At 51.8% G+C, this 144,179-nt stretch overlaps 1 protein-coding gene and 1 long non-coding RNA gene across 2 annotated transcripts; both read left to right on the top strand.

Moving 5' to 3' along the window:
* Nucleotides 1-27,438: 27,438 nt before the first annotated feature.
* Nucleotides 27,439-29,951, top strand: LOC138493123 (uncharacterized). The gene is made up of 3 exons (XR_011276268.1): nt 27,439-27,619; nt 29,406-29,509; nt 29,608-29,951. It is a non-coding gene; the product is annotated as an uncharacterized lncRNA (long non-coding RNA).
* An 11,549-nt stretch (nt 29,952-41,500) lies between these two features.
* Nucleotides 41,501-115,595, top strand: LOC138492816 (receptor-type tyrosine-protein phosphatase eta-like). Its single transcript, XM_069620168.1, has 5 exons — nt 41,501-41,564; nt 41,926-42,177; nt 103,584-103,841; nt 110,946-111,200; nt 115,462-115,595. The coding sequence occupies exons 1-5, from the start codon at nt 41,501-41,503 to the stop codon at nt 115,593-115,595; spliced, it is 963 nt and encodes a 320-aa protein (XP_069476269.1).
* The last annotated feature ends 28,584 nt before the right edge of the window (nt 115,596-144,179 follow it).

Here is a 144,179-nt window from a genome sequence, read left to right as displayed (position 1 = left end):
AGACTGCTCCCTCCAGGCTGTGGCAATCATAGACTGCTCCCTTCATGCTGTGGCATTCATAGACTGCTCCCTCCAGGCTGTGGCAATCACAAACTGCTCCCTCCATACTGTGGCATTCACAGACTGCTCCCTCCATGCTGTGGCAATCACACACTGCTCCCTCCATACTGTGGCATTCACAGACTGCTCTCTCCAGGCTGTGGCAATCACTGACTGCTCCCTCCATACTGTGGCAATCATAGACTGCTCCCTCCATGCTGAGGCATTCATAGACCGCTACCTCCAGGCTGTGGCAATCACAGACTGCTCCCTCCAGGCTGTGGCATTCACATACTGCTCCCTCCACACTGTGGCAATCACTGACTGCTCCCTCCATGCTGTGGCAATCATAGACTGCTCCCTCCAGGCTGTGGCAATCACAGACTGCTCCCTCCATACTGTGGCAATCATAGACTGCTCCCTCCATGCTGTGGTATTCATAGACTGCTCCCACCATGCTGTGGCATTCATAGACTGCTCCCTCCATGCTGTGGCATTCATAGACTGCCCCCTCCAGGCTGTGGCAACAACTGACTGCTCCCTCCATGCTGTGGCAATCATAGACTGTTCCCTCCATGCTGTGGCATTCATAGACCGCTCCCTCCAGGCTGTGGCAATCACAGACTGCTCCCTCCAGGCTGTGGCATTCACATACTGCTCCTTCCACACTGTGGCAATCACTGACTGCTCCCTCCATGCAGTGGCAATCATAGACTGCTCCCTCCAGGCTGTGGCAATCACTGACTGCTCCCTCCATACTGTGGCAATCATAGACTGCTCCCTCCATGCTGTGGCAATCACACACTGCTCCCTCCATACTGTGGCATTCACAGACTGCTCTCTCCAGGTTGTGGCAATCACACACTGCTCCCTCCATACTGTGGCATTCACAGACTGCTCTCTCCAGGCTGTGGCAATCATAGACCGCTCCCTCCAGGCTGTGGAAATCACAGACTGCTCCCTCCAGGCTGTGACATTCACATACTGCTCCCTCCACACTGCGGCAATCACTGACTGCTCCCTCCATGCTGTGGCAATCATAGACTGCTCCCTCCAGGCTGTGGCAATCACTGACTGCTCCCTCCATACTGTGGCAATCATAGACTGCTCCCTCCATGCTGTGGTATTCATAGACTGCTCCCACCATGCTGTGGCATTCATAGACTGCTCCCTCCATGCTGTGGCATTCATAGACTGCCCCCTCCAGGCTGTGGCAACCACTGACTGCTCCCTCCATGCTGTCGCAATCATAGACTGTTCCCTCCATGCTGTGGCATTCATAGACCGCTCCCTCCAGGCTGTGGCAATCACAGACTGCTCCCTCCAGGCTTTGGCATTCACATACTGCTCCCTCCACACTGTGGCAATCACTGACTGCTCCCTCCATGCTGTGGCAATCATAGACTGCTCCCTCCAGGGTGTGGCAATCACTGACTGCTCCCTCCATACTGTGGCAATCATAGACTGCTCCCTCCATGCTGTGGCATTCATAGACTGCTCCCACCATGCTGTGGCATTCATAGACTGCTCCCTCCATGCTCTGGCATTCATAGATTGCCCCCTCCAGGCTGTGGCAACCACTGACTGCTCCCTCCATGCTGTGGCAATCATAGACTGTTCCCTCCAGGCTGTGGCAATCACAGACTGCTCCCTCCATGCTGTGGCAATCATAGACTGCTCCCTCCATGCTGTGGCAATCATAGACTGCTCCATCCATACTGTGGCAATCATAGACTGCCGCCTCCAGGCTGTGGCAATCACAGAATGCTCCCTCCATACTGGGGCAATTATAGACGGCTTCATCCCTACTGTGGCAATCATAGACTGCTCCCTCCAGGCTGTGGCAATCACAGTCTGCTCCCTCCATACTGTGGCACTCATAGACTGCTCCCTCCAGGCTGTGGCAATCACTGACTGCTCCCTCCATACTGTGGCAATCATAGACTGCTCGCTCCATGCTGTGGCATTCACAGACTGCTCCCTCCAGGCTCTGGTAACCACTGACTGCTCCCTCCATACTGTGGCAATCACAGACTGCTCCCTCTAGGCTGTGGCAATCACCAGCCATCCCCTCCAGGCTCTGGCAATCACAGGCCGCCCCCTCCAGGCTGAGGCAGTCACTGACTGGTCCCTCCATATTGTGGCAATCACAGACTGTTACCTCAAGTCTCTGGCAATCGCTTGTCATCCCCTCAAGGCTTTGGCAGTCATAGACCGTTCCCTGCAGGCTGAGGCAGTCACTGACTGGTCCCTCCAAACTGAGGCATTCACAGCCTGCTCCCTCCATACTGAGGCAATCACAGCCTGCTCCCTCCATACTGTGGCAATCACAGACTGCTCCCCCCAGGCTGTGGCAATTACAGGCCATCCCCTCCAGGCTGTGGCAATCACAGACAGTTCCCTCCAGGCTGTGGCAATCACTGACTGGTGGTCCCCCCAGGCTGAGGCAGTCACTGACTGGTCCCTCTATACTGTGGCAATCACAGACTGCTCCCTCCAGGCTGAGGCAGTGACAGACTGCTCCCTCCAGGCTGAGGCAGTCACTGACTCGTCCCTCCATGCTTTGGCAATCACAGACTGCTCCCTCCAGGCTGAGGCAGTCACAGCCTATGCCCTCTAAGCTGGTGGTAACCACATGTAGCACCCAACCATAATTACAACAATCACAGACTCATATCTTTCATAGCTGGCTTGCAATTCAAGATGGCTGAATTGTTGGCACCAGTAGTCGGGTGGCCAATAGACCCATAGCTTACTTCCCGCCTGACTCTATACCTCAAGCGACATCCTTTTCCGGAGCAGTAAGTATACATCCTCTGAACACACCCTCTGCAGGTGTTATACTTATGCTTCCATCTTCTTGCACAATGTGTGGAATTATTTCATCATGCATGTGTATCCTTTGAGAATGGACACGCAACGCTGCAGAAAGCAGCTTCACGGCTCTAAGCACATGACATCACACGCCGCCAACACACATTACAACACAAAACATAGTTCATAACCAAAATAGGCATGTCAAGTACAATAAAACAAACAGATAATCAAATATAAATGAGCCATATTTACAAAGGATAGACTAGACATATGTAACTCACTGTAATAATAGGATAAGTATCAGAAAGTGATAGGGTCTGTTCCTCTTATATAGTGTATTTGACCATACTTTAAAGCAACATAGTGTATTCACTCACACTGTTACTAAGTGCACAAACATCATTCTCTTAAGAGATACCATTTGTATATGGATTGTGAATTTATATTGATTGATTTTTATCCAATTGTTTTTTCTATCATGAATTATTAATACATTTTTTTTATAAACAAACTGATTAAGTTTTGATCAAGCGAACAGGAGATAAGAGCTCCAGTTGGTTGTAGTTTGACATCTTACCATATAGTGTGGAAGGGTGGGGTAGCCTGTGCTCAATTGTATTTTTGTATAACAGGATAAGCAACATCACAGACAGATCATGTGTATATATTTACTTTAGCATGACATTTGTACATTTCTTATATTCTGTATATGTTGCTTTTCCTACAACTTTTGATTGTGTATGTTTTTTTTTCCATGAGCATGACTTATGTAATATACCCTGTGTGTGTTTCATCATGTGTAATGTAGTGACTACTTTGTGGGTCTGACCTAGCAGTTCGGGCTGGACTGACCCTTTTGGGGTGGGGGCAGGCCTGATTTGCATATGGTCTTTCCCCTTCTGTAATGGCTTGGCAGGTGAAGAACGATGGTCTGGAGGGTTGCCCCGAGCCAAGCCAGTGGTTAAGATTCAGTCTAAACCTTCCAGCCATCACCTCTTTGTTTTTACTTTTACAGTGTGACCTGTATTTCAATGGAAGCTCAACTGAAAAATACTAGCAATCAAACAAATATTTTGAAAATAAAACTGACAATCCTTCCTGAAAATGTATATTCAGATTAGTGTTACATGAGAACTCGCCTCGCAAAAGTGGAAACTCCAATCACACTAAAATAAGCATTTCATGAAAGTGAAAGCATTTCAAGAAGGCAATGTATTGCCCAGAGGCACACACACACCCTTGTCTGAAATGTCAAGCATATTTACTTTATAAAGAATTGCCCTTAGCAACACTCTAGGCATTTATGTGTCAAATTTGAAAAACACTTCATACATGGAAGGAGAGTTCTGCAAGATTCCTTAGAGCCAAGGGCACTAGGCGAGATAGACACATCAACCATTCTTATTTATTGCCACGTGAAAGAGGTGCAATTTCCCAAGAGAACAGGCAAATGCCGCCGGTGACATGTGGGGATGTATGTGGGTGGTACTCACACCCAGTGAAAAATGTTACTTAGCACTGCTGATGAAGTTCACAATGCCTTCCTGATGTATCATTACTGCCAGCGTAAAGACATGCCCGAAGGTGACATTTGCAGTGGCTCGATTTCAATGTTCTTTCCTGGTTCACAAATTCATCTAAGGCAAGGGACAACTGTATCCATCCTCCTCTAGCCAATGTTACACACCTTCTCGTACTCTCCGCTCTCCCTCCTCGACTACACTTGTGTCACTTTCCCCTCTCTGTGCGTCCTCTCGCTTCCCCTCTTTCTCTCTTCTTGCTCGACTTTTGTGGAATTCTCTTCCACCGGACATCCAAGAAACAGTGACATGGATTTGCTCAAAAACCAAACTAAAAGTCTACCTCCTCACCTCTGAGTTACCCTCTTGGCCTACCTCTCATCTGCCTGCTAGCTAACATTTTTCCCTCGCCTCTAACCTGCCTCTTCCCCTCACTTCCTCTGCCTCCACTCTATCACTTCAACAATCATGGTCACATCAGGAGCACAGCTGGCTGTACCATCTACCTGCCTTTAAACATGACTAATGTTGGTTGTACTTGATCTATGTATGTCGACCCATGTATTGTCCCCAGTGACTGTTTCATTTACTCCCCTCCACAACCTGGTCAGAAGGTCCCTCAAACTTACCCCATTCTAAGAAGCTCACTGCTTCCTGTCAAATCTGAAAGTTTATCTCTTGTGCGTTCTTTTGGGATCAGAAGAGCATTGCTCCCCCTATAAATACATAAATAAATAAATAGTTCTCTTGTTTTTAGGAGACTTTTTATTGATGGGTCAGTGGGCACCTGAATGCTGAGAAGTAGAGGATGTGACAAATTCTGAAAGTTACGTCGATATCTTGGTGTACACAATTTAGCCCAGAATGAAGAAGTCTTCCTTTGCAGAAAAGGATTTTGTGCATTGGTAAATCTTGTCAGTGCTGAAATCAGGGCTTTTTAAATAGAACTTTACGGGATCTTATAATGTCAACATAACAAGTTTATGAGGATTGAAATAATTACGACGAGGCAAATATGACCAAGAAAGCGAGTGTTTGATAATTGCTATCTCTCCTAGGAAATCAAATGATCTGGACTCTAAAATGATTACAAATTGATTTTAAAAGTATGCATACTGTACACATCTTAGAGAGGACACAAATACATATTCTATAGCAAGATCTGCAAGGAAGTGTCATGAAAACATGACCGTGAATGTATCTGGCATCACAGATTGTCGGCCATCTTGTTTACATCTCGCCTGTTCATCAATCGGCGCCATCCGGCTACCTTTCCAGTTCCAAAATATCATTTTCATTGGCAAAAGTGCATTTCCGTATAACAGTTTACTTGCATCGCCTGGTGATAGCTAAATAAATCACAGCATTTGGAGCAGTGACAATTATTTACCCAGAATAATGTCCATGCATCCCTGAATTTGGGGCCAGAAAAACGTGGATAGTCTGTGGAACTTCAGCATATGGGAAATAGACCGCTTGTGGACATCTCGCTTTCGGACACACAGCAGCAACTGGATGTAAATATATGAGGATTGATCTGGCAGTCTCTTCTCAAAAGTACGTTTGTGGTGCAAGAGAGGCTGCTGGGGGATTCGGGCCACAACTGGGATTCTTGAATTCTGTTGCAGTCGGCAATGACCGTGGACTGCCTTAACAGAGGACGACCTTAAGAGAGGTACAGGAAGCTGGAGGCACGGGGTGGGTAGTAAGAAGGGGAGGGGCAGGAAGAAAGGCAGTCGAGAAAGAGAGAGAATGAAGTGTATGTTAGGATGGCTATGTCTTTCTGTAACCCGCGTGGGAGGCCCAGTGTGAAGGAGTGAATGTACCGTGGTCGCGATCCGAACACAAGTCAAAACAAATTTCTCTACCATGGTGCAAGCTCCGGGCTTCCTGACATGAAGAAGCCGGATGGATTCATGAAGGCTGTTCCTGCAGAAAGCAACATGCTAAATGCTTATCACCTCCTCTGCTTGGACATGCACATGGGGGCATGCATGAAAGCGGAACGACTGCTGGGCTGCAAGCACTAATGCCTTGAGCCTGCCCCCCTGGCACATCTAGGCGCCAGTGCCCTGCACTTAGACATGCACTGGCTGCCTTCCTTCAGGGGCAGCCTTCTACTAATCATGCTGCATAGAGCACAACATTGCCAGTGACGCGCCTTGCATGACCCATCACCTGAAAATGAGTTTTAAAGTTATGATTCCTATTTCAGGAGTAGAGATATCAAAAATAAATGCAAACACCAACGCTGTACACGATCATTTTCATTCTTAGTATAACAGGGCTGACGACTGTGTGCAAAGATTTCCGCCAGCTCTGTGGACTCCCCTGTGTGGGGTTTGACAAGGGGGTGTGGGGGCATGCCTTTGGGAGTAAGGATTGCACTCTGGGGTGTAGATACAACACCCCTGCATGCCCAAAAAAGCAAATTGTGCACAAAGGAGAAACTAGGATGGCAAAGATATTGAATTTTCTGAGATTTCACCTTACATCAAAATATGCTCATTTTTCTACTTGCATGTGAAGTTGGTACACACAAGTAGGAGCAATGTTTTGTAAACTGGTAACAATTATCCCAAATGACATGGTCCTGCATAGAATTTGGCTAATTTGCAAAATGTGTTTCTGGCACAGCGCATTGAGGTAAATATTCCCGGGCTTCTTGGCGTGCTCCTGCAGAGATCGTATCAAGACATCATGGTTTGTTCTGGCAAATCTTCACACATCCATGAGCCATGATACATGGACAATTAAGCAGATTCCCGGAGCTGATCCCGGGGTCTGACAAAGGGATTCCACCATACATTTAAGCTTTCACAATGTCCTTAGTAGCCTGCAAAGGACTCATGGTGCAGAAAGGTCTCAGCTGCTTAAGACGTTTCTTGAGCAGGCTTAAAGCTCATGTCAAGAAAAGGTGCATATTGCGGATTGGTTATATCATCACGTCACCAAGACCTTAGTGTCTAAGATGACCAATCAGGATTTGCTCTTGCATGTGTTTGTGCCCTCCCTGACTATACATGTAAAAATGAATAATACAGACACTCTACTCCCTGGACAGGGAATAAGGCACAAAAGAGCAGGCTGCGAGAGTTCAAGGAAAAGTTTATCTAGATCTCTGAGAGTGCTCTGACCACATCAAGGTTACAACACATTTATATAGGACATTGACATTTTTAATATATGATGCTACTTTGGACCTGGATTGGTCAGCCGGGGTGGTGTCTTATGTGTGGGCATCATCTCTTTCTCCGGGTTGTTTGCTTGTTTGGCGGGAGGATTGATGTCAGACATCTGTGCTCCGGATGGGTGAAGGTCAGGTTGCTGTGAAACACGGTGGTCACTATCTAAGCTAAGAAAATACATTCTAAATAATGCATGCACTAAATAATGGTTGATCAAAAGACCCTCAGTAGTGTATCATGTCATTGTACAAATCACTCAAAGATCTATATCATCTATAACATTTGGGTTATACAGGTCACCGGTTTACGGTTCTTGACCACCATAATACTCTCATTGACCTGTGGGGTTAGTTTCACAAGAATCTCAGGTATGTGGCATTTGTTAGTATTGGGCACAATATACTGCAGCAGGGGTCTAATGTTAGTTGAGGGTGTGTTGGGTGGGCTTCATAGCATGGCTGGAAGTCTGGCACATGAAAGGAATGCCTTGCAAGGACACAGGGTTAGAATGGCATAAGTTTCAACTGGCTAGGGTAAGAGGGCAAGGACACTTTTGTGGAGATGGACGAGCTATGTGCTTGGCTCATGTTGGTTCACATGCAGAACAGTGATCTCAGAGGAAAAGAGATGTGTTACATTTATTATTTGTTGCAAGCAGCTCCGGCTTCAGCGTGAGAATGGAGCTGCAGAGTTTTCCAGTTGAAGTGGGAACGAGGGTGGGGGCCATGCGCTCCAAGCTGCTGCGGCGGGGAAAAGGGAGAGAGGCATTTTGTACTATCGCAGTGAGGCCTGGTCACCAAGATGGAGTCGAAAGGGGGTACAAAAAATGGATGCCCCATGTCCTGCTCGGTGGTCCCATCTACGCGAATGTAACCCAAAGTTAACATTGCGTAAGGGCGAGGGGCGTACCCACCACTAGAGGCACTTGGTCTGAGTTTTGTACTGAGAAGTGATGGCAGAGAGGGGCACATTGGCCCCTCGCTCCCACACATTCCCCCTTTCGTTACATCTAAAGTAACGAATACTTCTACTTTTTATTCTTTTCATTCTCCCTTCTGTAGTACTCAGCTTCCGCCACAGCCTCGTTCCACGCGGGGGTGCCTTTTATTGGCATCCATGCTCTGCATACACTTCTTAAGCTATTTCCTCTTCTGGCATATTCGTCTGGTGTACACATTAAGTAAATTCCTCCATCCCCATCTAGATCCACCCATACAACTTGGTACCATTGCAATTCCCTTGGTTCTTTTATCGTTGTATGATGCAAATTATCAACTATATCCCCATATTGCCTGTAAATTGCTGTCATCCTGTATTGTGGTGTAGTGTACTCCCCTGTTTGCATTTGTGCATCTATCATGGTAGCTACCGTTGTCGGTCGGCCCAGTGTTACCATCATCATAGCTGAGGTTGGCATGCTTTTCTCACAACAATGTAGTCCCAGTTGGCCCACACAAAAGAACAGGAGCACAAAGACGATGATGGGGATCAGTATTTTCATTGCCACATTTACCCATGATGGTATGCAACTGAACAAATTGTCGAACCATGTGCTTTCTTCTGCTCCTCCTTCCGAATCTCATTCTCTCTCCTAGATTGTGTACTGCTGTTATCACATATAAGAGTGTCCCATTATCAGCATCTTCAGTTGGCACGAATGTGCAACACGCCCCCCAATTTTCGGCAAACACCACCGTCCATCGCCGTGAGGAGATCTAGGACATATCTGTTTTGCATTGTCATTAGGCGCAGCGAGCAGAGCTCTATTTTTATCATGTTGAACCCCTCTTCAGTGTCGTTAGCCAGTTGAATGAGCTCCCAGTGCACTATCTGAAACCATTTGGCGTTTGTTCGTGCTTGCAGTCCCGGGACTAGAAGTGAGGCGAAGAATGTCTCTGCTGATGAAGAGAGCTTGTATTTCTGCGGGATCTCAGCAAGGAGTTTCGATGATTCGGATGAGATGTAATTGGAGGATCTTTTACTTCGTGTCAATCTTTTCTTTAGTTCATATTCTGACAATAGTTCATATGCCGGAGCTTCTGTTATTATTAGTTGGGGCGCTGTCAATGGTTCAGCCGATTGCCCTGGTGCCGATATGCCAGCCGATTGCTCTGCTGCCGATATGCCAGCCGATTGCCCTGCTGACCCTTGGATGTGGCTCTCTGGTATTACCATCAGGGCTTTGTGGAGGGTGGCTAGAGCACAAGTTCCTTTCCACGATGCGGGGAGGTGCAGGTAAGCTTGTTTGCTGCAAATCCAGTACATGTCCATCAGTGCAGCGGAGCCTTTCTTCATGTCAGGTATTATGACCGTCTTGTTACATTTCCTGTCTCTCCCATGTTCACTCTTCCCTCCCCATGGAAACAGAGCTCATGTGGCACCTCTTTCTGTACTTTGATAGGCTTTTCTAATGCTGTGACCCACTTTAGCTTTGTGATATGTCGCGACCGATGGCGTCACAAACCTCCTTAATCCATTGGAAAGTGTCATTGGATAGGCTTCGAAGTGCTTCTGCTTTGCATTCGATAGTTTCTTTGTGCCACTTATTTTCTGCATATCGCGTCCCCTTGATGACAAGAAATGGTTCCTTGAGGCAAATTACTCCTTGGCGTCTGCTTGTGCACATTTTCTCAGTTTCCAGTTTTTTCAATGTGACGGTGTGCACTTGGAACGTGCTCTTTATTCTGCATAAAACCAGATGAATTAAACATTGGGCCTCCGACAAGGGCACTTACTGCGGTACTAACATTTTCGGTGTTCCTAATGCGTGCGGAATGAGTGAACAGATGTAGCAGCTTTCATTTGTTGCTTGCTTCGCCGTGGCACTCATGTCGGAATACCATTTATTTGATTAATCAGGGTGACGGGGATCTTCTATTTCGTCTAACCCCAGGTCATGATAAATGTATCTTTTCCCTCCCGCCCCCCTTTTTCTCTTCCTCCTCCCTTCCTTGTTATTGTTTTTCACCCTTTTGTAATGTATTGGAAACATTCCAGCCGAGGTTGTATCATTGCTATTCAATATGGTATGTGTATCGTTATCAGTAGCAGCAATGTTGTGTGAGTTAGGGTGTTTGAATGTCTGTGAATGAGTACTAGCATTAATTAAATCAGTTGGCCAATAATAATCTCTATCATATTCGTTATATCCACAAGCATTACTCATATTTATATTGAAACGTAACACTGACACACTTGTTGATCCTACAGTGATGTATTCTGAGGGTTCATCACATCTGTATTGTTGACGTGAATCTCATGTGACTCTTTCCATATAGTCTTTACCCCAGTCCATATCATGTGCGATCCTTCTCGTATCATGTTAGCCCCGCTTCCTCCCCAGTGCATGTCATTAACAAAAGATAAAAGGTTATAATACCAAGCTCAAAAAACAACATTACTGACATCAAAACTGCAGCACATTTCAAAACACATTCAACGTTACTGAACCTTGTAGCCCTAATGGCGTCCCTATCACTATCTAGCATTAATTTGTTCTCTGCGATTGTAGGTCGTTGGGCCATTTGTCACCTGGAGGGGTGATATAAATTAATTAAGTCACCACAAAATATACTAGTATTTACATTTTTTCTTCAACTTCATGTTTAATCATTATTTTTAGTCATGTTTGTTCATTTACTCTATTGCACATGTACTTTTGCTATGGAGAGAATGATAGTAAAACAGTGATGGAGAAAAGCGTGGAACAATAATCGAAACAAAGGTGGGAGATGGAGAGAGAGAGTTGAGGTGTATGGAGAGGATATCGATCAATCAAAGAGGAAAGGAGGAAAACATAGAAAAGAAGGAAGTAGGAGATAAGTCGTGCAGAACAAAGTACATATCATAACTTTTATCTCTGCATGTTCTCTTTACTGACAATTTGGTCATCCTTTTTCAACCTCATTTGTGGTACCAGTGGCACCATCTTGCTCCTCCTGGGGGATTGTACTATCGTGTGCCCTCCTCACGTCTGATAAGTGCACCCAATACTTCAATCCTTTCACCTTGACCACAGTGGGTGTACTATAGATGACCTCATAAGGGCCATGAAACCTGGGTGAATTCCACCTCCTCACAAAGCTGCAGACGTACACATGTGCTCCTGGCATCAGTGGCCCGCTTGAACTGTCTGTGGCCAGTGTGGTAGTATCAGTCGCCACATTTCCAGTAAAAGGCGATGCTATTTGTTGCACTATGCTGCGTACTGCGCGTGTTAACTGGGTCAGGTATTCCTTGAACTCTTCCCCCAGCACGGTGGCAGCCCTGTGCGCATCCGATGCTCTTCTAGTTGGGGATACTGGCATGTGTATTCACCTCCCAGTCACAATTTCGTGGGGGCTCGGAATGTGGTCTTTACATGGTTGCGTCCTGAGTTGGAACAGTGTTAGGAGCAAGCAATACACCCAGTTCTTCTTCAGTGTGTTACACATCTTAGATAACTTACTCTTCAGTAATCTGTTGATCTTTTCTACCACCCCATTCGCCATTGGATGATAAATTGAGCACAGTTTGTGTTTTACCCCCAACAGTGATGTCACTTCCTTAAAGAGGTCATTCATGAAGTGCGTACCGTTGTCTGATCTTCTCACATCGCATATTCCCCATCGGGAGAACACTTCCCGAACAAGGAACTTGGCCGCACACTTCGCGCCTGGGTGGGGACATGGGCCCGCTTCCACCCATCTTGAAAAGGGGCACACCACCACAATCAAATATCTTGCTCCATTACTACACTCTCCCATATCAGCATAGTCTATATGGAGCTCTCTAAATAGTCCTCTTGGTCGGGGCAGGGTACCGCGCAGTGTTCTCAATGTCATTCCTGAATGATATGTTTGGCATGTTATGCATTCTACAATGAATTTCGACAGGTGCTCTTGCAAATTGGGGATGAACCAGTGTTCCTGGATGTCTGCGGCAATGTGCTGTTTTGCTACATGGCCGGGGAAATGCAGCTGTTGGAATTCTATTTCTAGTAACTCTATGGTCATTACAACCTTTCCTGTTGTCTCCTGTCTCCAAATGAGATCTGTGGCTGATTGTTTACATCCCCGTTTGCTCTACAGTTTTTGCTCCTCCTGTGGTGCTCTTCTTTGTAATTCTATTATCTGCGCTATTGGGGTATTATTGTATGCTTCTTCTAGTGGGTCTGTGGTGGTTGCATTTACAATGCATTCGAGTGTTGGTGTCACATTGAAATACGAGGCCTCCTTCGCTGCTGCATCATCTGCTGCGTTTCCCAATGAGATTGCATCTGTGTTGTTGGTATGGTCTTGGCATTTCACCACTGCCACTACCAATGGTACTGCTAATGCATCTATTAACTCATTCAACAATGTTGCATGCTGTACTGGAGAACTGTCTGCCCTCCTGAATCCCCGTCTATGCCACCGTGACAACCCTGAGTGCATATGCTGAGTCTGAGTATATTGTCACCGCACAGCCCTTGGCTGTGTGCAGTGTTTCGATCAGGGCAGTTAGTTCGGCTGCCTGTGGTGAGTAATGGGATGGGAGGCGCTTTTGCACAATCGTCTCATAGTCATCTTCCTCCATGCGCACTACCGCCATTCCGACGTGTTTTTCCCCTGTTTCAGGGTTTATTGATGCTGACCCATCTATGAAATATATTTTTCCCTCCTGTAGGGCATTTTCACTTGTTTTTAGGATGTCATCACCTTCCCCCTCATATGTGGCACAATCGTGTTCCTGTATATCCTCTGTCATGCATGGCTCTGCAATAAATGTTGCTGGGTTTACTGTTTTGCACCTTACAACATGTACGTTGGCGCTTGAAATTATTATTTCATATGCTGTTGCTCTTTGTGTTGTTAGTGTTGATTTTGATCGCTCAAGGATGGCGAATAGGGAATGCTCTGCATATAGCGTTACTGAACATCCCATGACAATGGTGGCACTCTTTTCAATCGTGAAGGCTGCAGCTGCGAGAGCCTGTTCGCACGCGAAATGGCCTTGCATTACTGGGTCTAGTGTCCCACTGTAATATGCCAATGGTTTGTGACCTAAGGATGTTTTTTGTGTCAGTACTGCCGTCATCAGTGTTCCATTACAGTGTGAAAACAGGAAAAATTCCCTCTCATAATCTGGGTTAGCAAGGACTGGGGCATCAGCTATGAAGTCTTTTAATTTCAAATACTGTGTTATCATTTCCTGCGTCCATTTTATTGTGGCTCTATTTTTCTGTGCCTCTTTTAATGCTTGTAGTAAGGGGCGTGTGTATGCCGCGTAATCAAGAATCCATGCTCGGCAATAGTTACAAATGCCAAGAAACTTTTGCATGTCTTTCACAGTTTTTGGGATTATTATTTTGCATATAGCAGCTGCTCTGTCTGGGAGTATTCGCTTCCCATCTTTTGATATTAGCTGTCCGAGGTATACAACCTCGGCGAGACAGTATTGCAATTTTCCTTTGTCCACCTTGTACCCCTTGGTAGCTAGCACATTCAGTAGTGCTATCGAGTCTTCTCTCCACTTTTCTTCTTTATGGTTGCAGACGAGTAAATCGTCTACGTATTGGATGATGGTACTCTCTACATCTATGTTTCCAATGTCCTCACGTAACACCCTGTTAAAAATGCTGGGACTTTCGCAATACCCTTGTGGGAGTCTGCGATGTTCATACCTGTTGTTCCCTAATGTGAACGCTGTCAGGTATTTGGATCCTGGGTTGAGTGGTATGGAGAAGAAAGCATTCTTCAAGTCAATTACAGTGAAATATGTTGATTCTTTTGCTACGCTGCACAATATTGATGCCGGGTTAGATACTAATGGGAACTCTTTTTGAATGACGTCATTGAGTGGGCAGAGATCCTGAATCATCCTCCACGCCCCTCCTTTTGCTTTTTTGATCGGGAAAATCGCCGTATTACATGGGGAATTTGATGGCACTATGATGCCTTGTTTTAGGAGTGCATTTATGGTTTCCCTAATTCCCTCCTCTGCTTGTCTTGATATGGGATATTGCTTTACCCTCGGCAGTATTGCACCTGGCTTGAGTTTTATTTTTATTGGTGTCACCTCATGCAGTAACCCTACATCGTGGGGCCCTGTAATCCAAATTTCAGGTGCTACCTTTGCCATGTCTTCCTCAAATATAGTCAGTGGGGCATTAATGCTAGCCATCAGTGGGTTGTATACCTCTCTGTACTGGATCATAATATCACATGGTATGCTTATTTCCATTATTATTTCTCCATCATTTTCACCATCAGTGAATAATTCCTCGTTTGTTATATCTCATAGCATTATGTTTGGGTCTATGCATAACACAGTTCTCCACTCACACCCATGTGCATCCAGTCCTATGACCATAATACGTTTGCTGGATACTTGAACTGCCTCGATGTCTATGGACATTATCGTGCCTGGCACGAAGTCTGTGTGTGCAATTGGGAGGAATATGAAATCTGATGGTGTTCTCAATTCATTTCTCGTTATCTCTGGCACCGCTCGTGCTAAAACCTTGATGCCATAAATAAACATACTTATATCAATGGGTATTCCTCGCACAACAACTTCGTTCATTACTGTGCTGATCATCAACATGGGTCGTACTGGGCATACTCCTGGGGTTGAACACACTATTCCTCGTTCTGTAAACGAGATGGTCATATTTGATTTGCTTAACAAATCTCTCCCCAACAAATTGATCGGCGCATCTTCGTGGTACAGTAAGGGTGCGTGCACGGTTTTTCCCCCCAACGTTATATCAAGATCTTTAGTGTAAGGAACTTTTAAAATAGCCCCTGAGAACCCCTGCGTCTCTAAATTCTTGCCTGAGAGCGGAAACCGCCCTTCCATAAGACATGATTTCTCCGCTCCTGAGTCTACCATAAAGATAAATTGCTTATTTCCTATCTCTGCCCCCACTAGTGGTTGCTCTTCTGCACATAGGGCGGTGGATAGGACTGGACACGCAAGTGTTCTCTGTGGGCTGTCCTAATTTGAATGTCTTTCTTGCCCTGGCACTGAAAAAACATTGTCTCCAACCACGGTCACGCCACGGTATGGTGCGGGCGCACCGTTTGCGGCTGTTGCATAACAATTATTGTTTGTGTTTCCTACTGCGTTTTGTCTTGCCATAGGTTGTTGTGGTGGTTGCTGTCCTTGCTGCATCTGAGGTTCGTCATAGCATTGGTCTTGCTGTCTCCCTCCTCCCATCGGTAATCCATAGGGGCTACCTGGGTGTGGGCACCCTCAACCTTGTTCGTTCTCCATGGGCTGTTGCCCCTGGAAATACCCTAAAGGCCGCATTCTACAATCTCTGAGTAGTGTCCCCATCTCCCACAATTCCAGCATGACCCTTGTGGTCCGCCTCTCATTCCTTGACCACCAAATCCTCTATTCCCCATACCTCCAAACCCCCCTCTCTGGCCACGGTACCCACCTCTTCCTCTTGCTGGTCTTTCTTGCCACTGTTGTCCACCGTATTGCTTTTCTCCGGTGCACTGTCCTTGTCCTCCTGTGGCCCGCATTGCCGCTATTGTTGCTAGTCTGTTTCCCGCTCCTTCATCCCCCTTGTTTTCTCTGTCTGTGGCTACGCTGGCGTTGACGGCGACGACCTTCACTAATTTGTTCTGCACCAGCTTCGCTTCGTCTGCCAGCCTTTTTTGAGCTATCTCCTTTTCTCTCTCTTTGATCCTCTTGCAGTGGTGCACAATTATGCTCTGAATTTCAGGCCAGCCCTTGGCTTCTATCCCAGATATTTTGTCCAAGGCCTTCAGTACTTCCTTCGGGAGCCCCTTCTTGATGATAAAATAAAACAAGGCGGTGGACTGGTTCCATGCCGTGCCAGTTTCGCTTCTCCATAAATCCTGCACCCGCAGTATGAATTGCGCAGGATCCTCGTTCTCCTCCATTGTACACTGCATCACTAAATGTAAATCTGGAATATCAGGAAAGGTGCGCCGCAATGCATCCCATACCTGTGCTCGAAAATTATTGAATGCCGATCCATCGTGGCGGTCACAACTCATCGTTACTCCGGGGAATCCGGCCTTTTCCCCCACTACGTCTGCTTGGTCACCAATTGCTGACACTAGTAAACTTTTGACATCCCCTATCGCTAGCGGCACTCCTGCTGTGTTTTTCTCAAAGGCATGTATCCATTTCCCAGCCCCTCCCGATAGTGGGGGGAGGACCTTTAGCAGGTTGTTTTTATCCATTTGAGCCCATGGAATGTAGTGTGGCCTACCTGCTCCTTTATGTATCAATGTCATTTGTAACCTGTGTTTCTTTCTTACCTTACTTACCGCACCTTTCTTTATTTTGCTTACCATCATATTTCCCCCTCGCTGTCTTAGTCTACCCTGCCATAGTGGTGGCGATGGTGTATCTGGGTAACGGAGGTTTGGCAGTGGGGACCCGGCCTCGGCAGCTGCCTCTTCATATTCGTCTAAGTCACTCCACACCTCTTCTATATCTGATTCTTGCTCATTGTTCCCTTCACATCCTTCCCCTCTCTCATTTCCTGGGGTGGGTGGGCATATAATCCTCACGGGTTTGTCATTTAGATGAAACAGGAATTCCCCTGACCGCCACTCTTTCTCTTGCCCTTGTGGTATGCGTGTTCCTTGTGATGATACTGATCGCGCTGGCTCTGAGATTGCTTGCGCCACTTCCACTGCTGTGCTCAATGTTGGCGTTAGATCCGCCATGGATAATGGTGGCACCTCTCCTCCCCCTGGCAGCATTTGGCCTCTATCGCACAATGCTCTTAGCCGTGTTATTTCCATCTGTGCATGCGCTAGCTGGCGGTCTAATTCTCCAGTGAAGTGTGCCAAATTCATGGGGGGTGCACTTGTTGGGCCATACAAACCTCCTTTATCATAGATCATAGGGTGGCAGTGCCGTGGCATCTGCTCCGGTTGAGGGTGCGGGGGTGGGACATGCTGATATGTACAGGGGCTCACTGTATCCTACTGCTGGCCTTGACATTAAAGGAAATATTTTGGTTGTATCGCCTTCAGCTGTAGTGGTTGTGCACTCGCCCTTTGGCATTCCGCTTACCTCTTCCTGCGTTTTCTGTGTTTTGTTCGTTCTTTCTTTATTTACCTCTGCTGTAGGCATAACTTCTTCAAACATTCGCCACAAGTCTGGTACTTCTCCTCTATTCTGTAGTTGTTTCCCCTCATACCTTGCTAACAAGTGTGTGGATACTAAATCTAACACCCTTTTATCGAATGACCCACCTTCTGGCCGAATTGGCGTCACACTGTCTCCTTTTATCTCGGTCAACCATTGATCGTGGTATTTTTGTATTTTCTCATTGTATAACGGAAGGTGATGACAAATATGTGCTAGTGGTGTTATTCCCCCCATGACGATATTTTTTCTTCTTTCCCTTTGTCTGTACTTGCCCTTCAACCTCTCTTCCCCTTTAATCACTTCTTCACTGGTCTTTCTTTCCTTCTAGCTGGACAATACACCACAAATCTTCTCAGTTACTTGTAGTTTGTACGCACACATATGTATGTATATATATATATATATATATATATATATATATATATATCAATTTTCAATGGTACTGGTTGCATGTTCAAATTCAACAGTTCATTTTTGCATATTTTACCACTTTTATCCACAAATCAATCACAGTATTTGGATATCCTTGACAAAAATGAACAGAACACAAAAGCACATATAACACTTATCATGCACATGCACTACCTGTGTGCTTTTTCTCCCCGTTTTGCTCTTTTTACCACCCCTTCCCCATTTCGCCTACTCTTCTCATTCACTCCCCACCTCTTACACCCTCTTACTCTTTTCCAAGAATCATTTCGTACCCAGAAAAAGAATGTTCTAAATAACTACTCCGAGTCTACTCAATATATGAGACTCCTACTATTTTCTCTGTATCTTCACTTATTTATTCTGCACTGGACGAGACAATGCTACGCGGTGCCGCCTTCGACCCCGTTCGGGCTAGGATACCACTTCTCTTTTTTCTCTTCCCTTCTTACAAAAACCTAATGGCCATATAAAGGACAGATCAGAAAAGCCTCATCATCACTCACACAGGCCCTACTCTTCCCTATAACCCATTACCACCTGTCCCCCCTATTTCCCCCTTACCTTTCCTTCGTAACCTTCGCAACCGGCACTCACGTGTTCAGTCAGGTGACTCGAGGGTCGCCGCTTGCAGTCCGACCCCAGTCAGGCTCGCACCCCAACCAAGCCATGGCCCGCCTCAGCGAGCAGCTTTTCAGTTGGGTATTCATCAACCGGGAACCCTTGACCCTTCTTCGTAGTGCGCACAGGCTGGTCGGCCCCGGAGGCGATGGTTTTGCTGGGGGGCGTCCCGGATCTTGCTGTACGGCGCCGGCCTCAAGGCACCTCTCCGATCACGTCGCAGGGGGTCACCAGATGTTTGTGCCCTCCCTGCCTATACATGTAAAAATGAATAATACAGACACTCCCTGGACAGGGAATAAGGCACAAAAAAGCAGGCTGCGAGAGTTCAAGGAAAAGTTTATCTAGATCTCTGAGAGCGCTCTGACCACATCAAGGCTACAACACATTTATATAGGACATTGACATTTTTAACATATGATGCTACTTTGGACCTAGATTGGTCAGCCGGGGTGGTGTCGTAGGTGTGGGCATCATCTCTTCTTCCGGGTTGGTTGCTTGGTTGGCGGGAGGATTGACGTCAGACATCTGTGCTCCGGATGGGTGAAGGTCAGGTCGCTGTGAAACACGGTGGTCACTATCTAAGCTAAGAAAATACATTCTAAATAATGCATGCACTAAATAATGGTTGATCAAAAGACCCCCAGTAGTGTATCATGTCATTGTACAAATCACTCAAGGGTTTATATCATTTATCACATTTGGGTTATACAGGTCACAGGTTTACGGGTCTTGGCCACCATAATACTCTCATTGACCTGTGGGGTTAGTTTCACAAGAATCTCAGGTATGTGGCATTTGTTAGTATTGGGCACGATATACTGCAGCAGGGGTCTAATGTTAGTTGAGGGACTGTTGGGTGGGCTTCATAGCATGGTTGGCAGTCTGGCATATGAAAGGAATGCCTTGCAAGGACACAGGGTTAGAATGGCATAAGTTTCAACTGGCGAGGGTAAGAGGGCAAGGACACTTTTGTGGAGATGGACGAGCTCTGTGCTTGGCTCATGTTGGTTCACATGCAGGACAGTGTTCTCAGGGGAAAAGAGATGTGTAACATTTATTATTTGTTGTAAGCAGCTCCGGCTTCAGCGTGAGAAGGGAGATGCAGAGTTTTCCAGTTGGAGTGGGAACGAGGGTGGGGGCCATGTGCTCCGAGCTGCTGCGGCGGGGAAAAGGGAGAGAGGCATTTTGTACTATCGCGTGAGGCCTGGTCACCAAGATGGAGTCGAAAGGGGGTACAAAAAATGGATGCCCCCTGTCCTGCTCGGTGGTCCCATCTAAGCGAATGTAACCCAAAGTTAACATCGCGTAAGGGCGAGCCGCGTACCCACCACTAGAGGCACTTGGTCCGAGTTTTATACTGAGAAGTGATGGCAGAGAGGGGCCCATTGGCCCCTCGCTCCCAACCACATGAGCAAAACTCAGTGTGGCCACAGGGGAGACATTCATTCAATACATTTCCATTTAACTATCTAATGAACTGGTTCTTCTGGTTTTCAGGAGGGTGACCGAGACAAGCTGGTGTGAATTCTGGGAGGATATAGCACCCCCACGTGAAAAAATGTGATGACTAGCCTGGCATAAAATTCTGTAAATAAATAAATATATTGGCCACTATTCGGTTCTTAAAAGAACTTCAACTAAAGCAGTATTAGACTCTTAAAATTTTACTTATGAGATTGTATTTTACTGACTTTTTTATATATGTATGATCAAATTGTTGTCATGTATTTTTGAATCTATTTTTATCTATTTGTTTTAAAACTGAATGATGTAAACTTCTCTCAAATTGAAAGGTTGTTTCTACAGCCAAATCAACCAAAAAAAATAATATATATATATATATATATATATATATATCTATATATATATATATATATATATATATATATTTATATATTCAAGTGTAGTATAGCGCGCCTGCTCCTCTTTGGCTATTGCTTCAGGCGTCTCAGTCAGTTCGAGCACAATGTGCCATAGGTGATGCCCTGGCTTGCATCCAATGCTTGACAGAACTTTTCTAAGTAGCATTGACTTTGAAAGCCACCTCACAATGGAGGCCTCATGGGGTTGCCTCCCATTCTCATAAGTGAGATAAGAATCAAGCTGTTGTTATGACGACTCCAGGAGGCATCAGGTATGATGTTACCAAGTTCCTTTATTCATGTTACACAAGGTAAGCAGTTCAGGAAAAGGGCTGAGCTCTGAAGGGGACCCACCGGCACCCACCACCCAGGCCTACATCTCCAACCGCCTGGGCTGGATCCTAGTTCACACCTAAACATTCTAGACACACACTCAGCATTCTCTCAGTGACATCACACACTCCAAGCATCCAAGAGGATCAACACATAACACAGGTCTGGAAGCATGAGTTAGCACTCTGCAACCGCAAGACAGCAAAACACAAATGATTGTCTGAATACCACATGTTCTTGCTTTTATCCCAATTTGATTGGGTGTTGTTCTGTGTTGTAAGAAGAGTGCACGCACACTGACACTCCTTTTGACTGATCCCACCATAAGTCTGCATGCAGGTTCACTCTGTGTCTGCAGCTTTGGGTTTCCCTTCATGCAGGCTGCCTGTTTGCTTTTATCACGCTGGGCACTTGTTCTACACAAGGGTGCTTGAGAAAATGTGGTGTTTATTTCAAATGAACAAGAAAAGCAAATGCCTGGGCTTTATTTCGCTTAGACAGGGCTAGAGGGTGCAGGCCTTTGCATGCCCCTTATGCCCTTCTATATGCCCATGTGTTGTCCTACGATTTAGCTCAGAGTGAGGAAATGAAGAGCCATTACATAGCCCCCATTACCGAGTCCAGAGTGGCTAGATGCTGACCGCCGATGGCCTTTGGGATCTCACAAAAGGGGAGCACCAGGGAGGTGGGTTAGAGGGGAAATATATTGGTTAGTTCTGGGGAATGGTCCTGTGAATTTGCTAAAAGAGTGTGGAATAATGGGCGTCTTAATAAATACACATAAACTAGCAAGTTCCTAAACCACATCAAGGTTGAAAAACGCATACATATAATGCCCCACGCTCTTAAAAGTGGACACAAAATGTATGTCAAAAGAAAACACGAGTAACCATACAAACATTAATATTGCAGTTATTTTCTATTAGTACCCGGTGACGGGGAGTGGTGGCCTCCCAGCCAATGAGGAGGCTCAGAACGGGGTCCTTACCACATAGGGAAAGACCCGGCTCTGAGCGGGAGGATGCCAACCCTCCCAGAACAAAGGTAAGTGAACTCCCTGTGTCCCCCTGCCCCTTTCCCAACCACCACCACCCTTGTCCACATACCAGCTCCCCTCCCTACCACACCCCACTTACCTGCACTGCTCTGTCCCTCGCTGGTGCTGGGAACAGAACTGTTCCTGGCGCATCTCCGCGATTAGTCACCATGGTAAGGGAGAAGGGACTATGTGTAGTCGCTTCCACCCATTCCCTGCTGGGCATTTTCTTTGCTCATTTTTTTAAAGCATGTTTTAATGGCCACCATGGAAAGGGTGAAGGGACTACATGTAGTTCCATTTCCCCGATCCATGGTGGCCATTTTCTTTACTTTTTTTTTCTCGAGTTGAGAAACGGCTTTCAAACCATTTCGCAACTCGAGAGAAATTACTATTAGTACTCTGGTACAATGTGTTGGGGTACTAATAGCAATAGAACACTGTGAGGGGGCATTACCAGTTGGGTAATGACCCCAGGGCTACGCTAAAGCCCTCGCTTTACCCAGGCTTGTAACTATCACCCCAGGGGCATTATCCGACGGTAATGCCCCCCCCTCCTCAAGTTCTATTGCTTTAGGTGAAAGCAATGCCACCCATATCAACTACAGCATCCAAAAGAAGGGGCAATAGTCCCATTGGGTGTTATTGCCTCGCAGGAGATTAGTAGACATCCATTCACATCGTCCACAGCCATGTAGTGAATGTCCTTCCTAGTTCTTTTTTGCATAGACATGGACTCTCTCTATGAGTAATTATAATAGTTTTTTTATAACGTGCTTAATACTTAATACCAGAGATAGGTTCCTAAGCGCGTGAACGGAGGATAGCACAGGGGCAACGTGCTGTTCTTGAAAGCAAGACCACACAGGGCAACAGAGGTTTAAATCCCGGATCCACGCATAGAAACCGACCTCAGGTACGGTATTAAGCGTGTTATAAAAAAAATGTAATAAATAAACAAATAAAATCAGGATTCAAACCTGTGTTGTGGAGTGTTGTCTTCCAAGATAAACGCCTTGCCCCTGAGCTATCCCCCATCAGTAGAAAAGTACCATATGCCTAACATGTTTCATTCTGTGTGGGCATTAACAGAACTTCATCAGGGCTGGAAGGTCGTCTATGAAATGACAATTTCTGCATATAAATGTCGGCCCAAGCAGTTAATAAAAGTACGGAAATTTGACAATTTCTTTTTGGCTACCATTTTTTCTTTGGCCTAGTTAAATTGTACAGCTGGTAAAATGTCTATGTGGGAATGCAAAACATACTAATATTCTCTGCGAGAAGGGGGCTGCAAGGATGTGCTGCCATATTTGCTCCAGTTTCTACAGAAATAATTTTCCGGCAAACATTTCTTTCTGTTGAAATGTTTGACTTTCCTTTTACTACGACCTGAGGCCAAATGTTCTCCAACAGTACTGTTGTGCAAAAATATGGATCGAAAGTATTTATCACCAATTCCTCTGCTTGTAGATAAAGGAAAAGAGCCAAAAGGTTAAGCCTCAACCTGTATTATCTAACACTGTTTTCACAAGGGCAGAAATTAAGCAGACTCATTTATCTACTATGCACAGTGGTTGTGGATTTTTACGGAGTAGGCACTGTACTCACTGCCCAGTTAGAGGATCGTAAGCTATCTGGAGCTTCTTCAATTTTTCAGACAGCACTACTCAGTCCTATTCAAGCTGCCTAGTACCAAGACTACCCTACCTATGTTCTCCTACACTTTTCAATGGCCTTGATAAAGACCTCCAAATGGTCGAAACACATGTCAGCACCCCAGCAACATTAAAATAATATGCACAATTCCAAGTGTTCGTGATTAATTTATAATTAGGAGAAGACGTTCGGAATTGAAATTTATCAAACTATATGAACTGCATGTACAGCGCCTACTCCGTAAAAGTCCACAACCCCTCTGCAATGTTTCGCCGGGGGCTTTTAGCACGACCCTCTTGGAAGTACTCAACAACTACAGAGAAATAAGCCTCAGCGCGGTAGCTGCACCTTCCTGGGCCCACACCTACCCGTTCCGAATCATTTATCTACTATGTTTCCTGTGTAACATGAAAACAAATCCAGTAAACACATGTTCATGTTATGCAGCAAGCATAGTAAAAAACAGCCTGATTCATTTTTACCTACTTCTGACGTTTTTAGATAATACAGATAGTGACAAAACCTTTTTGCTCCATTCCATGTTATCTAAGCATTTTTTCAATGTGTACCAGTGGTGCAAATGTTAGATAACCTGCCCCCTGTGATTCTAGACAACTGCTATCTACTCATTTGTTGATGAATAAAGTTGGAAGCATTTTTAAAAATGTGATTGGGGAGTGAAAAATGTATCTCGAAAAGTTCGACTGGAAATAACCTTTGCATTTTTTAAAAAAAGATACATACAATTATCCTTACATTTATAAGAAAAAGTAGTTGGTTTACAGCTATGAGAAAACAAAGAATGTTGAAATAATTATTTATGGCAAATCATCCACCTTTTGTATTACTGTGCAAATATAAAATGAATTCAATAAGGACATCAGAAGTCATTAATACATGAAAGAGCACAGCGCAATGTTGTATGTTTCCTTAACATTGTTATTGTCCTGCATTTCCAACCTTAACATTTGAACAGGCTGTGCAATAATGTCTTTTGTTTGTTTATTTGTTAGAATAACTGCGCACAGAAATTGTTTTTGTAGAGTGACAGGTATGTACAAATTAACATTTTTCTAAATAATTGCTTTTACACGTAAAATCACGCAAATTGCAAGTTGTGACACTTTTTAGTGGACTAAATGAAAACGTTATGCAGCAATGGAACACTTACCTACCTTTCAAAGTCCCACAGACTTCTTCTATAGATCATGTAGCATCACATTATTGGAAAAGAAACACCCATTGGTCAGTACATTCTCAAAACAAAAAAGTATTTTGTGTTTAAACCCCATTAGGTGATGGTATTGTACACATGCAGTACAGATCTGGAATGTCTGCCTTATCCAAAAGACTGTAAGACTGGTGCTTAGTGAACTCTAATTCACTGATAGCATACATTACAAGGGCTGAAACCTCAAAGAAATTCTGGGTTTACATCCACACCAAATAAAATACCATTTTCTTTTCTAAATACTAGCACCAAGCGATCACCATAAACTGAGAGCATGTGAGTTAATTTCACACTTAAAAATATGTTTACTGTGAAAACATGTCATCATTATACAGTGTAGTCACATGGTAACAATTCTTTCATTTGCTTTGGAACAGCCTGTTTCTGTTGGTTATTTCTTTGGCATTCATCAGTTTCCACATTTGTCCCCATTTGCTATAATTGTTTAATACATGGAAACACACTGAATTAACAACATTGCATTAAAAGGCAAATATTTATCAGGAAGCACATTTTAAAGAATGTTTTGCGGCAATCTATTAAACAGAATTGTCATTGTTTGTAATATGAATAAATAACGTTTTTGTTTCATTGCTTTACAGCTTGTGGAGTAAGTGCTCGATTACTTTAACACATGCATCAAGGAAATGACAAAGTATTTGGGTTACAATTGAAAATAACCTCTGTTCATCCACATCCTTCATTTCTAGGACACGTAATCCGAAATAAGAAGTATGTATTAAGATGCAAGGTTCTGCTTAATATAATTAAGCAAAATCAGCTCTTGCATCAGGCAGACAAAATAAATAGGATATATGCCCAAAGTGAAAGACAAAAGAAGCATTTGTTAGAGAAAATAGATATAAAAAAATGAAAAAGGAACAACAACAGTTATTGAGAATCTACAGGGAGGGGTAGCAAAGAGGCAAACACATTCTGGAAAACTGATAAAGGTACATCATTTTCTTAGCTTTTTAGTCAGAAAATGTCTTTACATTCAAAATATGAGTGTATGCTAAGCTTAGCTCTGGTCAAGTAGAAAGTGTCAAAATAAATGTGCAGAAGCATATCATTTGATTGTCATTTGATTGATATCCCCATGTAGGGGCTCTGGAATCCTTGCTAAATTGCTTCCAATACCAGGCACTCATGAGGGCAAAACACTAAGGGCCTCATTACACGGAAGGCGGTGGTCCAGGGTGCTATTAGCACCCTGGACCATGCCGGTAAATTACCGGCACCGCCTTGGTGGAAAGGGGAATTACCGCCCCATTCCAAGGTTGGTGGGCCGGTAAATCCCCCTTCCGCCATTGCCCTTCCCCATTCCCATTTCTGCCTCATAGGGCTCTATGGGAATGGGGAAGGCGCTAATTACGGCACCGCAATTTTGCGGTGCCGTAATTAGTTCCGAGGTCCCTTAGCGGGTTGGTTTTTAACGCCTGCAAAAAGCAGGCGTTAAAACACCAACCCGCTAAGGGACCTCGTAGTAAGGCGGTAATGGTTAACGGCCACCGTTACCATTAACGGTGGCCGTTAACCATTACCGCCTTCCGTGTAATGAGGCCCTAAATGTGTCCACAAGACTTTGTGGGTCACTGACACAAATTACATAGGTCGCATTTGAGGGTTTCCGGCAACCCCCATGACCCTCACACCGTCCCCTACAGCCTCCCTAACCCACCCCCAGCGCCCACCAGCAGCCCCAGGAACCTAAGAATGTTTCTATCTTTGTTTTCAATTTGCAGCATTCTTGCGCTGTAAATAGAACCCATCTAACATGCCCTAAAGCCATGTTGGGGGTGCCAAGCCCCTGTAGGGCTGGCGGGTATGTAATAGAGCCATTTGTCTCATCTGCATCAATCGCTAATACCACCTTCATGTCTAGATTAAAATGGTGTGCCCAGGGATGATAGGTCATCCATTATCTTGGGCCGGGAGGATAGCTCAGGGGCAACACATTTGTCTTGGAAGCAAAACAATGAAGATCAACACAGGTTTGAATTCTGGTCTTGTGCTTAGAGACTGGTCTCTCGTATTAAGCGCATTAAGAAATATTAATTAACTAATTATTCTAACATTTGCACCATTGTTAAACATTGGGCAAATGCACTGGGAATCAGTTGTTCTGCCTGGATAGTATGGAATAGAGCAAGCATGTTTTGTCCCAATTGTAGTAAATAAAAACGTTTACCGCAGGTAAAAAATTAACCAGACATTTTTATTGTACACTTTCTGCTGCATTACATAAAAAAGAAATGTCTTTACCATATTTCCTTTTATTTATTTTATTTATTTTTGCATTTATACAGCGCACAGAAGCCCTCAGGCATCAGGGCACTATGTTATGCAGCAAACATTGTCAGGCCATAGTGAAAACATGTTTTAGATAATGCAGATACTTTTTATGTCTCTGCACTTTATGACTACCTGGTGGCATAGTTAGGGCATATATATCAAACTGAATGTCTAACCATCATTAAGAAGGTGGTACTGTCCAGGAGATCTTACTTTGAGCTATTCACGTTTTAGGAGGTACATGCCTTCCCTTCTGTAGGGGTTCATAATGTCCCAAGTATAACACCCTTCATACACTCATGCTCATGGCTGCCATCTTGTGAATCATACCCTAGGACCGAGGCAGAGCCTGAGTTTGACAGACAGACACTTCTAACACTCCCATCATTCTGTTGTCTTTCTTACTGTTTCCTAAAGGAGATGTGGGTCCCCGCTCTCAAACAAGATGCACGTCTTCCAGCATGTTCTCTGCCAGGAGGGTAAGGACAATACTTTGTTACAGGGAATCTATGAAACATACCTCTCAATATTGTTTTTGTTTTGTAGGGCTGCATGACTTTTAATTAATTTGTGATCGGAAACCTCTGACTCAAGTTGAGCCATTGCTCAAAGTACTTAACGCAACTTCAGAAGCTTCATCGTCCACTTTCCGGCAAATGGCAAGCAATTCATTCAAGTAAAATAGTGCCTATACAGTTCTCAATTTGGTCTCCATGAAACCCGGTCTAACTCAAATTACATTTCCCGATCTGTGCCTTTGGTTTATGTGTGACTCAAGTTGAGCCATTGCTCAAAGTACTTAACGCAACTTCAGAAGCTTCATCGTCCACTTTCCGGCAAATGGCAAGCAATTCATTCAAGTAAAATAGTGCCTATACAGTTCTCAATTTGGTCTCCATGAAACCCGGTCTAACTCAAATTACATTTCCCGATCTGTGCCTTTGGTTTATTTTTTTTATTGTGGAGAATTTCTTTTTTTTAACATATTTTAACATGAATTTTCGTTGAAGAAGTCTAAAAGTTCTGTTTGATGAATTTAAAGAATGTAATTAGGATATTAACATTTTCTATCTCAATCTTACTTTTATGACAAATTCAATGTACATTTTTACCTTTTTAAAACATGTTTTAGCTTTGCCTCAAAATCTGCCAGCTAATCTTCCAAATGTGTTAAAGATTTTGGAGATTATACCAGAGGACATGTGGTTCCTAAACAATCTTCCTTTTGTCCCTGTTTAAACATCCCTTTCTCTACAACCTGTTCCCTTTTTCCTGTCTGTCTCTTGTTTTACTGTTAGTCTGACTCGCACACCCACCATCATCAACATCTTTACCCCTATCTTATCTACTTTAAACCCTATAATTGTTTACCTTTTATTGTATCACCCCCAACCCACCACATTCTGTCGTCTCATATTTCTGGCACAGAGTCTTTGGAATAGCCTCAATGCTGCAGAAAGTACAGAATGTAGCTGGACACTTGTCCACTAGGGAAACCAAATGTCTCCAGTGGGCATTAGAGCCAAGTACGAAATGCTGTGCTTGGTCTAGTCTTCAAAAGGATCAAATGGGTCTCCTCGGCCTACCTTCAATGCAGAATCCACCTCCCTAAGCAGTCACTACACTTGGCTCACACTACCCAGCAGTGCCACTTTGTAGCAAATATGGGCAGCGAGACCTGCAATCTGCCATCATTGGCCCACACGTTGCCAAAAACCCCAAGGGATCTATGAACCATGATTCATGTTCACCCAACACTTTGTGCTCTGCCCACATCTTGGCCATTCCTCATCATGCAAGCTAATGCATGAAGCCCACCACCAATGTTGAAGGGCTGCTGTCCCTGGTCCCTGCTTGGCTATACTGGAGACCACTTAAGACAGCTTTCCGAATTCTGGTGGTCAAGTTTACAAACAGCTGAGTTTTCAGTGTACTCTCTACAAAATCAAAATGAAGATAGATAGTAGGCATTGCATTGTTTCTGTTTAAGTGTTTCAGTGTTCCACAGCAAATTAATATGTAGCCACTATTAGAACTGCATGAATTGTATAGTTATCCATGTCTACCAGCATTATCATGGCATTTGATTGTAAACAAAATAACTACTTAATTCGCTGTTCAATTTGTTAATATCACCAGTAATGATTATTTGTAAATGAAGTACATGTGCCAACGCAATGGGATCAGTCTGTCTTTAGGAGTGTTTAATAGGAATGTTACTTGCTCATGAAATTTCTATCTCTTTGGCATCGATGGGTTCAAAAGCCACCATGAATCAAGGTCATGAATCCTTCAACCAAGAGCAGTCGCTAGATAGGGGATCCAGTCTGCAGCAACAAGAACCATCAACATCAGGATGTGATGTTAAGGTAAACATTTGGTATTAGACTAGAAGTAGTAATCACACATCTTGGAATTGTTGGCGGTTGGTTATTCTTTAACTCTTGTCACTTTCTATCTTTTGCAGTGTGCACTGGTTAAGGCAGAGTCACCAGAAGTTGCAGTTTTAGGCGCTCAATAATTGCACTTGCGTTTTTGCTTAATTTGTTGCTTTGAAGGCAGCTCTACTGTACTTTTATATGGATGTCCTTTACTGTGCATCGAAATGGCTAAGCAGGGGTTAAAATTCCAAATGATTATTAAAAGGCAGGACTTTTGTTGCCAGCCCCTTATTGCTGTTAATACTATGCAATTTGTGAAGGGCAGCAAATGGCCTCTCTTTCTCAAACAAGGCAGGATGCTAAGGACGTAGCTTATGAGAGCTTGTTTTCATACTTCCTAACAGTTAATAATACCACACTCATGTGGGGCTTTATATTTTACTTGTCTAATATTTTCATTCTAATATTACATTCTCTGCTGCTGATAGATACCAGCATCCAGACATCTTCCGGGAGCTAATAGCATAAAATCCTGCAATGATGGGCGGACATTAACTTTAATGGCCCACATCCCTCAACAAGGCCTTTGCTTTGCTCTGGCCAATTTTGGCTTAGGCTGGTGGGCCGTTAATGGCAAAGTCCGCCTGCCATCGTGGGTAATAACACAAAATTATAACATGGCCCTATGTTCATCTCTGGCCTGCAATAGGTTGTTCTTCTCCGCAACGGTGATTTCTCATACTCAACAGTATACACACATGTTGCCTCGTGTTATAATGGATCATGTCTTCCCCGGATAGACGAAGCAGCCCTCCTTACATCATAAGCTGTTGAGCGCACCTGTTCATAAAAGAGAATGGGCAAGTTGTAAAACAGTTGGAGTTCAGGTTGCCTGCTATGGAACTCCCTCCCGCTCTAACTCTGACTTCCACTTCCGGAAATTCGTGAAATATGTATTTGTTCATTTATAGCTTATTTAGTCTGGAGCTCTCTGGTAGCTTCCTTCTCTATTGCTTTCTGCAAGCACCATCGAGCCTCAAAGAGGCATGCTAGAGTTACAAGCTGCAGACCGTATGTGCATGCATGGGTTCTATGTTCATTCATCAACAGTCATTTCTTCAATGTTTTTCCCGAAATTATTTTTCTAGAAAAACATCATCTAAATGTTTATTTTTATTTTTGGGGGGGTTCTCCCCAACCCCCGCTTCCCTATTTATTTTGCACCATTCCCTTCTCCCCCACCACTTATAGACTCTTGCCCACACCCCCATATATTTTTTTATTCGTTTTTTCTGGGAAACCATTTTGGGGAACAAACCTTGAAAAAATGACTGTCGATGAATAAACGTTATTCCCCTACGTGCCCACCGATTAACTGAGAAGGGGTAAACAGAAACATTCAATGATGGTTTCTCAAATTCAATGTTTCATTTTAGAACCCACATTTTGGACAGAGTGTAAAGTGCGTTTTTGTAAAGTTAAGTACACATTTAATTATGTCATCATTTGTAATGACAATGATTGGACAAATGTACAAATGCAAAACAATATTAGTCCCAGGTTGCGATTCTGGTTGGTTGCATCGTTCGACCAGCATGAATGCAACCCTGGGATTCCATTGGAGGATATTCATTGTACACATTGTGCAGTGCAGAATACTAATTCCCAAGAAATGTGCATCTATTATAAATTTAAAAGAAAGTTACACAGGGAAAGTTTCAGAAAAGATGTAATGGATTGGGGGGGGAGGGTGGGTTTGGGTTGTGAGTTCATTGGGGGTTCTGGTAGGATTCCCCCACCTGCATTTTGCTGCTGCACTGAATTTAAAAACAGTAATATTTCAAAAACGAAATATTTGTCAGAATTAAAAACTCTTTGAACCTCAGGAACTACAACAATGGGCCTCATTACACGGCAGGCGGAGAACTATGGCGCTATTAGCGCCATGGTTCATGCCGGTAAAATACCGGCACCGCCTTGGTGGAAAGGGGAATTACCGCCCCATTCCAAGGTTGGCGGGGCGGTAATTCCCCCTTCCACCATTGCCCTTCCCCATTTTTGCCCCATAGGGCATAATGGGAATGGGGAAGGCGCTAATTACGGCACTGCAAATTGCGGTACCGTAATTAGCTCCCTGGGTCCCTTTGCAGGCGTTAAATTCCCCAACCCGCAAAGGGACCTCGTAGTAAGGCGGTAAGGATTTACCGGTACCGGTAAAATACCGGTACCGGTAAACCCTTACCGCCTACCGTGTAATGAGGCCTAATGCCTCTGATTCCCAGAGGGAACCACGAAGGCCGGGCGACTTGAGGGCAGGTGCTATGCATCATGTCATTTTTAACTGCTGAGCAATGGCTAAAACTCAGATAATCCTTGAACCTAAGGACCCATGTGGGTGGAGGGTTCAATGCATGTTAATAGCAGCCCAAAGCCCTGCACCCGTGTCGATGTGCATTTCAGGGGACGTTCTTAATTCCATTTTATAATTCCACCTCTATTACAATGGTGGACATTTACAAGAGAATAGAAATGATTATGCTCTGAACACAAATTTCCATTCTGGATACTGCCGGGTCGGCAGTTGTCCCCAGCAAATGGCTCCAAAATGGGAGACATCATGAAGGAAGAGGGCCAAACACAACCCCAAGTAAGGCCAAAATACAGACTTTACATTAATGGCAGCATGTCAGCCTAATGTCCCTTTTTAATGGATTTATTTAATAGAATTCTCTCCTAAACACGATGCATTTGTGTCCCTACTTGTATGTGCAACTGGCTCATATAAGTAGCAAACACCCTTCTTGGCTTGGCCCGATTATATTTCTGAACACCTTAGGCCCCATCATGCCAACTAAAATAAGTTATGACATAGGAGGCGCCATCTTGGAAAAATGATTAGTTTTAGTGGGAGACACGAAAGAAGAAAGTCTTCTAATAAAGGACTTGGAAATAGATGGTAGAGCGGTCAGTCACTGGGAGTTATCGGATGAGATCAGCGACTGTAAACTTCAGATATTAATTGGAGGTGGTTGATGAACTTCCAAAATTACACATCAATGCCAATTCATTTAATACACATGAGGCCTATACACACTGAGCATCTCTAAGTTACCTTTCATTTACACCTGGAGAGGGCAATGCTATTCACTAAAGATGTTACTATGGGAAACTTTGACTTGCCCCAGAACTACTCTAAGTACTTATTTTCTTGAATGGCATAGCTCTCTCTAGGGGTAGGTAAAGAGTTACAACTCAGAGGCGGGGCTACAAGAGGAAATCATACCGCTCGCAACATGTGTTTCAAAAGTGGCACCCTACAGAAAGATAAAATGACGACACAATGGAAACATTCCTAACAAAAATATAAGAAATATTTAATGCATTCCAAGGGCCCAAAAGTATGACAACAAATAGGAAAAAGTCAAATGAAAGACGCAAAGGACCCCCACAATACACGTAACTCACCAATGTTAATGAATTAATGATGGAATTACAACAGGAGACTGTGGTGGATATTAGTTTGAATGGAAGTGACATGGCCTCCTCTAAAGTGATAACTTATCATGGTGTTAAACAGGGGTGCGTTCTTGCACCCCTATTGTATAACCTTTATGTGTCAGACTTTAGTCTAAAAATGAATGAGCGTGCCAATTTACCCCCGAAGATAGGCCCAAATCACCTAGCCTGGTTATGCTACGCTGACGATATTATTTTGTTAGATAGAACAACGATTGGATTACAGCGGAGCATCCAGGCACTTGGTGTTTTTTCAAAGAAAAATGGTCTTTACATTAATGTTAAAAAAACTAAAATTATGTTTGTGGAAAAAAAAGGAAGACGGACCATAAATGTACCTGGGTGTTAGATAATATTCCAATTGAGGTTACTAATTAATACATGTATTTAGGGATACCTATTACTCCCCATATGGATAGGGAGATTTTAAGGAAATATGTTGAAATGAAAAATGTTAAGAAAATAAGGGTAATTAAATCCTTTATTACTCATTGAGGAGGCTGGAGGCTATTCGATTGAAGGTCTCATTAAATTATATAAAAGCTCCCGTATTCCAGGTGTACGTTATGGCCTTGAAGCCTTTAGTGGTACAGAGATTTTGGAATAGCCTTACATGTTCTATAGGGGAAGATTTGGAAATACCTCCTTGGTTTACCACAATGTGTCCTTGTTTAAGCCATTAATTGTGAATTGGGTATCTCCTCTCTTTTGTCGTTATGGAAATTGAGAAGAGACCTTTTTTATCTTAAATTGTTGGATTTGAATCAAAATATGGAATGTTTACTTATATCCTTTTCTATTATGGTGAATGGTAAAACGTCAAAAACTGTGATTTTTTAAAATTGGGAAGATGAAATTCTTGGTTTTTATAATGAACTTGATCCTGAAATTGAGGTGCATTTTAATCTTATGGTGTCTGAGAATAAATTAAAGAAAAAGTGCTATCTGAGATAAGGTATATTTAGTCCAATACTTGGTAACTAAAACAAAACTTTGTGATTATTTGAAGCAACACTTTTATTTTCCTCGTCCATTTAGATATGTTTTAAATTCTAGAAGTAAAAAGCTTACAGACTTCATTTTATGTATGCGTTCTAACCAGCTGACTACTAATGAGGTTTTGGGAGCCTTCCGAACATTCTTTGAGCATCCAGGTACTGTTTGTTATGTCCATCCTGAATTGAAACCATTAAGCACATGCTAACAAGCTGCCCGTTATTATCAGAGAATTATATAGTCTGTTAAAGCCCTTTTGTTGGTAAATTAGATAATATTGAGTCTGACCAGTTCTGCGAAATTATCTTTTGTGGTGAAACATTTTGTGGTGAAACATTAATTATTGGGATGTCTGCTTTTTATGTCTGGCAGCTATTTTCTTTTTTTAAACTTTCCAATTTGAAATGTTATTATTGTATGTGATTTTTATTGTCTATTTATTTATCCCTGTCACTTTTAATGGTGCTGTATGAAGAATATTGTATATTGTAATATATGTTTTTTTTGTGGATCAGATTTTTATAAATTGCATTTAAATGTGTTTAAAGGTTTGTTATAACCCATATATTTACAATATAAAATGTGTTTAAAAAATACCAGTGTTAATTCATGACAAAAACATAAGACATATGAAGACGTGTGTGCGGACACCCTAAGTCATTAGCCAGTGAATTGCAAAACACATGTAGGCCATACAAATCCAAGCAAAATACACTGTCATAAGAATCATATAGCCATAGTTATCGCATTTAAATAAGAAGTGTCATTTTAAAGACATTTTTTTAACCTTGATATGATACGATATGATAGCTTATTTATATAGCGCCTATACACAATGTGTTACAAATCACTTCAACGCACAGGAGGCAACAAGGGAAAATACAATGACATTCTTACAGGCCATGAACAGTAAGGAAGTGAAATTAACTATCGTACTCGGCCTGACGACATTTCAGATAGTGCATGAGCTAAGACATAGATAAGGAAGGGAAGGGAGGGGGAGAGTGGGAAGGAAATGGAAACAGACAGGTGACTACCGTACTAGGCCTGACCACATTTCTGGTAGAGCCGGAGGAAAAAAAGAGGTGAGGGAGAGGGGTGCAGAAAGGGAGGGGAGGAACAAAACAAGCAACTATCATACTAGGCCTGATGACATTTCAGATAGTGCAAGAGCTAAGACATAGAAAAGGAAGGGAGGGGGAGAGTGGGAAGGAAATGGAAACAGACAGGCGACTACCGTACTAGGCCTGACCACATTTCTGGTAGAGCTGGAGAAAAACAAGAGGTGAGGGAGAGGGGTGCAGAAAGGGAGGGGAGGAACAAAACAAGCAACTATCATACTAGGCCTGACGACATTTCAGATAGTGCAAGAGCTAAGACATAGATAAAGAAGGGAGGGGGAGAGTGGGAAGGAAATGGAAACAGACAGGCAACTACCGTACTAGGCCTGATGACATGGGACCACATGCTACTCAGGGGCTGGAATGTGCATGATCCAAATGTATTGATGGAGTTATAGTTATAATATATTCAATAAATAAGCATATCACATATACATTTTGAAAAATAGTGTGTCTGAATGACTTTAATTTGCAAACATAATCCGGAGACCAATAGGTTCAACAGTAAGTCCACAGTAAATCAGATTAACTCATGGTGTTGTCGTTGTGTGTTGGACCTCAATCATCTCTTGATGGAGACAAGGGCATGGGACAATCACCAACAGAACTGGGGGAGGAAGGTGGCTTGACTGTCCATTTAAAGATGTTCCGGGCGGTGGATTTCCAATAGCTGCGCATGTCACAGTCGGGGAGTCTGCAGCACAAACAATAGGGACAGCTATCAGGCAGCAGGTAGGGGGATGCCTAGCATAGAGACTTTTAAATGTGAGACACATGTTCCTGCAATTACTAATCATTCCATAAGAGGCCAGTGGAAATATCCTACAACTGCCACTGGTTGAGGGGGTAGAGGGTCTCACTTCCAAGTGCCAGTGGTAAATCCTTTGCCCACTCTTAATGATATTGTTAATATGATTTGTATATATAAGTTCCAGCTGGAGCGTATTGACAATGGCTCTTAATGCGCTTAAGTCAGCTTCGCCTCTCGATCTGGTACCCCTTCATATTTTAAAGGCACTTCCGATGAAGGCCATTTCTATATTAACTGAGGCTCTGCAGTATTCTTTTTCTTCAGGGGAGATTCCTGCTCCCCTGAAGCATGCATTGTTCACTCCTCTCCTAAAAAAACTCATCTTAATCCCACTTTGGGATCATCATTACTGACCTGTACTAATGCTGCTGGTCCTCCCATAATTGCCTGCATCCATTTCAATCAGGGTTTATGCCCCTGATGGGCACAGAATCAGTCATGATCTCACTCCTGGATGATCTTGCGCTTCTCTAGGACTGTGGAGAGGTTGGAGTATTGAACCTCTTTGACCTCTGTGCATCCTTTGATACTGTGGATCGTGGCATTCTATTGGCCCGTCTGGAGCAGGCGGGGATAACAGGAGCCCTACTGGCATGGTTAAATTAATTTCTTGCAGAGCGCACACAAATGGTCTCTTTTCAGCTATGTTGTCCCCTCCATGCAGTGCTTCCCGTGATGTTCCTCAGGGGTCGGCTCTTTCCCCTCTTTTGTTTAATTTGTATCTGCGCTCATTGGCAGACCTTATCTCAGAGTCTGGAGTTCAATTCTATACTTACGCTGCTGACACGCAAATGATATTTTGGCTGGACTCCCCCACGTCTTAACCTTTTGTTAAACTAAGCAACTGGCTTTCTATAGGATGTCTGCTAATTGGTGAAAACTCAATGTGGGAAAAAGTGAAGTGCTGGTGTTTGGTCCCCAGGCAGTTACCAGTTCTTGGAGTTCTCAGTTTTGGCATGACTCCCTCTGCCCTTGGCCGATCCCAGTACATCTGTAAAATGTTTAGGGGTGATGCTTCTGTCCAGTGGTTCTCTTGAAGCCCAGATTAGAGCTGTCTGTAATTCTGGTTTCAGCAAACCTAAAGTCTTGAGAACGATTCTGCTGTTCCTCCCGCTTGACATCTGGACCAAGCTAGTCATCCCAGCGATAATGGGATCACTGGATTATTGCAATGGGATCTATTTAGGGCAGCCAAAATACCAGAAACAACTGCTGAAAGACTGGCACTGAAGACTCCTAGACTGGCCCCTTCTGCCGGTCTGCTGCATCAACTTCATTGGCTATTGGTGACTCTCTGTATCACTCACCAGGCTCTCAAAAACGCCGGTGCTAGCTACCTGAAAAGTAAGATAGAGCATTACCATTCCACTAGCTGTCTTCACTCATCCTCTCTGGCGCTCCTTAGAGTACCCAGGTATCAGCAAGCTCGGTCTGGTGGTTGATCCTTCTTGGTACTAGCCCCTACTCTATGGAATGGGCTCCTGCTATCTTTGTGAGTCATTTAGGGGTATCTTCCTTTCCGTACTGCACGTAAAAGTCATATTTTTTAATTGGTTGCCTTCTAAATCACTAGAGCCTGCCCTGCTTAATGTCTGCTTGTGGTTAACGCCTAGATGCCTAACGGCCTTAGTCGCACTTTATAAATTCTGCTACAATACAATAAAATCAATTGTAGAGTGTATTAATGCACCAACAGCAATATTATGGTTTTATGCAGGAGCTAAACCCAATGCTTGCCAGACCATGAGCTCTTTTTGCCATCGATCTCATTTGTGCCTTTATGATCATATTCACATCTCAAAGGGCTCCCCAGGTTCTCATTGTTTTAGAAAATGTGCTCGCCATTCCAAAGAGCTTTGCTGTGGGGGGTGGAATTAATTTATGACATTGTGGGTGGGAGATGGCCAAGATTTAATAGTGAAACCTCCTACTTGTAGGGATTATACCCATAATGTAGTATCCCCCAAACAATGTCCCATTACTACAGGCTCTTGGCACTGTGAAATGTAGTCCTGTGCAAAAGGGACTGATTGGTTGTAAGTAGAGTAATGCTTACAAGCAGATGTTTTGGCAGTGACCCCTGTGGGATTCCAGATTCCAATAATGTGTAATATAACAAACCACACTTTAACAACATAACAAGAACTACTAGGCTATTTGTACAATTCTCTAAAGATGTATGTAGACTGATGATTGGATGTGCTAACAGGCCTATAGCAGACACATCTTTACCTTGAGACCCGGATTCATATCGCAGGCCCTCCTTTTCTAAAATTCATCAAGGTTCCCAATGTTGTGGAGAAAAAACACCACTGAGTAACAGATGACACAGCCATTTCTTCCCCAGAGCCCAGTCCTAAGGCTGTCTCAATGAGTAGATATGGTTCATGATTAATGTTAGGATGAGTGATGACAAATATGAAATGAAATTGTAATGGAAACTAAAAAGATCCAGTTTACAATGTGAGTACAATTAAATATTTTCTTTTTTTCAAACATATCTTCTTTTGCCGTGAATACATACCATGTTGTCTCTCAAAATGTCCCTTCTTCTTGGAAAGGGTGGCACTCAGATTGTTTCTTCTGTCAGCATCAAGGGAGTGTTAGTATAGCATCGTGGCCAGCTGTTTGTTGCAAATTCTGCTGAACTCATATGCACCTGTACTAGTGATTAACAATAACTAGAATGGACGCACGCCATGACAATGTATGTCTTTGAATACCAGGCTGGGTTCCCCAGATGCCTCTATAGCTGCTGCACTCATTGTAAATTTTGCCCAAAAAAAACACAGCAAACTTCACAACAAATCAAGATATGTGTTTTTTTCTCTGGTAGCTCTGCTGTCAGCAAAGACAGGTGTGGCGCTAGCAAACACAGCCCTGCCAATTCGGTTCTGGGCCATAGGAAGAGAAGGAGAGAACGAGGGAGATAGAGTGAGGGAGATAGAGTAAGACAATGTGATCGTGAAAGAAAGGGATCCCATAGATAGAGTCAGAGTGAGAGCAAGAAGGAGAGCTAGGTGGTTGCTCAAACTTTGTATGTAGGAATGACAGAATACTCAATATAACCTTTGGACTTCAGCCCCATGAACTGCAAAGTACATGCTGGAATCTGCTGCAGGTGTAATAGCCTGCTGAGCTATATTGCACATTAATAACTAATGCTGATCTGTGCATTTATCTGGCAAACGTGTGTGTTTTCTGTATTCGTTTTCAAAATAACAACGGTGTCAAGCAATGTAACCACTTGTGAGTCAGTCATTTGTCCTCTCTTCTTTTTCCTTTTAAACCAGACTCTTAGTTCCCGGGCGCTGATAGCCATCGCATCCCTACACTAAGGTCAAGCTTCCAACAGATTGTGTACATGAGGCTGTCAAGAAACGCAAATAAAATAATGCATTCATCCATTACCAATGTCGTGGTTGCCTCTGATTTCTAGGAAGATAATGCCTTGGAGACGCTTCACAAAAATTGCCAATGCTCAAAATGAGCAGGGACTGTTTTTCCAGGAGCTGTCTGTCACTGTTTTGGTCATTCGTGGTACTTGAGCCACGTGCCTGCATCGGGCGCCATCTTCTCTGCGTCAGAAACGTCAGCCAAGTCTCGCCTTCGCAGTGCAAGAGAAGCTGCAAATGGCGAAACAAGGTCATGAACTTTAAATCAATGCTTGGCTTCTGTGTATGGTTAAGATAACATGATGCATCAGAATAAAGATATCCTATATGCTGGTCAGTGTGTTTTTTCTTCATCGTTGCGATCCTGATTTTGAAGATCTGGCGTGCTTCCCCAAATGCTCTGGTCTGCGGAGTTGCGGTGCAGCCAGGAGACAGCATCCCCACCTGATTGTGCAATCGGCTGCCAATGGCAGCCTTAGGGTATTAGTGATCCTGGCGGAAGCTGCTAGAGGCCGACCTGGTGGTGCATCAGGTGCTGCTTTCCTGACTAGGGTCGAATGACCCTCTTAACCCTTTCCAGGCCACTGGGATACACAAGAGCTTCCCCTCATTGCCCGTGCACGCAATGGCAGGGTGTGGGGAATCACGTTTGGCTGCCTGATACTAAATCAAGCGACGGTGAAGACACAGAGGGGTTTGTGTGGAGAGGCGTTGAGTTGTAACAAAAGCGTAACTACTACAAAACGCGGTTGCTGGTGGGTTGGCTAATGGAGGGTGAAGCTTTGTTACCCCAGCCCCTCAATCGAGCCCTTCATGAATCTGATTGAAAAGTTTTGACTTTTAGCTGGGCAGTTATAAATGTGGGCATTATTTTATTTTTTTTGTGGTCAACAAGCCTATTCTCAGTATTTCTTTTATGTCTATTTTTTCGATTCCGCGTAAAGAGTAGAAACAAAAAATGCTCGCTGTTGTATCAAATCACAACATGATCTCTTCATGAAGCCTTCATGTCTCAGTGATAGCAATTTCTGGAAAAGAAGAGATAATGTTGTGATTTGATAAAACAGCGTGCATTTTATTTTTCTACTCTTTACGCTGTATCGAAAAAGTAGACATAAAAGAAATACTGAGAATGTGCTCGTTGACCCACAAAAAAATAAAATAATGCCCACATTTATAACTGCCCTGCTAAAAGTCAAAACTTTTCAATCAGATTCACTACATTTGAATTATTTTCCTAAATAGTTATTGTAGATTTCCTGAAAATGTGACTGGGTTTTAATATATGGCAAGTTGATCACTCGAGGCCACAGGACGCCCATCTTACTTGAATTGATGAATGTGTCTCGGGGTGTATGCTTGCATGGATTAATTGGTCAAGCACATAACTGCATAAGTGTGTCCTGTGATTAGTTGTCATTCGTTTTAGAACAGCAAGTGTCTTAGCATTTGATTTCTGCTTAACAATTCTGAATTCTATTTTCTAAAAGAACCGCTATATCATTCAAAATGCAGGCAATGCTGAACTATTTCATGATTGTCTTCTTTGTCTTCCAGGTCTGGCATATTTGGTTCCACTGGCAGCGTTCACATCTTCAGCTCTAAAATAAGCAAAAAACTGCTTATTAGGTCCTGGCATTCAATGCCTGTGAATTTTGAGTAATCTCAGGATTTTATTGGTTGAACATAATTTTAACAGCTGTAGTGTATGATAGCGCAGGCATCTCCAAGTCCAGGTCTTAGGTGCCATATCCAATCCATGTTTTCAGTATGTCCACACAAGTTACATTGGAAAACAGTGCGTTTAAATGAGAGTTGATTTCATAGTCATTGGTTATCACGGAAACCTGGTTGGGCTAGGGCTCCTGGAACCTGACCTGGAGAACTTGGCGCAAGAGTACTGGGAAGCCATTTAATTATATGTGAACGTATTAATGGCCAACATGAACCAAATGTTAACCCTGGAACTATCAGGCTGCCTACTAACCACTTTGCCATAAAGTTACTGTTTTTTCAGGGAAATTACCCCTCTGTACCATGGAGAGTAAATTTGCATTTAAACCAGTGTCATAATAGGTACTGGCATTTCAAGTAAATGCCAATGGAGTCTTTGGTGCAGGAGAAGGTCACTCAGGTAACAATGGACAGCGCAACGCATCATCAAGCTGGCGCAAAGCCCATGTTCTTACTGTATGTTTACAAAGGTATGTACGTAACACAATCATACTTCTCCAAAAATGGGGCCTGGAATGCTTACTCAAAACTGCAAAGAGTAGATGTGCTTTTGCCAAGGGACGCTTAGCAGTAACATCACAGTGATGGCAGCCAATAAGAGTTGATAAACCGGCAGGCACATTGGGATGAGTGGTGCCTGCTTGAGTTGCAACTTTCATGCGGCTGCCATACCTTCAAGTGAGAGAAAGACATTGGACCCATACCTATAAAATTGACACCTCAGTTTATATGAGTATTAGGGTCAATGTCTGCATCTGTTATTGTGCTTTGGACTTTCAAGCTCCCATTACTTGTCAGTGTACTCAATGTCTCTCCTCCGTTTATCTTTAGATCCTGGCCTTGTTAGAAATCTGTCTCTCAATGCAGTATCGATCACAGAATTGTTCATCAATTGGTCTCAACCAGACGATGGTGCAAGTGCTTACCTGGTTCAGGTTATCGGCACCCCCTCCCTAAGCATGTCCGTGATTACAGAACATGTCAGATTGATTGACCTGATCCCTGGAAACTACTACACTGTTAAAGTGTCTGCACAGGATGGGCCAAGACAAGGGAATGCAGAGACAGTATCTGGATTTACACGTGAGTACCTTTACTACAAACATTCTTGCATTTTTGGGCAAAAATACCAATAACTTTGGAAAAAGTGGCCCATGTGCCAGCTTTCCTGTCTAATTTTGATCAAATGTGTATTGACAGAGAAAATCAAGATCTGCTTTACTTACGGTCTTGAGCAGAAATTCTTTTTCATTTGAATGTCATTTTTGTTTCAATTAATTACAATGACAAAATCTTCAGGATCAAACAAGTAGACAAATTGAATAGTTAGCAACATTAGCAAACCATGCCTGCTGAAGCAAATGATACATGGTGTACAATCGCTCTCCTTGAAAGGCCTTACCTGATATTACATAGGTTTACCTCTAGGTTCAGGGAATAAACCTTAGTCACAGGCCAACAACATGTATACTCACAGGATCAAGCATATGAATCCGGGTCTCAAGGTAAAGATGTGTCTGCTATGGGCCTGCTCGCACATCCAATCACCAGTCTACATACATCCTTAGAGAATTATAGAAATAGACTAGTAGCTCTTGTTATGTTGTTAAAGTTTTGTTTGTTATATTACACATTTTTGATATGGAATCTAGAATCCCACAGGGGTCACTGCCAAAACATCTGCTTGTAAGCATTCATCTATCTACAACCAATCATTCTTGTACGGACAGGACTACATTTCAAGGTGCCAAGAGAGTCCAGTAAGTGGGACATTGTTTGGGGGATACTACATTTTGGGTATAATGCCTACAAGATGGAGGTTTCACTATTAAGTCTTGGCCATCTCCCACCCACAGCGTTATCCGCGTGACAGAGAATTAGTCAGTAGCCTAGGTTTTAGATGGGATGCTGTTCTCTGTCTCTACTCCCATGTGTCACCTCATGGCTCTGGACACCCTAACAATTATCACCTCACTAACACCAGCGCGCTGTGTGAGGCCTCGACAATAACCGTATGAGAAGGCTCCACAAGTTGCGCTGCAGCGTTTCAAAACAGAAAAAAAAAGTTTTCCCAGTGCGATCGCTCCCGAAAAAAAAAAAAAAAAGGAAAGTGAGGTAGGGAGGGTGGGGAGGGGATAGTTTGCAGGGGAAGGGGGTGAGGGAAATACAAAACTTACCTGAATCCCTGGGAGGGGACAATGGCAGCCTCCAGCCGTGTGGAGGCTCGAGGCTGGGATTGCCCTGTTTCGAGCCTCCTCATTGGCTGAGGGGCGGCCATGCCCCCTGCCGGGAAGAAACGCAGGCCTGTACATGCGTCCACGGGATTACACTGTGGTATGGCTCGGAAAAGAGCCAATCACCGTTCAGTATTATCCTGTGGATTGCAATGCCGGGTACTAATGGCCAATAATATTGAAAACCTTGATGATTTCATTTTTCTACGTATTTGTACCTTTACATGACAATTCCATGGCTGTTTTTATTTGCTAATGCCCTAGAATGCACACTATTGATTGACATTGAAGAGTGATTCACTGAAAAGGAAGCCATTTTGTTGTTTGCTTTATTTGCGCTCCTACATAGGTAAAGACAGGCCTGACAGTTCCCTGCCTGCATTATTTATGAGCAAAGATGTGTGTTGCCGTTGCACATATTGCAGTGTTTTTTCACATTTCAACTGCTGCTGTTTGCACAAAAAGATATGCCGACAATTCCGCACGAACGCCTGGGGCTCATTACATAAAAATACTGACCAATACGGCCAGTGGTTTTGCACATACACCTTACCACTGGTGGTAAGACATTACTACCACGGTTAAACACCACCGGGATGAATACTTCTGCTTGTGCAAAAATCCAATTTTCAGCAACTACACAAATATCGCCTTGGTCAAATACAAACTGTGTTATTCACCACTGGCGATAACAATCCAATCATTCATAGACTGAAATGTCTTAGTCTGACATATGACTCCTAAAGCACATCATCATATGTGTGTTTGTGCTGTTCACGCAAGACACATTGATCAAGCAATAGCAGCTGTTTATGAATGCTACCTTTTTTAGGATCAGCTAAGAGCTGGATTTATTTTGAGAGGTAAATTACAACCAATGACTGCTTGTATTTTCTTCAATAATGGGAATTACCAGTGCTAATACAGTTTTTCTGGCTCTATTTTTACCACTAGCAGTAATTGCTCCCATCAATATTTATAGCCAACGGTAACTGGGGTGAGTTGGTTTTTACCGGTGCATAATATGTTCACTTTCTGTAATGGGAATTTTACTGCAGCTGGCGAAAATTTACATTTCCCTTCAGCGGTACTCACACCGTCTGTTCTTTGGGCACTTGCAGTGTTTCTTTGGTTACCATAACCTGCCCCGGGAGGAGGTGGATTGAAATCTCCTTAAAACACCTCTGGTCCAATGTCTTTGTACTGTGACATGGCCACCTCCAAAGGAACAGTTTCTTCCACCTTCAGTGGCATTGGCCTGCTCCAACACTCCTGCGTCGACCACCTCCTCTTCCCCAAGCACCGTCTGGCCCCTCAACCACTGTCTGTCCAACCTCAAGCTCAGTCTGGCCCTCCTCAGGGTCCACTCCTACCCCTCAAGTCCTGTCTCCACCTTACAGATATGGCTGATAATCTAAACATCTGACATGGAGTTTGAAGAGCAGCCAATGTCATGTTGCCAAAAATGGCGCGAACAAAAAAGACAAGGGAAAAAGATGAATGAAGGAATGGGTTCAGACAGTGCACATACAAAGGGAAAGGTATATGCAAACACAGGTTGGAAAAAAGAAAAGGTGTTGAAGACTTTTTCAGGCCGATTCATGGAATAATTAGCGCAGCGCAAGTGGCCAAAAACGTGCGAATCGCAGTGGAATAGCGAAAATCGCAGTGCAAGTGCGAAAATCGCACGAAAAGCAGCGCACATCGATTCATGGAAGGCCGTGCGTGAGAAAACCAACGGATGTGCGATAAAAAAGTGTGCGGCGCACGTTGGCGCACAGGCCATCTAACTGCGTGCGCCAGGTCACAGCGAAAATCGCACAGGCCACAACGAAAATCGCAGATAGCGCGGCGCACGCAACAAAAGTAGGCGGAACACGGGGCGTAACACTCGGAATGGGGAACAACTTGCCAAAATGTGGGCGTCACGGGGGAAGTACAGGGCACAAGTGCGCGGAACACCCACACGCTCGCCTACAACACGTATTCATGGAATAGAATAGGGCAAAAAAGCGCACGCTCAAACTAGCGCACAGGCACAAACACGACCGCTACAAGAAAGCAGGCGGTAGCGTCTCTGCGCCTGTAAGAAATGTGCGCCAAAAGGTGCACCAACAAATAGCACCTATATACTGCCATGATGAATGTCCTATACTGTGGCCCTCCAGGACAAATGACGTGCAAAGGGGTACCCACAAACACGGACACCCGCTGACAAAAAATACGTGTGCGTGTATACCGGGGTGCGCGGGAAGTCTCACACGCGAATTGGCAGGGCATGTGAATTCCAGGGGTTTGCGGGAAGTTCCACACGCGATTTGTCAGGGTACGTGGAGTACAGGGGTGCGCGGGAAGTTCCACACGCGATTTGGCCGTGTACGTGGATTTCAGGGGTGCGCGGGAAGTTCCACACGCAATTTGGCCGTGTACGTGGATTTCAGGGGTGCGCGGGAAGTTCCACACGCGATTTGGCCGGGTACGTGGATTTCAGGGGTGCGCGGGAAGTCTCACACGCGAATTGGCAGGGCATGTGAATTCCAGGGGTTTGCGGGAAGTTCCACACGCGATTTGTCAGGGTATGTGGATTACAGGGGTGCGCGGGAAGTGCCACACGCGATTTGGCCGTGTACGTGGATTTCAGGGGTGCGCGGGAAGTTCCACACGCGATTTGGCCGTGTACGTGGATTTCAGGAGTGCGCGGGAAGTTCCACACGCGATTTAGCCGGGTACGTGGATTTCAGGGGTGCGCGGGAAGTTCCACACGCGATTTGTCAGGGTACGTGGATTTCAGGGGTGCGCGGGAAGTTCCACACGCGATTTGGCTGGGTACGTGTATGACAGGGGTACGCAAGAAATTCTACACGTGATTTGGCTGTGTGCTCCCAGGTATTCCCTGTACACCCTCCACGGCCCCTGCAGGCAGCACACACCACAGGGGACTACCCTGCACACCTCCTCATGTCACCCAGCACCCCCACCCCCCAGCATCCAGGGGCACCCTCCACCAGGCCCCCACTCATGTCTCCCACCACCCCCACCCCCCAGCATCCAGGGGCACCCTCCACCAGGCCCCCACTCATGTCTCCCACCACCCCCACCCCCCAGCAGTGCAGGGGCAGCCTCCACCAGGCCCCCACTCATGTCTACCACCACCCCCACCCCCCAGCATCCAGGGGCACCCTCCACCAGGCCCCCACTCATGTCCCCCTGCACCCCCACCCCCCAGCATCCAGGGGCACCCTCCACCAGGCCCCCACTCATGTCTCCCACCACCCCCACCCCCCAGCATCCTGGGGCACCCTCCACCAGGCCCCCACTCATGTCCCCCTGCACCCCCACCCCCCAGCATCCAGGGGCACCCTCCACCAGGCCCCCACTCATGTCCCCCTGCACCCCCACCCCCCAGCATCCAGGGGCACCCTCCACCAGGCCCCCACTCATGTCCCCTATCACCCCCACCCCCCCGCCACCAGGGGCAGCCTCCACCAGGCCCCCAATCATGTCTCCCACCACTCCCACCCCCCAGCAGTGCAGGGGCACCCTCCACCAGGCCCCCACCCATGTCTCCCACCACCCCCACCCCCCAGCCACCAGGGGCAGCCTCCACCAGGCCCCCACTCATGTCTCCCACCACCCCCACCCCCCAGCCACCAGGGGCACCCTCCACCAGGCCCCCACTCATGTCTCCCACCACCCCCACCCCCCGGCAGTGCAGGGGCACCCTCCACCAGGCCCCCACTCATGTCTCCCACCACCCCCACCCCCAGCCACCAGGGGCACCCTCCACCAGGCCCCCACTCTTGTCTCCCACCACCCTCACCCCCCAGCAGTGCAGGTGCGCCCTCCACCAGGCCCCCACTCATGTCCCCCTGCACCCCCACCCCCCAGCATCCAGGGGCACCCTCCACCAGGCCCCCACTCATGTCCCCCTGCACCCCCACCCCCCAGCATCCAGGGGCAGCCTCCACCAGGCCCCCACTCATGTCCCCCTGCACCCCCACCCCCCAGCATCCAGGGGCACCCTCCACCAGGCCCCCATTCATGTCCCCTATCACCCTCACCCCCCTGCCACCAGGAGCAGCCTCCACCAGGCCCCCACTCATGTCTCCCACCACCCCCACCCCCCAGCAGTGCAGGGGCACCCTCCACCAGGCCCCCACCCATGTCTCCCACCACCCCCACCCCCCAGCCACCAGGGGCAGCCTCCACCAGGCCCCCACACATGTCTCCCACCACCCCCACCCCCCAGCCACCAGGGGCACCCTCCACCAGGCCCCCACTCATGTCTCCCACCACCCCCACCCCCCAGCAGTGCAGGGGCACCCTCCACCAGGCCCCCACTCATGTCTCCCACCACCCCCACCCCCCATCCACCAGGGGCACCCTCCAACAGGCCCCCACTCATGTCTCCCACCACCCCACAGCAGTGCAGGGGCACCCTCTACCAGGCCCCCACTCATGTCCCCCTGCACCCCCACCCCCCAGCATCCAGGGGCACCCTCCACCAGGCCCCCACTCATGTCCCCCTGCACCCCCACCCCCCAGCATCCAGGGGCAGCCTCCACCAGGCCCTCACTCATGTCTCCCACCACCCCCACCCCCCAGCAGTGCAGGGGCAGCCTCCACCAGGCCCCCACTCATGTCTCCCACCACCCCCACCCCCCAGAAGTGCAGGGGCAGCCTCCACCAGGCCCCCACTCATGTCAACCACCACCCCCACCCCCCAGCCATCAGGGGCACCCTCCACCAGGCCCCCACTCATGTCTCCCACCACCCCCACCCCCCAGCCACCAGGGGCACCCTCCACCAGGCCCCCACTCCTGTCTCCCACCACCCCCAGCCCCCAGCAGTGCAGGGGCACCCTCCACCAGGCCCCCACCCATGTCTCCCCCCACCCCCCAGCCACCATGGGCAGCCCCCACCAGGCCCCCACTCATGTCCCCCTGCACCCCCACTCCCCAGCATCCAGGGGCAACCTCCACCAGGCCCCTACTCATGTCTCCCACCACCCCCACCCCCCAGCAGTGCAGGGGCAGCCTCCACCAGGCCCCCACTCATGTCTCCCACCACCCCCACCCCCCCAGCAGTGCAGGGGCAGCCTCCACCAGGCCCCCACTCATGTCAACCACCACCCCCACCCCCCAGCCATCAGGGGCACCCTCCACCAGGCCCCCACTCATGTCTCCCACCACCCCCACCTCCCAGCCACCAGGGGCACCCTCCACCAGGCCCCCACTCATGTCTCCCACCACCCCCACCCTCCAGCAGTGCAGGGGCACCCTCAACCAGGCCCCCACCCATGTCTCCCACCACCCCCACCCCCCAGCCACCATGGGCAGCCCCCCACTCATGTCCCCCTGCACCCCCACCCCCCAGCATCCAGGGCCAGCCTCCACCAGGCCCCCACCATGTCTCCCACCACCCCCACCCCCCAGCAGTGCAGGGGCAGCCTCCACCAGGCCCCCACTCATGTCTCCCACCACCCCCACCCCCCAGCCACGAGGGGCACCCTCCACCAGGCCCCCACTCATGTCTCCCACCACCCCCACCCCCCAGCAGTGCAGGGGAAGCCTCCACCAGGCCCCCACACATGTCTCCCACCACCCCCACCCCCAGCCACCAGGGGCACCCTCCACCAGGCCCCCACTCATGTCTCCCACCACCCCCACCCCCCAGCAGTGCAGGGGCACCCTCCACCAGGCCCCCACTCATGTCTCCCACCACCCCCACCCCCCATCCACCAGGGGCACCCTCCAACAGGCCCCCACTCATGTCTCCCACCACCCCCACCCCCCAGCAGTGCAGGGGCACCCTCCAACAGGCCCCCACCCATGTCTCCCACCACCCCCACCCCCCAGCCACCATGGGCAGCCCCCCACTCATGTCCCCCTGCACCCCCACCCCCCGGCATCCAGGGGCAGCCTCCACCAGGCCCCCACCATGTCTCCCACCACCCCCACCCCCCAGCAGCGCAGGGGCAGCCTCCACCAGGCCCCCACTCATGTCTCCCACCACCCCCACCACCCAGCAGTGCAGGGGCAGCCTCCACCAGGCCCCCACTCATGTCAACCACCACCCCCACCCCCCAGCCATCAGGGGCACCCTCCACCAGGCCCCCAGTCATGTCTCCCACCACCCCCACCCCCCAGCCACCAGGGGCACCCTCCACCAGGCCCCCACTCATGTCTCCCACCACCCCCACCCCCCAGCCACCATGGGCAGCCTCCACCAGGTCCTCACAATCCCCAATCATGTGCGTCATGGTCAACCTCCACAGCCAAAAAGCCCTACCAAGTAACCCATTCACCCACATGGAAATGGAAATTACATGTTACACCCCCAATGTTCATAAAGCTAATGAACCCATGTCCGTCACACACAATGGTTGCAATTGAATGGGAAAACACCCAACATGACATGCATGAAACCAATGAGATGATACCACACAGTGAAGTATGAAAACAAAATTGTATTAAAAAAAAAGAATGCAAATGAAATGAAACAAACTACAATGGCAATGAAAAAAAGATAAGCTGCATGTCCGTGTAAAAAAAAAAAAACACCAAATCCTAATCCAAAAAAATGTTGTCCAAAGTCAAATGAAAAATAAAATCAATCCAATGAAGAACTATGTACAAAACATCCAAGGGTCCATGAGCCCAACTGAACAAAGGAAACCTACAAAAAACCCTAACTAAAATGCAACTATACACAAAAAGTGGAGCAGTGTCCGTCGACTCCAAATCATAAGAAAAAACAAAGGAAACCTAAAACTAAAGAACTATATACAAAGGCGGCGGGCAAGTCCAGCGGCTCACTCCGTGGTGTTCCGGGCCAGGGCATCATCGAACTCCTGTTCGATGTCCCGGAGGCGGTCCTGTTCCATGGCCCCGAGGGTCCGCAGGGACGACGCCGTGTCCTCCTCCAACCCCCTGCGGATTGCCTCGAGGCACTCGGCCCGCCTCAGGGCCCTCCGCATGGAGTTCTCCGCCCTGACCATTGTGAGCCGCGCCTCTTCCACCCGCCGCCGCTCCACACCTATCTGCTGGCCCAACCGCTGCCACACAGAAGACACACCCCGTCCTGGGTCAACCTGCCCTCCGGCCGATGCCTGCCCCTCCGATGTTGAAGGCCCCGAGCCTTCATGGCTCCCACCACGTTGCTGCTGCTGCTGTGCCTCTGCCCGTGCACTGTCTCCTGCTGCCTGCACATCCTCCTCCGGCTGGGGTGCAGTTGTTGATGTGGCCACCCCTGCTGGACGTCTAACTCCCGACTGTGGCAGGGATGCCTCCTCCACCGAGCCTGGCCGCACCGTCAGAGGCAGCTCCACAGGGCACCCAGGTGACTGATGGGTGGGAAGATGGCACAGAGGACGACTGGCGCGTAGGGGGTCCAGTTGAGGAGGGGGACGGAGCAAGCCCCATCAGACGGAGGAATCCGGCCTGGGTGACCTGTCCCAGCAGGCTGACGTGGTCAACGAGCCATTCGAGATGACGTGCAGTCTCTCCATGAAAAGACTGCAGGTCACCTCGCATGGCCCGTTGACGCAACGCCACACCAGCCAGGACAGGCTCAACCCGGACCTGGATAGCCACGTCCGCAGGCAGAGGAAGGCCAGTTGACGTCAGCTCATCCCCTGCCTGAAAACGGTCTGGACGTAGGCATCCCTGCTGGTGCAAAATGATGCAGGGTCAGGATCGGGGACAGGATTGCACACAGGCACCTCCGCGGCGGCCTGTGCTGCCTCCTGTCCCTGGTCCTGCACTGCACCACTAGCACCAGTGGGATCCCCACCTCCAGACCCCGTCTCTGGTGCTTGCACGGCCTCCTCCTCCACCAAACCCCCCACCAACCTGGATGACTCCGTGCCATCTTCCCCTGTTGGACCCTGTGGGGTCCCAGCTGCCCCTTCTGCTGCCGAGGAGTCCAACTCCAACCTCCGCCTCTTGGACCTCCCCCGGCAGCTGCGGCCTGGGACGCGGCACCGGACTCCTCACTCCCCGACGAGATTACAACACGGGAGGGGAGCCGGGCCTTGCGTCTCCGGCTGGCGGTGGGATCCCCGCCGCTGTGCTCCACAGCACCTTCTCCGCCCTCTTCATCAGTTGACGCTGCAGACAGGGAGAAACAAAACACAGGCATCAGGGCACTATACAATGGACACATACACACATGACAGTTGCACATGAGTGGCATTGGCAAACCTCAGACATGTCATCACAATCCCCAACACACATGTCATTACAACTCGCACACATGAGCCATACCACAGCCATAGCGCAACTGCCACCACCATCCCTACACATACAACTGCATGAGCAGCCAAAGGTGAGCCAGACATCACATGCAACACAGGAAGTGCACCACACATGTACATACACCACCACACTTGCATGCATGTGTACACCTCTGCCAAGTGTCGCACTGTTCAGACGGGCATCCATGTCACATCTGCCAATCAGGCTTCCACATACCGCTGTCACATGCATCCATGTTGCATCACTGTTGCACCCTTGTCAAATACACACACATGCACATGTACACAGTGCTCATACATGCAGCTGAAAACAACATACATGCGTGACATCAAGGACATGTCTACTTACATACACATTCATCCAAACATGTGTGCACACACAACTGCATTTGGCATGCAAGCCTACACACACAAGCACCATCCATGTCTCACACATTACAGCCCTCGCATGTGTCAGCCCCACGGCCCTGTACACCCCCACCCATACTCGACCCCATACAAACAGATGTGCAACCTGCACACTACCGAATAATCACCACACGCACTGCTCACAATCAGGATGCATGTACACTCACCGCTCGACTCCAGACGGGTCTGCTTCTCTAGGACCTGGACGTGGAGCGCTGGGGATATGCGTTCCAGGACCCTCATCTGTTCTTCCGACAAGTGGCCCCGGCACCCCTTGGCATCCCTGCCTTCAAGAGGCGCCGGGCCTTGTTCAGGGTCCTAGACCTGAAGTCCTCCCTGCGCTTCCTGACATGTTGTAAGTCCCGGACTGCCACCCCCTCCGCGTTGATGGCAGTCACGATGTCAGTCCAGATCCGAGTCCGTCCTTCCTTGTCGGCGCGGGAACTTCCGAAGAGGGCATCATACTGCCCCAGGACTTGCTCCACCAGGACACCAACTTCGGTGGCACTGAAGCTTGTGCCCCTCTGCCTCTCTGGCCGGGGGTTGTCAGTGGTGCCAGATGGTGTTTGCCCCGACATGACAACCCCAGAGGCAGGAGTGGGTGGGCAACTGGGTCCTGGGGCTGGGCTGTGGAGCGATGGAATCCCAGTCGGGAGTCTTCGGTTCCAGCAGGGGTGGTCACAGCAACAGCACCCCTGGCTAATGTGCAGGCAGCAAATGGCAGTGCACGTGGGCAGCAGGCAGTCAGGCAGCAGCAGATGGCAGGTGGGAGCGTGCTCGGGGCTCGGGGGGCAGTAGTCCGGCCTTCTGGGCAGGAGCGTGGTCTTCCGTGTGTTTTCGCGTGGCCAGCTTGATACGGAGTGATTTGGCACGTGAAAATCCTGCACGTCAGCGTGAAATTCGAGGAAAGGCCCTTAGCGCGTAAGCGCGTCAGCACGCATACGCGATTCTATTGGACCAAAGGCCCTCAGCGCGTAAGCGCGTCTGTGAGTTGACCCGCACGGGTGTTTCCCACACAGCACGTGATGACAGAGCACACGTGGAAAGACTGCACGTCAGAGTGTCATCGCGTGTAATTGGACAGCACGCCAGAGTGTCATCGCGTGTAATTGGACAAAAGTGAGCGTACACGCGATTGGCCTATGTACGTGTATATCAGGGGTGCGCGGGCACTTACACACGCAAGTACGTCAGCGCACCTGTATCCCGGGGTGCGTGGGAATTTCCACACGCTATTGGACTGGGTACTGGATTTCAGGGGTGCGCGGGTCACACGCTCTCCTACAACACGCGCAATGCATAAATTTGCGCGCTAACAAAATAACAAGCTCAGATCCAGGATGAACATACCGTTCCTAGCAGCAGTGGGCGTGGGCTACCAAAGGAGGAGGAGGAGGATAGTCAGGGCCAGAATATTCACACCCAGAACCAGCCTTTTCGGGATGCCTGATGACCAGGTGTATGGGAGGTACAGGTTTCCACCACACATAATACTGGACCTGGTGAGTGAGTGGGAGAATGACCTCACATCACCCACCCTGTGCTCCCAAGCACTCAGCCCCCTGGAGAAGGTCCTCAATGTACTGCACTTCTTAGCCACTGGATCATTTCAGCGGACAAGTGCCATAGTGGGTGGGGTATCACAGGCCACCCAGTCACGCTGCCTACACCAGGTCTTGAAAATCATCACTGCACGCCCATCAGTCCGCAGGCACATATACCTGCCCAGAACACCTGCAGAAAGGCATGCTGCCGCCCTGGATTTTTACGGTGTGGCACGATTCCCCAAAGTGCTAGGTGGCATCGACTGCACCCATGTGGCTCTACGTCCCCCCAGGGCATCAGAGCACATCTATAGGAACCGCAAGCACTGGCATTCCATCAACGTGCAGGTAGTATGTAATGCCAAGGGAATCATCACCTCAGTATATGCCAACTATCCCGGGTCCACCCACGACAGCTTCATTTACCGAATGTCCACCCTAAGCCGGGACCTAGAAGCTGGGCGGCATGGCGATACATGGCTGCTTGGTGAGTATGAATGCCACTGCACATGCATGCATGTCAGATACTGAGCAAGGTCAAAACCCCACCAATGATACCAATCACCACCTCCACAGGGGACAGTGCCTACCCTCTCAGCCCCCACATGATGACGCCAATTTGGACCCCCACCACGCCACCCCAGGTAAGATATAACACAGCCCACATTACAACCCGGGGCATAGTGGAGGGCACATTCGGAGTGCTAAAGTCACGCTTTCGCTCCCTTGACCGTTCTGGCGGGCAGCTGTTGTACGCTCCCCCAGTAGTGTGCAGGATCATAGTGGCAGCATGTGTCCTGCACAACGTTGCAACAAGCCGGGGCCTGGCCGTGGACATGGTGGTGGCCCCACATCCCCAACCACATGCACAGCCGCTGCGCATGGGAGGGGAAAGGGCACGGGGGAGGCAGCCCGTACACAGCTAGTGGCAAATTACTTAACATAGAAATCACACCCCTGTGGAGTGCACACTGCCCTGGCACATTCCATCTGACAATCAATGATGACTCAACCTGACACTGATCCTGAATGTCTGGAGAAAGAACCGTGGAAACCATATCAGCCTGAGATTGTTCACCTGGAAGTGTCACAATGTGTGCATCCCTACCCACACAGACACCACCAATGCAGTTTTGTGAAGTAACACATTCAAGCAGCTAAAATGAATACCCACTTGCAAAATGCAACAAGAGGACAGTGCCATGTCAGCCAACCCATCCCCAGCACCGCCACACGACACACCGTGCCATGTCATGCTATTTGCAGGTAAACAAAGTAATCCCCACAACATGACACTAGTGTCACAATGTACAGTGTCCCTAATTGAAACTTGCAACACCTGAAATGCTCACAGTAATGCAGGACCAACAACAAACTTGAGCAGGTACTACCATTAACATGACATCACAAATGTAATAAATTAGTAGTCTCACCACCTGGAAATGCCTGCACTCCCACCACTACCAACTGTGCAGTGTTGGCGCCATGTAGAGTAGTAGGTGCACTGCTGCCTACATGGACCCCATCTCCAAACTAGAGGGCCTTGTGTAGACATGAGGAAGGGACCTGCAAATTGGGAGGTAGACACAGATGATGAGTTACACATCAATGCAACATGCAGTGTACAACACAACAGCAATATGCACTAGGAATGTATACACAGTATTGACTAGACTACCCACACATGTAGTGGGAGTCCAATGTCACCATGTACGTCAATGTCACTTGGGCACACCCTTTGCAAGCCCATGGAAACGGGAAGCAGGAGGGGTGTGTGTGACTCAAACCCAAGCATCTGAACCAAATACATGACAAGCCTGCATGTGCCCAGCCACAATGCAGCGTATGCCCACAGGAACCGCGGAAGGCAACAAATTGTCCCAAAAAAATTGGGAAAAATAAAATTAAAAATAAAAATGAAAATAAAAATAAAAATAAAAAAAAATCAAAAATGGCCATTGATGGGCCCGGGGGGGTTGGGGAGGCCACCCAGGAGGTCCGAGGACAGGGTGCACACCAAAACCCACCTGTGTGGATCCTGGGAAAAAAAACACCTCCATGGGCTCATGGCCCACACGGCTACCCTATTGTGGGAGTATCACTGCTGTCGCTATTATCACCCTGTGCAGCTGCATCCGGAGGTGGTTGCACTATGGGAGGCAGCCCACGCAAGGCCCTAGTCTGCTCCTCCATGGCTGCAAGCATGCGGGTGTGGTAGGTCTCGTTCTGGAGGATGAGTGTGCGGAGGTCCCCATGCAAAAACTCACGGGATGCCCGGACCTCCGCCCTCGTTGCCTGCATCTCAGCTGAGAGCGTACGGGTGAGACGCTCCAGCTGCTGTTCTGTCCTTTGGTGTGTTGAAGCCTCAAGCTCAACAAGAGTCGTCCTGAGGTGAAGGAGCTCCTGCCTCAGGGCTTCCCTGTGGCCCTGGGACTCTATGGAGATGGCCTCCTGCAGAGTCGCCAGTGCCGCCCGCCTGTCCCTGTTGGACGCCAACATGTCCTCCCTGTGTGACTAGCAGATGGATTCGGTTGCCTGCTGTAGTCGCTCCATCAGCCTTTCAGGGGGGACAATGGAAGTGGCCACCCTATCCATGGCCTGAGCCATCATCTCGGATGATGCTGCCTGTTGGGTTGCCATACCGTAAATGGATTGCTCCCATGCGGTATTGCCAGGTGGCGTACGGCCACCACGTCGGCGGGCACCACACCTGTCTGGGGCAAGGCGAACTGCGCCTTGCTGTGCCGGCACTGCCTGAGGCTGCAGGACTGCATTCCCCCTCTGATCTGCTGGCCCAGGAACAGGATCAGATGTCGCGGAGTGTGACCCTGCATCCGTAACCACCAAAGGCGTAGCTGCCAACACTGACATCTTCATTGAGGGTTCTGACCCTGGTGCAGGTGGGTGGGACAGAACAGAATCCCTCCCTGGAACACTCACCTGTGACGGCACGTAGGTCTCATCATCCGAATCAACACCTGAGTACAGCTCGGGGGAGGTGCAGCCAGAGACACCCCTGAGAGCACGACCTGCAGCACTTGTGGGTTCTCACCCACCACCACACCACATCCTTCACTGGTGTTTGGTCGGCCCTCGGACCCCTCCTGGGTCTGCACCATCTCCACAACCCCAGCAGTATCAGGTGCGTCTTCCCCTGCAAAGACATAAAAACAAAGAAATGGAAACAGGCATTAGCACCTTGGCACACAATGAGGGCTGAGAAGCAAGAGAACCAGTACTTGATTGACACATGTCCCACATGACTAAAACCCTCCCATGCATGCACCCTCACTGCATATGAAGGGCAGGCAAATGGCACACACTGATGACACCAAGATGGAAGATGAACACATTTTCTGCATGCTGCCTGGCAGTGGCATCACACATTGGCCTGTGATTGCCAGGTGAAACACACATGCCATCACACAGATGGCATGTACCATTGCTATTGAGTGAAGATGGAGAGGAGGGCAGCACTTATTCATTCAGTCCAGTTCCCGCATGTAATAGCTTTTCTAATTCAAACAGGTCAGATTTTTCACCTGGAGCTGCCAGTCCAAAATGACTGTGTGAACAAATGATATCCAGGTAGCAAAGTCACTCCACTTTACCATAGCCATGTCAGACATGTGACTAGAGGACTGCGAAATGCCTAGTAAAAGTGGTGGAATGCAAACAATCTGCCTGAATGAACAGTGAAAAATAAGCAACAATGTTGTGGCAAGGTGACACTTCAAGGGCAACTGGCGTGCAGTTGGGCTAGATGTCTACTGTTGGCAGAAGGGATACTGCTATGGCCAAAAGCAGCTGCGCAGGATGTATTGCATGAAGCACATGGCTGACCCATACGACTCAGGCGCACACACTCTCACCTGGCACACAAACAGAAGCCCTCACACACACACCATGCACATGGATGACACACACATGCATGTGCACTCACCGGACAATGCCTCGTAATCAGGCAGATCTCCCACGCCTTGGATCTGTTCCTCCGTGACGTAGGTCCCAGCGACTGACTCATGTGGAGTGAGTTCCATGTCTACTACTGGAGACCCACCTCCAGTCACTAGAGTTGCGGCATGACTTGAGGCCAGCTTACTCTTTGCCCTGCGCTTTAGGTCATTCCAGCGCTTATAGCAATCATTGGCTGTGCGCCTCACGATTCCAAGGGCACTTACGATGTCTGCAACGGTCTGCCAGTGTGCCTGGCGTTGTGCAGGTGTGGTCTTGGATCCTGCAACAATGACCATCTCGTTATCATGTGCGGACACATACTCGACAAGTGCATTCAGTTCGTCATCCGTGAAGCTGGGCTTCCTCGACGGGCCGGACTGTGTAGCCGTGTCTCGGGCATCAGCCTGTGCCGGACGAGCACTCTTCCTCTTCCGCTTGGAAGGTAGTGGTGATCCTGAGTGTCCTGTGCCGCTCTGGACACTAGGGGCAGGAGCCCTGGTGGACTCTGTATCAGGAGTGTGGGATTGCACACTCAGCATGTGAGTTGGTGCAGGCATTGGCTCAAGTGTAATGGTGTCAGGGGGAATGTCAGCAGGATGGACTAGGACCGACACTGTCCTGGCTGGGTGTGTGAGAGCTGGGGTGGATGGAGCCGCAGCTGCCCCTGCAGCCTCTCCGCCCTGCCTACTTGGGGCAGCAGATGACCTTGCTGCCCCAGATGCACGTGGCATGATGACATCAACGTGCACCAGCGCACGTGTCATAGGCCTGCTGACCTGGAAGTCAGCCATGGAGTCAGCCAGGTCTGGTGCCACAATGGGCTGGTCCAACAAGGGCTGAGCATGGATGGTGTCAGCCACATCAGCCTCAACGGGAGGGGGGGGATTATGGGTGCCCTTGACTGGTCCTCCACACATGGGGGGACAGGCTCACCCTGCAAGTAACGACCACGTCCCCTACCGGATCCACCACGGCCACCACTTGTGGCTCTTCCACCTTTGCCACCCTTACGGAATCCTCGCCTCCCAGCCATGGCACTGATGTTAATGTGCGTATGGGAGTGGCTGTAAACTATTGTCCTGGGCAATTGGGGGTCAAAGGGGTTGGGTACCAGATGGTAATTGTACCCTAGTGCTCTAGCAAGGCTGAATGTAACCCCTAGGGAAAGATGACGGGTCACGCTACGCACAGGAGCCCCAAAAAAGGGAGATGGCGTGCACGCAACCCCTCCTAGACCACGTGTGCAGAAAGAAAAACCTGCACTACGCTGTGGCACCCAGTAACACAAGAATGAACGTATGCGTGTCACACGCAGCCTAGAATGACCTCTGAAGGGGTAGGCTACACACGGGGCAAGCACAGATGTTAGATACGTGCGTGACTCACCGTCTGCCAGGTAAAAGAGCGTGAAAAAGGAGCGCGTTTGGTTGGCAACACCCCCGCCAAAAGAAGATTTGTACGCTGTCTGAGGAGACAGGACAACAGTAGAAGGGAACACTGTTTGAGGGAACAGGCCCAGGTAAACCAGTAAAAGAGAAAAAAGAGAAAAAGCTGTCAGAGGTAACAGGGAATACGAACTTGAAACACTGTGAAGTAAATCGCGTGTGAAACGACAAGAAGTACAGAATTCACCCACTCGCTCTCCACGAAAAGCACGTACAAGGAAATGGTGTTCTACACGTACCTTTTATACAGGCCCACACGTCCAGCGTCACTTACGCGGCGTGTACGCGCTAGGGCCATTTCCACCAATTACACGCTTTGTCACTTCTGCGTGTAGGGCCATTTCCACCAATTACACGCTTTGTCACTTCTGCGTGTAGGGCCATTTCCACCAATTACACGCTTTGTCAATGCCGCGGGTACGCGCTAGGCCCATTCCCACCAATTACATGCTTTGACACTCGAACGTGTCTTTAATTTTTTCACACGTAACATTTTCAAACGTGTGCCCAATTCAACGTGCACGTGACTTCATAGACTCGCATACGCTGGCGACGCGTTTCCGCGCTAAGGGCCTTTCCTCGAATTACACGCAGACGTGTTGGATTTTTCACGTGCCAAATCACTCCGCATCAAGCTGGCCACGCGTAAGCACACGGAAGACCACGCTCCTGCCCAGAAGGCCGAACTACTGCCCCCCAGAGCCCCGAGCACGCTCCCACCTGCCATCTGCTGCTGCCTGACTGCCTGCTGCCCACGTGCACTGCCATTTGCTGCCTGCACATCAGCCAGGGGTGCTGTTGCTGTGACCACCCCTGCTGGAACCGAAGACTCCCGACTGGGATTCCATCGCTCCACAGCCCAGCCCCAGGACCCAGTTGCCCACCCACTCCTGCCTCTGGGGTTGTCATGTTGGGGCAAACACCATCTGGGACCACTGACAACCCCCAGCCAGAGAGGCAGAGGGGCACCAGCTTCAGTGCCACTGAAGTTGGTGTCCTGGTGGAGCAAGTCCTGGGGCAGTATGATGCCCTCTTCGGAAGTTCCCGCGCCGACAAGGAAGGACGGACTCGGATCTGGACTGACATCGTGACTGCCATCAACGCGGAGGGGGTGGCAGTCCGGGACTTACAACATGTCAGGAAGCGCTGGGAGGGCTTCAGGTCCAGGACCCTGAACAAGGCCCGGCGCCTCTTGAAGGCAGCGGATGCCAAGGGGCGCCGGGGCCACTTGTCGGAAGAACAGATGAGGGTCCTGGAACGCATATCCCCAGCGCTCCACGTCCAGGTCCTAGAGAAGCAGACCTGTCTGGAGTCGAGCGGTGAGTGTACATGCATCCTGATTGTGAGCAGTGCGTGTGGTGATTATTCGGTAGTGTGCAGGTTGCACATCTGTTTGTATGGGGTCGAGTATGGGTGGGGGTGTACAGGGCCGTGGGGCTGACACATGCGAGGGCTGTAATGTGTGAGACATGGATGGTGCTTGTGTGTGTAGGCTTGCATGCCAAATGCAGTTGTGTGTGCACACATGTTTGGATGAATGTGTATGTAAGTAGACATGTCCGTGATGTCACGCATGTATGTATGTTGTTTTCGGCTGCATGTATGAGCACTGTGTACATGTGCATGAGTGTGTATTTGACAAGGGTGCAACAGTGATGCAACATGGATGCATGTGACAGCGGTATGTGGAAGCCTGATTGGCAGATGTGACATGGATGCCCGTCTGAACAGTGCGACACTTGGCAGAGGTGTACACATGCATGCAAGTGTGGTGGTGTGTGTACATGTGTGGTGCACTTCCTGTGTTGCATGTGATGTCTGGCTCACCTTTGGCTGCTCATGCAGTTGTATGTGTAGGGATGGTGGTGGCAGTTGCGATATGGCTGTGGTATGGCTCATGTGTGCGAGTTGTAATGACATGTGTGTTGGGGATTGTGATGACATGTCTGAGGTTTGCCAATGCCACTCATGTGCAACTGTCATGTGTGTATGTGTCCATTGTACAGTGCCCTGATGCCTGTGTTTTGTTTCTCCCTGTCTGCAGCGTCAATTGATGAAGAGGGCGTAGAAGGTGCTGGGGATCCCACCGCCAGCCGGAGACGCAAGGCCCGGCTCCCCTCCTGTGTTGTCATCTCGTCGGGGAGTGAGGAGTCCGGTACGGCGTCCCAGGCCGCAGCTGCCGGGGGGAGGTCCAAGAGGCGGAGGTTGGAGTTGGACTCCTCGGCAGCAGAAGGGGCAGCTGGTACCCCACGGGGCCCAACAGGGGAAGATGGCACAGAGTCATCCAGGTTGGTGGGGGTTTGGTGGAGGAGGAGGCTGTGCAAGCACCAGAGACGGGGTCTGGAGGTGGGGATCCCACTGGTGCTAGTGGTGCAGTGCAGGACCAGGGACAGGAGGCAGCACAGGCCGCCGCGGAGGTGCCTGTGTGCAATCCTGACCCCGATCCTGTCCCTGCATCATCTTGCACCAGCAGGGATGCCTACGTCCAGACCCGTTTTCAGGCAGGGGATGAGCTGACGTCAACTGGCCTTCCTCTGCCTGCAGACGTGGCTATCCAGGTCCGGGTTGAGCCTGTCCTGGCTGGTGTGGCGTTGCGTCAACGGGCCATGCGAGGTGACCTGCAGTCTTTTCATGGAGAGACTGCACGTCATCTCGAATGGCTCGTTGACCACGTCAGCCTGCTGGGACAGGTCACCCAGGCCGGATTCCTCCGTCTGATGGGGCTTGCTCCGACCCCCTCCTCAACTGGACCCCCTACGCGCCAGTCGTCCTCTGTGCCATCTTCCCACCCATCAGTCACCTGGGTTCCCTGTGGAGCTGCCTCTGACGGTGCGGCCAGGCTGGTGGAGGAGGCATCCCTGCCACAGTCGGGAGTCGGACGTCCAGCAGGGGTGGCCACATCAACAACTGCACCCCAGCCGGCGGAGGATGTGCAGGCAGCAGGAGGCAGTGCACGGGCAGAGGCACAGCAGCAGCAGCAACGTGGTGGGAGCCATGAAGTCTCGGGGCCTTCAACATCGGAGGGGCAGGCATCGGCCGGATGGCAGGTTGACCCAGGACGGGGTGTGTCTTCTGTGTGGCACCGGTTGGGCCAGCAGATAGGTGCGGAGCGGCGGCGGGCGGAAGAAGCGCGGCTCACAATGGTCAGGGCGGAGAACTCCATGCGGAGGGCCCTGAGGCGGGCCGAGTGCCTCGAGGCAATCCGCAGGGGGTTAGAGGAGGACACGGCGTCGTCCCTGCGGACCCTCGGGGCCATGGAACAGGACCGCCTCCGGGACATCGAACAGGAGTTTGATGATGCCCTGGCCCGGAACACCACGGAGGGAGCCGCTGGACTTGCCCGCCGCCTTTGTATATAGTTCTTTAGTTTTAGGTTTCCTTTGTTTTTTCTTATGATTTGGAGTCGACGGACACTGCTCCACTTTTTGTATATAGTTGCATTTTAGTTAGGGTTTTTTGTAGGTTTCCTTTGTTCAGTTGGGCTCATGGACCCTTGGATGTTTTGTACATAGTTCTTCATTGGATTTATTTTATTTTTCATTTGACTTTGGACAACATTTTTTTGGATTAGGATTTGGTGTTTTTATTTTTTTAAACGGACATGCAGCTTATCTTTTTTTCATTGCCATTGTAGTTTGTTTCGTTTCTTTTGCATTCTATTTTTTTTTAATACAATTTTGTTTTCATACTTCACTGTGTGGTATCATCTCATTGGTTTCATGCATGTCATGTTGGGTGTTTTCCCATTCAATTGCAACCATTGTGTGTGACGGACATGGGTTCATTAGCTTTATGGACATTGGGGGTGTAACAAGTAATTTCCATTTCCATGTGGGTGAATGGGTTACTTGGTAGGGCTTTTTGGCTGTGGAGGCTGACCATAACGCACATGATTGGGGATTGTGAGGACCTGGTGGAGGCTGCCCATAGTGGCTGGGGGGTGGGGGTGGTGGGAGACATGAGTGGGGGCCTGGTGGAGGGTGCCCCTGGTGGCTGGGGGGTGGGGGTGGTGGGAGACATGAGTGGGGGCCTGGTGGAGGCTGCCCCTGCACTGCTGGGGGGTGGGGGTGGTGGGAGACATGAGTGGGGGCCTGGTGGAGGGTGCCCCTGGATGCTGGGGGGTGGGGGTGGTGGGAGACATGAGTGGGGGCCTGGTGGGGGCTGCCCATGGTGGCTGGGGGGTGGGGGTGAGGGGGACATGAGTGGGGGCCTGGTGGGGCCTGCCCATGGTGGCTGGGGGGTGTGGGTGGGTGGGAGACATGAGTGGAGACCTGGTGGAGGGTGCCCCTGCACTGCTGGGGGGTGGGGGTGGTGGGAGACATGAGTGGGAGCCTGGTGGAGGGTGCCCCTGGTGGCTGGGGGGTGGAGGTGGTGGGAGACATGGGTGGGGGCCTGGTGGAGGCTGCCCCTGGTGGCGGGGGTGGGGGTGATAGGGGACATGAGTGGGGGCCTGGTGGAGGGTGCCCCTGGATGCTGGTGGGTGGGGGTGCAGGGGACATGAGTGGGGGCCTGGTGGAGGGTGCCCCTGGATGCTGGGGGGTGGGGGTGCAGGGGGACATGAGTGGGGGCCTGGTGGAGGGTGCCCCTGCACTGCTGGGGGGTGGGGGTGGTGGGAGACATGAGTGGGGGCCTGGTGGAGGTTGCCCCTGCACTGCTGGGGGTGGGGGTGGTGGGAGACATGAGTGGGGGCCTGATGGAGGCTGCCCCTGGATGCTGGGGGTGGGGGTGCAGGGGGACATGAGTGGGGGCCTGGTGGGGGCTGCCCATGGTGGCTGGGGGGTGGGGGTGGGTGGGAGACATGAGTGGGGGCCTGATGGGGGCTGCCCATGGTGGCTGGGGGGTGGGGGTGATAGGGGACATGAGTGGGGGCCTGGTGGAGGGTGCCCCTGCACTGCTGGGGGGTGGGGGTGGTGTGAGACATGAGGGGGGGCCTGGTGGAGGGTGCCCCTGGTGGCTGGGGGGTTGGGGTGGTGGGAGATATGAGTGGGGGCCTGGTGGAGGGTGCCCCTGCACTGCTGGGGGGTGGGGGTGATAGCGGACATGGGTGGGGGCCTGGTGGAGGCTGCCCCTGGTGGCTGGGGGGTGGGGGTGGTGGGAGACATGAGTGGGGGCCTGGTGGAGGGTGCCCCTGCACTGCTGGGGGGTGGGGGTGGTGGGAGACATGAGTGGGGGCCTGGTGGAGGGTGCCCCTGCACTGCTGGGGGGTGGGGGTGATGGGAAACATGAGTGGGGGCCTGGTGGAGGGTGCCCCTGGTGGCTGGGGGGTGGGGGTGGTGGGAGACATGGGTGGGGGCCTGGTGAAGGGTGCCCCTGGATGCTGGGGGGTGGGGGTGGTGGGAGACATGAGTGGGGGCCTGGTGGAGGGTGCCCCTGGTGGCTGGGGGGTGGGGGTGGTGGGAGACATGGGTGGGGGCCTGGTGGAGGGTGCCCCTGGTGGCTGGGGGTGGGGGTGGTGGGAGACATGAGTGGGGGCCTGGTGGAGGGTGCCCCTGGTGGCTGGGGGGTGGGGGTGGTGGGAGACATGGGTGGGGGCCTGGTGGAGGGTGCCCCTGGTGGCTGGGGGGTGGTGGGAGACATGAGTGGGGGCCTGGTGGAGGGTGCCCCTGGTGGCTGGGGGGTGGGGTGGTGGGAGACATGAGTGGGGGCCTGGTGGAGGGTGCCCCTGGATGCTGGGGGGTGGGGGTGGTGGGAGACATGAGTGGGGGCCTGGTGGAGGGTGCCCCTGCACTGCTGGGGGGTAGGGGTGGTGGGAGACATGAGTGGGGGCCTGGTGGAGGCTGCCCCTGGTGGCTGGGGGGTGGGGTGGTGGGAGACATGAGTGGGGGCCTGGTGGAGGGTGCCCCTGGTGGCTGGGGGGTGGGGGTGGTGGGAGACAGGAGTGGGGGCCTGGTGGAGGCTGCCCCTGCACGGCTGGGGGGTGGGGGTGGTGGGAGACATGAGTGGGGGCCTGGTGGAGGCTGCCCATGCACTGCTGGGGGGTGGGGGTGGTGGGAGACATGAGTGGGGGCCTGGTGGAGGGTGCCCCTGGTGGCTGGGGGGTGGGGGTGGTGGGAGACATGAGTGGGAGCCTGGTGGAGGTTGCCCCTGGATGCTGGGGGGTGGGGGGGTGGGAGACATGAGTGGGGGCCTGGTGGAGGGTGCCCCTGCACTGCTGGGGGGTGGGGGTGATAGGGGACATGGGTGGGGGCCTGGTGGAGGGTGCCCCTGCACTGCTGGGGGGTGGGGGTGGTGGGAGACATGAGTGGGGGCCTGGTGGAGGGTGCCCCTGGTGGCTGGGGGGTGGGGGTGGTGGGAGACATGAGTGGGGGCCTGGTGGAGGGTGCCCCTGCACTGCTGGGGGGTGGGGGTGATAGGGGACATGTGTGGGGGCCTGGTGGAGGCTGCCCCTGGTGGCGGGGGGGTGGGGGTGATAGGGGACATGAGTGGGGGCCTGGTGGAGGGTGCCCCTGGTGGCGGGGGGGTGGGGGTGATAGGGGACATGAGTGGGGGCCTGGTGGAGGGTGCCCCTGGATGCTGGGGGGAGGGGGTGCAGGGGGACATGAGTGTGGGCCTGGTGGAGGGTGCCCCTGCACTGCTGGGGGGTGGGGGTGATAGGGGACATGAGTGGGGGCCTGGTGGGGGCTGGCCATGGTGGCTGGGGGGTGGGGGTGGTGGGAGACATGAGTGGGGGCCTGGTGGAGGGTGCCCCTGGATGCTGGGGGGTGGGGGGGGTGGGAGACATGAGTGGGGGCCTGGTGGGGGCTGCCCATGGTGGCTGTGGGGTGGGGGTGCAGGGGGACATGAGTGGGGGCCTGGTGGGGGCTGCCCATGGTGGCTGGGGGGTGGTGGTGGTGGGAGACATGAGTGGGGGCCTGGTGGAGGGTGCCCCTGCACTGCTGGGGGGTGGGGGTGGTGGGAGACATGAGTGGGGGCCTGGTGGAGGGTGCCCCTGGGGGGTGGGGGTGGTGGGAGACATGGGTGGGGGCCTGGTGGAGGCTGCCCCTGGTGGCGGGGGGACGGGGTGATAGGGGACATGAGTGGGGGCCTGGTGGAGGGTGCCCCTGGATGCTGGGGGGTGCGGGTGCAGGGCGACATGAGTGGGGGCCTGGTGGAGGGTGCCCCTGGATGCTGGGGGGTGGGGGTGCAGGGGGACATGAGTGGGGGCCTGGTGGAGGGTGCCCCTGCACTGCTGGGGGGTGGGGGTGGTGGGAGACATGAGTGGGGGCCTGGTGGAGGGTGCCCCTGGATGCTGGGGGGTGGGGGTGGTGGGAGACATGAGTGGGGGCCTGGTGGGGGCTGTCCATGGTGGCTGGGGGGTGGGGGTGAGGGGGACATGAGTGGGGGCCTGGTGGGGCCTGCCCATGGTGGCTGGGAGGTGTGGGTGGGTGGGAGACATGAGTGGAGACCTGGTGGAGGGTGCCCCTGCACTGCTGGGGGGTGGGGGTGGTGGGAGACATGAGTGGGGGCCTGGTGGAGGGTGCCCCTGGTGGCTGGGGGGTGGGGGTGGTGGGAGACATGAGTGGGGGCCTGGTGGAGGCTGCCCCTGCACTGCTGGGGGGTGGGGGTGGTGGGAGACATGAGTGGGGGCCTGGTGGAGGGTGCCCCTGGATGCTGGGGGGTGGGGGTGGTGGGAGACATGAGTGGGGGCCTGGTGGGGGCTGCCCATGGTGGCTGGGGGGTGGGGGTGAGGGGGACATGAGTGGGGGCCTGGTGGGGCCTGCCCATGGTGGCTGGGGGGTGTGGGTGGGTGGGAGACATGAGTGGAGACCTGGTGGAGGGTGCCCCTGCACTGCTGTGGGGTGGGGGTGGTGGGAGACATGAGTGGGGGCCTGGTGGAGGGTGCCCCTGGTGGCTGGGGGGTGGAGGTGGTGGGAGACATGGGTGGGGGCCTGGTGGAGGCTGCCCCTGGTGGCGGGGGGGTGGGGGTGATAGGGGACATGAGTGGGGGCCTGGTGCAGGGTGCCCCTGGATGCTGGTGGGTGGGGGTGCAGGGGACATGAGTGGGGGCCTGATGGAGGGTGCCCCTGGATGCTGGGGGGTGGGGGTGCAGGGGGACATGAGTGGGGGCCTGGTGGAGGGTGCCCCTGCACTGCTGGGGGGTGGGGTGGTGGGAGACATGAGTGGGGGCCTGGTGGAGGCTGCCCCTGCACTGCTGGGGGGTGGTGGTGGTGGGAGACATGAGTGGGGGCCTGATGGAGGCTGCCCCTGGGTGCTGGGGGGTGGGGGTGCAGGTGGACATGAGTGGGGGCCTGGTGGGGGCTGCCCATGGTGGCTGGGGGGTGGGGGTGGGTGGGAGACATGAGTGGGGGCCTGGTGGGGGCTGCCCATGGTGGCTGGGGGGTGGGGGTGATAGGGGACATGAGTGGGGGCCTGGTGGAGGGTGCCCCTGCACTGCTGGGGGGTGGGGGTGGTGGGAGACATGAGTGGGGGCCTGGTGGAGGGTGCCCCTGCACTGCTGGGGGTGGGGGTGATAGGGGACATGGGTGGGGGCCTGGTGGAGGGTGCCCCTGCACTGCTGGGGGGTGGGGGTGGTGGGAGACATGAGTGGGGGCCTGGTGGAGGGTGCCCCTGGATGCTGGGGGGTGGGGGTGGTGGGAGACATGAGTGGGGGCCTGGTGGGGGCTGCCCATGGTGGCTGGGGGGTGGGGGTGAGGGAGACATGAGTGGGGGCCTGGCGGGGCCTGCCCATGGTGGCTGGGAGGTGTGGGTTGGTTGGGAGACATGAGTGGAGACCTGGTGTAGGGTGACCCTGCACTGCTGGGGGGTGGGGGTGGTGGGAGACATGAGTGGGGGCCTGGTGGAGGGTGCCCCTGGTGGCTGGGGGGTGGGGGTGGTGGGAGACATGAGTGGGGGCCTGGTGGAGGCTGCCCCTGCACTGCTGGGGGGTGGGGGTGGTGGGAGACATGAGTGGGGGCCTGGTGGAGGGTGCCCCTGGATGCTGGGGGGTGGGGGTGGTGGGAGACATGAGTGGGGGCCTGGTGGGGGCTGCCCATGGTGGCTGGGGGGTGGGGGTGAGGGGGACATGAGTGGAGGCCTGGTGGGGCCTGCCCATGGTGGCTGGGGGGTGTGGGTGGGTGGGAGACATGAGTGGAGACCTGGTGGAGGGTGCCCCTGCACTGCTGGGGGGTGGGGGTGGAGGGAGACATGAGTGGGGGCCTGGTGGAGGGTGCCCCTGGTGGCTGGGGGGTGGAGGTGGTGGGAGACATGGGTGGGGGCCTGGTGGAGGCTGCCCCTGGTGGCGGGGGGGTGGGGGTGATAGGGGACATGAGTGGGGGCCTGGTGGAGGGTGCCCCTGGATGCTGGTGGGTGGGGGTGCAGGGGACATGAGTGGGGGCCTGATGGAGGGTGCCCCTGGATGCTGGGGGGTGGGGGTGCAGGGGGACATGAGTGGGGGCCTGGTGGAGGGTGCCCCTGCACTGCTGGGGGGTGGGGGTGGTGGGAGACATGAGTGGGGGCCTGGTGGAGGCTGCCCCTGCACTGCTGGGGGTGGGGGTGGTGGGAGACATGAGTGGGGGCCTGATGGAGGCTGCCCATGGATGCTGGGGGGTGGGGGTGCAGGTGGACATGAGTGGGGGCCTGGTGGGGGCTGCCCATGGTGGCTGGGGGGTGGGGGTGGGTGGGAGACATGAGTGGGGGCCTGGTGGGGGCTGCCCATGGTGGCTGGGGGGTGGGGGTGATAGGGGACATGAGTGGGGGCCTGGTGGAGGGTGCCCCTGCACTGCTGGGGGGTGGGGGTGGTGGGAGACATGAGTGGGGGCCTGGTGGAGGGTGCCCCTGGTGGCTGGGGGGTGGGGGTGGTGGGAGACATGAGTGGGGGCCTGGTGGAGGGTGCCCCTGCACTGCTGGGGGTGGGGGTGATAGGGGACATGGGTGGGGGCCTGGTGGAGGGTGCCCCTGCACTGCTGGGGGGTGGGGGTGGTGGGAGACATGAGTGGGGGCCTGGTGGAGGCTGCCCCTGGTGGCTGGGGGGTGGGGGTGGTGGGAGACATGAGTGGGGGCCTGGTGGAGGGTGCCCCTGCACTGCTGGGGGGTGGGGGTGGTGGGAGACATGAGTGGGGGCCTGGTGGAGGGTGCCCCTGCACTGCTGGGGGTTGGGGGTGGTGGGAGACATGAGTGGGGGCTGGTGGAGGGTGCCCCTGGTGGCTGGGGGGTGGGGGTGGTGGGAGACATGGGTGGGGGCCTGGTGGAGGGTGCCCCTGGATGCTGGGGGGTGGGGGTGGTGGGAGACATGAGTGGGGGCCTGGTGGAGGGTGCCCCTGGTGGCTGGGAGGTGGGGGTGGTGGGAGACATGAGTGGGGGCCTGGTGGGGGCTGCCCATGGTGGCTGGGGGGTGGGGGTGATAGGGGACATGAGTGGGGGCCTGGTGGAGGGTGCCCCTGCACTGCTGGGGGGTGGGGGTGGTGGGAGACATGAGTGGGGGCCTGGTGGAGGGTGCCCCTGGTGGCTGGGGGGTGGGGGTGGTGGGAGACATGGGTGGGGGCCTGGTGGAGGGTGCCCCTGGTGGCTGGGGGTGGGGGTGGTGTGAGACATGAGTGGGGGCCTGGTGGAGGGTGCCCCTGGTGGATGGGGGGTGGGGGTGGTGGGAGACATGAGTGGGGGCCTGGAGGAGGGTGCCCCTGGTGGCTGGGGGGTGGGGGTGGAGGGAGACATGGGTGGGGGCCTGGTGGAGGGTGCCCCCGGATGCTGGGGGGTGGGGGTGGTGGGAGACATGAGTGGGGGCCTGGTGGAGGGTGCCCCTGCACTGCTGGGGGGTAGGGCTGGTGGGAGACATGAGAGGGGGCCTGGTGGAGGCTGCCCCTGGTGGCTGGGGGGTGGGGGTGGTGGGAGACATGAGTGGGGGCCTGGTGGAGGGTGCCCCTGGTGGCTGGGGGGTGGGGGTGGTGGGAGACATGAGTGGGGGCCTGGTGGAGGGTGCCCCTGCACTGCTGGGGGGTGGGGGTGGTGGGAGACATGGGTGGGGGCCTGGTGGAGGGTGCCCCTGGTGGCTGGGGGTGGGGGTGGTGGGAGACATGAGTGGGGGCCTGGTGGAGGGTGCCCCTGGTGGCTGGGGGGTGGGGGTGGTGGGAGACATGAGTGGGGGCCTGGTGGAGGGTGCCCCTGGTGGCTGGGGGGTGGGGTGGTGGGAGACATTAGTGGGGGCCTGGTGGAGGGTGCCCCTGGATGCTGGGGGTGGGGGTGGTGGGAGACATGAGTGGGGGCCTGGTGGAGGGTGCCCCTGCACTGCTGGGGGGTAGGGGTGGTGGGAGACATGAGTGGGGGCCTGGTGGAGGCTGCCCCTGGTGGCTGGGGGGTGGGGGTGGTGGGAGACATGAGTGGGGGCCTGGTGGAGGGTGCCCCTGGTGGCTGGGGGGTGGGGGTGGTGGGAGACAGGAGTGGGGGCCTGGTGGAGGCTGCCCCTGCACGGCTGGGGGGTGGGGGTGGTGGGAGACATGAGTGGGGGCCTGGTGGAGGCTGCCCCTGCACTGCTGGGGGGTGGTGGGAGACATGAGTGGGGCCTGGTGGAGGGTGCCCCTGGTGGTTGGGGGGTGGGGGTGGTGGGAGACATGAGTGGGGGCCTGGTGGAGGGTGCCCCTGGTGGCTGGGGGGTGGGGGGGGTGGGAGTCATGAGTGGGGCCTGGTGGAGGGTGCCCCTGGATGCTGGGGGGTGGGGGTGGTGGGAGACATGAGTGGGGGCCTGGTGGAGGGTGCCCCTGCACTTCTGGGGGGTGGGGGAGATAGGGGACATGGGTGGGGGCCTGGTGGAGGGTGCCCCTGCACTGCTGGGGGGTGGGGGTGGTGGGAGACATGAGTGGGGGCCTGGTGGAGGCTGCCCCTGGTGGCTGGGGGGTGGGGGTGGTGGGAGACATGAGTGGGGGCCTGGTGGAGGGTGCCCCTGGTGGCTGGGGGGTGGGGGTGGTGGGAGACATGAGTGGGGGCCTGGTGGAGGGTGCCCCTGCACTGCTGGGGGGTGGGGGTGATAGGGGACATGAGTGGGGGCCTGGTGGAGGCTGCCCCTGGTGGCGGGGGGGTGGGGGTGATAGGGGACATGAGTGGGGGCCTGGTGGAGGGTGCCCCTGGTGGCGGGGGGGGGTGGGGGTGATAGGGGACATGAGTGGGGGCCTGGTGGAGGGTGCCCCTGGATGCTGGGGGGTGGGGGTGCAGGGGGACATGAGTGTGGGCCTGGTGGAGGGTGCCCCTGCACTGCTGGGGGGTGGGGGTGATAGGGGACATGAGTGGGGGCCTGGTGGGGGCTGGCCATGGTGGCTGGGGGGTGGGGGTGGTGGGAGACATGAGTGGGGCCTGGTGGAGGGTGCCCCTGGATGCTGGGGGGTGGGGGTGGTGGGAGACATGAGTGGGGGCCTGGTGGAGGGTGCCCCTGGTGGCTGGGGGGTGGGGGTGGTGGGAGACATGGGTGGGGGCCTGGTGGAGGCTGCCCCTGGTGGCGGGGGGTGGGGTGATAGGGGACATGAGTGGGGGCCTGGTGGAGGGTGCCCATGGTGGCTGGGGGTGGTGGGAGACATGAGTGGGGGCCTGGTGGAGGGTGCCCCTGCACTGCTGGGGGGTGGGGGTGGTGGGAGACATGAGTGGGGGCCTGGTGGAGGGTGCCCCTGGTGGCTGGGGGGTGGGGGTGGTGGGAGACATGGGTGGGGGCCTGGTGGAGGCTGCCCCTGGTGGCGGGGGGTGGGGTGATAGGGGACATGAGTGGGGGCCTAGTGGAGGGTGCCCCTGGATGCTGGGGGGTGGGGGTGCAGGGGGACATGAGTGGGGGCATGGTGGAGGGTGCCCCTGGATGCTGGGGGGTGGGGGTGCAGGGGGACATGAGTGTGGGCCTGGTGGAGGGTGCCCCTGCAATGCTGGGGGGTGGGGGTGGTGGGAGACATGAGTGGGGGCCTGGTGGAGGCTGCCCCTGCACTGCTGGGGGGTGGAGGTGGTGGGAGACATGAGTGGGGGCCTGGTGGAGGGTGCCCCTGCACTGCTGGGGGGTGGGGGTGGTGGGAGACATGAGTGGGGGCCTGGTGGAGGGTGCCCCTGGTGGCTGGGGGGTGGGGGTGGTGGGAGACATGAGTGGGGGCCTGGTGGAGGGTGCCCCTGGTGGCTGGGGGGTGGGGGTGGTGGGAGACAGGAGTGGGGGCCTGGTGGAGGCTGCCCCTGCACGGCTGGGGGGTGGGGGTGGTGGGAGACATGAGTGGGGGCCTGGTGGAGGCTGCCCCTGCACTGCTGGGGGGTGGGGGTGGTGGGAGACATGAGTGGGTGCCTGGTGGAGGGTGCCCCTGGTGGTTGGGGGGTGGGGGTGGTGGGAGACATGAGTGGGGGCCTGGTGGAGGGTGCCCCTGGTGGCTGGGGGGTGGGGGTGGTGGGAGACATGTGTGGGGGCCTGGTGGAGGGTGCCCCTGGATGCTGGGGGGTGGGGGTGGTGGGAGACATGAGTGGGGGCCTGGTGGAGGGTGCCCCTGCACTTCTGGGGTGTGGGGGTGATAGGGGACATGGGTGGGGGCCTGGTGGAGGGTGCCCCTGCATTGCTGGGGGGTGGGGGTGGTGGGAGACATGAGTGGGGGCCTGGTGGAGGCTGCCCCTGGTGGCTGGGGGGTGGGGGTGGTGGGAGACATGAGTGGGGGCCTGGTGGAGGGTGCCCCTGGTGGCTGGGGGGTAGGGGTGGTGGGAGACATGAGTGGGGGCCTGGTGGAGGGTGCCCCTGCACTGCTGGGGGGTGGGGGTGATAGGGGACATGAGTGGGGGCCTGGTGGAGGCTGCCCCTGGTGGTGGGGGGGTGGGGGTGATAGGGGACATGAGTGGGGGCCTGGTGGAGGGTGCCCCTGGTGGCGGGGGGGTGGGGGTGATAGGGGACATGAGTGGGGGCCTGGTGGAGGGTGCCCCTGGATGCTGGGGGGTGGGGGTGCAGGGGGACATGAGTGTGGGCCTGGTGGAGGGTGCCCCTGCACTGCTGGGGGGTGGGGGTGATAGGGGACATGAGTGGGGGCCTGGTGGGGGCTGGCCATGGTGGCTGGGGGGTGGGGGTGGTGGGAGACATGAGTGGGGGCCTGGTGGAGGGTGCCCCTGGATGCTGGGGGGTGGGGGTGGTGGGAGACATGAGTGGGGGCCTGGTGGAGGGTGCCCCTGGGGGGTGGGGGTGGTGGGAGACATGGGTGGGGGCCTGGTGGAGGCTGCCCCTGGTGGCGGGGGGTGGGGTGATAGGGGACATGAGTGGGGGCCTGGTGGAGGGTGCCCATGGTGGCTGCGGGTTGGGGGTGGTGGGAGACATGAGTGGGGGCCTGGTGGAGGGTGCCCCTGCACTGCTGGGGGGTGGGGGTGGTGGGAGACATGAGTGGGGGCCTGGTGGAGGGTGCCCCTGGTGGCTGGGGGGTGGGGGTGGTTGGAGACATGGGTGGGGGCCTGGTGGAGGCTGCCCCTGGTGGCGGGGGGTGGGGTGATAGGGGACATGATTGGGGGCCTGGTGGAGGGTGCCCCTGGATGCTGGGGGGTGGGGGTGCAGGGGGACATGAGTGGGGGCCTGGTGGAGGGTGCCCCTGGATGCTGGGGGGTGGGGGTGCAGGGGGACATGAGTGGGGGCCTGGTGGAGGGTGCCCCTGCAATGCTGGGGGGTGGGGGTGGTGGGAGACATGAGTGGGGGCCTGGTGGAGGCTGCCCCTTCACTGCTGGGGGGTGGAGGTGGTGGGAGACATGAGTGGGGGCCTGGTGGAGGGTGCCCCTGCACTGCTGGGGGGTGGGGGGGTGGGAGACATGAGTGGGGGCCTGGTGGAGGGTGCCCCTGGTGCCTGGGGGGTGGGGGTGGTGGGAGACATGAGTGGGGGCCTGGTGGAGGGTGCCCCTGCACTGCTGGGGGGTGGGGGTGGTGGGAGACATGAGTGGGGGCCTGGTGGAGGGTGCCCCTGCACTGCTGGGGGGTGGGGGGGGTGGGAGACATGAGTGGGGGCCTGGTGGAGGGTGCCCCTGGTGGCTGGGGGGTGGGGGTGGTGGGAGACATGAGTGGGGGCCTGGTGGAGGGTGCCCCTGCACTGCTGGGGGGTGGGGGTGGTGGGAGACATGAGTGGGGGCCTGGTGGAGGGTGCCCCTGGTGGCGGGGGGGTGGGGTGATAGGGGACATGAGTGGGGGCCTGGTGGAGGCTGCCCCTGCACTTCTGGGGGGTGGGGGTGGTGGGAGACATGCATTGTTGATCAGTAGTGCAAGGTGACATTTGAGTTGGCTGGGGGGCATTCCCATGGTGGATGGGCTGCCTGCGGGACATGAGCAGGGGTGCAGGGTAGTCCCCCGTGGTGTGGGCTGCCTGCAGGGGCCGTGGAGGTTGTGGAGCGTACACCTGGGAGGACCCACACGGCCAATTCACGTGTAGTACTCCCCAGAACCCCTGAAATACACATACCCTGCTGAAATTGCGTGTGGAACTTCCCGCGCACCCCTGAAATACACGTACCCTGCTGAAATCGCGTGTGGAACTTCCCACGCACCCCTGGAATACACGTACCCTGCTGAAATCACATGTGGAACTTCCCGCGCACCCATGGAATACACGTACCCTGCTCGCACTGGGCCAATCGCGTGTGGAACTTCCCGCGCACCCCTGGAATACACGTACCCTGCTTGCACGGGGCCAATCGCGTGTGGAACTTCCCGCGCACCCCTGAAATACACGTACCCTGCTCGCACTGGGCCAATCGCGTGTGGAACTTCCCACGCACCCCTGAAATACATGTACCCTGATGAAATCGCGTGTGGAACTTCCCGCGCACCCCTGAAATACACGTACCCTGCTCGCACTGGGCCAATCGCGTGTGGAACTTCCTGCGCACCCCTGAAATACACGTAACCTGATGAAATCGCGTGTGGAACTTCCCGCGCACCCCTGAAATACACGTACCCTGCTTGCACGGGGCCAATCGCGTGTGGAACTTCCCGCGCACCCCTGAAATACATGTTCCCCGCTTGGTGTTTGCTGTTTGCCAGCCCGGTGAACTGGTCCAGGGTTAGCGCAGCCCTTTGCGATGATTTAGCGATTTTGATGGCTTTTCCTTGCGCGAGGGCGTTCTTGGGGGCGTTACTGGCGCTGCTGCAGGGTCGCTGCGATTCTCTGCGCCACGGCTGGTTTGGGAGCCTAAAATCCATGCATACGCTGTGCGCGGAAATCGGTTTTAGCGCACGTGCCTGGCGCAGACAATCGCACGCGGACACTCTGCGCCAGCCGCTTGCGACACTTTTCTGCGAAATTCTATGAATTACCCTGTTTGTGTTTTCGTGTTTTCTGAGTGATACAAAGACAAACTGAGGGAAGTGGGAAGGGATTGTATTTTGTTTTTTTAACATTTCCTGAAAAGTGAGTATCACTGAAAGAAAATGGAAGGAAAAAGAAGAGGAAAGAGAACTGCAAACATTTTGTTTTGTTTTTGGGGTAACCCAAAGGAAAAATAGGAACTACAAAAGAAGCTCTTTTTTGTTTTTGTTAGTAACATTTTTACAAGGGAAAATGTATAAAAAGGCATGAAAAGAGGGGGGCATAAAACACTGTAAAGGGATGTATAAATAAATTAACCAAATTAAAATAGTAGGAAAGCACACCAAAATTCTCCAAAGCACTCAAATATTCCCCCAAAATCAACAGGTCACGTGATCCTGCCCTGCGTACCTCTCCCTAAAGCCAAACATAACCCAATGGAAGTGGGCACGAGCTGGGGCTTTAAAGGGTCTCAAGACATCTTTAGATGATTGAAGGACTCTAATTGACTGTTTGATCACCCCTTTCGAGTCTCAGGTCTTCCACGGCTTCTCAAGACGGGGAGGGGGGGACCTGAAAAACTCCTCAAAGTTAGAGGCAGAGGTCAGCCCATCAAAAATACCATAGGAATCCAAACCACCAAGGCCTTCCCACAGCATGCCTTCTCAAAACCACACAATAAAATGCTGCCCAATATTGCATTTGATCAAGAGCAAATTATCTGTTTTCAAAATACAATCATTTAAATTCTACTCACATCAAAAGTGACAGTAGCCTCTTTCCAAATATCCTGGCGATCAGATATTTAGATGTTTAAGCAATAATGGTCTCATCAAATGACTTAAATCATAAATATATGTATGCCTTTTGCCTCAGACGTCTCTGTAAGTACCAACATTGACCTGTTTAAACTATATTATTTATTTGGATTTCACCTGCCCTTAAAATGCTGCCAGAGTTAGAATGAGTGGTATTGGGGTAGGTGTGCAGGGGTTACCATGTTTGTTCAGTTGGAAAAGAGGGGTAGAGGATAAACTGTGTAGCTTCCTGCTTCAGTTTGTGCGGGAGACTCTGAAGTAGGAAGAGATCTAGTGGTGATGGTTGACTGATTGGTGCATATTTTGGCGAACATCATTTAGTTAGATGGAAATCGCCTGAAGTCACCCTAACAAGAAGAAGAAGAATCATTATGAAAAGTATTGTGGGACGAAGCTCAACCTTTTGTTAACCGTTAAACATATTTCCAAATTAATTCATGACAGTAACTATATTAATAACATTGGCCCCCAGAGCAGAAGATACTTCTTGAGACTAATATGTGTTCAATTCACATCTTATTAAAACATACTCCTTAGAAAGTGAATGTCTATAAAAGATTGCTGGCAAAACTTTAGACTCCTGACACACCGTGTCCTGTCTGGGGCCAGGCGAACTGCGCCTTGCTGTGCCGGCACTGCCTGAGGCTGCAGGACTGCATTCCCCCTCTGATCTGCTGGCCCAGGAACAGGATCAGATGTCGTGGAGTGTGACCCTGCATCCGTAACCACCGAAGGCGTAGCTGCCAACACTGACATCCCCATGGAGGGTTCTGACCCTGGTGCAGGTGGGTGAGACAGAACAGAATCCCTCCCTGGAACACTCACCTGCGACGGCACGTAGGTCTCATCCGAATCAACACCTGAGTACAGCTCGGGGGAGGTGCAGCCAGAGACACCCCTTGAGAGCACGACCTGCAGCACTTGTGGGTTCTCCCCCACCACCACACCACGTCCCTCACTGGTGGTTGGTCGGCCCTCGGACCCCTCCTGGGTCAGCACCATCTCCACAACCCCAGCAGTATCAGGTGCGTCTTCCCCTGCAAAGACATAATAACAAAGAAATGGAAACAGGCATTAGCACCATGGCACACAATGAGGGCTGAGAAGCAAGAGAACCAGTACTTGATTGACACATGTCCCACATGACTAAAACCCTCCCATGCATGCACCCTCACTGCATATGAAGGGCAGGCAAATGGCACACACTGATGACACCAAGATGGAAGATGAACACATTTTCTGCATGCTGCCTGGCAGTGGCATCACACATTGGCCTGTGATTGCCAGGTGAAACACACATGCCATCACACAGATGGCATGTACCATTGCTATTGAGTGAAGATGGAGAGGAGGGCAGCACCTATTCATTCAGTCCAGTTCCCGCATGTAATAGCTTTTCTAATTCAAACAGGTCAGATTTTTCACCTGGAGCTGCCAGTCCAAAATGGTCCAATTGCACAGGGACATGTGTGAACAAATGATATCCAGGTAACAAAGTCACTCCACTTTACCATAGCCATGTCAGACATGTGACTAGAGGACTGCGAAATGCCTAGTAAAAGTGGTGGAATGCAAACAATCTGCCTGAATGAACAGTGAAAAATAAGCAACAATGTTGTGGCAAAGTGACACTTCAAGGGCAACTGGCGTGCAGTTGGGCTAGATGTCTACTGTTGGCAGAAGGGATACTGCTATGGCCAAATGCAGCTGCGCAGGATGTATTGCGTGAAGCACATGGCTGACCCATACGACTCAGGCGCACACACTCTCACCTGGCACACAAACAGAAGCCCTCACACACACACCATGCACATGGATGACACACACATGCATGTGCACTCACCGGACAATGCCTCGTAATCAGGCAGATCTCCCACGCCTTGGATCTGTTCCTCCGTGACGTAGGTCCCAGCGACTGACTCATGTGGAGTGAGTTCCATGTCTACTACTGGAGACCCACCTCCAGTCACTAGAGTTGCGGCATGACTTAAGGCCAGCTTACTCTTTGCCCTGCGCTTTAGGTCATTCCAGCGCTTATAGCAATCATTGGCTGTGCGCCTCACGATTCCAAGGGTACTTATGATGTCTGCAACGGTCTGCCAGTGTGCCTGGCGTTGTGCAGGTGTGGTCTTGGATCCTGCAACAATGACCATCTCGTTATCATGTGCGGACACATACTCGACAAGTGCATTCAGTTCGTCATCCGTGAAGCTGGGCTTCCTCGACGGGCCGGACTGTGTAGCCGTGTCTGGGGCATCAGCCTGTGCCGGACGAGCACTCTTCCTCTTCCGCTTGGAAGGTAGTGGTGATCCTGAGTGTCCTGTGCCGCTCTGGACACTAGGGGCAGGAGCCCTGGTGGACTCTGTATCAGGAGTGTGGGATTGCACACTCAGCATGTGAGTTGGTGCAGGCATTGGCTCAAGTGTAATGGTGTCAGGGGGAATGTCAGCAGGATGGACTAGGACCGACACTGTCCTGGCTGGGTGTGTGAGAGCTGGGGTGGATGGAGCCGCAGCTGTCCCTGCAGCCTCTCCGCCCTGCCTACTTGGGGCAGCAGATGACCTTGCTGCCCCAGATGCACGTGGCATGATGACATCAACGTGCACCAGCGCACGTGTCATAGGCCTGCTGACCTGGAAGTCAGCCATGGAGTCAGCCAGGTCTGGTGCCACAATGGGCTGGTCCAACAAGGGCTGAGCATGGATGGTGTCAGCCACATCAGCCTCAACGGGAGGGGGGGGATTATGGGTGCCCTTGACTGGTCCTCCACACATGGGGGGACAGGCTCACCCTGCAAGTAACGACCACGTCCCCTACCGGATCCACCACGGCCACCACTTGTGGCTCTTCCACCTTTGCCACCCTTACGGAATCCTCGCCTCCCAGCCATGGCACTGATGTTAATGTGCGTATGGGAGTGGCTGTAAACTATTGTCCTGGGCAATTGGGGGTCAAAGGGGTTGGGTACCAGATGGTAATTGTACCCTAGTGCTCTAGCAAGGCTGAATGTAACCCCTGGGGAAAGATGACGGGTCACGCTACGCACAGGAGCCCCAAAAAAGGGAGATGACGTGCACGCAACCCCTCCTAGACCACGTGTGCAGAAAGAAAAACCTGCACTACGCTGTGGCACCCAGTAACACAAGAATGAACGTATGCGTGTCACACGCAGCCTAGAATGACCTCTGAAGGGGTAGGCTACACATGGGGCAAGCACAGATGTTAGATACGTGCGTGACTCACCGTCTGCCAGGTAAAAGAGCGTGAAAAAGGAGCGCGTTTGGTTGGCAACACCCCCGCCAAAAGAAGATTTGTACGCTGTCTGAGGAGACAGGACAACAGTAGAAGGGAACACTGTTTGAGGGAACAGGCCCAGGTAAACCAGTAAAAGAGAAAAAAGAGAAAAAGCTGTCAGAGGTAACAGGGAATACGAACTTGAAACACCGTGAAGTAAATCGCGTGTGAAACGACAAGAAGTACAGAATTCACCCACTCGCTCTCCACGAAAAGCACGTACAAGGAAATGGTGTTCTACATGTACCTTTTATACAGGCCCACACGTCCAGCGTCACTTACGCGGCGTGTACGCGCTAGGGCCATTTCCACCAATTACACGCTTTGTAACTTCTGCGTGTAGGGCCATTTCCACCAATTACACGCTTTGTCACTTCTGCGTGTAGGGCCATTTCCACCAATTACACGCTTTGTCAATGCCGCGGGTACGCGCTAGGCCCATTCCCACCAATTACATGCTTTGACACTCGAACGTGTCTTTAATTTTTTCACACGTAACATTTTCAAACGTGTGCCCAATTCAACGTGCACGTGACTTCATAGACTCGCATACGCTGGCGACGCGTTTACGTTCTAAGGGCCTTTCCTCGAATTACACGCAGACGTGTTGGATTTTTCACGTGCCAAATCACTCCGCATCAAGCTGGCCACGCGTAAGCACACGGAAGACCACGCTCCTGCCCAGAAGGCCGAACTACTGCCCCGCAGAGCCCCGAGCACGCTCCCACCTGCCATCTGCTGCTGCCTGACTGCCTGCTGCCCACGTGCACTGCTATTTGCTGCCTGCACATCAGCCAGGGGTGCTGTTGCTGTGACCACCCCTGCTGGAACCGAAGACTCCCGACTGGGATTCCATCGCTCCACAGCCCTGCCCCAGGACCCAGTTGCCCACCCACTCCTGCCTCTGGGGTTGTCATGTTGGGGCAAACACCATCTGGGACCACTGACAACCCCCAGCCAGAGAGGCAGAGGGGCACCAGCTTCAGTGCCACTGAAGTTGGTGTCCTGGTGGAGCAAGTCCTGGGGCAGTATGATGCCCTCTTCGGAAGTTCCCGCGCCGACAAGGAAGGACGGACTCGGATCTGGACTGACATCGTGACTGCCATCAACGCGGAGGGGGTGGCAGTCCGGGACTTACAACATGTCAGGAAGCGCTGGGATGGCTTCAGGTCCAGGACCCTGAATAAGGCCCGGCGCCTCTTGAAGGCAGCGGATGCCAAGGGGCGCCGGGGCCACTTGTCGGAAGAACAGATGAGGGTCCTGGAATGCATATCCCCAGCGCTCCACGTCCAGGTCCTAGAGAAGCAGACCCGTCTGGAGTCGAGCGGTGAGTGTACATGCATCCTGATTGTGAGCAGTGCGTGTGGTGATTATTCGGTAGTGTGCAGGTTGCACATCTGTTTGTATGGGGTCGAGTATGGGTGGGGGTGTACAGGGCCGTGGGGCTGACACATGCGAGGGCTGTAATGTGTGAGACATGGATGGTGCTTGTGTGTGTAGGCTTGCATGCCAAATGCAGTTGTGTGTGCACACATGTTTGGATGAATGTGTATGTAAGTAGACATGTCCGTGATGTCACGCATGTATGTTGTTTTCGGCTGCATGTATGAGCACTGTGTACATGTGCATGTGTGTGTATTTGACAAGGGTGCAACAGTGATGCAACATGGATGCATGTGACAGCGGTATGTGGAAGCCTGATTGGCAGATCTGACATGGATGCCCGTCTGAACAGTGCGACACTTGGCAGAAGTGTACACATGCATGCAAGTGTGGTGGTGTGTGTACATGTGTGGTGCACTTCCTGTGTTGCATGTGATGTCTGGCTCACCTTTGGCTGCTCATGCAGTTGTATGTGTAGGGATGGTGGTGGCAGTTGCGATATGGCTGTGGTATGGCTCATGTGTGCGAGTTGTAATGACATGTGTGTTGGGGATTGTGATGACATGTCTGAGGTTTGCCAATGCCACTCATGTGCAACTGTCATGTGTGTATGTGTCCATTGTACAGTGCCCTGATGCCTGTGTTTTGTTTCTCCCTGTCTGCAGCGTCAATTGATGAAGAGGGCGGAGAAGGTGCTGTGGAGCACAGCGGCGGGGATCCCACCGCCAGCCGGAGACGCAAGGCCCGGCTCCCCTCCCGTGTTGTCATCTCGTCGGGGAGTGAGGAGTCCGGTGCCGCGTCCCAGGCCGCAGCTGCCGGGGGGAGGTCCAAGAGGCGGAGGTTGGAGTTGGACTCCCCGGCAGCAGAAGGGGCAGCTGGTACCCCACAGGGCCCAACAGGGGAAGATGGCACGGAGTCATCCAGGTTGGTGGGGGGTTTGGTGGAGGAGGAGGCTGTGCAAGCACCAGAGACGGGGTCTGGAGGTGGGGATCCCACTGGTGCTAGTGGTGCAGTGCAGGACCAGGGACAAGAGGGAGCACAGGCCGCCGCGGAGGTGCCTGTGTGCAATCCTGACCCCGATCCTGTCCCTGCATCATCTTGCACCAGCAGGGATGACTACGTCCAGACCCGTTTTCAGGCAGGGGATGAGCTGACGTCAACTGGCCTTCCTCTGCCTGCGGACGTGGCTATCCAGGTCCGGGTTGAGCCTGTCCTGGCTGGTGTGGCGTTGCGTCAACGGGCCATGCGAGGTGACCTGCAGTCTTTTCATGGAGAGACTGCACGTCATCTCGAATGGCTCGTTGACCACGTCAGCCTGCTGGGACAGGTCACCCAGGCCGGATTCCTCCGTCTGATGGGGCTTGCTCCGACCCCCTCCTCAACTGGACCCCCTACGCGCCAGTCTTCCTCTGTGCCATCTTCCCACCCATCAGTCACCTGGGTTCCCTGTGGAGCTGCCTCTGACGGTGCGGCCAGGCTGGTGGAGGAGGCATCCCTGCCACAGTCGGGAGTCGACGTCCAGCAGGGGTGGCCACATCAACAACTGCACCCCAGCCGGCGGAGGATGTGCAGGCAGCAGGAGGCAGTGCACGGGCAGAGGCACAGCAGCAGCAGCAACGTGGTGGGAGCCATGAAGGCTCGGGGCCTTCAACATCGGAGGGGCAGGCATCGGCCGGATGGCAGGTTGACCCAGGACGGGGTGTGTCTTCTGTGTGGCACCGGTTGGGCCAGCAGATAGGTGCGGAGCGGCGGCGGGCGGAAGAAGCGCGGCTCACAATGGTCAGGGCGGAGAACTCCATGCGGAGGGCCCTGAGGCGGGCCGAGTGCCTCGAGGCAATCCGCAGGGGGTTGGAGGAGGACACGGCGTCGTCCCTGCGGACCCTGGGGCCATGGAACAGGACCGCCTCCGGGACATCGAACAGTTGTTTGATGATGCCCTGGCCCGGAACACCACGGAGTGAGCCGCTGGACTTGCCCGCCGCCTTTGTATATAGTTCTTTAGTTTTAGGTTTCCTTTGTTTTTTCTTATGATTTGGAGTCGACGGACACTGCTCCACTTTTTGTATATAGTTGCATTTTAGTTAGGGTTTTTTGTAGGTTTCCTTTCTTCAGTTGGGCTCATGGACCCTTGGATGTTTTGTACATAGTTCTTCATTGGATTTATTTTATTTTTCATTTGACTTTGGACAACATTTTTTGGATTAGGATTTGGTGTTTTATTTTTTTAAACGGACATGCAGCTTATCTTTTTTCATTGCCATTGTAGTTTGTTTCGTTTCTTTTGCATTCTATTTTTTTTTAATACAATTTTGTTTTCATACTTCACTGTGTGGTATCATCTCATTGGTTTCATGCATGTTATGTTGGGTGTTTTCCCATTCAATTGCAACCATTGTGTGTGACGGACATGGGTTCATTAGCTTTATGGACATTGGGGGTGTAACAAGTAATTTCCATTTCCATGTGGGTGAATGGGTTACTTGGTAGGGCTTTTTGGCTGTGGAGGCTGACCATAACGCACATGATTGGGGATTGTGAGGACCTGGTGGAGGCTGCCCATAGTGGCTGGGGGGTGGGGGTGGTGGGAGACATGAGTGGGGGCCTGGTGGAGGGTGCCCCTGGTGGCTGGGGGGTGGGGTGGTGGGAGACATGAGTGGGGGCCTGGTGGAGGCTGCCCCTGCACTGCTGGGGGGTGGGGGTGGTGGGAGACATGAGTGGGGGCCTGGTGGAGGGTGCCCCTGGATGCTGGGGGGTGGAGGTGGTGGGAGACATGAGTGGGGGCCTGGTGGGGGCTGCCCATGGTGGCTGGGGGGTGGGGGTGAGGGGGACATGAGTGGGGGCCTGGTGGGGCCTGCCCATGGTGGCTGGGGGGTGTGGGTGGGTGGGAGACATGAGTGGAGACCTGGTGGAGGGTGCCCCTGCACTGCTGGGGGGTGGGGGTGGTGGGAGACATGAGTGGGGGCCTGGTGGAGGGTGCCCCTGGTGGCTGGGGGGTGGAGGTGGTGGGAGACATGGGTGGGGGCCTGGTGGAGGCTGCCCCTGGTGGCGGGGGGTGGGGGTGATAGGGGACATGAGTGGGGGCCTGGTGGAGGGTGCCCCTGGAAGCTGGTGGGTGGGGGTGCAGGGGACATGAGTGGGGGCCTGGTGGAGGGTGCCCCTGGATGCTGGGGGGTGGGGGTGCAGGGGGACATGAGTGGGGGCCTGGTGGAGGGTGCCCCTGCACTGCTGGGGGGTGGGGGTGGTGGGAGACATGAGTGGGGGCCTGGTGGAGGCTGCCCCTGCACTGCTGGGGGTGGGGGTGGTGGGAGACATGAGTGGGGGCCTGATGGAGGCTGCCCCTGGATGCTGGGGGGTGGGGGTGCAGGGGGACATGAGTGGGGGCCTGGTGGGGGCTGCCCATGGTGGCTGGGGGTGGGGGTGGGTGGGAGACATGAGCGGGGCCTGGTGGGGGCTGCCCATGGTGGCTGGGGGGTGGGGGTGATAGGGGACATGAGTGGGGGCCTGGTGGAGGGTGCCCCTGCACTGCTGGGGGGTGGGGGTGGTGGGAGACATGAGGGGGGGCCTGGTGGAGGGTGCCCTGGTGGCTGGGGGGTTGGGGTGGTGGGAGACATGAGTGGGGGCCTGGTGGAGGGTGCCCCTGCACTGCTGGGGGGTGGGGGTGATAGGGGACATGGGTGGGGGCCTGGTGGAGGCTGCCCCTGGTGGCTGGGGGGTGGGGGTGGTGGGAGACATGAGTGGGGGCCTGGTGGAGGGTGCCCCTGCACTGCTGGGGGGTGGGGGTGGTGGGAGACATGAGTGGGGGCCTGGTGGAGGGTGCCCCTGCACTGCTGGGGGGTGGGGGTGGTGGGAGACATGAGTGGGGGCCTGGTGGAGGGTGCCCCTGGTGGCTGGGGGGTGGGGGTGGTGGGAGACATGGGTGGGGGCCTGGTGGAGGGTGCCCCTGGATGCTAGGGGGTGGGGGTGGTGGGAGACATGAGTGGGGGCCTGGTGGAGGGTGCCCCTGGTGGCTGGGGGTGGGGGTGGTGGGAGACATGATTGGGGGCCTGGTGGGGGCTGCCCATGGTGGCCGGGGGGGTGGGGGTGATAGGGGACATGAGTGGGGGCCTGGTGGAGGGTACCCCTGCACTGCTGGGGGGTGGGGGTGGTGGGGAGACATGAGTGGGGGGCCTGGTGGAGGGTGCCCCTGCTGGCTGGGGGGTGGGGGTGGTGGGAGACATGGGTGGGGGCCTGGTGGAGGGTGCCCCTGGTGGCTGGGGGTGGGGGTGGTGGGAGACATGAGTGGGGGCCTGGTGGAGGGTGCCCTGGTGGCTGGGGGGTGGGGTGGTGGGAGACATGGGTGGGGGCCTGGTGGAGGGTGCCCCTGGTGGCTGGGGGGTGGGGTGGTGGGAGACATGAGTGGGGGCCTGGTGGAGGGGTGCCCCTGGTGGCTGGGGGGTGGGGTGGTGGGAGACATGAGTGGGGGCCTGGTGGAGGGTGCCCCTGGATGCTGGGGGGTGGGGGTGGTGGGAGACATGAGTGGGGGCCTGGTGGAGGGTGCCCCTGCACTGCTGGGGGGTGGGGGTGGTGGGAGACATGAGTGGGGGCCTGGTGGAGGGTGCCCCTGGTGGCTGGGGGGTGGGGGTGGTGGAGACAGGAGTGGGGGCCTGGTGGAGGCTGCCCCTGCACGGCTGGGGGGTGGGGGTGGTGGGGGGACATGAGTGGGGGCCTGGTGGAGGCTGCCCCTGCACTGCTGGGGGGTGGGGGTGGTGGGAGACATGAGTGGGGGCCTGGTGAGGGTGCCCCTGGTGGTTGGGGGGTGGGGGTGGTGGGAGACATGAGTGGGGGCCTGGTGGAGGGTGCCCCTGGTGGCTGGGGGTGGGGGTGGTGGGAGACATGAGTGGGGGCCTGGTGGAGGGTGCCCCTGGATGCTGGGGGGTGGGGGGGGGTGGGAGATATGAGTGGGGGCCTGGTGGAGGGTGTCCCTGCACTGCTGGGGGGTGGGGGTGATAGGGGACATGGGTGGGGGCCTGGTGGAGGGTGCCCCTGCACTGCTGGGGGGTGGGGGTGGTGGGAGACATGAGTGGGGGCCTGGTGGAGGGTGCCCCTGGTGGCTGGGGGGTGGGGGTGGTGGGAGACATGAGTGGGGGCCTGTTGGAGGGTGCCCCTGCACTGCTGGGGGGTGGGGTGATAGGGGACATGAGTGGGGGCCTGGTGGAGGCTGCCCCTGGTGGCGGGGGGGTGGGGTGATAGGGGACATGAGTGGGGGCCTGGTGGAGGGTGCCCCTGGTGGCGGGGGGGTGGGGGTGATAGGGGACATGAGTGGGGCCTGGTGGAGGGTGCCCCTGGATGCTGGGGGTTGGGGGTGCAGGGGGATATGAGTGTGGGCCTGGTGGAGGGTGCCCCTGCACTGCTGGGGGTGGGGGTGATAGGGGACATGAGTGGGGGCCTGGTGGGGGCTGGCCATGGTGGCTGGGGGGTGGGGGTGGTGGGAGACATGAGTGGGGGCCTGGTGGAGGGTGCCCCTGCACTGCTGGGGGGTGGGGGTGATAGGGGACATGGGTGGGGGCCTGGTGGAGGCTGCCCTGGTGGCTGGGGGGTGGGGGTGGTGGGAGACATGAGTGGGGGCCTGGTGGAGGGTGCCCCTGCACTGCTGGGGGGTGGGGGTGGTGGGAGACATGAGTGGGGGCCTGGTGGAGGGTGCCCCTGCACTGCTGGGGGGTGGGGGTGGTGGGAGACATGAGTGGGGCCTGGTGGAGGGTGCCCCTGGTGGCTGGGGGGTGGGGGTGGTGGGAGACATGGGAGGGGGCCTGGTGGAGGGTGCCCCTGGATGCTGGGGGGTGGGGTGGTGGGAGACATGAGTGGGGGCCTGGTGGAGGGTGCCCCTGGTGGCTGGGGGGTAGGGGTGGTGGGAGACATGAGTGGGGGCCTGGTGGGGGCTGCCCATGGTGGCTGGGGGGTGGGGGTGATAGGGGACATGAGTGGGGGCCTGGTGGAGGGTACCCCTGCACTGCTGGAGGGTGGGGGTGGTGGGAGACATGAGTGGGGGCCTGGTGGAGGGTGCCCCTGGTGGCTGGGGGGTGGGGGTGGTGGGAGACATGGGTGGGGGCCTGGTGGAGGGTGCCCCTGTGGCTGGGGGGTGGGGGTGGTGGGAGACATGAGTGGGGGCCTGGTGGAGGGGTGCCCCTGGTGGCTGGGGGGTGGGGTGGTGGGAGACATGAGTGGGGGCCTGGTGGAGGGTGCCCCTGGATGCTGGGGGGTGGGGGTGGTGGGAGACATGAGTGGGGGCCTGGTGGAGGGTGCCCCTGCACTGCTGGGGCGTGGGGGTGGTGGGAGACATGAGGGTGGGAGACATGAGTGGGGGCCTGGTGGAGGCTGCCCCTGGTGGCTGGGGGTTGGGGTGGTGGGAGACATGAGTGGGGGCCTGGTGGAGGGTGCCCCTGGTGGCTGGGGGTGGGGGTGGTGGGAGACAGGAGTGGGGGCCTGGTGGAGGCTGCCCCTGCACGGCTGGGGGGTGGGGGTGGTGGGAGACATGAGTGGGGGCCTGGTGGAGGCTGCCCCTGCACTGCTGGGGGGTGGGGGTGGTGGGAGACATGAGTGGGGGCCTGGTGGAGGGTGCCCCTGCACTGCTGGGGGGTGGGGGTGATAGGGGACATGAGTGGGGGCCTGGTGTAGGCTGCCCCTGGTGGCGGGGGGGGAGGTGGGGGTGATAGGGGACATGAGTGGGGGCCTGGTGGAGGGTGCCCCTGGTGGCGGGGGGGGTGGGGGTGATAGGGGACATGAGTGGGGGCCTGGTGGAGGGTGCCCCTGGATGCTGGGGGGTGGGGGTGCAGGGGGATATGAGTGTGGGCCTGGTGGAGGGTGCCCCTGCACTGCTGGGGGGTGGGGGTGATAGGGGACATGAGTGGGGGCCTGGTGGGGCTGGCCATGGTGGCTGGGGGGTGGGGGTGGTGGAGACATGAGTGGGGGCCTGGTGGAGGGTGCCCCTGCACTGCTGGGGGGTGGGGGTGATAGGGGACATGGGTGGGGGCCTGGTGGAGGCTGCCCCTGGTGGCTGGGGGGTGGGGGTGGTGGAGACATGAGTGGGGCCTGGTGGAGGGTGCCCCTGCACTGCTGGGGGGTGGGGGTGGTGGGAGACATGAGTGGGGGCCTGGTGGAGGGTGCCCCTGCACTGCTGGGGGGTGGGGGTGGTGGGAGACATGAGTGGGGGCCTGGTGGAGGGTGCCCCTGTGGGCTGGGGGGTGGGGGTGGGTGGGAGACATGGCAGGGGGCCTGGTGGAGGGGTGCCCCTGGATGCTGGGGGTGGGGGTGGTGGGAGACATGAGTGGGGGCCTGGTGGAGGGTGCCCCTGGTGGCTGGGGGGTGGGGGTGGTGGGAGACATGAGTGGGGGCCTGGTGGCGGCTGCCCATGGTGGCTGGGGGGTGGGGGTGATAGGGGACATGAGTGGGGGCCTGGTGGAGGGTACCTCTGCACTGCTGGGGGGTGGGGGTGGTGGGAGACATGAGTGGGGGCCTGGTGGAGGGTGCCCCTGGTGGCTGGGGGGTGGGGGTGGTGGGAGACATGGGTGGGGGCCTGGTGGAGGGTGCCCCTGCACTGCTGGGGGGTGGGGGTGGTGGGAGACATGAGTGGGGGCCTGGTGGAGGGTGCCCCTGGTGGCTGGGGGGTGGGGGTGGTGGGAGACATGAGTGGGGGCCTGGTGGAGGGTGCCCCTGCACTGCTGGGGGGTGGGGGTGATAGGGGACATGAGTGGGGGCCTGGTGGAGGCTGCCCCTGGTGGCGGGGGGGGTGGGGTGATAGGGACATGAGTGGGGGCCTGGTGGAGGGTGCCCCTGGTGGCGGGGGGGGTGGGGGTGATAGGGGACATGAGTGGGGGCCTGGTGGAGGGTGCCCCTGGATGCTGGGGGGTGGGGGTGCAGGGGGACATGAGTGTGGGCCTGGTGGAGGGTGCCCCTGCACTGCTGGGAGGTGGGGGTGATAGGGACATGAGTGGGGGCCTGGTGGGGGCTGGCCATGGTGGCTGGGGGGTGGGGGTGGTGGGAGACATGGGTGGGGGGCCTGGTGGAGGGTGCCCCTGGATGCTGGGGGGTGGGGGTGGTGGGAGACATGAGTGCGGGCCTGGTGGGGGCTGCCCATGGTGGCTGGGGGTGGGGGTGCAGGGGGACATGAGTGGGGGCCTGGTGGAGGGTGCCCCTGCACTGCTGGGGGGTGGGGGGTGATAGGGGACATGAGTGGGGGGCCTGGTGTAGGCTGCCCCTGGTGGCGGGGGGGTGGGGGTGATAGGGGACATGAGTGGGGGCCTGGTGGAGGGTGCCCCTGGTGGCGGGGGGGTGGGGGTGATAGGGGACATGAGTGGGGGCCTGGTGGAGGGTGCCCCTGGATGCTGGGGGGTGGGGTGCAGGGGGATATGAGTGTGGGCCTGGTGGAGGGTGCCCCTGCACTGCTGGGGGGTGGGGGTGATAGGGGACATGAGTGGGGGCCTGTGTGGGCTGGCCATGGTGGCTGGGGGGTGGGGGTGGTGGGAGACATGAGTGGGGGCCTGGTGGAGGGTGCCCCTGCACTGCTGGGGGGTGGGGGTGATAGGGGACATGGGTGGGGGCCTGGTGGAGGCTGCCCCTGGTGGCTGGGGGGTGGGGGTGGTGGAGACATGAGTGGGGGCCTGGTGGAGGGTGCCCCTGCACTGCTGGGGGGTGGGGGGTGGTGGGAGACATGAGTGGGGGCCTGGTGGAGGGTGCCCCTGCACTGCTGGGGGTGGGGGTGGTGGGAGACATGAGTGGGGGGCCTGGTGGAGGGTGCCCCTGGTGGCTGGGGGTGGGGGTGGTGGGAGACATGGCAGGGGGCCTGGTGGAGGTGCCCCTGGATGCTGGGGGGTGGGGGTGGTGGGAGACATGAGTGGGGGCCTGGTGGAGGGTGCCCTGGTGGCTGGGGGGTGGGGGTGGTGGGAGACATGAGTGGGGGCCTGGTGGCGGCTGCCCATGGTGGCTGGGGGTGGGGTGATAGGGGACATGAGTGGGGGCCTGGTGGAGGGTACCTCTGCACTGCTGGGGGGTGGGGGTGGTGGAGACATGAGTGGGGGCCTGGTGGAGGGTGCCCCTGGTGGCTGGGGGGGTGGGGGGTGGTGGGAGACATGGGTGGGGGCCTGGTGGAGGGTGCCCCTGGTGGCTGGGGGTGGGGGTGGTGGGAGACATGAGTGGGGGCCTGGTGGAGGGTGCCCCTGGTGGCTGGGGGGTGGGGGTGGTGGGAGACATGAGTGGGGGCCTGGTGGAGGGTGCCCTGGGGGGTGGGGGTGGTGGGAGACATGGGTGGGGGCCTGGTGGAGGGTGCCCCTGGTGGCTGGGGGTGGGGATGGTGGAGACATGAGTGGGGGCCTGGTGGAGGGGTGCCCCTGGTGGCTGGGGGGTGGGGTGGTGGGAGACATGAGTGGGGGCCTGGTGGAGGGTGCCCCTGGATGCTGGGGGGTGGGGGTGGTTGGAGACATGAGTGGGGGCCTGGTGGAGGGTGCCCCTGCACTGCTGGGGGGTAGGGGGTGGTGGAAGACATGAGTGGGGGCCTGGTGGAGGCTGCCCCTGGTGGCTGGGGGTGGGGTGGTGGGAGACATGAGTGGGGGCCTGGTGGAGGGTGCCCCTGGTGGCTGGGGGGTGGGGGTGGTGGGAGACAGGAGTGGGGGGCCTGGTGGAGGCTGCCCCTGCACGGCTGGGGGGTGGGTGTGGTGGGAGACATGAGTGGGGGCGTGGTGGAGGCTGCCCCTGCCACTGCTGGGGGGTGGGGGTGGTGGGAGACATGAGTGGGGGCCTGGTGGAGGGTGCCCCTGGTGGTTGGGGGGTGGGGGTGGTGGGAGACATGAGTGGGGGCCTGGTGGAGGGTGCCCCTGGTGGCTGGGGGGTGGGGGTGGTGGGAGACATGAGTGGGGGCCTGGTGGAGGGTGGCCCCTGGATGCTGGGGGTGGGGGGGTGGGAGACATGAGTGGGGGCCTGGTGGAGGGTGCCCCTGCACTGCTGGGGGGTGGGGTGATAGGGGACATGGGTGGGGCCTGGTGGAGGGTGCCCCTGCACTGCTGGGGGGTGGGGGTGGTGGGAGACATGAGTGGGGGCCCTGGTGGAGGGTGCCCCTGGTGGCTGGGGGGTGGGGGTGGTGGGAGACATGAGTGGGGGCCTGGTGGAGGGTGCCCCTGCACTGCTGGGGGGTGGGGGTGATAGGGGACATGAGTGGGGGCCTGGTGGAGGCTGCCCTGGTGGCGGGGGGGGTGGGGTGATAGGGGACATGAGTGGGGGCCTGGTGGAGGGTGCCCCTGGTGGCGGGGGGGGGGTGGGGGTGATAGGGGACATGAGTGGGGGCCTGGTGGAGGGTGCCCCTGGATGCTGGGGGTGGGGGTGCAGGGGACATGAGTGTGGGCCTGGTGGAGGGTGCCCCTGCACTGCTGGGAGGTGGGGGTGATAGGGGACATGAGTGGGGGCCTGGTGGGGGCTGGCCATGGTGGCTGGGGGGTGGGGGTGGTGGGAGACATGGGTGGGGGCCTGGTGGGAGGGTGCCCCTGGATGCTGGGGGGTGGGGGTGGTGGGAGACATGAGTGCGGGCCTGGTGGGGGCTGCCCATGGTGGCTGGGGGGTGGGGGTGCAGGGGGACATGAGTGGGGGCCTGGTGGGGGCTGCCCATGGTGGCTGAGGGGTGGTGGTGGTGGGAGACATGAGTGGGGGCCTGGTGGAGGGTGCCCCTGCACTGCTGGGGGGTGGGGGTGGTGGGAGACATGAGTGGGGGCCTGGTGGAGGGTGCCCCTGGTGACTGGGGGGTGGGGTTGGTGGGAGACATGGGTGGGGGCCTGGTGGAGGCCGCCCCTGGTGGCGGGGGGTGGGGTGATAGGGGACATGAGTGGGGGCCTGGTGGAGGGTGCCCCTGGATGCTGGGGGTGGGGGTGCAGGGGGACATGAGTGGGGGCCTGGTGGAGGGTGCCCCTGGATGCTGCGGGGTGGGGGGCAGGGGGACATGAGTGGGGGCCTGGTGGAGGGTGCCCCTGCACTGCTGGGGGGTGGGGGTGGTGGGAGACATGAGTGGGGGCCTGGTGGAGGGTGCCCCTGGATGCTGGGGGGTGGGGGTGGTGGGAGACATGAGTGGGGGCCTGGTGGGGGCTGCCCATGGTGGCTGGGGGTGGGGGTGAGAGGGACATGAGTGGGGGCCTGGTGGGGCCTGCCCATGGTGGCTGGGAGGTGTGGGTGGGTGGGAGACATGAGTGGAGACCTGGTGGAGGGTGCCCCTGCACTGCTGGGGGGTGGGGGTGGTGGGAGACATGAGTGGGGGCCTGGTGGAGGGAGCCCCTGGTGGCTGGGGGGTGGGGGTGGTGGGAGACATGAGTGGGGGCCTGGTGGAGGCTGCCCCTGCACTGCTGGGGGGTGGGGGTGGTGGGAGACATGAGTGGGGGCCTGGTGGAGGGTGCCCCTGGATGCTGGGGGGTGGGCATGGTGGGAGACATGAGTGGGGGCCTGGTGGGGGCTGCCCATGGTGGCTGGGGGGTGGGGGTGAGGGGGACATGAGTGGGGGCCTGGTGGGGCCTGCCCATGGTGGCTGGGGGGTGTGGGTGGGTGGGAGACATGAGTGGAGACCTGGTGGAGGGTGCCCCTGGTGGCTGGGGGGTGGAGGTGGTGGGAGACATGGGTGGGGGCCTGGTGGAGGCTGCCCCTGGTGGCGGGGGGGTGGGGGTGATAGGGGACATGAGTGGGGGCCTGGTGGAGGGTGCCCCTGGATGCTGGTGGTTGGGGGTGCAGGGGACATGAGTGGGGGCCTGGTGGAGGGTGCCCCTGGATGCTGGGGGGTGGGGGTGCAGGGGGACATGAGTGGGGGCCTGGTGGAGGGTGCCCCTGCACTGCTGGGGGGTGGGGGTGGTGGGAGACATGAGTGGGGGCCTGGTGGAGGCTGCCCATGCACTGCTGGGGGGTGGGGGTGGTGGGAGACATGAGTGGGGGCCTGATGGAGGCTGCCCCTGGATGCTGGGGGGTGGGGGTGCAGGTGGACATGAGTGGGGGCCTGGTGGGGGCTGCCCATGGTGGCTGGGGGGTGGGGGTGGGTGGGAGACATGAGTGGGGGCCTGGTGGGGGCTGCCCATGGTGGCTGGGGGGTGGGGGTGATAGGGGACATGAGTGGGGGCCTGGTGGAGGGTGCCCCTGCACTGCTGGGGGGTGGGGGTGGTGGGAGACATGAGTGGGGGCCTGGTGGAGGGTGCCCCTGGTGGCTGGGGGGTGGGGGTGGTGGGAGACATGAGTGGGGGCCTGGTGGAGGGTGCCCCTGGACTGCTGGGGGGTGGGGGTGACAGGGGACATGGGTGGGGGCCTGGTGGAGGGTGCCCCTGCACTGCTGGGGGGTGGGTGTGGTGGGAGACATGAGTGGGGGCCTGGTGGAGGCTGCCCCTGGTGGCTGGAGGGTGGGGGTGGTGGGAGACATGAGTGGGGGCCTGGTGGAGGGTGCCCCTGCACTGCTGGGGGTGGGGGTGGTGGGAGACATGGGTGGGGGCCTGGTGGAGGGTGCCCCTGGTGGCTGGGGGGTGGGGGTGGTGGGAGACATGAGTGGGGGCCTGGTGGAGGGTGCCCCTGGTGGCTGGGGGGTGGGGTGGTGGGAGACATGGGTGGGGGCCTGGTGGAGGGTGCCCCTGGTGGCTGGGGGGTGGGGGTGGTGGGAGACATGAGTGGGGGCCTGGTGGAGGCTGCCCCTGGTGGCTGGGGGTTGGGGTGGTGGGAGACATGAGTGGGGGCCTGGTGGAGGGTGCCCCTGGTGGCTGGGGGGTGGGGGTGGTGGGAGACAGGAGTGGGGGGCTGGTGGAGGCTGCCCCTGCACGGCTGGGGGGTGGGGGTGGTGGGAGACATGAGTGGGGGCCTGGTGGAGGCTGCCCCTGCACTGCTGGGGGGTGGGGGTGGTGGGAGACATGAGTGGGGGCCTGGTGGAGGGTGCCCCTGGTGGTTGGGGGGTGGGGGTGGTGGGAGACATGAGTGGGGGCCTGGTGGAGGGTGCCCCTGGTGGCTGGGGGGTGGGGGTGGTGGGAGACATGAGTGGGGGCCTGGTGGAGGGTGCCCCTGGATGCTGGGGGGTGGGGGGGGTGGGAGACATGAGTGGGGGCCTGGTGGAGGGTGCCCCTGCACTGCTGGGGGTGGGGGTGATAGGGGACATGGGTGGGGGCCTGGTGGAGGGTGCCCCTGCACTGCTGGGGGGTGGGGGTGGTGGGAGACATGAGTGGGGGCCTGGTGGAGGGTGCCCCTGGTGGCTGGGGGGTGGGGGTGGTGGGAGACATGAGTGGGGGCCTGGTGGAGGGTGCCCCTGCACTGCTGGGGGGTGGGGGTGATAGGGGACATGAGTGGGGGCCTGGTGGAGGCTGCCCCTGGTGGCGGGGGGGTGGGGGTGATAGGGGACATGAGTGGGGGCCTGGTGGAGGGTGCCCCTGGTGGCGGGGGGGGTGGGGGTGATAGGGGACATGAGTGGGGGCCTGGTGGAGGGTGCCCCTGGATGCTGGGGGGTGGGGGTGCAGGGGTATATGAGTGTGGGCCTGATGGAGGGTGCCCCTGCACTGCTGGGGGGTGGGGGTGATAGGGGACATGAGTGGGGGCCTGGTGGGGGCTGGCCATGGTGGCTGGGGGCTGGGGTGGTGGGAGACATGAGTGGGGGCCTGGTGGAGGGTGCCCCTGCACTGCTGGGGGGTGGGGGTGATAGGGGACATGGGTGGGGGCCTGGTGGAGGCTGCCCCTGGTGGCGGGGGGGTGGGGGTGGTGGGAGACATGAGTGGGGGCCTGGTGGAGGGTGCCCCTGCACTGCTGGGGGGTGGGGGTGGTGGGAGACATGAGTGGGGGCCTGGTGGAGGGTGCCCCTGCACTGCTGGGGGGTGGGGGTGGTGGGAGACATGAGTGGGGGCCTGGTGGAGGGTGCCCCTGGTGGCTGGGGGTGGGGGTGGTGGGAGACATGGGAGGGGGCCTGGTGGAGGGTGCCCCTGGATGCTGGGGGTTGGGGGTGGTGGGAGACATGAGTGGGGGCCTGGTGGAGGGTGCCCCTGGTGGCTGGGGGGTGGGGGTGGTGGGAGACATGAGTGGGGGCCTGGTGGGGGCTGCCCATGGTGGCTGGGGGTGGGGGTGATAGGGGACATGAGTGGGGGCCTGGTGGAGGGTACCCCTGCACTGCTGGGGGGTGGGGGTGGTGGGAGACATGAGTGGGGGCCTGGTGGAGGGTGCCCCTGGTGGCTGGGGGGTGGGGGTGGTGGGAGACATGGGTGGGGGCCTGGTGGAGGGTGCCCTGGTGGCTGGGGGTGGGGGTGGTGGGAGACATGAGTGGGGGCCTGGTGGAGGGTGCCCCTGGTGGCTGGGGGGTGGGGGTGGTGGGAGACATGAGTGGGGGCCTGGTGGAGGGTGCCCCTGGTGGCTGGGGGGTGGGGGTGGTGGGAGACATGGGTGGGGGCCTGGTGGAGGGTGCCCCTGGTGGCTGGGGGTGGGGGTGGTGGGAGACATGAGTGGGGGCCTGGTGGAGGGTGCCCCTGGTGGCTGGGGGGTGGGGTGGTGGGAGACATGAGTGGGGGCCTGGTGGAGGGTGCCCCTGGATGCTGGGGGGTGGGGGTGGTGGGAGACATGAGTGGGGGCCTGGTGGAGGGTGCCCCTGCACTGCTGGGGGGTAGGGGTGGTGGGAGACATGAATGGGGGCCTGGTGGAGGCTGCCCCTGGTGGCTGGGGGGTGGGGTGGTGGGAGACATGAGTGGGGGCCTGGTGGAGGGTGCCCCTGGTGGCTGGGGGGTGGGGGTGGTGGGAGACAGGAGTGGGGGCCTGGTGGAGGCTGCCCCTGCACGGCTGGGGGGTGGGGGTGGTGGGAGACATGAGTGGGGGCCTGGTGGAGGCTGCCCCTGCACTGCTGGGGGGTGGGGGTGGTGGGAGACATGAGTGGGGGCCTGGTGGAGGGTGCCCCTGGTGGTTGGGGGGTGGGGGTGGTGGGAGACATGAGTGGGGGCCTGGTGGAGGGTGCCCCTTGTGGCTGGGGGGTGGGGGTGGTGGGAGACATGAGTGGGGGCCTGGTGGAGGGTGCCCCTGGATGCTGGGGGGTGGGGGGGGGGTGGGAGACATGAGTGGGGGCCTGGTGGAGGGTGCCCCTGCACTGCTGGGGGGTGGGGGTGATAGGGGACATGGGTGGGGGCCTGGTGGAGGGTGCCCCTGCACTGCTGGGGGGTGGGGGTGGTGGGAGACATGAGTGGGGGCCTGGTGGAGGGTGCCCCTGGTGGCTGGGGGTGGGGGTGGTGGGAGACATGAGTGGGGGCCTGGTGGAGGGTGCCCCTGCACTGCTGGGGGGTGGGGGTGATAGGGGACATGAGTGGGGGCCTGGTGGAGGCTGCCCCTGGTGGCGGGGGGGGGGGTGATAGGGAACATGAGTGGGGGCCTGGTGGAGGGTGCCCCTGGTGGTGGGGGGGGTGGGGGTGATAGGGGACATGAGTGGGGGCCTGGTGGAGGGTGCCCCTGGATGCTGGGGGGTGGGGGTGCAGGGGGACATGAGTGTGGGCCTGGTGGAGGGTGCCCCTGCACTGCTGGGAGGTGGGGGTGATAGGGGACATGAGTGGGGGCCTGGTGGGGGCTGGCCATGGTGGCTGGGGGGTGGGGGTGGTGGGAGACATGGGTGGGGGCCTGGTGGAGGGTGCCCCTGGATGCTGGGGGGTGGGGGTGGTGGGAGACATGAGTGCGGGCCTGGTGGGGGCTGCCCATGGTGGCTGGGGGGTGGGGGTGCAGGGGGACATGAGTGGGGGCCTGGTGGGGGCTGCCCATGGTGGCTGGGGGGTGGTGGTGGTGGGAGACATGAGTGGGGGCCTGGTGGAGGGTGCCCCTGCACTGCTGGGGGGTGGGGGTGGTGGGAGACATGAGTGGGGGCCTGGTGGAGGGTGCCCCTGGTGGCTGGGGGGTGGGGTTGGTGGGAGACATGGGTGGGGGCCTGGTGGAGGCCGCCCCTGGTGGCGGGGGGGTGGGGTGATAGGGGACATGAGTGGGGGCCTGGTGGAGGGTGCCCCTGGATGCTGGGGGGTGGGGGTGCAGGGGGACATGAGTGGGGGCCTGGTGGAGGGTGCCCCTGGATGCTGGGGGGTGGGGGTGCAGGGGGACATGAGTGGGGGCCTGGAGGAGGGTGCCCCTGCACTGCTGGGGGGTGGGGGTGGTGGGGGACATGAGTGGGGGCCTGGTGGAGGGTGCCCCTGGATGCTGGGGGGTGGGGGTGGTGGGAGACATGAGTGGGGGCCTGGTGGGGGCTGCCCATGGTGGCTGGGGGGTGGGGGTGAGGGGGACATGAGTGGCGGCCTGGTGGGGCCTGCCCATGGTGGCTGGGAGGTGTGGGTGGGTGGGAGACATGAGTGGAGACCTGGTGGAGGGTGCCCCTGCACTGCTGGGGGGTGGGGGTGGTGGGAGACATGAGTGGGGGCCTGGTGGAGGGTGCCCCTGGTGGCTGGGGGGTGGGGGTGGTGGGAGACATGAGTGGGGGCCTGGTGGAGGCTGCCCCTGCACTGCTGGGGGGTGGGGGTGGTGGGAGACATGAGTGGGGGCCTGGTGGAGGGTGCCCCTGGATGCTGGGGGGTGGGCATGGTGGGAGACATGAGTGGGGGCCTGGTGGGGGCTGCCCATGGTGGCTGGGGGGTGGGGGTGAGCGGGACATGAGTGGGGGCGTGGTGGGGCCTGCCCATGGTGGCTGGGGGGTGTGAGACATGAGTGGAGACCTGGTGGAGGGTGCCCCTGCACTGCTGGGGGGTGGGGGTGGTGGGAGACATGAGTGGGGGCCTGGTGGAGGGTGCCCCTGGTGGCTGGGGGGTGGAGGTGGTGGGAGACATGGGTGGGGGCCTGGTGGAGGCTGCCCCTGGTGGCGGGGGGGTGGGGGTGATAGGGGACATGAGTGGGGGCCTGGTGGAGGGTGCCCCTGGATGCTGGTGGTTGGGGGTGCAGGGGACATGAGTGGGGGCCTGGTGGAGGGTGCCCCTGGATGCTGGGGGGTGGGGGTGCAGGGGGACATGAGTGGGGGCCTGGTGGAGGGTGCCCCTGCACTGCTGAGGGGTGGGGGTGGTGGGAGACATGAGTGGGGGCCTGGTGGAGGCTGCCCATGCACTGCTGGGGGGGTGGGAGTGGTGGGAGACATGAGTGGGGGCCTGATGGAGGCTGCACCTGGATGCTGGGGGGTGGGGGTGCAGGTGGACATGAGTGGGGGCCTGGTGGGGGCTGCCCATGGTGGCTGGGTGGTGGGGGTTGGTGGGAGACATGAGTGGGGGCCTGGTGGGGGCTGCCCATGGTGGCTGGGGGGTGGGGGTGATAGGGGACATGAGTGGGGGCCTGGTGGAGGGTGCCCCTGCACTGCTGGGGGGTGGGGGTGGTGGGAGACATGAGTGGGGGCCTGGTGGAGGGTGCCCCTGGTGGCTGGGGGGTGGGGGTGGTGGGGAGACATGAGTGGGGGCCTGGTGGAGGGTGCCCCTGGACTGCTGGGGGGTGGGGGTGACAGGGGACATGGGTGGGGGCCTGGTGGAGGGTGCCCCTGCACTGCTGGGGGGTGGGTGTGGTGGGAGACTTGAGTGGGGGCCTGGTGGAGGCTGCCCCTGGTGGCTGGGGGGTGGGGGTGGTGGGAGACATGAGTGGGGGCCTGGTGGAGGGTGCCCCTGCACTGCTGGGGGTGGGGGTGGTGGGAGACATGAGTGGGGGCCTGGTGGAGGGTGCCCCTGCACTGCTGGGGGCTGGGGGTGGTGGGAGACATGGGTGGGGGCCTGGTGGAGGGTGCCCCTGGATGCTGGGGGGTGGGGGTGGTGGGAGACATGAGTGGGGGCCTGGTGGAGGGTGCCCCTGGTGGCTGGGAGGTGGGGGTGGTGGGAGACATGAGTGGGGGCCTGGTGGGGGCTGCCCATGGTGGCTGGGGGGTGGGGGTGATAGGGGACATGAGTGGGGGCCTGGTGGAGGATGCCCCTGCACTGCTGGGGGGTGGGGGTGGTGGGAGACATGAGTGGGGGCCTGGTGGAGGGTGCCCCTGGTGGCTGGGGGGTGGGGGTGGTGGGAGACATGGGTGGGGGCCTGGTGGAGGGTGCCCCTGGTGGCTGGGGGTGGGGGTGGTGGGAGACATGAGTGGGGGCCTGGTGGAGGGTGCCCCTGGTGGCTGGGGGGTGGGGGTGGTGGGAGACATGAGTGGGGGCCTGGAGGAGGGTGCCCCTGGTGGCTGGGGGGTGGGGGTGGTGGGAGACATGGGTGGGGGCCTGGTGGAGGGTGCCCCTGGATGCTGGGGGTGGGGGTGGTGGGAGACATGAGTGGGGGCCTGGTGGAGGGTGCCTCTGCACTGCTGGGGGTAGGGGTGGTGGGAGACATGAGTGGGGGCCTGGTGGAGGCTGCCCCTGGTGGCTGGGGGGTGGGGCTGGTGGGAGACATGAGTGGGGGCCTGGTGGAGGGTGCCCCTGGTGGCTGGGGGGTGGGGGTGGTGGGAGACATGAGTGGGGGCCTGGTGGAGGGTGTCCCTGGTGGCTGGGGGGTGGGGGTGGTGGGAGACATGGGTGGGGGCCTGGTGGAGGGTGCCCCTGGTGGCTGGGGGTGGGGGTGGTGGGAGACATGAGTGAGGGCCTGGTGGAGGGTGCCCCTGGTGGCTGGGGGGTGGGGGTGGTGGGAGACATGAGTGGGGGCCTGGTGGAGGGTGCCCCTGGTGGCTGGGGGGTGGGGTGGTGGGAGACATGAGTGGGGGCCTGGTGGAGGGTGCCCCTGGATGCTGGGGGGTGGGGGTGGTGGGAGACATGAGTGGGGGCCTGGTGGAGGGTGCCCCTGCACTGCTGGGGGGTAGGGGTGGTGGGAGACATGAGTGGGGGCCTGGTGGAGGCTGCCCCTGGTGGCTGGGGGGTGGGGGTGGTGGGAGACATGAGTGGGGGCCTGGTGGAGGGTGCCCCTGGTGGCTGGGGGGTGGGGGTGGTGGGAGACAGGAGTGGGGGCCTGGTGGAGGCTGCCCCTGCACGGCTGGGGGGTGGGGGTGGTGGGAGACATGAGTGGGGGCCTGGTGGAGGCTGCCCCTGCACTGCTGGGGGGTGGGGGTGGTGGGAGACATGAGTGGGGGCCTGGTGGAGGGTGCCCCTGGTGGTTGGGGTGTGTGGGTGGTGGGAGACATGAGTGGGGGCCTGGTGGAGGGTGCCCCTGGTGGCTGGGGGGTGGGGGTGGTGGGAGACATGAGTGGGGGCCTGGTGGAGGGTGCCCCTGGATGCTGGGGGGTGGGGGCGGTGGGAGACATGAGTGGGGGCCTGGTGGAGGGTGCCCCTGCACTTCTGGGGGGTGGGGGTGATAGGGGACATGGGTGGGGGCCTGGTGGAGGGTGCCCCTGCACTGCTGGGGGGTGGGGGTGGTGGGAGACATGAGTGGGGGCCTGGTGGAGGCTGCCCCTGGTGGCTAGGGGGTGGGGGTGGTGGGAGACATGAGTGGGGGCCTGGTGGAGGGTGCCCCTGGTGGCTGGGGGGTGGGGGTGGTGGGAGACATGAGTGGGGGCCTGGTGGAGGGTGCCCCTGCACTGCTGGGGGGTGGGGGTGATAGGGGGCATGAGTGGGGGCCTGGTGGGGGCTGGCCATGTTGGCTGGGGGGTGGGGGTGGTGGGAGACATGAGTGGGGGCCTGGTGGAGGGTGCCCCTGGTGGCTGGGGGGTGGGGGTGCAGGGGGACATGAGTGTGGGCCTGGTGGAGGGTGCCCCTGCACTGCTGGGGGGTGGGGGTGATAGGGGGCATGAGTGGGGGCCTGGTGGGGGCTGGCCATGTTGGCTGGGGGGTGGGGGTGGTGGGAGACATGAGTGGGGGCCTGGTGGAGGGTGCCCCTGGATGCTGGGGGGTGGGGGTGGTGGGAGACATGAGTGGGGGCCTGGTGGAGGGTGCCCCTGGTGGCGGCGGGTGGGGTGATAGGGGACATGAGTGGGGGCCTGGTGGAGGGTGCCCATGGTGGCTGGGGGGTGGGGGTGGTGGGAGACATGAGTGGGGGCCTGGTGGAGGGTGCCCCTGCACTGCTGGGGGGTGGGGGTGGTGGGAGACATGAGTGGGGGCCTGGTGGAGGGTGCCCCTGGTGGCTGGGGGGTGGGGGTAGTGGGAGACATGGGTGGGGGCCTGGTGGAGGCTGCCCCTGGTGGCGGGGGGTGGGGTGATAGGGGACATGAGTGGGGGCCTGGTGGAGAGTGCCCCTGGATGCTGGGGGGTGGGGGTGCAGGGGGACATGAGTGGGGGCCTGGTGGAGGGTTCCCCTGGATGCTGGGGGGTGGGGGTGCAGGGGGACATGAGTGGGGGCCTGGTGGAGGGTGCCCCTGCACTGCTGGGGGGTGGGGGTGGTGGGAGACATGAGTGGGGGCCTGGTGGAGGGTGCCCCTGCACTGCTGGGGGGTGGGGGGGGTGGGAGACATGAGTGGGGGCCTGGTGGAGGGTGCCCCTGCACTGCTGGGGGGTGGGGGTGGTGGGAGACATGAGTGGGGGCCTGGTGGAGGGTGCCCCTGGTGGCTGGGGGGTGGGGGTGGTGGGAGACATGAGTGGGGGCCTGGTGGAGGCTGCCCCTGCACTTCTGGGGGGTGGGGGTGGTGGGAGACATGCATTGTTGATCAGTAGTGCAAGGTGACATGTGGGTTGGCTGGGGGGCATGCCCATGGTGGATGGGCTGCCTGCGGGACATGAGCAGGGGTGCAGGGTAGTCCCCCGTGGTGTGGGCTGCCTGCAGGGGCCGTGGAGGTTGTGGAGCGTACACCTGGGAGGACCCACACGGCCAATTCACGTGTAGTACTCCCCAGAACCCCTGAAATACACATACCCTGCTGAAATTGCGTGTGGAACTTCCCGCGCACCCCTGAAATACACGTAGCCTGCTGAAATCGCATGTGGAACTTCCCACGCACCCCTGGAATACACGTACCCTGCTGAAATCACATGTGGAACTTCCCGCGCACCCATAGAATACACGTACCCTGCTCGCACTGGGCCAATCGCGTGTGGAACTTCCCGCGCACCCCTGGAATACACGTACCCTGCTTGCACAGGGCCAATCGCGTGTGGAACTTCCCGCGCACCCCTGAAATACACGTACCCTGCTCGCACTGGGCCAATCGCGTGTGGAACTTCCCGCGCACCCCTGAAATACACGTAACCTGATGAAATCGCGTGTGGAACTTCCCGCGCACCCCTGAAATACACGTACCCTGCTTGCACGGGCCCAATTGCGTGTGGAACTTCCCGCGCACCCCTGAAATACATGTTCCCCGCTTGGCGTTTGCTGTTTGCCAGCCCGGTGAACTGGTCCAGGGTTAGCGCAGCCCTTTGCGATGATTTAGCGATTTTGATGGCTTTTCCTTGCGCGAGGGCGTTCTTGGGGGCGTTACTGGCGCTGCTGCAGGGTCGCTGCGATTCTCTGCGCCACGGCTGGTTTGGGAGCCTAAAATCCATGCATACGCTGTGCGCGGAAATCGGTTTTAGCGCACGTGCCTGGCGCAGACAATCGCACGCGGACACTCTGCGCCAGCCGCTTGCGACACTTTTCTGCGAAATTCTATGAATTACCCTGTTTGTGTTTTTGTGTTTTCTGAGTGATACAAAGACAAACTGAGGGAAGTGGGAAGGGATTGTATTTTGTTTTTTTAACATTTCCTGAAAAGTAAGTATCACTGAAAGAAAATGGAAGGAAAAAGAAGAGGAAAGAGAACTGCAAACATTTTGTTTTGTTTTTGGGGTGACCCAAAGGAAAAATAGGAACTACAAAAGAAGCTCTTTTTTGTTTTTGTTAATAACATTTTTACAAGGGAAAATGTATAAAAAGGCATGAAAAGAGGGGGGCCTAAAACACTGTAGAGGGATGTATAAATAAATTAACCAAATTAAAATAGTAGGAAAGCACACCAAAATTCTCCAAAGCACTCAAATATTCCCCCAAAATCAACAGGTCACGTGAGCCTGCCCTGCGTACCTCTCCCTAAAGCCAAACATAACCCAATGGAAGTGGGCATGAGCTGGGGCTTTAAAGGGTCTCAAGACATCTTTAGATGATTGAAGGACTCTAATTGACTGTTTGATCACCCCTTTCGAGTCTCAGGTCTTCCACGGCTTCTCAAGACGGGGAGGGGGGGACCTGAAAAACTCCTCAAAGTTAGAGGCAGAGGTCAGCCCATCAAAAATACCATAGGAATCCAAACCACCAAGGCCTTCCCACAGCATGCCTTCTCAAAACCACACAATAAAATGCTGCCCAATATTGCATTTGATCAAGAGCAAATTATCTGTTTTCAAAACACAATCATTTAAATTCTACTCACATCAAAAGTGACAGTAGCCTCTTTCCAAATATCCTGGCGATCAGATATTTAGATGTTTAAGCAATAATGGTCTCATCAAATGACTTAAATCATAAATATATGTATGCCTTTTGCCTCAGACGTCTCTGTAAGTACCAACATTGACCTGTTTAAACTATATTATTTATTTGGATTTCACCTGCCCTTAAAATGCTGCCAGAGTTAGAATGAGTGGTATTGGGGTAGGTGTGCAGGGGTTACCATGTTTGTTCAGTTGGAAAAGAGGGGTAGAGGATAAACTGTGTAGCTTCCTGCTTCAGTTTGTGCGGGAGACTCTGAAGTAGGAAGAGATCTAGTGGTGATGGTTGACTGATTGGTGCATATTTTGGCGAACATCATTTAGTTAGATGGAAATCGCCTGAAGTCACCCTAACAAGAAGAAGAAGAATCATTATGAAAAGTATTGTGGGACGAAGCTCAACCTTTTGTTAACCGTTAAACATATTTCCAAATTAATTCATGACAGTAACTATATTAATAACATTGGCCCCCAGAGCAGAAGATACTTCTTGAGACTAATATGTGTTCAATTCACATCTTATTAAAACATACTCCTTAGAAAGTGACTGTCTATAAAAGATTGCTGGCAAAACTTTAGACTCATTGATATTATTGAATGTCTGTTGTACTAAAAAAATATAAAGGTTGTAGCTACCATGAGGGAAAAACCAACATGCTGACACTCTCTTTTTCTTTTACAGTTCCAAATGTAACAAACAACCTTAGTGTGAGTGATGTCTCCATCGATTCCGTATCTCTGAGCTGGGACCCTCCAACCGGCAACAAAAGCTCTTATTTGGTTGAAGTGTTTGGCACTCCTCCCTCGAGTTTCATGGTGGATAATGAATCAGCGTCCATCACTGACCTGGTGCCGGGAAATTTCTACACATTTCTTGTCTCTTCTGTCTCCGGTGATCACACACTGCAGGGCAAGAAGAGCACCATTTCCACATACACAGGTTAGTAGATTTTACTGTCTTGGAGGTAGGTCTTCCTAAATTGGAAGTCTCAGTGGTATAAAGATTTACGTGAAAAGTGCAATCAAAAGGTCTGGCTACACAGGAAAAATTTAGAATTTATAAAGACATTGCAACCGTCTACTGGGCTGCACCTCAACAAAGCATGCAATAAATAATTTCTCATAATTTAAATTTGATTAAGAACAAATAATTCTATATAATGAATTAACATTGTTAATTAATTATAAGACTTCAATGTACTTTAAGAAAGGATCTATGCCTTTTAAAGTAGTAGCTTTGTGTATCAGTGTTACTCTTCACAATATCACAGTTCTCTTATATTTGAACACATGAAACCAATTAATCTCTCCACACCAATACTCATTAAGGTATGTTGCTAGCAAGTTAGACTTTTACCACAATTGGAGAGTCTTTGAGAGTTGTAAACAGACATGTTACACAGAAATGCACTGACAACTGAAATAGAGGGGGGCAGAATATCAAGCACATTGCTATACAATGACAATTAATTGTTATAATCACCTCTACAAAATTGAATTCTAATTAAAAATTAAAATGTATAATTTCAGAATGAAATATGTTTGAAAGTCGTGACTTGATACCAGAAAACACAGATTCACAATGAAAAAAATGGCTTTACTTTAACAGATAGCAGTGTAACTTTACAATTGTTAAGACACTTGGAGCGATCATTAATCCACCGAGATACCACCAAACTGAATTTCTGTAACTGCCACTTTGTCTGGTGGAATAACTTCAAGATTACAAGTGGTGGTGGCGGTGTTAGCCCCATTAATTGAAGTCCATAGGACTCCATGGGGATTTTGGTGGAATTCCCACTTGCTGTAATTCTGCCGGCGGTACTTCTGCCCATTTTTTTATATTTGTGGTGGGAAGGTGGCAGGTTTACGTTTTCAACTGTGTTCCAAATTCCATATGATTGTGATGAGCTGATAATGTAAGCCATACCTTGTATGGTGTTGATCAACATGTGTCTTCACTATCGGCCCAGGCCAGCTGTGGAGGGGTTGAGTATATTCAAGTCAGACTGCCTGTCCTTGCCAGCAAACAGGAAAATATATTGAAAGACTATACCTCTCATTAGTCCTTTGTGAGGCCAGGACACATTTCACTACAGCAGGACTGACTACCAGCAGGAGTGGTCCTGGGAAACCGGAATCAAAGAGGTCACCCTATACAAAGTACTAGCCCACATGAGGGTACTGAATACCAAAAGGCATTTAATGCTATATGGTTCCACCATCTTGTTTCTCTCTGCACCTTTTCTTGCTTCCTGACTGCCACACATTCTTTAGCACACAACACATTGGGTGTGTTGCAAGAAGGAAACAACCACTTGTCACAAGAACAGAGTTTGGACCATTTAAAGCAAGCTTTCTCTTATCCAAACTTCTGTGGGCGTTTACCCATAAAAGAGGGAGTCCAACACTCCTTCTTTAACTCACATTTAGACCAATATGGAAGAATGTATTTCAACCTCCTTTGGGAAAGTTGATCTTACCAAAGCCTTCAGTCATTGTGTTGTATAACGGGGATTCCAAGGCAGGGGCAAGCACTGCTCCTTACCTGCTCCCAGGGTACTGTGAGAGGTCAGAAATGAAAGCCAGACACATAGATATAGGGTTCTCAACCTTTGCCATTTTTATTAAAACACAAAGGGTGGGGTAAATTCTGATCTGTCCCAATCCTAATGAGAATGTCCCTATAAACGAAAATAAAACTAAAGCAAATTGTATCTGTTCCTCACACTAACATGTACAAAACTGTACAAGGTAAATGTCTCTAGTTCCAACCCAATAAAGGAAATAGTGTGGAAGTTCAAAGAGGTGATTCCAGTAAGGGAATCATTGTATTTCGGAGTTGCTTCCCTTCCCCTGAAGCAGTTCAGGAAGCTAGAAGTTAGAAATATGTTGTTCCAACAATGTTCTGTCCAAAAAAAAAAATAATCTATTTGGATTTAACAAAGCAAAAATGTCTCATCCATAGAATACAGTTGTTGGAATAGCCAAACACATGTCTTTTCTGCAGAACATTTTTCTGAGGAGGGCAAAACCAAATGTCTCTTTCATAGAACATTGTTCTCAGAATGGCAAAATCAAATTTCTCATTCATAGAACACTGGTGCACAAAATAAATATTAAACAAACAAATATTAAACAAACTGTTTTCAGAATGGCAAAACCAAACATCTCCTTCATAAAACACTGTTTTCAGAATGGCAAAAGCAAATGTCTCTTTCATGGAACACTGTTTTCAGAATGGCAAGGTTTATCTCTTACACAACTGTTGTTGTCCTGGTATACTCCCCTGCCAGTAATAGCTTTTTAACTACAAAGAAATCTCTTGATATCCTGGTTTACTCCGGTTTACTCTCCTGACAGGAATATCACATTTTTGAATCACAGAGACCTCCTGGTGTACTCTCCTGCCAGGTGTTTTCTTCAAAAAAGTCTTACTGCCTTATACTCTTATCAGACTTCATTCTACTTTAGATACTATGCAATCATATTTCTTCAGTGGCACAACTTGTTGGCTCTAGTGATTACTTGTGTCAATTTCACCCATGCAGACTTTTCATATATGAGGGTGTGTTCAAGCTCAGCCTGTCAACCTTTCTTTGAATTTATCTTGGCTCTTGATAACGCTTGCTCCCAATCTCCCCCAACTGACATCTCATGTCAAGAGAGTTGGCAAACCTGTGCCTCCTTATCTCTCTCTCAATGTCTCTTGACTTATAGTAACGCTGGTTCCAGGTTTCCCCCGACTGACATCTCATGTTCGGAGTATTGCACCAATTCTGTCTCTTTACTTCTCTCCCAATGTCTTTTGGCATATGGCAATGCTGGTCCTAGGTTTCCCCCAACGGACATCTCATGTCAGGAGATTTGTACCAAGTTTGCCCGTTGCTTCTCTCCCAATGTCGTTCGGCTTATAGCACTGCTGGTTCCAGGTATTCCCCAACGGACATCTTGAGTTAGCGAAATTGTACCAGGTTTGCCTTTTTATCTTACTTTGATTTGGTCAGCATTCAAAAGTATTCTTTAAAATTCTTTCATGGTTTTGCATGTCCCGGGGTCCCTTCCACTCTCAGGCTGACTCACCGGTATAATGTACTGTGGTTGCGAGCTTCATCCACGGGGCTGGCTTCCCTGCTTGTGCAGCAGCTCGTTTGGTTCCTGCATCAGCGTTCGCTTCCTCTGCCACCGGGACCTGCGCAAAATTACAGGGCCTCCTCTTTCCTGACCCCGCTGTGCTTCAGTCACCTCCTTGTTGCCGGAGTCTGACTTCTCCGTTCTGAAAATCTGCTGACCCGCTGCAGGCAGATGTTCCCCGCTTCTCCCATGGCTCTTCTCTTCTGAATTGCCTTTGTTGCCAGTCCCGTTTCCCTCTCCGTGTACTCTGCAGCCTCTTCCTTGCCTTTTCCTCGAACCTCCAGCTGCAGAAAACCTTGGGGTTTATATTTCCCATGCACCTCACTCTTAAAGTCACATTTCCTGTTCATTGACTCCATTGTCATCTTCTTCGTCTCAGTACTCCAGGTATTATGGGACTTGGAGTACATATACATTCTAGATTTCTGAAGGCGGAATTGTTTTAAGCACTTGTTGGAACAGAGTTTTTCAAAATCAGAAGAGATTATGTGAACATTATGTGGAGTGATTTGGTGCTCAAGGGTCCTATCCAGATCAAAATCTCTATAATGAAGGGATGTTCAATGCAAACCCTGCATACCTGAGGTGTAAAGGTTATTCCAAAGGGGAGGTTTTACATACACAGTGTTTTGGCTTTTAACAGAGGAAGGATTTTCACAATGACAACATGCCACCATGTCTTTAGGGACCCTTCATTTCATATATAGAGGAATACCACATCTTGCCTGGAGGTCATCACATCTCCCCCCAGGTGATACTCCCTCATAATACCATCCTCAGGGTCATGATCAGGTAATGGTGGCCTTCTCCTGGCTACATGAGAGGAGGTTTTAGGCTTGGGGTCAGTGATGACTCTGCAGGATTCATCACAGTATGTTGCAGACGACTCTTGCTGAGGACTTGGACCTGCCACTCTACACTAAAACTCTATAGGCTGGGAGAGCAAAACTTAAAGGACTTACTCTCTCCTAGAGCCCCTTCAGTGGTTCTCACAATATCTGTCGAGCCAGATCAGCCAGGATCACTGTTCTACCACATCAAACCGGTCAAACCGCATTAATTCCATGTTCACCGCGCATCTGGACCAGAGGGACCGTCAGTGCTGTTTTTGGCACTTCATTAAACCTTCAAACACCATCAGTTGAACCGGCTCGCCGCTGCAGTGTGCCAAGTGGAGGATGTCACCTATTCTGCTCGGATGACCTACTCACTGCTGTGGTCCAACTTGAACCCCTACCTCTTTGATCTTTTCATCAGAACAGCAAGGTTGTTACATCAAACCGTGCACCTCGACTCAGACCGCTGGAGCATAGCATCACTTGCTGACCTGAACCATTGATTACTAATGTCTCATACCAACTCGAACCTCTGTCCGAATCATGGTGATCCATCCGAACAGCACTAACCGAAATGACGCACTTGACCACACCATGCTCGTGGTCAACTCTCCTCTTGATCCAACATGACTCACTGCACCCAAATATTGTTCCACCCACTCCTCAGTACAGCTCTAAGACAGGTTCAATGCCATCAAACTGCTGAACATTGGATACAAGTACTTTAAACTCACCCTTTCCCCTTAGACCTTTTGCATTCCTAGAGACTGGTTAAAGATTCTCTTGCACCTTTTTACCCACTGAAAGACATATCCTTTTTGAATTCCTTATTGCATTCCTTGCCTCTTTTCCTCTCTGCTGAAAACCCAGACTGCTACACCATTACTTTATGCATTTCTTTGTCTATCCTTTACGGGGTGGATTTTTAAAGTGTTTTTATAGTAATTTGTACATTGGTGTGTTTGATTAAACAACTTTATATATCATTTTCACAGACAAAACGTTAGTTTCAGGGACGTTAAGATGCAAACTTAATTCACCAAAATCCCTGAAATTCAGCTAAAGCCACCTTAACTTCCTGCCCCCTGTTCCACAGCCTATGTCCACACTGATGATATTACAGATGATGTCACTGATGACATCACTGGTGACATCACTAATATCATCTATGACATCAATGATTAATTAATGGCATGTGACATAAGATCACTCTAGGTATTTGCCCCTATTTAGACCAACCTTAAGTTTCTACATATGTGATATTAGCTTTTTAGAATAGTTCATAAAAATGAGTACATTGTTTTAATCAGTAAACAACTCCACATGCATCATATTACTAGTTGTGAAGCTTTTCTATGTAGTACTTTGGCAAAAGATGATATCTGTATTATAAATAGTACATTGCTTAGAATGTGCCTGTTTGTGCCAAATACAACTAAGATATGTTCACTATAATATAATCTGTATATACATATACAAAAATAAAATGTGTAGAAATAAATAGACACATGTTGAACCCTTATGATTTACTATTTTTTAAATAAACATATGTAAATACTCAATTGTTTTATTGTACAATACATGTATGCACAAATCATTTTCTAAATGACATGAGAATTTATTTTATTTATTTATTGTGCATTTATAAGGTAATTACACATCAAGTAAATAGTTTTTCAAAGCGCCCACAGGGCAATGGGTATGGAACATGGTAACGAAAGGGAAACGTAATAACAATGAAAAGAAAGAAAGAGGCAGTCCTACTAGGCCTTGTGAGCATTCAGAACGTGCAAGTGTAGAGAGAGAGAAGGGACGAGGGAGGGGGGTGAGTGCTAAGATTTCCACTAAGGGAAGTGCTAGGGGGTAAGTTGCAAGCTGCTGTTAAGTGCCTGGCAGAGATCATTTGGTAAGAGTGGTCAACTGCTGATATAATAAGTGCAGGACTATGAGACAGCGCATCTTTTGCCCACACTTAAAAGCATGTCAGTTGCAGTCATCTCAACGTCGGCCTAAGGGAGTACAGTAAACCATTTGTTAATCTGTCACTTCATATTAAATATGTCTATGGTGTCACTGCTCTGAAAGTGTCTCTCAGCTAAGGTACTCATTACTCGCGTGCCATTCATTCCCCTTTTCAATAGGGGCAACACTTGGAAAGTGCAACTCAATACATTGCATGTCTCTACTTTTTTAACATTGCATGTTTGTTCTACTATAAGGCGGTGTACACATGTGTGCACTTTTACACTCCGCCATGCAAAGTGATTAAACGCTGCCTGTCATGCTCGCATGCCAGGCATCGTTTATTTTCAATTGTACATGCTGCCTGCCGGTGTGTACAATTGATCCCTATGGGGTTTGCCTGTGGTGCATTAAGCCGGTGGACTCCATATGGATCTCCAGCATGTGCGCCGGAGTGATAATCCAATGCCGGCGTAAATGCTGGAGCATTTGTATGGCAGGGAGGAAGGAAGATGGCAGAAAAGCAACTTGCGTTATGCCCCCCTCTCCACCATACAAACGATTGTACATATGGTGCGGCATGAATGAAAGGCGTAAAAGCTTTACTCAAGTGTTTTACGACTTTCATTCACGTAACGGCACTATTGAAAATGAGCTGACGCGTGCTCACAATCAGCAGAATAGTGAATTCTGTGGATCCTCTAGATCCTCTAGCAAGGCTAGTGAAAACTTTCAGGAGCTTGTTCAAGGCCATTTTCACTGTGCATCTTCAGGGGTACCTGGGCGTGTACTACAGTACATACATATGCTGTTCCAGAGTGTGCGTTATACATATTTAAGGGAACGGAGCAGTGAAGAGAAGAACAAGTTGCAGCTCACTGTCTACAAAGAAGCCCACTCGAATCCCTGTGGATATGATGACATATTTTTTAATCAGTTGAATTTTGAATGGTGCAAAGACATCCAAGTGCAATCTGCAAGGTTATAATGGTATACATTTGAGCACTATTTGCATATTCGTACGTGCAGGTGAAGTGAATCAGTGAGAGCAAAATCACTCTAAATTTGCAGAAACACATTAACAAAAACCATTGTTCTGGATTTTTTTGCAGTACCAAATGTTATCAACAATCTGATTCTCACCAATTACACAATTGATTCAATATCTCTGAGCTGGGACCCTCCAACCAGCAACAAAAGCTACTATCTGGTAGAGGTTCACGGAGTCCCCGCCACAAATGTCACAGTCGTGAATGAATCGGTGACCATCTTCAATCTAATACCTGGGAATCTGTACAATGTTTTCGTCTCAGCTGTGGCTGGCGATGGTCTACTGGAAGGCGAGAGCAGCAAGATCAGATATTTAGGTAAGTGCTTTCCAAGGGGCTTACAATTTTTCTATGGACAATATATTTTGGTAACAGAATTGGCTCTTCACTGAGCTGTTTGGCATGTTATGAAATTGGACCACACATGGCATCCACTCACAGAGTTGGCACGCGCAAAATCAAAGAAAAGGCATCTTAAAGCAGACAGAATATTAGAAGTAGAAATGACATCTTGCAAAGCTGGGCCTACAGAAGGATACTCTCAAATATGCGAACATCAACAAATACAAAAAACCACAGGATTGCCCTTTCGTGGCTACTCATATGCTGCCCTCCAGAGTGTTTAGACTTTAACTCCCAGCAGCCCTAGCCAGAATTGCCAGTGGTGAAGGATCATGGGAGTTGTAGTTCAAAACAAAACATTTGAGGTAGCTAAAGTGAAGAGTTAAAGAAATCGGACACGCTTAACATATTCTAGACATATCTCCAATGTATCCTTTCACTTATGATCCTTATAAAAAATAATATTGATCTTATTGCTGAGGGGTGAAATCAGCCTCCAGAGAATTTACATATTTAAACAAATAATGTTTAAGTGTACACGTTTTTTCAGAATGTATACATTTTTTAATGTAAATATAGCTTGTGATATTATAAAAGAAAATCTAGTTGTGGATATTAACTTGCCTTATTATTTGTTTTCTTTAAGAAAGCTCCTGATTAAAGATAGGGGACCTAGATTAACGCATCTCACTTTTAGCACAAATGAGTCCTAGCAAAGCCGGAACGTTTTGCCAGGATCTGAGGGCAATTGTACCTTCAGCCAAACATACACCTGTTCCATGTCCAGGGGGTTCAACTATCAGACTCATTCCAGCTCTTCAGACTCGCCAGGCACTTGTATTATAAATGCTTTCAAAAGAATAAAGTGTGACCGATGGCTGACACCAAATGACTAATGTTCCTGGGGTATCCCCGTTTCCTGTTGTGATCTAGGGACGTGTGTTATTAGCATAAGAGCACTGGAGATGGACACTATTGTGTCATCTCTTCTATTTCATTCATGTGTGGTTTAGTTATTACATAACCTTCTGCACAGTTGGAAAATCATACAAAAGGCAGTTAAAAAATATTCTTTCTGTTCTGTTATTAACATTATCGTATACATTTTAATGTAAACAATCACTACAACGTATTACAATTAATCTATATATGAATTTAAGAGCAGATCTGATACATAGTACCATACATCCAGAGTTGCTAAGATAGTACTTCTAGCAGGTAGAATGTGTTGCCAGAACATTTTGTTAGGAATAATGTTCTTATCATAGTTGAAATGTTTATAGTATCTGATGCAGGCATCCTGCAGATTAGAGAAATGTGTAACCAAGTGGCAGATACTGTCAATTGTCATGTTGTCTGCAGGAACCGCCGCTCTCTTGGAATGCCTAACCTAGCACCTTGCACTGGCATTGATGACATCAAGTTATATTGAAGCTGCATTACAAAACTATGTTATCTACTGGCTGTATACACACTTAGGTATTTTTGTTTCAAATTTGTGCTCAGCAAAGGATTTCTGCCTTATTAGATGTTCAAAATGATTGCGCAGGTCCAATGACGTAGCTTTCTTCTTTATTAGCGCATTACGCTGTCGAGTTCCTCCCAATTTGGAAACCAAACAATTTGCTCATGGAAGGCCATGCAAGCATCAACATAAGCTTTAGAAACAGTAGCTGAGCCTTTTCGTATAACTTCACCAAAAATGACCACCCGAGTATCAGCCCCTGTTGTAAACAGTTCTATGGACTCAGGGAAACTAGGCTCAGTTCTATATCTATGCATTCCATTGGTGTACAGTTAGCTATCCCCAGTGAATTGGACCATCTTTTCCCTTCTACTTTTTTAAATTGATAATTTTCAAATCTTAATATGTTTCCAGATCATGTATTATAGTTGGTACAATACTAAGATTGCATATTTCCAGCAGGCTGTCTATTGAATACCTGTGTGTTTCATACGTAAAACACCGAGCCTCTAGTAACTTCATTAGTGCTTTTTTCTATATGCTCCATAACGCATTGTTTATTATGTCTGTTATTGATAAAAATAGCAAAGTATATAAAACGTTCAACTACTTCAGTTGGATGTGAGGACACATGCAAATACATTGGATCTTTGTCTCTCTTAGTGTTGAAAATCACAATTTCTGTTTTTATCAAAATGGGTCTGTAATTCCATTTATCATCTATTCTAATGCAATCTCAACCATAGTGAGGTAGTTGGTTTGCTATATTTTTGGGGGTCAAGTCTTGTGCAAGCAAGTGACCAGTCAAGCAGTTGCTCTGTTGTTTGAGAGAAAATAGTATTTTGGTAGTGCTCTGTATTATGCTAAGTACCGATGTGTGACAATGTAAAACAGAACAGGTTTAACGTACAAACAATACTGGCTCAATAAAGACAATTCTATAATTGTACTGATGGCTTCATTAAAGGTTGATGCTTTGTCCCCAGAACTAGCTCAACCAGCAGTTAAAATTATTGCAAAAGATGCATATTTTAGGAACCACTGCATGCAGTCAAATTGAAATTTAATTAAAATCCATGTTGAACCTTTTTTTGAGGCTGGGAATAGATTGAGTACAGTAACGGATAACACTGCTGCACCGTGATAATTAATGGTCGGATGAACCAGAAGAAGGACTCAAACTACATTGCGACATATTTAAAGATGTTTATTTACATTCAAACCAACACACCAAGCTAGGAATATCGCTATGAGGGAAGTTCCCTACCCAACAAAACAAAAGCTAAAGGTCGTCTTTCTGAATCCTAACCAACTAACTGACCCTACCACTTTAGGAAAACACCTAACTAAAAGGAAAAAGGGGAGGTTTGTTCAATAGCCTCGGTATAGGCTTCTGCCTGGCCCAACTTCTCAAAGTTCCCCTTAGAATACAATGGTATAGTCTTCACAGGCTTTGCATAGAGTTTCTTGGTTAAAATTATAATCATCTTCTTTATGGGTTTTACTCTCCCCTTGATAAAGAAAACGGTTTCTACTTTTATTTTTCTCCAGTTTTATTTCAAATGTCCAAATCCTTCCAGGATTACTTGAAAATACACTTCTCTGTCTCCCACCTTCGTGGCACTGGGATTCCCCAAAGTCCCTGTCTCCCACCTCCCTGGCACTGGGACTACCCAAAGTCTCGGTCTCCCACCTCCGTGGCACTGGGACTACCCAAAGTCCCTGTCTCCCACCTCCCTGGCACTGGGACTACCCAAAGTCTCGGTCTCCCACCTCCGTGGCACTGGGACTACCCAAAGTCCCTGTCTCCCACCTCCGTGGCACTGGGACTACCCAAAGTCCCTGTCTCCCACCTTCCTGGCACTGGGATTCCCCAAAGTCCCTGTCTCCCACCTTCGTGGCACTGGGACTAACCGAAGTACTGTGGCTCTTAGGCAGTTGTCTGGTTTCTCAATCATAATATTTAACTGAGGGCATTGAAATGACGAAGCTGACACCTTACAGGAAAGAATGAACTCATATGTTTATTGCTTAGAGTACAAGTGTAAACCGACTGCCATAAACCCCTTCCCCTTTCCCCCTTAAGGGAAAGTGATGTTTTATTTTGGTGTCCTAACCAACCTTGACCACTCTCCTCTTATTCCATACATCACCACCATCTAACCAAACAGCATTCTCACAATCCCTCTCAACTGTCTTGAGGTCAGAAGGGTGTGGTTAAAGTATTCCACACAGCCATTACTCTGTGGGTGATATAATGCCATCCTCCTATGCTTCACACCTCTTTTCTGGAGCCACCCTTGAAACTCCCTCGATAGAAACTATGGTCCATTGTCACTAAGCAAGCGCTAGGGCAACTATTCCCTCCAAAACACGTTCTCCAGAAATTTTATAATGTTCCTAGAAGTGGCATCTCTGATGACCCCCCAGCTCAGGCCATTTCAAGAAAAGATCCATCACTAACATAACATGGCTGTCCCTGCAGCCAGTAACGTTCAAAGGCCCAAGAAGATCAACAGCAATGATGCCCCATGGCAGCATAGGTACTTTAGGAACGTCCATGGGTGGTACCTGTGACTTCAACACCTTGTCACTGTCGTGGCATGCCTCACAATCCTTCACATGCATTTCAATGAAGGTATCCATGAGTGGCCGCCAAAAATCCAATGGAATAACAGATTTAGTCCTACTAATTCCCATGTGACCCCGTGGCCCAGCTCAAAGATGGTTTCTCTCATGCCTCATGGCACTAACAATCTCTGTCCTCTACAGACAAACTCTCGCTCCAGCTTCAATTCATCTTTGGCCCTCCTGTAAGCACAAAGATTGGCATCGGCTCAGAGGTTCTCCCCTCTCCATTTATCTTTTATCAGCTTTTTGACAACTTGATACTCCTCATCTTCTAAACAAGCTAACCCGCAGTCACCTCCCGTAAACTGTCATTAACCATCAACCAAGCGTCACGCTACACAGAAGGACATTGTGCAGTCCTTTCTCCTGCTTTGTATCCCTTGTATGCAACTTATCTAATTGTATATAATTCAATGTAACCAAGCCTTCTCAATGCGCCCAGATATCTTAGGGTGAGGTGCGCTAAAAAAATCAATAAGCAAACAAACAAACAAACCACAAATATGTCCATCACATCGTCCTCAACAAACATCTCATTTTCATCCTCATCATTGATGGGGCTCCTGGAATGAACGTCAGCAACTAGATTTTCACTGCCACACACATGTTTCATTGTGAAATCTAAGCCTTGAAGTCTTGTGATCCATTTAGATATCCTCTAGGAGACAACATCCAAACCATTGCTGGAAACTAGTGGCTTGTGATCAGTGTGTATCACCCAATTTCTTGCAAACAAATGCACCATGTACTTAAGAACAGCCAGGCAACAGCAAGTGCCTCCTGTTCAATAATAGAGAATAGGCTCCCAACATCCTTAAGCATGCCAGAAACAAATGCTGTGTGCTGGGACATGGAAGATGATTTTTGTGTGAGAACAACCCCCAAACCATATTTGGATGCATCACTGTAAACAACAATCCTCTCTGAAACCCTGCAGAACTGGGGCCGACAAAATGTCTTGTTTGACCATCATGACCTCCTCCTGACAAGCCTCAGAACACTCAAAATTAACTCCTCTCCTGGCATAATCTCATCAAAGCTATTGTCTTGTCTCCCAAACCCCTCACAAACTTGACATGATACTCAATCAGTCCTAAAAATGAGGGCACACCTGCCTTGTTTTTGCAAAGGAAATTTTCTGTAATGGCCTTGACAGTACGCCCTCACCTGACGAATTGTAACCTAGGTAATCCACCGATGACCTCCCAAATGTGTACTTTTCCAACATCAAAGTCAGACCAGTGCCTCCTCGCCTCTTCAATACCATCTTCAAACTTAAGTCATACTCCTTCCTGTCACAACCCCAAACCAGGATGTCATTCTAATTCCGAGATCATCTCATCAATCTTTGGCAACAGGAATCTTTCTGTCACCACATTGTTATTGACCTCTCTAAGGTCGATGCAGGGCTTGATGGTCGCATTGCCCTTCCTCACCACTACAATGGGACTCACATTATGAAGCCTCTGCCTGTTCTATGACTCCATCTTTCAACAACCTATCTAATTCCAGCACTGACCTGAGCTTGGCTACAGAAGGACTGCACCTCTCTTCAATCTGATCCTATGGATGAACTCTTTGAGGCATTCAAATCCTCCCTTGAAAACACTGGGCGCCCACCTTACCACCTCATCATCATCATCCAATGCACAAACTGCCGCAATATCACTGTTATCGCTGGTATAAACCTGCTCAGTGGCATTGGCATCGAGCTTAATGCAGAGCGCTGCTTGACGGATACCGTAGAAATTAATTAATTTTTAAAAAATCGAGGTAGAAATGACCATGTTTCTTTGGTCGAATTTGGTGGGGATTTTTGTATATATTTTAATTACATAATTGGTTGGGGGTGGGGTCAGGGTATTAGTTAAGCTAAGGAGGGTGAGGAGGCAGGGTGCTAGGGTTTCCCACAGCAATATATTAAAAAAAGTGCAAAAAGCAAAAAGTTATTTTAGTTTTTGGGACAAAATATTCAATCATTTCTCCATTTGTTTTTTTTTTATTCAGGTATTTCATGAACATCCCTGCTTAACAGCTGCACAATAATACATTTCCACCGACATAAACATAAACACCCGGCATACTGTGCTTCTCCCATTAAACATTAAGGTTGCCTGCAACTCTCCGATGATCAAAATTGGGTAATCACCATAGGCATGATCACCAACCCTTGCTTCCTTCAATACACAGCAAGACAGGTCCTTCTCCCATGATTCCTTACATATTAGGATGTAGTCAGCCACACTGTCGATAAGCATTTCCAATCCAACTCCATTAACTTGAATGATGGCCCTCTGCTTTTTGATCCTCACCTCGAAAATGACATTGACAACCTGAACCACCTCCAAACCGTCATACACATCCCAATCATATTCATCCCCAACATGCTCACTCACATTCCCAGAGTGGGTCGCTGGAGAGTCTACAGCACTTGGCAATGTGCCCCCTCACCCCACACAGTCTCCATTCAACATAGATAACAGAGCGTTTCCTGTCCATTGTCAGATGTTGGGTTCTATCACACCGGTAGCAGTGCCTCACTGGTCGACCAGAAGGACGTCCAGGATTCCCATCAAGTCGAGCATAATCATCTCGACGAGCATAAACACTCACTCTACTTTTTTCCTTGTCTCTTGGTTTCAAATCCTCATATCTCTAGTTTGGTACATCCCTCAACCGAGTGTTCCTTGCACTCAACAACGTCCACTTCCGGGGGGGGGGGGGGGTTCACTGAAGAACCCATGCCACCATCCTTGCACAGTTCCTTGATACATTAGGAGGTGTGCTTGACCTGTTTGGCAATCTCTATGGCCCTGTCAAGGTTAGGATCCTTCTCCCACCAAAGTTCCTCACGAACCTTGTCATCAGAGCACTTAATCAGAAGTTGGTCCCTTAGGTGCTCAGCCTGGCAGCACAGCCACACATCTCAGGACTGTCAGAAATTCCTCAATACTCAAAGTGATACCAAGCCAATATTTTGTTCTCTTTGACTTCACAGTGTTTATCAAGCTTGATGACGCTAGTTTCAAAGGTTTTCGGCAAGACACTGTCCACAGGAGGCGGAACAGGAAGTCTTCACAAGATCTCTTGCCCACCATGCCCCAAACAGTGGTTCAGCAGAGCATCTTTCCTTCCAACTGAATAATAAGGACCATACACAGCAAGCATTAACTTGAGGAAGTCCTTTTTCCAGTCCTTCCATCTTAGAATAGGTTCCCCACCCTATTCTAAGAAAATAGCCGGGCCTGGGATGTTGACCATGACTCGCAGCAGAGATGTTGAACAAGTTCGCTTGCAAACTGCAGCAAGAAAGCAAACGAGGAAAGAAAACACTTTACATGCTGAAAAGCTGTGACCACACTACCCCAAAATCGGCCAAGAGTCGTGATCCGCTCACCATCCCATGCGCATTCACATTACCTTCAGAGATAATTGAAAAGCACGCTTCTCCCAAGGGCTTCCATCTCCTGCTACAGCCGTTCCCATCTCCAATGCACAGAGGTTTCCATGTTCCCAGGGGAGTCCGCGCTCACCAACCAGCGACGTCTCGTTCATGGCACGCACTGCTCAGGCCAGATAATATGCTCCTGCCCTCATCCACCATGGATGGACCCGGGTTCGGATCGCAAGTGACAACAATCCTCGCTGAATCCGGTCCACCCGCCGACAGCATAAACATCACTGGGCAACCTTGCCGACCACTATACCAAACCAGAGCAGCCTCTCCTCCAATCCCGATTGAGACTTTGCACAAGTGGGCTCTTCTTACAGCTGGGAGAGCGATACTCCCCAAATGGGCTGCTCCAATGGGTTGGCGAGCGATAGTCCACACGCTCTCAATGCCGCACTGGGGACTCGCACCCTCTTCCTGGATTCTCTGCAGTCAGCATGCCAGGCAGCTCATCGCCAAAATGTCATGACGAAGCTGACACCTTCCAGGTAAGAATGTACTCATATGTTTATTGCTGAGAGTACAAGTGTAGGCCACTGCCATAAGCCACTTTCCAGTCAGCTTCCAACTCCAAATGCTCTCTCATTCTAGATCTCACAGCCTCCTACATTCAAGCAACAACACTGGGCACGGACTCCGCAGTCTTACTTGGAATTTAAGAACTATATAACAGGCGTCTCAGGCCAGCTCGGGTATTACATGTTGCTGTAGCCTCAGGCTCTTTGCTAGCCTTGATGAAGGGTTTTCACCTTCCGTTTACACTGTTCTTTAAAGGGTGTGTGCTCGTTAGCTTCTCTGAAATTCGTATGCTTTTGGCAGCTATTCCAGCCTTGATATACAGTGTTCATATCTCTCTCTGTTTTAGCGGGGCCGTGTGCCGTTAGCGTCTCTTAAGTTCCCATGCTTTTGGTGGGTATTCTGGCCTTGATATGCAGTTTCAGTATCTCTCTCACTCTTTTTTAGCAGGGTTGCATGCCTGTTAGCTTCTTATTTTATTTTATTTTTATTTTTATTTATTGCATTTGTTACGGGCCCAGACCCATAGTTATCACCGCAAGGTTACAGACAGCTTATAAAGTTTGTTGTACAGAGTTACATTGAAACAGAAGAAAACCTGGTGAGGCTCATAACACATTCAAATTTCACATAAATACCAAAAGACACGTAGAACAATCATTGTTACAGGTGACAGGTCCAGGGAACCCTAGTATCACAGTTAGTGCCTAGTAGAGTAGCTTACAGGGTCAGGGTTGATTGTCTTAAGTTCTCGTGCTTTTGGAGGCTATTTCAAACTTGATATACAGTGTTTGTATCTCTCTCCCTCTGTTTTTGGGGGGGTCATGTGCCTGTTAGCTTCTCTTAAATTCTCATTCTTATTTCAGCCTTGATATACAGTGTTCATATATTTTTCTCCCTGTTTTAGTGGGGCTGTGTGCCCGTTTCATACTCTCTGTTTCTCGTACTTACATCGGTTTTGGTACTCCTGGAAACCAACAGTCATCGACCTCACAGGCATCCACAAGTCCCCATCGGTACATCTCTCGGCAGAAAAGGAGCTTGACGGGTGGAGCTTGGGGACCGAGGCTCCTTTCATATCTCTGGTCTCGGTGTTGGATTCTGGGCACTGCTCTTCAGTGTTTGTGCCACCAGAGAAGACGGTAGTCTTTCTGTGATATCCATTTCTGCTGAAGAGAGCCTCTTACTTGGTCAAAGCAACCGCCGTTCAGCCTCCAGCTAGTGGGTCTCGCTCCGTTCATTCCACTGCTGGCTCCGCGGCTCGGTGTGGCTCCACCCCACCAGGAGGTTGTTGCTGCAAACGCTTGCCTCTGCATAGCGGTTGCTCTGCTTCCTCCGTCGGAGTCTTTCCTCCATTCACAGTCCTCTCTCTCCTTATACATGTCATTGGAACAAAAGGAATTGTGGCCGTCTTCTTTGATCATTGCATTCAGGCGACGTTCAGCAGTACTTGAAGCAAATAGAATGAAAGAAGGCTTTTGTTACTTACAGTCATAACAGAAGAAGCCAAAATCGTTCACACATCCATATATGCAGAAAGGGTGGTTTGGACTGGGAGTTCCTTATTGGAATGGGAGTCCTTGTCCCTAAGAGGGGAGTCACTCCCAGTGACGTTCTACTTCCCCAAACCCCTAGGGAGGGTCTTGCTTAGCAGGCTCACCTCCCTAGCCTCAAAGGGGGTGGCACCCTTCTGGGGAGAATGGAGGAATTGCCCGGATTCATCCCACTAGCGTCAGTCTTGAACCTTCTGTGGAGTAATTGAAAATGTGGTCAGAAATTGTCCTTTTATCCCACCTTTAGGGTTCCCCAGCAAAGTATTCTCCCTTACCGTGAATGGATGAGGCAGCACAAGCCCTGTGTTTAGTGCCAACCTTTTAATTAATGCCGGGGGAGGGTTTATTGTACCTTCACCTTTTGGATGACTTCTTGGGAGGCATTTTACCTTCCCTTCAGTTGGTATGTACCACATGGGGTAAATACCCACTCACACACAGTTAGGTAACGAAAAGAAAAGAAGCACTATTCCAAATGCCACATGTTTTACTGCTATTGCCTAAGTCATACCAAGGCTCTTAAGGTTCTACATCTAATAGATACATCATTGACTCAAGCTCTTTGCTTGTTTTCCTGGGCCCAGCGAAAATGCTGCCCAACTTTGATTAGTGTGTAGAGCGAAAGGCTTCAAATATTAAGCCTTATTTAATCAACGATAACAGTGTGCAATGTCCTGAAAGGGCATTCGTTTAAAGGGAACTTCTTGTTTAGAAGTATATCATGACTTTAAGTTCTGTCTTGATGCAATTGAGAAATCCTGAGAAGGATTTATTGCTCACTAATTCTGAGGTGGGCAATGGGTACGGAAATGCACCTGTTAACAGATTTTAGGGTGCTTTTTTTAAACTCAGGCTTTACTTGGGCTTTCAGCAGCACTGCAACTGGATCACTTTTTAAGTTAGTCGGTTCAATATTTTATGAAGCCTGTTATTAATTAAATCATGCAAGGTAAAAAAAAGGATAAAAGCTTACCTTTCGATCTTGGAATAATCCTAGGCTTCTGCAGTTAACATTAGCTCTAGTCCTACATCTCACACAAAGGAAACTTTAACTTTAGTTAACTGTGTGTAGGGTGTGTACATAGTTCAGGAAGAACTTCATTAAGCACCATGGTACTTACCTTTAGTAAAGAAGCACCTTTTAGATTACATGAGCACATGGGAAACCCAACATCATCTAGGCTTGGCGAGATGTCTCAATGGTGCTATATGTCTAGGAATGTAAAAGGGGGATTAGCTTGTCCAGACAGGATGGTAGCTGTGGGAAAACAGATTATAACAATAGGACTCTGTCAGTAAGTCTGGTGGAGTTCCACCATAATTCATATTACTTTCATTCTTTTATGGATTGCAAAAGTGATTGTGTAAGCCTTTAAGGCAGTGAACAGTCTTTCCACAGGCATATAAAAAGAATGCTTGTCTACAGGTCTTCTTCTTTGATGTATATATCTTTTGTTTGCATGTTTTGTACCCAATGTAACAAATGTCCATGAACATGAATAAAAAAGACACCAAAATCTCAGCAACAAATGAACAACATAAACAGGGCACAGAAGTTACACGACAACCAAAAGTCCATTTGAAAAACATACATAGACTGAACCTCTATTGAAAAGAACAATCTAATATTAGGTTTGAGGGGCCTCGTTTGAAATGTTGACTATTGTGAAAAAAGTCCCCAAGCTCTGAAGATAGAATAAATCCCAAAATTGAGGAGGAGAGATTGTTCTGAACAAGAGATAATCAGACGGACCACATGGAACGATTCATTCATGCAGTGAGAGATTAAAAGGGGCCTGGGTGATTAAGAAAGGGGAGAAACCACATAAAGGGAAAACAGACATGAAGAGAGAGCGAAAGAAAGAAGAAAACCGTGGGATTAGTGAGAGAGAAATAAAGGAGACAATAGAATTATAAAAGAGGAAACAAGCAGTGAAAATGAAAATGAAGGGGGAGAAACGAGAGAGAGAGAGAGACAGAGACACAGAGTAAGAATAAGATAACATATTATTGAACTTGCTTCTGGAGGGTGGCATGGCTTTCGCAGGAGAAGGTGGATGTCCAGTTAGAAAGGCCAAGTTTAATGACTCTTTGAAATATACGGTTGGCACAAACACCGATCAGAAAAATCAATCCAGGGAAGAAATAATGGAGTTCACGATTTGCAAAGAAAAAGAGCTTTAATGCATGCAAATTAAAGCCGTGAGTGTCAGTCGTCTCCTTAGAACTGAAAACGCTCTTGAGCCGCCCATATTGAGTTACTTTATTAAAAGACAAAAACCACAACATTTGAATACATTACAAGTATCAAGTACATGTTAATCCGACGTTCCCTATTGGCTCTCACCTATATAAAAATCTAAACACAAAATACACTACAACGCTCTATTGGTTAATATATTACCCGTGACGAATGACCAAATTGTGCAGTCAGCAAAAAATACTCTATTCAGATTGCCCAATCATGTAGTGAGTGTGAACAGTGACGTCAGCAAATTAGACACAGTAATATCCTCTCCCATGAGCTCAGCCAATTTGGCAATTCAGACAGTTCATGGGCCTTGTAGCAGTTTACTCTGCAACACTTTTTGCAACTCCTTTTTTGAAACATGTTGCTATCCCTGGCACACATTCTTCTGGCCATCTCTTGGAAACCAGGTGGCTTCATAAAAACATAACTGAGGCCCCACTCTTTGGAAACTAATTTCTCACATGTATTCGTATTACCAGGTCATTCTATTGCAGACCCAGTTGTCCTAACACTCCCTAGGGCACAGTATAACCATAATCTGTTTTTTATACTTTTGGCAATGTCTCTTCCAAAGACTTTGTTCAGACCAAAATATATCCTTCACAACTACTGTACTTATCTATCATCGAGAACACAAGCAGTTATTCTATATTTCACTCAAATCTCCTGAGAACAGCTAGGCCGTGCAACAATGACTAATATGTGTGCTGTACCGCACCCTTCCTCCAAGGACCCTGGCATGCCGAACGCTCTCTGGGGAAAGCAGGAATAACGCTTAATTAAATGGAAGGACACAAGCTCGGATCCGCGGCGAGGTGCCCAGAATGGCGGAAATCTACAACTCTGATGGGGCATAGCTCAATATGGCAGGACTCTGGATACTGTGCCAAGAGGCCCTTATGCTAATGCAAACCAGTAACAATATCTTTGTTGCCCATCCCTCCACTATCTACTAGCCTAGTGCTCTCTAGAATGCAGCAAAACTAATTCAAATTCGAAAATGGTATGAAATGCTGTGACAAATAGCAGAAATACTGATACTAAAAATGACCAAATCTTCATGCACATCTTTGTTTTTTTTTTTTTATTTGTGTTTGGTTGATGACAAACGTTTACAATTCACAATAAAATCATGCACTATAAAACATTTCAACAAGTTAAAAAGGAAGGAAAAAAGAGAAAAAAGGAAAATAAAAAAGAATAAATCCAAATAAAACACATTTTACACATCTGTTTCACAGGATTATGCCAATACCTGATGAATTACATAATACAAATAGATCAGATTACAAACATTTGCCCTCTTGGCTTCTGTGTTCAAAAATTGCCAAGATTGTACAAATGCAGCTACCTCCAAACTCTCCGACATTGACGCTAATAGAATTTCTGCATCTTGTACTTCCCCTCATGCCTAGGGCATTGCACCTGCATCTTAACATTAACAACCACAAAATGTGCCTGGTTCCAGACCAGCATTTCTGGATGGAGCAATGCTTCGGCACCTCATGGTAATCAGATTGCACGGATCCTTGAGAATTGAAGGTAGCACCATTGGCCCAGCCCTGTACAGGTTTGACTCTGTTCTAAATCAGTAGCTGACCCATGACAGGATGAGCTGCCTGATATTTCGTTGTGCTCCTCTCACTGGTGAACTCTGTGTAGAGTACCAGTAGCACAGTGGGGCCCAGCAGATTCTGTGAACATGAGCTGGCAAACGTCCAGAAGCAAAGAGAGTGAGCTGACAGTATGTGCAGCAAAACGTCTTTGACAAGTGTGATACTTATGGCACACAGGCACACACAGGCTATCACTGACATTCCTGGCCTACTAAGAATAAGCATGTGAGCACCAGTTGGGCTACTGATCAAGAGTTATGGAACAACAAGTAACACCAAGACATAGGGTATGGTCTAGTTGGTGATGAAAGCGATCCTATCTCAGAGATGACTATCAAGGGCGAAAGCCAACCTTTATGGAGAAGACTAAACTTTGGATAATACACTCCTGCCCATTAGATAGGACACCATTAGAAAGTTGGCAATAGTGAGAGAAGTGTATTGCAGACAGCCTGTTCTGTGGGAGTGCTGGCTGTGGGACCCTTGAGTGCCAAGCACTGGTTGGGCCTCTATTGTATGGGAGACCTAAATAAGGTTCTTGCAAGATGAATCTCAGCAAGTCCACAGAGTATAGCAGATGCACAGGCATTCCAGATCCTTCAATATCTTGGACAATCAGAGGAGACACCTAAGAACTAGAGTGACTGCCCAGCTTTGCTAGCTAATCTTGGGGAGGCATCTGCCAGTTACCTCGGGAAAATCCCCTGGAAGAGCAAACCTATTCCCATCTTTACTGATGTGGCCAGAGAATTTGGGGGCAAGTGTGAGGGCCATGAGCAAGAGCAAGGGTATGTTTAGTGTGATATCATCTTGATGTTCCCTGGTCATTTCAGAATTTCTTTGGAAAACACTCCAGAAGCATTCACCTACGTCACTCATATGGTGGCATAACTGCCGCCGGTAGAGGATGAAGGTAGGTTGATATTCAAAACCAGACTGGTCAACGCAGAGATCTGCCAGACAGCGGCACTCTTATAAGTGAGAAATGTTATGGTATAGCATTATTACTGTTTCTTTTTTTATCAGTTAGATGTTCACATTGGCAAGGCCACAACATTAGGACTTTGCCTTGTACAAGTACCCCTATCATACGTTAGAAGAGTATTACGAGTCACACAAGGAGTTACGCGGCCGATTCAAGGAACAAGACTGAATTCTTTTTTGAAGTGACAGGTCACTGTGATGACTTGGAGTATCCATTTGAATTATGGTGGAGGGATTTTATCAATCATAATAGCTACCCACATGACCACTCCATTTAATAATTGGTGTCTTTCTTACTCCGATGCTTCCAGCTCTTGATACACATACAATGGAGAAACTGCTTGATGGAAGAAAAACAATACTACTATGCAGCTTAAAATATGTTGAAAAAAATATTTTAATCTTTTTCAAAAAATGCATTTAATTGATTGATTTGTTATTTATTACCCACCTATACTGTAAGTAAACCATGGAATCACCAGTTCAACAGTGTTTATTGATCTTCAAAAAGGGTTTGAAAAACGCCTATCTAATTCTAAGTCTTAAGATTGGAGCAAGCTACGACTATCACATAATAATAACGCAGTCCTAGTGGTGTCTTGTCAAAACAAAAAGGGCCTATGCTAACAAAAACCTATTACCTGCCCTTACTCTAACAAAACACAATGTGAAAGGTATGTGAAATGCAAAAAGGAATAGTGTTCAAAATAATTCATCAGAATGGTAGAGCAATAAAGTTCCCTCCTCCACGTTTTCAGCACAGGGTAAGGTAGAGCACTCGGCTCTATAGCACACTGTGGGGTCTCTTAGCACAAGGAGGCAGTCTCTAAGGCATGGTACGACCTTCTAAGACAGAGTCTCTCAACATCACAAATAGTGTCTTGCTCGAAAAAAGTCTTGTTCAACAAAAAGATTTAACAACTTAAAGTTCTCTTTCCTTTCGTTTGTAGGACATATCGGGTGGAGCATACACCCCGGGGTCTCGGGCTTGGACTCCCTTCGCTTTCAAAGACACTGTAGGCCCCCCTTGTTCAGGCTCAGACCTTCCTTTCAGTGATCGTAATGTCATTTGACTTGAGTCACTTCAATAGTATATGTTTGTCACTGTTGCAGGCTTCCCTCAACCGGGCTTAAGTCTATCTTTCATTCTCTTGGGTATTTCTTGGGATCGAAGACTTTCCATTGTGCTAGGGATTTTACTTAAACCCTTGCAGGACCACTTCAATCTTTCTGCAGTATGCCTTCCTGGCAGAGATCCTTCTACTGGGCACCCACGTGGTGCCAGACCAGTCTGCTATCATGTAGAAAAGGGGGTCTTTCTCCCAGTTTTCCTCAATGTTCTGCATTTGACTGGATCACCTCACTCGCTGTTTCACCAATCTTTCATCAGTGACACTCTCGCCACTGGCAACATTTGTTCAAAACAGCTCAGCCTTGCACAAGCTCTCTCATCTCATTAGCTGCTTGGATATACGTCTCCCTTGCCATTGCCGCAGCCTCTCTCTCGCGCTGAACCAGCATCTTGGCTTCACATTCATCTCCGGTCTCTCAAGGCTTCATTTTTATGCACTCTGGCTTTCCGGGTCCTCTCCGTGTTCCCGACTTCTCCCCAAAAGTTCTTTGGGTTCTGCCTCCATCGGGTTGCAACCACTCCTTAATGTTTTACACAATGGTCTCCCTCATCCGGGCTTGGACACCTCTCAGTTTTCACAAAGAGTCAGTTTTGGACTTACAGTCCCAGAATGCATTGTAGTGTATTTTGCTCCCACTTCTCCAGCTCCCTGATAATGGCATTCTTGTGATTTGAGAGCAGCAAAAGCAAAAAAGGGGATGTTTGGTTTCAGGTCAGGGTCCTACCACCTTTGATCTGGGTGCCACCAGGTACCCCCAGCTGCCCCTGGTTTGGCTCCCTGGAGGCAGAGCTTCCACTCCACTCTTCAGCCTCCCTTGAGCTCACAGGTCCAGTGTCTGGGCAACTCTTTCTCCTCCAGGCCTTCCAGGTTCTCTCCAGCATGAATGGTCTCCCTCTGGCTTCTCTGCACCCTTCAGCATCCCCAGCTCACTCAAAAGCTGTTTCTGGATGCTGCTTTTATACTCCCGGCTAGAGTTGATTGGAGTCAGGTGTGAGTAGTTGTCCATCCCTGCCTGACTCTGCCTGTCCTCATTATCGGGACAACATGGAGACTGCCCATAGGAATCCATTGCCAATGGATTCCTATGGGTAATCCTCATGAATCCCATCTGCCTCTTCTTCATCCAAGTCCTTGGGTATTTCAATAGGGGAATGGGATTATGGGAATTGTGGTGGTCTACAAAAAAGGGATAAAGATGGTGTAGATTTTTGTCAGGAAAAGAGGCTTCAATGCAGCATTGTTGAAAAGTGGGTTTCGAGGAAAGAGGTGTCAAACTCATGTTGGAATTTAGGGATGTTCTTTTCTTTGCCTGATGGTTTAGCCATTTCCTTACAGAAAGGTGATGATGGGACTCTGTTGACAATATCCCATGAGAACTGAGGGGATCTTGGGTAGGGGTGTATCGGAATGGGAGGAATACCATGTCTCGCCCAAGGGCGCATCTCCCATTGTCCCCAAGGGCCCCCTGCCCATGTGATCCTCCCTCGCTCGTCCGCCCCCAGGGTTGGGATCCAAGAGTGATGGCCCTCCCTTGGTCACCTGATCCTCGGGAATAGCCTGGGAGAAATGCCTCACGTTTCTCACAATAGACAAGTGTTTCAAGGTGCAAGAATGCAAGGGAGGGGGAACACAGGGAGGACAAGACAATGATCTTACTAGGCCTCGTCTCATTGAGATCGTGGAACTGCACAACAAGAAGTGCAGTGGGGGAAGGTACAGGGAGAAGCGCACCTAGAGCAGTAGGGCCCTGAGTTAAGTGGAGGGGAGGCTGGGACTACAGGGCAATCCCAGCCCGGTAGTGCAAGATTAGCAAGGCGACAGTGCAAGTAGGGCCAGGTGGAAAGTGCAGAGGGACTGGTTGGAGGGTGCAGGTGTCCTTTAAGACTCAGAGGACAACCAAGCAGCCAGTCAGCGGGTGAAGCATGAGCAAGGGAAAGTTAGCAGGGGAGAGGGAGCGAGAAACATGAGGAGAAAGGTAGGTCTTGAGAAGCTTCCAGAACTTAATGAGGTCCGACTCAAGGCAGAGAGAGGCAGGGAGGCCGTTCCAGAGTGAGTCACCTGTAGAGGAGAGAGCTCTACCCCCCATTTTCTGCTTGGAGAAGCGACTTGCCTGCAGAGAGTTTGAAGTAGATGAGCGAAGATCTCTAGAAGGAAGGTACTTAGAAAGAGAGAGTTGAAGGTAGTGAGGGCCTCTGTCCCAAAAAGCCATGTGGACGATGGAGAGGGTCTTAAACCTGATCCTTGCAGGTGCACCAGGAACCAGTGGAGGGATTAAAGGGCCGGAGAGAGGCAGTCCCTGGGCTTGAGGCCAAGGATAGGTCTTGTGGTCCTGTTCTGGATGGGTTGAAGACGGCGAAGAGTAGAGATAGGCAGATTGAGAAAGAGGCTGTTGCTGTAGCCCAGCCTAGACATAACCATAGCTTTGGAGACCGTGAGTTTATGGGGGAAGGTCAGGAAAGGGAGAATACCTTTGAGGAGGTACAGCTGGAAATGAGCCTTCTTGGCACAGTCGGTGATGTGTGGAGAGAAGGAGAGAGTGGGGTCGAAGTTTACCCCAAGGTTTTTTGCCTCACAAGAGGGTGAGGGAAGAGGGCCCAAGGAGGGTGGCCAGAGTGTGTGAGGAAAAGCAGGAGCAGGGGTCCCAATGAAAAGGATCTCAGTCTTACTGGCATTAAGGCATAGATTGTTAGAGGTGCACCATGCTGAATAGTGGATACACAGTCAAGAAGGAACAAGGAGGAGGAGGAGGAGGCTGAGGGAAGCCTCAAAGAGAGCTGTGTGTCATCTGCATAACACTGAAAGTTATAGGAAAAGGAAGAGATCAGGAGGCCCAAAGGGGCCAGATGGACATTGAAGAGCCAGGGGGAGAGGATAGATCCCTGGGGAATACCACATGTGCAGAGAGAGGTGGTGGAAAGAAAAGACCCAAGCTGAACCTGGGAAGGTCAGTCCAGGAGGAAGGAGCTCAGCCACACCAGACCCTGTACCATGATGCCAAGGGTCTCGCAGAGACGAGCAATCAGGATGCTGTGGTTGACCATGTCAACTGCAGAAGAAAGGTCAAGGAGAATGAGAACAGAGGGAGAGTTAGAGTCGAGATTAAAGAGAAAATCTTCACAGGTGCTCAGTAGTGCAGTCTCTGTGCCTCTGGCTGCTCTGAAGCCAGACTGATGGTCATGGAGACAACTGAAAGATTCAGTGTGGAGGGTTAGCTGGGAGATGGCCAACTTCTCCAGGAGTTTTCCTAAGAAAGAAGTGATAAAGATCGGGTGATAGTTTGCCAGAATAGAGGCGTCGGCTGAAGGCTTTTTTAGTAGTGGGTGCACCAGGGAGTGCTTGAGAAGAGAGGGGAAATGTCCAGTGGTGAAAGAGTGATTACAGAAATTGGCCAAGGATGGAGCGAGAGAACCAATGTTATCCTTAATGGTTCTGGAGGAGCAGGGGGTCACCTTTTTGGGTGAGTTTTTCTTGGACTGGACTTGTCTAGAAACATCATCATGTGTTACAGGAGAGAAGGAGCCGATGCGGGGGGGGGTGGTCAAGGAGTGCCTGGGAGAGGTGGTGGGAGAGAGATGATAAGAAGAGGAGAATTCTGACAGGATGTCCTGGGTTTTAGTGATGAAATGAGAAGCCAGTGCTGAGCAGAGGGCTTGGGGGGTAGGTGTAGAAGAGGTAGATACTGCAGTAAGATTACCCAGCTCGTTGCAGATTTTGAAAAGGGTGGGCCATATTGTTAGAGGCTGCAGAGATGCAGGCTTGAATATGGACCCTCTTCTTAGAGAAGATGGAGAGTCTGTATTGCCTTTGGAGCAGGTGGCAGGCTAGTTTGTCAGAGGGTGCACCTGAAGCTTCCCACTTCCTTTCAGCTACTCTGCACTTGCGTTTCAGAGAGGCCCGATCAGAGTCATACCTAGAGTTGCACTTGGTGGCAGACTTCAGGAGGATCCTCATAACAGGGGCAAGGATATCCAGAGTGTTAGAGATGGAAAGGTGGAGGTTGGAAAATACTGTGTCAGGATATGAGTCAGCCACAGGTGTAGGAGGGGGAGAGAAAGTGGAGGAAAAGATGGCCACTGAGACTCACTTGATAGGTCAAATGACCGCGACAAAGGTGGCAGTGCTAGGAGGGCCTTTGTCAAGGGGACAGGAAGCTTCAAGCGAGAAAAAAGAAGAAAGGGTTCAGTCCAGGGGAGAGGAGTAGGGAGAGGATTAGAGAGGGGGATGTTTGAAGAGATGAGAACATACAAGGTGTGGCTGGCAGAGTGAGTCGAACCAGAGGGTAGAATGGAGAGGGAAAGAGAATTGCATAGGTTGCGTAAAAGTCCTGAGGAGTCTGGGGAATCCAGGTTGATGTTGAAATCCCCAAGCAGGAGAAGCTGGGAGGTAGAGGAAAGGAGAGAGGAAGTGAGGTCAGCCCATTCAGAGAGGTAAAGGGTGACCAGGCCAGGTGGTCTGTAGAAGGTGATGGTGATATCATAATTCACGTTTTGATCTACAGTAGTTTTCAAGATAAACATAGCATCAAAAAAAGCTCTGTATCAATAAGTGGATGTAAATTGTTGCAGAAAGTGATTTTAGAAGAAAGACATTTTGGGAAAGAATAAATATTCTGTCTGGTCCAGTGATTTCCTCAAAGGGTGATTGCATTTCTGGACAAACCTGGGTAAACTTCTATACTAGGAAATGTAATCTGCCTGACCACTTGACAGATCAGAATGATTCGACTGAGGGTTCTATTGAGGCGGAAGTGTTTCCCTGGGATTTGGATGATCTGACCTTGGCTATTGCCAAAATTAAACCTTCCAGAGCCCCCATCCCAGATGGATTTTCCCCTTTTTGTTGATGAAAGATCCAGTTTTATGGTCGCAAATTTTTAAAGTACATTTTGAGGAAATGTACAGGACTCGTACTATATTGGGAGGATAGCTCAGGGGCAATGTGCTTGTCTTGGAAGCAAGACGACATGGAGCAACACAGGTTCGATCCCCGGGACATGCTTAGAAACCTCTGGGTATTAAGTGTGTTATAAATAACCTATCATATCATATCATACCATCTTCATGGTCCTCTTCGACCATTATTCCTATATACAAAAAGGGGGATCCATCGGACCCTAATAACTATAAGCCTATAGCCTTGATCGATGCAGTCAGCACTCTTGCTTCTTAGAGATTTGAATAGGACCTTGAGTCAGTTTTCCATTTTACCACCCTGCCAAGTAGGAATCTGGAAGAACATGGGAACCCTACTTAATGCTACTATTCTGGCCCATCTTCTTCTGTAAAAAGAGGCCAGGTGGGGTACATATATATGGACTCGTTGGATATGTCCTTAGCCTTTGACTGTGCACATAGTTCTACATTGTGGATGAAGTTTGTTAAATATGATGTCCCACCTAAACTGGTTCAGCTGACAGCCCTCCTTCACATAAAATCTGACCGGAGGATCCGGATGGATCAAGAGGGGTCTCTGTCCAGACTGATTGCAGCTAAAGTAGGTCTAAGATACGGGTGTATTCTGGTGCCCAAACTTGTTTAACATTTACCTTAGGGATATTGGGGATTTGTGGCAGGGCGGGGACATCTTCCCAGTGAGGCTGGGACATTTGAGGATACATTGGCTGGCTTTCGCCGATGATATCATACTTCTTGAGAAAGCCCTGGGTGGCCTGCAATGGAAATTTAATGCATTCCATTCTTATACCTTGAGGAACAATCTGCAGGCCAACGGGTCTAAATATAAAGTTGTTATCTCCACAGTTGCCAAAAAAATGAAATCTATGAGGTGGTCTTTGGGAGGTCAAATAGATAGCGGAGCAGGTTCCTCCCATAAGTAAAGAAGTAAAGCAATGTGAAAAAGTGTCAGGTATAATTAAGTGCCCCAATGGGAATTGGAATTCTGTCCTATGCAGTCTCTAGAAATGAGCATTTTATCTTCACAACCTATGTGCAATGAGTTATTACAGTTATGTGCTGATGTAATTATCTACTACAGTTGGGTAGTGATGTCATGGACCAATGTTTTTTTCCCACAGGTCACTTTTTCTGAGGCCACGGCTTTAGTGCTGCGGGAAAACATAATTTGTCAGCCCGTTCCCCATCCTTGTCCTCTGCCATTATTTGCACCCTGTGATGTCACAATCCACCCCTAAATCCCACAGCACAAAGTTAAGTCATTGAAACATTTGATACGACCAACAGAACTTCAATCAACTGTCCTGGTCGTCTCATTGTGATTCTCATGAGAATGGCTTTCCACCATGACACCACCAGAGCTTTGAACCACGGACAGACTGCTACACAAATGTAGCATATCGGGGACACTGTAACCTGTTTCCCAGGGAAAATGTTCTATGGGGCAATTTGAAAACACTGTGGTTCTTTTTGGCTCCATTAGAAAATTGAATTTCATAAATGATTTTGATTTATAAAATGGTAATGTATTTCTTATTTGTTGGCGAAACCTGTCATCTCTAATCTGTGACCTCGAAAAATAAGAGCACTGTGTACTTCTTTCAGCAGTGGCCTGGGATTGCAGACTCTGCACTAAATCACCAGCCACAGCGGCCTTTGCCACACATGTTAGGCATAATCACATGCAGTACCCTTGGGGAACACTACATGCAATTAAGACTACAAGTGTCAGTACAATTTCACCTTTGGTACAAGCCTGTACTACACAGTTATGTGGTAGCAGTGGCTGAGCAGCCCGACTTATCTCAAGAGTTGAGTGACCAGTAGAACAAGTTACACAAAGGATCAACTAATGCAGTGATTCTATACACTTACTTAAGGTTTCTTAGAAAAAGACTTCTACATGTATTTACTCAGTCAGTTAGAAAACATTATACTAGCATACGCAGCTCAATATCACACACTAATAAACCACAAAAATCCACCGGTAAGTAAATGAACAAGTTTAGCTCCAAATGAAATGGGAACAAAATGGCAGTTCAGATACTTAATAAAGGGAGGAAAAGACAAGGTTATAAGAATAGACAGCCCAAATAGATGGCAGGGGAAAGGGTTTCATTTAAATACAACCAGCAATTCTTCTCAATAGGCCTGGGCCGAAGTCAATGGTTCAGAGTCTCTTGTATAGGATAGCACAGTTTTGGTAAGTAAAGGTTAAGTCTTTGCCACAGAGATTAGAAGAATTTGGCTAGGCGAAAGGTTGACAAATGTTTAGGGAAGTACAAGCCTTCAAGTTTGAGGAAAGTTCCACGAACCTTCGCGATGGACCGCGTTTGCAGAGAATGAAGAAGAGCTGTAACTGAGGCAGTTGTTCCTGGCAGATCCTGCAGACCTCGCTCTTCCTGAGCTTCAGTCGTGGGGACAAGAAGGAGGACGTCGGGAGGTTCCTGTGCTGCCCAGGGAAGAGGCCAAAAGCTGTAGAAAGACGTTGGTTTAAGGTGTGAGTGCCTTAAAGTCCACAAGCTGGTTTCTTTCCCTGTGGCTATCTGGTTTTGAACAGCACTCTGATGAAAATTCGACCAGATGGAGACGGTGTCCAGGTGGCTTGTGAGTTGGTTGGCCCCACCAAACTCAAGGGAAGAAGTTAACCTTGAAGGGCTTCTCTGTCTATGGAGTTTCAGGCAATTCGGACCTGCAACAGGGCTTCACCGGTTGTCCATGAGTTTCAGCAGTCCTCTCCCTTCCGCTCCTTTACAGTTCTTTCATTCAAGTGGTCAACTCTGCTTTCCAAGTCCCAGAGACCTGCTTTTAAACAGTTTTCCCCCATTCATTCCAGCCTGGCTGTCACTCACACAGCAGGGTGGCTGTCATTGCCGCACAGCCAGCCGGCCAATCACGCCAGAGTGCATTCAGGTCTCCTAGGAGACTAAGCACATGGAGTTTCGGGCACCTCCCTCACATTCTGTGCACCCTAGACACCCTGGCGCTAGAGGAGGGCTTATACCACGTTGAACTTGCATCTTTATTACAGGATATTAAAATGCATAGTGCATTATAGCATATGAAATGCAAAATGCAACACTACCCCACAACTGCATATGCAAAAGAGTCCAAGAGATGCAGACCCTACATATAAAATGCATAAACTGGGGACATGGGATGTACATATATAAGATGCTAATATGCAAAGTGCAGCACAGCATACAACGTTTTTTTTTTGTTATACAGCATTAGACCACATCCATATATGGATTGATTTATAATTATAAATGTTATGTTATAATGCATTTAATATCGACCGGTTTCTAAATGTGAGCCTGGGATTTAAACCTGTGTTGCTATCAGTTGTCTTGCTACAAAGATACATGCGTTGCCCCTGAGCTATCCACCCGGCGTAGGTTGTACACTATAAATAGGCCAGTGCCTGCATATTAAGTGTATAGTGCATGAACTACAGATAGAAGTCATAGGGGCTCATTATGAGATGGGCGGTAAGGGATTACCAGCACCAGTAAGGAGACCGGTGCTGGTAATCCCTTACAGCTTAATTCCGAGGTCCCTTAGCGGGAACCGTAAAGGACGTCTGGTCTGACCACGCGTCCTTTACGGGTCACGCTAAGGAACCAGGCCGCTAATAACGGGCCTGCTTCTCGCGAGCCCCATTATTAGCACCCTCCCCATTCCCATTGAGCCCTATGGGGGCTCAAAGGCAATGGGGAATGGTTTGTTCAATGGGGACTTACCGGTCCCTCCAGGGTCGGAATACACCGGTAAGTCCCCATTGAACAAGACCGGTGCCAGACCCGGTATTGGAGGCAGCCATGGCCTAAATAGCGCCATGGCTACCTCCAATCTCGGAATGAGGCCCATAGTATATGCTTACATGAGCATAACCCCTAAAATATTAATCTGTGAAGTTTACAACATATAATAAAGCCATTTATATTTCCCGATGTAACACATTGTATATTAAAGTCCTAGTGCTCATTGCAATACCCATATCTTATTGAACGGACTTGCACAATTAAATTAAAGTGCAAGGTGTATCATGATATATAAGGTGCTTAATGCAATTTTAAAATCAAAATGGCACTTAAAGTACATAATGTCCCAGCTAAAAGTTTAAATATGTGGTATCAACATTCATGAGCGTACTAGCTTGCATATTATTCCAATACACTATCAGAAAATGAGTAACCTAATAATGTGTATCTGAATATATGGCCATCCACTTCTCCTGCCACCTATGGCTTTTTGTTCATTATGTCAGTTCCTGTTGACAAGCATAGAGTACTGTCTGAATGTCAGCATTGTTGAAACATGTGTGCAAATATAATGTGAAAAAACATAGTACCAAAAAGACATACTCTGTCCACCAATAGTCAAAACATACTGAAAGGTTCATATCATAACATCAAAGGTCTGCAGTACGTGATCAGCCTCTTTTGCATATCAATGTGGAATCTGTGGGGTGAACATCCTCATTTCATTACTTTTCACTCCCCCAGGAATATATGCATTTCCTCATCTATATTATGACCATTGGGGATCTTTGTATCAAAATCCAATATATAACAAGACTCTCTTTGATGTAACATTCTCTATCTGCCACCACTTTTAGCGTGTATGTCAATATTGTCTGTTACAAAATATCATAGCGATGCAAGATCCCTTTGTGTATCTCCTGAAAATGCTTAGCCAATGTGTATGCTGGATCTTTGTTCACTGTGGCACGTATGTGTTGCAGAATACGCATTTTGGCCATGTGCTTGGTACTACCCATGTACAATTTACAACAATCGCACCAAATGATATAGATTGCACATGTTAAATGTTTGTTAATAGTAACTTTTTTTCTGTGTACGTGGAAAAGTATAGTTTTAAAATGCATACCATATCTGCAGGCCTTACACGACTAACACTTAGCATTTTCCATACTTGGCTCCACATTTTGAATCCATATACCTGAAAAAACCAGTCTCTAATAAAAAAAGACACAGGCTGACATTCTGTCATTTCATTTTGTTGCAGGACATAAAGATATCAATATGCTCAAAATTTCTGAAGTCTCCATCGATTCTGTGTTTCTGACCTGGCTTCCACCACTTGGAACTGAATGCCCTTACCTGGTAAATGTATCAGGGGACCCATCAAGTAATGAGATTGTATACAATGAATCAGCGTCCATCACTGGCCTGATACCGGGAAATCTGTACACATTTTTTGTTTCGGCTATCGCTGAAGATGGTTCTCTGCAAGAAAAAGGCAGCTCTGTATCAACTTACACAGGTCAGTGATTTACAAGTAGAATCTTCATTGGAGTTCTATTGAGAAGATGGTATTTTCTTAATATTCTACATAGAGTACACTGCGGGTGGAGTGTGAGTGATTCCGTAGGGTGACCTGACAGACAAGAGTACACAACGGCATGAAAATGGAGCGAAGAAGCATATCATGTCAGTCATTGAACCATCAGAAATGCATTCCTTGTTTTTTTTTCTTTTAATGCATTTAAGACAATGTGCAATGTGAGTTATTTTTGGGAATGTGGGTGTATGTCATAGATAAATAAGTATTGATGCCAGACAATATCTCTCCGGTCAGTCCATCATTCCATTCCAAGGTTGCGGCAAAACCAGAGACCATGGATGAACTTCCTTCCATCATATTTTGATTTTAGGAACCCTGGAAGACTGTGGAATCAAGAGAGCCCACCACTATTCAATTTGTAGGTTTTTCTTTTTCTTTTCACATCATTAGATTAAGGCATATAAGCCTATGGTTGATAATCACCACTGTCAAAGCCAGGCATACAAGCCTACGGCCTATGGTTGCAAACCTCTATTGCCAAAGCCAGGCATACAAGGGGTTGCAAGCCCCTATAACCAAGGCCAGGCATGCAAGCCCATGGTTGCAAATCCCCATTGCCAAGGAAAGGCATATAAACACACGGTTGCAAATCCCCATTGCCAAGGCCAGGCATACAAGCATACAGTTGAAAATCCCCACTACCACAGCCAGGCATACAAGCATACGGTTGCAAATCCCCATTGCCAAGGAAAGGCATATAAGCACACAGTTCCAAATCCCCATTGCCAAGGCCAGCCATAAAAGCATACAGGTTGGTTGCAAATTCCCATTGACAAGGCCAGGCATAACAGTCTACGGTTGCAAATCTCCATTGCCAAGCAAGGCATATAAGCCAACAGTTGTAAATCCCCAATGCCCAGGCCAGGCAAACAGGCCTACAGATGCAAATCCCTATTGCAAGGCCAGACATGAAAGCCTATGGGGCAAATCTCCATTGCCAAGGCCAGATATATAAGCATACATTTGCACATCTCTGATGCTTTCACTTCATGAGTAGAATTGCATTTCCTCCTGTCCAGTTCACTAACACCATTCTGCTCTTCAGTGGGTGGTTCAACGAGGTGTTGATCGTGCTCACAATAATCTCCAAGCACCGCCGATATCTGATGATATAACACTCTGGTGCCTAGTTCCCTATCCACCTTTATTCAAATTAGGTTTTGCACGATTTGCCCAGAAAAACACTTATATTCACCTCATTCTTGTACTTCTTTAATATTCCAGACAAACATGCCCTCAGATTACCTACGGTTTGAGTTTAATTATTTGGGGATTTTGACTCCATTTTGCCAATTAATCATCAGTTTCACAAGAAGCCCTAATCGAATTCTAGGCCTCACGTCCTTACCCACCACTATGCCATTCAATATTTACAGAGACCTATATGCTGCTGTACGTCCTGGGTTTTATATAGCCCAAACCTAGCTGTTTAGCAACAGACCACTGTACAAGAAGGGCAGTCGTCTGCAACCTTTGGTTCTCAAGATGTTTTGAACTACAGCTTCCATCAACCCTAGCCATCACACCCAATGGTGAGGACTCATGGGAGTTTAAATCCAAAACAAAAGAGAGCCACAGGATGCAGACACCCGACATAGGGGATTACTAGTAGAGTACAATAATATGGATACAGTTAGAAGGATTGACTATTAGGGGTGCAATTGGACGTATATGGAGTGAGAGGATACAGACGGTTACAGGACTAGGATACAGTTTGGTGAGGAAACGGGGAGCCACTCATACACACGGCCTAATGGGCCACCCATACACAACAAATGGCTCACAGCTATTGACACAGTGTTTGAGTGTGTTAAAAATAAGGCAAAGACAATAATAGTAACTCACTTTTTCACTTGCCACCACACTTTTGCAGCTCTGATGTCATAGGCATTACTATCATCCAACTGAATGTTGCTCAGTTTGTCATGGATTAATAGCCGAACAGTTGCACACTAATGTCAGCAGCAACTGCTTAACCCACTAAGACAGGGCTCTGCAACATCTGGCTCTCCAGATGTTTTGGACTATAACTTCCATAAGCCCTTATGTCCCGTTGTTGGAGTAGCTGCAGTCTTTCCTTGGTGCCTGTTGTTTGGAGGTGGAGCTTATAAAAACAGCTTTTTCCTATCGAGCAGCACGCAGTGGCAATGAGTGGCAGTCTCATTGTCGGAGTAGTTTCAGTCTTTCCTTGGTGCCTATTGTTTGGAGGTGGAGCTTATAAAAACAGCTTTTGCCCATGGAGCAGCACACAGTGGCAATGAGTGGCAGTCTCATTGTTGGAGTAGTTGCAGTCTTTCCTTGGTGCCTGTTGTTTGGAGGTGGAGCTTATAAAAACATCTTTTGCCCATGGAGCAGCGCGCAGTGGCAACAAGTGCCAGTCTCGTAGTTGCAGTCTTTCCTTGGTGCTTGTTGATTGGAGGTGGAGCTTATAAAAACAGATTTTTCCCATGGAGCAGCACGCAGTGGCAACAAGTGGCAGTCTCATTGTTGGAGTAGCTGCAGTCTTTCCTTGGTGCCTGCTGTTTGGAGGTGGAGCATATAAAAACTGATTTTTCCTGTTGAATGTATGATCTCAGGAATGGTGGAAATGGGAAAACCTAAAGAGTTGAAACAAGACTACAATACCAATGCAGAGATGTTGGTGGCTCTTAGAATGCCACTATCCACTCTTCAGATCTGGATGCCATCCTTATCGGTGTGTGGTCAGGGTGAAAATCCGGGGGAGTCCTCAAAAGAGACGTCAACCGTGATTATAAAGGAGGGCGGTTTGCCGGATGCAGGATTGGGTTTGGAGACTCCTCATTTGCCCAAACATTCAAAAAAATGTAAAACAATAATGGCCTTTTTCTCGCCAAAGAAGAAAAAGTGAGTTTTGGGTGAAGGGTGAAGAAGGATTGGGGAGCAGCAGCACTATTACTGTTGTTGCCGCACCTAGTCAGGGGCAGGCTCAGATAGTTCACCCAGCAGGAGTTGAAGGACAGGATCATAGCCTGCCTGAGTTGCCCTCCACTAGTTGTGGGGTGAACACAAGTGATTTTGAGGAAAGTATGGATAACACGCTGCACGCCAAGCAACAAAGATATGCTCCAGACTTCGATTCTACATTGTGTACGATAGACTCGTCCGCTGATTTCATTCCGCCTAGAAAGCGATTTTCTTTCCCCCCCACCCCCCAAGGACATTGGTGATAGGAGTAAACAACCTTACTGAAATGGGACTGAAACAAATCAGATGCTGGGAAAGAAATAAGCTTAAACCAGAGCGTTAGTGGCCCTCAAACGTCGACCTCCACAGCTAGACTGGGACGAGGGAAAAGTGTGAGTCACACTTGAATACAAGGAAAGAAATGTAAAAAACAACAAGCTATTAAAAAGAACAACCTAACTGCAGATACATTTCCACTGAACTTAATCTCACAGCCTACTGTGAAATCCTTGTTAACTAAACCACCTATCGATCCTACCGGACTGAGGGTCCCGACTGATAAGCACCTCACTCAGTTGCGGAAGTGGCAAGACAATGTATTAATCAGGAGCAGAGCTCATTAGCGAAGGTAATCTTGGTTGAAACAGCTAATATGGATGCCCAGCAGCAGGGTGCCTGCTCTGCATTTCATCAGGTGTGCAGAGGTTCTGAAACGGCTTATGTATGTAGGGCAAGTGAACCTTCTCAGGCACAGGGTAATTTAGTATTTCAGATTGAGTGCCTTGGAAAGAGGGGCCCCTTGCATGTTCTGGGGAGGGGAGTGCAGATTACACCCCTATGGGGGGGCCTTCAACCATAACTGACCAGACAGTGTCTTCAGGGGAAAGGAAATCCTCTCAGATTATGGGAAAACAGAGCTAACCAATAAACCCCTCTGGGTGGGCGGGCCAAAAAGTGGGGGTTCGACAAGGGGGAAGAATCTTTGGCTGTAAGGACTAAAGTAAGGTCCCCCTTGTTGTTGGGATCTCAGGGCTCCTATATCACTGCGACGGGATAGGGGAGAGTAACTGAGGGCACCCAAGGTAGAGAAACAATGGATTGGTTGCAGGAAGAGTGTGTGATCCTGCTCCAATGGGTCCTGCATCTCTTCGCTCTGAGCGAGAGATAATTTCCAGCATGCTCCCAAGAATACAGGGGCGGGCGAATCAGAGGGAGGTCAATGTGCCGGAAAACTCCTATATCATTCTGTTTGAGAGTGTTTTACTGAACAATAGATCTGTGGTGCTGAGACACACATCTATCATGGGTCTCCTCTAAGAGGTCCCTAAGTTGAATGGGATCTCGTCAGCGGACCTGTTTAGGGCGTATTTTCCAGACCGTTGCAGAACAGATTTTTCCGTTTTATAATTTACATCAAATGTGGTGTTTAATATGATCATGGTGGAAATAGATAGTCTGAGGGTTTTTGGCTTTGATCTTTCTCATGTGCAAGGAATGTCACATAAAGGCGAGAGTGTGAGTGGGTTGGAAAGTGACTGTGTCTATGGTGTTGAGGACCATTGTAAAGGAAACCAAAGACTGGTCCTGGTTGTTGAGCGCAATGCAACACTAATCCAGGACCGGTGGGGAAATTATTACGGCCCTAGACATGAAACTTAGTATCCCGTCCTGGAACTCACAGGGTCACACACAGCTTTTCACTAATCCTGAGTTGGGTGTGAGATTCCAGTCTTATGCACTAGTAGCGCTGCACCGCAGGAAAGCTGGTTATCCCATCCTCCTGTGTTTGATTGATTTGGAGTATCATTTCAGCCAGCTAAACGAGGTTCTGTAGGACGACCACCTGATGGCCTTTTAACTCTGGTCAAGACAGGCAATGATCTCATGATGTGGAACATGATGATTCGTATTTTGATTTGCTTGTTAACCACTTAAGGTCAATGATTGATGATTGTTGGGACATCCTTATTCTAAATGTTTACTGGCATGAAGGGATGGCAGATCTGGAGGAGACAATGGATTGGCTCACCAATTACATAAATGCATGGTCAGAAACGTTTCTCTACGGTCATTGTATAGTAACTGGAGATCTGAACTCTGAATGTTGTGTCCATGAGCGAGAGAATGATGATTTAGCGAATGGCCCCTTGACCAACAAAAACAGAAATTGCCGCCATTGAAGGGAAGGATTGGCGGGCTGGGTTTATCACCCGTGCATGATATTTTGAGTAGGGAGGATGTCATTGAATCAACATGGTCAAATGGAACTGCTTATTTCGTAACTGATTATATATTTGTGGATAACTGGCTGCTTTCGAAATGCTCATGTTTTAACATTCTGCCTCCACAGCACAGTGATCATTCCATGTTGGAGACCCGATTTGAAGTGGAAATAGGAGTGTCAGGGGAAATTGCAAAAGATTTGTTGGGGTTGAGTACTAATGCTTCTGGAAACAGGGTGAAGTGGTAGGCTAGTGTTACTTATAAAGTGCAGTAGTACTTGCTAAAATGTCTGCAAAATAATGATGATGTTTGGAAGTTGAAAACCTTCTCTGTTAATGACTTTTCTAGATTTGTGGCTCCCTATTGACAAAAAATCAGGTTTTGGGTCAGATGAGGAATGCAAAAGTAAATAGGAAACACACCCATATGTATAATGAAGAGATAGTCCTACGCATAAGGGTGATGAGGCGATCAGTTAGGAGACTGAGGTACAGAGCAGACATCTGTATGGAGCAGAGGAGGCTCCTCAACAGGTTTATATGACAATCCTATCGAAATTGGCTTCTACAAACCCGGGCACAAAGAACACAGGAGGACGCTGAGGGAATGCTTGTGGCTATGGAAAATAGAAAATCTAAGGCCTTCTGGTGCCTAATGAATGGATTGGACTTCTCTTCGTCTAGTTCTCAGATCAGTGCGGTCCAAGAATGGGCATGCGTGTTGAGCATTTTGAAGCCCTATATTCTTTTCCACAATGGAGCAGCTTTTACTCGGGTATTATTCTTTGTCTCTCCTTCTCTGGTGATTGCTCCTTGCATGGGAACACGAGTAGAGTCTTTACATATCTGTGTGAGTTTTTTGCATATTAATTTAGAAAACTACATGAATAAATATTTCTTCTTTGAGGCCAAAGGTATTTATAAATTGAATTACATAAGATACTATTACTATCTCTTACTAGAAACTTTAACTAGAAACATATCAACTATGGCAATTCCATACAAGTAGTGAAATGCAATTGTCATCGGTCTTGAACATGCTCAGTGTTACATTGCATTCAACATACACTCGACATTTAACCTTGTGTTATTCAATTAATAACACTTGCACAATTCTAGAGTGCTCTTGCAAAATCACACTGCTCAAAAATGAACTATGAAATTGAACAGCCAAATGAAAGAAAGGAAAGTTAACTTAGCAAATTAGGAACAATAAACACATGGAAACATTTTATGTTCATTTTTACAATTGCAAACAACCAGCACACTGTCTCAGGTTTGGACTGTATGGTAACACCAGGTTTCCCGACCCCCTCCTCACCTGAACTGGTATGAGTTGTAGAGGATTCTTCCGATTTGTCTGAGGAGAGTCCTTTCCTTCTTTGTCGCCAAGTTTCGCTGATCTCCTTCTGGGTAATCCTTCCTTTCTGCTTGTAGTTGCAGGTATGGGCTCCACCGGAAGCCACTTTGCCAGAAACGTGGGTAAATCTGGCAGCGGGGACCCCAGGGAGCCCACCCCAAACCAGGGAAAAAGCTTGTCGAAAAAACCCTGGCAAGTTGTAACGGCGTATACCAGCTGAAGACTTCAATTCCCAGGATGCACTGTGATGCGGATGCGAGTATTCGCAGGAGTTCGGCGAAATGGAACAGCAACAGTACAGCAAAGATTGTCAGGCGGAGAATCCAACAGAGGGAGAGGTCAGGCGAAGGTAAGCAGAGCACAAGGCTAAATAAACAGGGAAGCACGGAACAGGTAGAAAGTACGAGGCACAGGGAACTACGTACTGGAAAGAAGTCAGAAGGAGGGAAGGGCAGCAAAGCCGGGAAAGGAGAAGGAAGGGATCACGTCTGAAAGCGGGAAGAAAAACAAACGCACCGGAGCGTTAGGAAAAACTTTCCCGTAGCACTGGAAAGTTGCAACGCAT

This window comes from Ambystoma mexicanum, chromosome 10 (assembly GCF_040938575.1).
Source record: "Ambystoma mexicanum isolate Mex_15411 chromosome 10, UKY_AmexF1_1, whole genome shotgun sequence".
NCBI lineage: Eukaryota > Metazoa > Chordata > Amphibia > Caudata > Ambystomatidae > Ambystoma > Ambystoma mexicanum.
The sequence above is the reverse complement of the archived record's forward strand: the minus strand, read 5'-3'. Positions and strand labels throughout refer to the sequence as shown.

Coding starts and splice junctions, on each gene's coding strand:
- LOC138492816 (XM_069620168.1), top strand. CDS start 41,501: ATGGACAGCGCAACGCATCATCAAGCTGGCGCAAAGCCCATGTTCTTA. Junction 41,565..41,925: donor CTTACTGTATGTTTACAAAG/GTATGTACGTAA, acceptor GTTTATCTTTAG/ATCCTGGCCTTGTTAGAAAT. Junction 103,842..110,945: donor CACCATTTCCACATACACAG/GTTAGTAGATTT, acceptor ATTTTTTTGCAG/TACCAAATGTTATCAACAAT.